The sequence below is a fragment of the Calonectris borealis genome, chromosome 1, assembly GCF_964195595.1.
Source record: "Calonectris borealis chromosome 1, bCalBor7.hap1.2, whole genome shotgun sequence".
In the NCBI taxonomy this organism is placed as follows: Eukaryota; Metazoa; Chordata; class Aves; order Procellariiformes; family Procellariidae; genus Calonectris; species Calonectris borealis.
Genome location: NC_134312.1, coordinates 85,970,530 through 86,114,263, shown reverse-complemented (window position 1 = coordinate 86,114,263; position 143,734 = coordinate 85,970,530). Strand labels below are relative to the sequence as shown.

General features: G+C 48.1%; 2 protein-coding genes, 1 pseudogene and 1 gene segment (V, D, J or C); 2 read left to right on the top strand and 2 right to left on the bottom strand.

The window, feature by feature from the left end:
* Positions 1-22,918: 22,918 nt before the first annotated feature.
* On the bottom strand, positions 22,919-75,536 carry LOC142088603 (T cell receptor beta constant 2-like). The segment is given in 7 exon segments: positions 22,919-23,266; positions 25,401-25,507; positions 26,600-26,617; positions 26,980-27,315; positions 30,109-30,161; positions 74,744-75,041; positions 75,438-75,536. Coding segments are annotated over 7 exon segments (873 nt in total).
* LOC142088610 (trypsin II-P29-like) lies at positions 50,406-52,459 on the bottom strand (annotated as a pseudogene).
* On the top strand, positions 57,966-61,288 carry LOC142088616 (trypsin I-P1-like). Its single transcript, XM_075164101.1, has 5 exons — positions 57,966-58,005; positions 58,428-58,602; positions 59,209-59,462; positions 60,250-60,386; positions 61,139-61,288. Exons 1-5 carry the CDS (start codon positions 57,966-57,968, stop codon positions 61,286-61,288), a joined length of 756 nt encoding a protein of 251 aa, XP_075020202.1.
* Positions 75,537-85,742: 10,206 nt separating the features above from the next.
* On the top strand, positions 85,743-89,065 carry LOC142090471 (trypsin I-P1-like). The gene is made up of 5 exons (XM_075168457.1): positions 85,743-85,782; positions 86,205-86,379; positions 86,986-87,239; positions 88,027-88,163; positions 88,916-89,065. Exons 1-5 carry the CDS (start codon positions 85,743-85,745, stop codon positions 89,063-89,065), a joined length of 756 nt encoding a protein of 251 aa, XP_075024558.1.
* Positions 89,066-143,734: the final 54,669 nt, after the last annotated feature.

Here is a 143,734-nt window from a genome sequence, read left to right as displayed (position 1 = left end):
CTGGAGAGCCAAGGAGTGATCAGCAAGACTCGCTGACCCTTTAACAGTCCCATATGGCCAATGCGAAAGTCTAACGGAGAGTTGAGACTAACACTACGCTCTCGTGGCCTAAACAAAGTTACGCCACCATTGAGTGCTGCCGTGCCGGACGTGCTAGAACTTCAATATGAACTGGAGTCAAAGGCAGCCAAGTGGTACGCCACAACTGATATCACTAATGCATTCTTCTCAATCCCTTTGGAAGCAGAGTGCAGGCCACAGTTTGCCTTCACTTGGAGGGGTGTCCAGTACACCTGGAACCGACTGCCCCAGGGGTGGAAACACAGCCCTACCATTTGCCATGGACTGATCCACACTGCACTGGAACAGGGTGAGGCTCCAGAACACCTGCAGTACATTGATGACATCATTGTGTGGGGCAACACAGCAGAGGAAGTTTTTGAGAAAGGGGAGAGAATAGTCCAAATCCTTCTGAAGGCCGGCTTTGCCATAAAACAAAGTGAGGTCAAGGGACCTGCACAGGAGATCCAGTTTTTAGGAATAAATTGGCAAGATGGACGTCGTCAGATCCCAACGGATGTGCTCAATGAAATAACAGCCATGTTCCCACCAACCAGCAAAAAGCAAACACAAGCCTTCTTAGGCGTTGTGGGATTTTGGAGAATGCGTATTCGAAATTACAGTCAGATCGTAATCCCTCTCTATCAAGTGACCAGGAAGAAGAATGACTTCAAATGGGGCCCTGAGCAACGACAAGCCTTTGAACAAATTAAATGGGAGATAGTTCATGCAGCAGCCCTTGGGCCAGTCCGGGCAGGACAAGATGTAAAGAATGTGCTCTACACCGCAGCCGGGGAGAATGGCCCTACCTGGAGCCTCTGGCAGAAAGCACCAGGGGAGACTCGAGGTCGACCCTTAGGGTTCTGGAGTTGGGGATACAGAGGATCTGAGGTCCGCTACTCTCCAGCTGAGAAAGAGGTACTGGCAGTGTATGAAGGGGTTCAAGCTGCTTCGGAAGTGGTTGGTACTGAAGCAGAGCTCCTCCTGGCACCCCGACTGCCGGTGCTGGGCTGGATGTTCAAAGGGAGGGTCCCCTCTACACATCATGCAACCAATGCTATATGGAGTAAGTGGGTCGCACTGATCACACAACGGTCCTGAATAGGAAACCCCAGTCGCCCAGGAATCTTGGAAGTGATCACAAAATGGCCAGAAGGCAAAGATTTTGGAAAATTGCCAGAGGAGGAGGTGACACGTGCTGAAGAGGCCCCACTGTATAATAAATTACCAGAAAATGAGAAGCAATATGCCCTGTTCACTGATGGGTCCTGTCGCCTTGTGGGAAAACATCGGAGATGGAAAGCTGCTGTATGGAGTCCTATGTGCCAAGGACTTCAGAGATTGCTGAAGGAGAAGGTGAATTGAGTCGGTTTGCAGAAGTGGAAGCCATCCAGCTGGCTTTGGGTATCGCTGAACGAGAAAAATGGACAGTACTTTATCTCTATACTGACTAACGGATGGTGGCAAATGTCCTGTGAGGCTGGTTACAGCAGTGGAAGCAGAACAGCTGGCAGCGCAGAGGTAAACCCATCTGGGCTGCTGCATTGTGGCAAGATATCGCTACCTGGGTAGAGAAGCTGGTTGGGCTACTGAAGAACGTCAAAACAACCAGCAGGTGGAGCAGGCTGCTAAGATTGAAGTGGCTCAGGTGGATCTGGACTGGCAACATAAGGGTGAATTATTTATAGCTCGGTGGGCCCGTGACACTTCAGGCCACCAAGGGAGAGATGCAACATATAGATGGGCTCGTGATCGAGGGGTGGACTTGACCATGGACACTATTGCACAAGTTATCCACGAATGTGAAACATGCGCTGCAATCAAGCAAGCCAAGCGAGTAAAGCCTCTGTGGTGTGGAGGACGATAGTTGAAGTATAAATATGGGGAGGCTTGGCAGATTGATTATATCACGCTCCCACAAACCCGACAGGGCAAGCGCTATGTGCTCACCATGGTGGAAGTAACCACAGGATGGCTGGAAACATATCCTGTGCCCCATGCCACCGCCCGGAACACCATCCTGGGCCTTGAAAAGCAAGTCTTATGGCAACATGGCACCCCAGAAAGAATTGAGTCAGACAACGGGACTCATTTCCGAAACACCCTCATTGACACTTGGGCCAAAGAGCATGGCATTGAGTGCGTATATCACATCCCCTACCGTGCACCAGCCTCTGGGAAAATCGAACGATACAATGTACTGCTAAAGACCACACTGAGAGCAATGGGTGGTAGGACATTCAAGCATTGGGACACACATTTAGCAAAAGCCACCTGGTTAGTCAACAGTAGGGGATCTGTCACTCGAGCTGGCCCTGCCCAATCCAAACCCTTACGTACTGTAGAGGGGGATAAAGTGCCTGCCGTGCACATAAAAAATGTGCTGGGGAAGACAGTCTGGGTTACTCCTGCCTCTGGCAAGGGAAAGTCCATTCGTGAAATTGCTTTTGCTCAAGGACCTGGGTGCCCATGGTGGGTAATGCCAAAAGATGAGGAAGTCCGGTGTGTACCTCAAGGGGATTTGATTTTGGGTGAAAATAGCCAATGAACTGGATTGTATGATGTTAATTGCTATATCATACTGTATGTCATCACTTCTATGGTTGCTTTGTGTCATACGAACTATATTGCAGTACGAATCACCCAGATTAATGAAGAATGAACTCTGAAAGTGCAACGATGATAGAACCGGACGAGCGCAGTGAAAATGGAACCAGAACAGGCCTCAGCATGCAAGAATCCAACACCACACACCATCTCTCCTGCCCTGAAAGACTGTTATGACAGATGGAGCCCAAAGTCATGGACTAAATGAACTCAGTGGACATTTTAGAGTGATGGCCCATGGACTAAGGGAATGATATCTGTGTGTATATATATCAAAAGGCAGGAAAAGTGGTGATGATTAATTGGAATGTGTTGGAAAATGTGAGACCTCGGCATGACGTAGATGGTATAGAATAAGGGGTGGATACTGTCCTGGTTCCAGCTGGGACAGAGTTAAATTTCTTCCCAGTAGCTGGGGGTGGGGAGGGGTGCTGTGTTTTGGGTTTGGTATGAGAGGAACGCTGATGGCCCATTGATGCTTTGGTTGTCGCTGGGTGGTGTTTGCACGGGCGACTTTTTGTTTCTCTTTTCGGCCTCCCATGCCCCACCAAGTGCAGGAGAAGCTGTGTGTGGGGGAGCCTAGCTGGCGTGTTTGACCCAGCTGGCCAATGGGGTATTCTATACCATGTGACATCATGCTCAGTATAAAAACTAGGGGTGGGGGGGCTCTCCTCCCCATTTGCGACACGTGGTCCGCGAGTGGTGAGCAGTTGCATTGTGTGTCACCTGCTTTGTATATTCTCTTATTGTTGTTTTTATCATTGTTATTATTACTGTTCTACTTTGGTTTATTTCCATTATTAAACTGTTTTTGTCTCAACCCGCGAGTTTTTCTACTTGTGCCCTCCCAATTCTCTCCCCCATCCTACCGGAGAGGGGGGGTGAGCGAGCAGCTGTGTGGTGTTTAGTTGCTGGCTGGGGTTAAACCACAACAGCATGTTTTCTATATTTCATCTTGGCTTTTTTTCCTGACAGGATGGTAGGGGATTCAAACAAATTAACTTTTTTCACAAAAAGCAGTATTTTTGCTAAACTTTTTTTTAATTGTAGATGTAATATTTTCTCTTTTTTTCTTTAAAAACATATTTGTATTTACTGAAAAAGTTCTCAGCATGTTTTATTCTTGTAAATATTAACCTTGCTAATAATATTTTTTTCCACATTTTGCAATTTCAGAGTCACACAAAAATCCCAAAATAACTGCCTAAAAGGATAATCATGTCATTTGTGGGGAATGGTGCAGTTATGGAATACGGCTATAAATGTGTTCATATGTATCCTGGGTACATAGGTCATACAATATCTGAATATGCTAGTCCAGCCGTTCTATGCAGTTCTGCCAATGCAAAAATAGAGAACTGTGGGAAATACAGCCCCTTAGGATCATTGTAAACACTGATTCATTCCACCAGATGGTAGCTTTTCACTTAAATAAGAAACAATAGTTTCAGTAGCACAGAACTTACGTTGTTTGATTTTGGCATTGGTCTCTGGGGCCTTATTTCAAAGCTATAGATGGCGAATATAGCCTGTATAATAGCCTGTTAGGATGAACCAGTGTTCAGTGATCTGGTCTCACAGATAGTAGTGCTGCAATTTTTCGAAACAATTGCCCTATGTGCCCTCAGATGTAGCTTTCATATGTTCCTGGATACCAAATTCATGAAGCCCATGCCACAGACAATCATTCCCACTGAGAATAAAGTAAGCGTATCACAGCACTGAGGTGATGATTACCCAAGTCATGTTATGCTCAGAGCCACAGCAAGACATTTTGATACCTTTATTTTTACAACTTCATTGGGTTCCTTCTGACTCAATCCACCTTCATAGATCTGAATGCTTTTGCTGTGGCATCAGCATATTTGTCTCCATTTGACATCCCCTTTCTAGATGTCCATTGCAGGTAAGGTCAAGAAAAGGGACAACAAAGTAGGTGTCATAGCTTCTGAATGGATTCACAGAAGGTAGATTCACAAAGGGATATAAATGCTTAATTGACTTTTTAAGTACCCAAGGCAAATTTGAGCAATCATTAGGATGCTTAGAACTTTGTGCTTTCACATTTTTATTGGTAAGAAGATCCTGACAAATAAGTTTCTGCCAATATCCATGTTCAAAATAGTCTAAACCTTAAGAATGGTAAGCAGCTTGGTGCCTAAAGACTTGGCTAGATTTGTTGTGTAGGTGTTTACCAGTCCAATTTCTCAGGTGTGCACAGGGAGTCCAGCCTCCCAGCAAACTCACTGCCAGGATTAGGTGATGAGGTCTCTCCCTCCAACGGCCCACACTTAGTAGTCCTAGAAGTAAAATACTCATCTGGAAATTAGCATACTAGATTTTATTCCTCCCCTTGCTTGCTTTGGCCTTGACTTAACCACTGGTGTGTAACAAGATGTTGTGGGTCAAATTTTCCTCTTGAAATTCTTTTGCTTTGTATTAAATACTTAAATATTTATTGATCAGACATAGAATCTGTCCCATGAGAAAGGACTAGGCTATAAATTTCTTTTTTTTATACAGCAGAAGAACATTTGTCATGAATCCCTTTGCGATACCTTAAAACACAGTACACTAGAGAGCTGGTTTGTCTGTATTCAAATCCTGGCTTGAAACAATGACAACGGGGGATTTGAATCTAGATATTCTCTTTGAATGTTTTACCTATTATATTGCTGTAGACCATTCCTCTGCCCCCAGTCCCACATAAACCTGGAGGAAAACTCTATGTGTTCTGTGTGAAAACAGGTTTCTCTTTCCAGCCCATTTACCTGAATCTTAAGATAACTTTTACAGCATATCTACGTCACTAGTTACGTACCTCATCAGCTACTTCATATACGAGTTCCCTCCCTCAGCTGCATTATGTTGGCTTTGTGAAATCCCATTCTTAATATCAGCTCTGAGATATTTCCCCTACGGATAAAGAACTTGTGTATTTCTGAATCAACACTTTCAATTCAGCATTTCACAGTCATCAGTTTAATTACAGACATATGTATCTCTGGTGCATTAATTCCCCTTTCTATGCAGTTCTGCCAATGCAAAAATAGAGAACTGTGGGAAATACAGCCCCTTAGGATCATTGTAAACACTGATTCATTCCACCAGATGGTAGCCTTTCACTTAAATAAGAAACAATAGTTTCAGTAGCACAGAACTTACATTGTTTGATTTTGGCATTGGTCTCTGGGGCCTTATTTCAAAGCTATAGATGGCGAATATGACTACTGTGATGGTTCCCACTGTGCATCCAAAATACCATAGTAGGACAGTGATCAATCTTCTTAACACAGGTTAAAAGATTGTGTCAGAGACAGTGATATCACTCTGAATCCTGGAAGTTGGGTTTATAATTAGTACAGGTATTGCTGGACAACTAAGGGAAAAAAAGTTGTTAGATGTTTGCTTCAGGAACAATCCAAGTTTCCTCCACTTTTGGTGTGTGCTAAGGCTACAACAGGGTCCCATATAAAGCTGTTCCCAAAACAAGATCATGAATGCTGGCTCTGACAGGTGAAGGAAGAAAAATAATTAAGTCTGAGCATGTGTATTGTATTTGCTGTTTTTCCAGAAATAAAAATTCCAACAGTCACGAATACAAAAAAAACCCCTGCTTTACTTGGTTACACTAAACATTTTCTGTTGTATTCTGGAAACAAAATATCAAAAGGTAAAATAAAACATACAAGGGTAAATAAAAAGACAATTGTTGTATATGACAGTATGCTGTCTGATAGAATAAGAAAAACTTCCACCTGAGTCAGTTTGAAACTTTCTCTGTATTTTCAACAGATACACTCCAAAAAAAGTGTTTGCTTGAAATTTCTTGCAGGAAGGAGATTGGTTTTCAACATAGATTTAGCTGTTACAGAGATCTCTACTATTGGTTTAAGAGAAACATGTGAAACGGACCCATATAGGGGCATGCTCACTGACTACTGAGGCAGAAATGAGGATGTGGACAGCTTGGTGTGTGGCCGTGTACTTCTTTGGAGCAAGTAAGGCATCAATAGAACCATGATACTTGCTCTGCTCTGGGAGAATGTAGCTTGCTTGTTTTACTGTGGTTTTGTTTTGTTTTGTCTTACAGGAGCTAAAATCACCCAAACCTCAAGTCTTGTACTGAAAGAAGATGAGAAAGCTACTCTAACATGCAGTCAAAATGATAATCACAATTATATGTATTGGTATCTGCAGCAGCCAGGGAAGGGGCTGCAATTGCTCTATTATTCCACTGGTGCAAAACAGGAGCAAGAGGGTGTCATTCACACTGGATACAAAGCTAACCGTTCAAACCTCGCAGACTTCTATTTGGATATTTTTTCTGTGAAGATGAACCATTCAGCTGTCTATTTCTGTGCTAGCAGTTTGGACACAACACTTCAAAGTCACTTGCTTTCTTTACATAAACCTCTCTCCTTTCCAGCACCTTCCCTCAGAAGGGAGCTGCTCTCAGCACAGGAAAACGGTATGTAGGCCTATTGACAAACCAGATATTGCTGAGGAGTTGGAACAAGAGAGGCAGAATAGGTCTTCGAAGTGCAAGTTAATTGCTGAACTCCTCTTTCCTGATCAGCTATTTATTCTCTATCTCATCAGAACAATCAATAAAGATTGTTAATCAAATGCAGACATAAAATAAAGGAAATGGAAACTGCGATCTATACAGTCACCAATTATTGTCCCCTAGGCCATTTTCTTACCTGACACAGACAGTTACTTGAAATATACACATGTCTAAGTCTGAAATACTTTAGAGATAGTGACTTGTATGTGCACTCTCATTCCTCCCCAAATATTAAGCCACAATGCTTTCCACTGTGCTTGGAAAGGTTACCCTAATCACAAGAAATCTGTAGAACTAAGATTGTCAACAGTAATGAGAAGGAGCCTGAACAAAAGATGATACAAGCTAAACAAAACTAATATGCCACAGATATTGGATTAAAATAGTGAAAGAGCAGCCATTACCATGGTCTGCACATGTATAGACACAGTCCTGAAAAGTTACATGTGTATGGAAGTTATAAAGAAGAAAGGGAGGTAGTACAAAGTAGTATGCAACTTAGAATGAATTCACATTCAAGAAAAATAACATGTAGATTTCCATTTATTCAGAAATTGTTCTGACTATCCAGTTTACTTCTGGCTACGTAGTGAAGCACATGCCACTATGTGTCACATCTATCACTTTATGCCTCATACTTATACCTCTCTCACAGCCTAATAAGCAGCAACACAGTCTATATTAATCTGTTTTATTCCTTCTCTCTATGGATGAGTTCTGAGGTTTTTTTCTCCCAGGTAACTTTGTGATGTTCCTCATTCAAAGTCTTGTAGTTCTCTCTGACTTTGAGCTAAGCCCTTATATAAACACTGCTCCAGAAAGCATCCATATTTTGAAAACAAAAATGTAGAAGGATGAACAAGCAGGATGTGAAAGTAATTTTATTTATATAATAATTGTATAATCTCTCCCTAATAGAATATTTCAGACTTGGCATGAAGAGTCTTGTGTCTCACACACAGAGACCTACCAGTGTCTTTCCAGCACCACCGTTCTCCCAAATAGTGTCATTGATGCAATGGAATTAGTCATAGCATGAAGTACTCTTTCATGTAAGTATTCCATGATGATAATATAACAAATTGTCCTAAATTGTCCTACGGCAAGAAAGGACTAAGCAAAGTCCTTGTGATGTGTAAAATTCACCTGCATAATTTGCTAGTTCTGAAATAAATGAGAATAATAATCTTTCCAGACAGGGTGTTTTGGAAAGGTTTAAAGAAAGGATGTAGAATTTCCGTAATTACAGACACAGCATCCACATTCTGAGATTATCCTTATCCCAATCTGAATTATGTCGAATTATATTGTAAATGCTATAGGGCAAAGGAGTATCTATATTACCACATATGCAGGATAAGCAGGATAAGCATACTGAACTTATAGGGAAAATTTCAATTTGTGGTTATTATGCAGCATTTCTTCATTGGCAAAGGAGTTATTGGATTACAGGCACATCCCCTGAGGAAAAGGTGAAAGAACCTTTATCTGAGTCATTTAAATATCTGACTGACTAGGGAGCAGCTTTGCAGAAAAGCAATTGAACATGAGTAAGCAGCAAGCCCTTTCAGCAATGAAGGCTAATTACATTTTTGGTTGCGTTAGCAAGAATGCAGTTAGCATGTTGAAGCACTTGTGAGGCTATATTTGGAATACTACCTCTACTGTCACACATACCCCACCCTGCCCCAGCCCCAGTACAACAGAGATATCAACAAATTGTAGAGAGTCCAGCAGAAGGTCACTAAGATGATCAGGGGACTGGAGCAGAAACATAAGAGGAGAGGCTGAAGGAATTGATTTTGTTCATCTTGGAGAAGAGCTGGCTAAAGGATGGCTATTGGTGTGACTCTGACTGCCTAAACAGAGTTGGAGTCTTAGAAGGGCACAGTGGAAGCCAGTGTGAACAAGCTGCTGCAAGATAAAGTCTGATTAGACATAACAAAAAAATGCTTCCTCTTGAGGGTGCTTCAGCACTGGAACAGATTTCTCAGAGAACTTGTCAAATGTCTGTCCTTGAAGATACTCAGAAATCACCCTGACAAAGCTCTGAGCAACATGATCTAGCTTTGGAGTTAGCCCTGTTTTGAATAGGAATTTGGACTGAGAGATCTCCAGAAGTCCTCTCCCATCAAGATTTTTCTACAAGTATATGATTTTTATTATCTTGTTTTGCTGTTTTGAGATACTTAGAAAAAGCGTGTTGGTTTTTTTTTTTTAAATTTGTAAAAGCAGGTCAGCAACTCCCCAAAACCCACAAGTCTTTTGTTTTTTGTGGGTTGCACAACAGAAACAGCAGCTGCATATGCAAAACCCATAAGCAGACTTCAGTAACAAGAAGATTGTGTGATAACATGAGACAAAAAACCCACCAGCTTTCATAAGGCCCGTATGTGTCACTATTTCTGTCCAACTGTAATATGGTGAAGAGAGCTGCACCCTGTGCCTCATCCTGAGAGGCTGGGGTGGTGTTGTGGTAAGAGAGGCTGATGTGTTATCAAAACGGTTTTTTGAGTAAATGTCAAACCACATCCTGTTTTGGCTAAAATTCAACTGCTATTCCCTTAAAGAGATATTTTCAAGCACATTTTGGCACGTCATCTGCTCTGATTCTGAGGTACCATTTTCTGCTGAGGCCTTCAGAGATATTTCCCTGTTCTGTTGAAGACCCTGGCTATGCTAGATAGAAGCTCCCTTCAGGGTCTCCACTCTATGCCTCCTAATCCTTCTGCCTTGCTATTGCATTCCCAGATGTTCTGCTTCCAAAGCTCCACAAGCACTCCTCTGTCTTGGCCTGTGCTATTCCTACCTGTATTTAGGATACATCTATACATAAAAGGTATGGCTCTGTTCTCCTTTTATTCCCGAGTGAGCTGCCTCTGAATTACCAATAGTTTAACTTGTGCCATAAGGTCATAGCTTAATGAGATGCCAAGTAGATGAAAGATCTCCAGAAACACTCTCCAGGATTAGTAATGCTTTGGTTTTCCAGTTTATGCTGCTCAGAAATGGTGCCCACAAACACAGCTTTAAAGAACCACCCCCTGGTTCCCCTTCCTCCTCCCCCACAGATTAGATTCTCTTTTCTGAGAATTTTCTGAGTTGCATCCTTTTTTTCTTTCCTCCTTTGCTTTTCTTGATCTTTCTTCTTTTTCTTATTTTCTTATACTTCTTAATTTTCCTTTTTACTCTTTTCTTTAAAAAATACCACACATTTTGATAATACTTCTTCCATTGTCTTGAGCAATGGAGTTCTTACCCACTTTTTTGCCTAAAACTTTGCCCTTCATTCTTACTATTCTGCTGATTAGGAGAACTTGTTCAGTGCTCATTTGCACAAGTTATAACTTGGTTGCCCTTATCTGAAATATCATGTTAACTAGTAATTGTATTAGACTTTTCACATTCACATTGGTATGACTGATTAGGAAGTCATCTGAAGAATCAGAAGTTGGGGGCATCAAATGAAACTGGATTTGGAGTCTTTCTTATGGGAATATAATTTATTCTAATTCTGCAGTATATTTAAGGAGATAACGTACTGTAGTATGTGGAGTCAGTGACTTAGCAAAGTGTTCTGACATACCAACACTTAGCAAAGTGTATCAACGTACATCTTTATGCTACAGGTAGGGCTGCTGCTTTAAGTGATATTTTTATGCTGAAATATTGAGTTCTAGCAGCCAGCCTCATGGAAGATTTCATGAGAGTAGACAAAATTTGGATGTTCACATCCATGCATGTCTATTCAATGAGAACATGAATGCGTCCGCACATGTACAATCCTGCACCCTATACAGGCATGAATAGCTGTGCCTGCCAGTAAATGCAAACACAGGACACATTGAGACACATACACACAAGACACATCTCTCTTTGCACACACAGCTGTATGTATAGATAAACTTACAGTCAAGAGAGGAAAAAAATTAATGGTTTAATTTACCTTTGAAGATAATATAATCTAAAAACAGAAGAAAAGAAATAGGAGATATTATTTGAGCCCAGATATGTATCAGCACCTCTTTTAAAGAGCTCTGTTTGTACAATCACGTGTATAATAGAGGGTGGGTGTGTCAATAAGAATTACATGGCTCGTAGCAAGTTTGGAGAAGAACAGGACTGGATTCCTGAGCTTGGTCTCAATTTCCTGGGGACTGACAGATCTGAATTAAGTGTAGCAGACAGGCAAGAAACATGCCTTCAGTAATGACTGCTTATTCTAGATATAGGATCCTACAGAGAATGAACCCCACACCCACATATATTTTACTCACCACCTCAGCAAGTTTGCAGACGACACCAAGCTAAGTGGTGTGGTTGACACGCCTGAGGGATGGGATGCCATCCAGAGGGACCTAGGCAAACTCGAGAAGCGGGCCTGTGTGAACCTCATGAGGTTCAACAAGGCCAAGTGCAAGGTTCTGCACCTGGGTCGGGGCAACCCCCGGTATTAATACAGGCTAGGGGATGAAGGCAGCCCTTCTGAGAAGGACTTGGGGATACTGATAGATGAAAAGCTGGACATGAGCTGACAATGTGCCCTCACAACTCAGAAGGCCAACTGTATCCTGGGCTGCATCAAAGAAGCGTGGCCAGCAGGTCAAGGAAGGTGATTCTGCCCCTTGACTCTGCTCTGGTGAGACCCCACCTGGAGTGCTGCATCCAGCTCTGGAACCCTCAGCACAAGAAAGACATGGACCTGTTGGAGCAGGTCCAGAGGAGGGCCAAGATAATGATCAGGGTGATGGATTGCCTCTCCTATGAAGAAAGGCTGAGAGAGCTGAGGTTCAGCCTGGAGAAGAGAAGGCTTCAAGGAGACCTTATTGCAGTCTTTCAGTACTTAAAGGGAGCTTATAAGAAAGATGGCGACAAACTTTTTAGCAGGGCCTGTTGCAACAGGACAAGGAGTAATGGTTTGAAACGAAAAGATTTAGATTATACTAGATATAAGGAAGAAATTTTTTACAATGTGGGTGGTGAAACACGGGAACAGGTTGCTATGAACAGGTTCTATGAACATTACCATAGATTAATTTGTGTATTGATTCCAGTGTTCCATTCTGAAAAAATTGGCAACACACTCAAAACGGTTTAAACCGTTGAACCACTCCTGGGCTGAGATCCTCAGTCAGCTGGTCAATGAATAGGTACTCCCATTCAGTGAGGAAAACTCATCTGTCCCCACCCCTTCTGTCCTCTTCGCACCATTCACTTTCCAGACCAGATTCAGGTGGTTAGGGTAGAAACCAGAGGCCAGACATACCAGCGTGGCCTTGCTCTTCAGTTGGATGTCTTGCTTTGATGGAGAAAAGATGGCCACAGCTGGAGATAGGATTTCATCGTTTTTCCCTGAAACAGAAAGCAATATGGCCCAGAGCCTTCACCCTCATATGTCTAAATAGCAGACCATGTGGTTTTTTTGTAGAAACATGTGTGTTGGAGACTGGATGCTGAATTCAAGATTCAATGTGACTTATAGCACTGAGCATGCAGGATCATGATCTTCAGTCTAAAAGACAATTATATTTACATTAAATTTTAATTGTCTTTCCAACATAGTACGTACTAAATATGCCATGCTATATTTGCCATTTAAATTAAAATAAATACATTTTTGAACAGAACGTGGCTCCAGGATTTAAAATATAAAGGTACAAAACTTTTTCTCTGGATACTGACCAAATAGCCGGTCTTACTAAAGCTAAGGTATTAATTGAAAAAAGAATTTAATTCGCTGGTTTGTTGTTCTAAGCTATACAATGAGTAGGGGGCAAACTGATCTTTTCCATTCACCCTCTATTGTCTTTATCTCTTTCTTTGTATGTCCATCTCCTCAGGTCCTGAATCAAGATTTTTCTGAAATTTCTTGGCTTATTTCACCTCAATCTTTTCTTCTCCTTATCCTAAAGGTTTAAAAATAAAAACAAAAAAGCAAATAAATTGACCCCTGAAACCTATAACCTACAAAATATTTAACCTATAAAGTTTCCCAAAAGAACCAAGAGTGAATGTGTTTTGTTATTTAGCAAAGAAATAGTAGGCCGTGTTTTCTTGCCTAAGCCAGTCAGCTCAGTTCCTGTCACAAAATGTTGCTCATATCCAGAGCAAAAAGAGATAACAGAGTAATAAATCTCACACCACACACCCCTATTGAGCAAAATAAAGATTTAAATTGTGAAGGCTTGCTTCTGCACTGCTAATGCCATTTTCACTCTGCTTGAGGAAAAATAAGTGCGGTAGATCCTTGGTGTCTTCTCTTGGTGCCAAAAAGGACACAAAATACAAGTTTATTAGGTTATGAAAAGAAGCAAATGGTACTTCAACTGTATTTCTCATGCCAATGTCACAGGACTTGTCGGCTCCATCATTTCAATTAAAACTAACTCCTATTTTTTCCTTGCATAAACTCATGGCAACGCAGAAAGAATTGAGATCAGAAAAAACAGGGCTAAATGCTAGACAATAATTCCTCTTGCCGAAAGTCTGTTTGCCTGTGTCTGAAAATATGAATGCTTGAGTTTTGTGGTACTGTGTGCGCATTATGTATGAATATTTCCCTTGCTACAGAAACGTTCTGCGATATACCCGCTTTAATTCAGATTATTCCTCTTTAGGTTTTCTTATGCCCACATTAGATGACTTTACAGAATTATCTCCCACATCAGCATGTATAGTTTTTCCTGATTTTCTTTCTCAGACTCATTTGACCATCTCCTTCTCCGCTCTTTGTCTTTCCCCATCTGTCTGCTAGGAATCCAGTGTATCCATCTGAAATCTGAATAGCCAGACAGCATGATAGACAGCTTAGAGATGTTGTGGTAAAAATAACTTCAATGACTCTGAATAGTGCATAAGAAACCAGACTGAAACTAAAAATGGAGGGTAGAATTTTGACTCTAATGAAATTAGTGGAAGCGTTATCACTCATTTCAATGAAACTAGCATTTTAACATTTGGTTTTCTATTTTCGCTTCCTGGATCCAGTGTTATAGTTCAGGGTCAGCACTAGGTTGTCTGCACCTTACTTGAGAAAAACAGCATTTTCCCAGTTTTCATGTAGCTGGACATGCAGGTCATTTCTCTCTCCCTTAAAATGGTATCTGGATCCTACCTTCTGAAAGCATAAATGCTGTCAATTAGGAAATGCATAGATGATATCACACTATCTACAGCTGCAAATTGGTTTTCTTCAGCAGTATATCAATTTTCACCAGAACCAGAACACAGTAGGTTTGTTCACTCATGCACAAATGCACTTTGGCACCACAATTGCCATCTGCTTACGTGTTCTTAAACGTGCTGTGTTGCCTGGCTCTTTTCTCTCTACCTTCTCCTAGAGAAGCCCAGTGAGGATCACCAGATTCTACTGATTTAGGTCCCATCAAAAATTCCCTTTCTTTTTTTTCCAGAATCTTAAAGGAACTCTCTGGTATTTGCCATATTTCTTTCTTACATAGAACATACATTTAGTTGTGTCACTCCTCCAAAATGTCATTTGTCTGCTCCAAAACACTTATCCTCAAGCTTCTCCCCTATTCACTTTAACGAGGCTCTGCCATAATCACTCTGAAAGTCTCTATGTGAGAATAAAATTGATCAGGACTTTTTTGATAGACTTAATAAATGCAGACATTTTCACCAAATGTCCTTGTAGATTATATTAATCTTAATCTGCTCCAGAAATAGCTGGAATTATTTTTTATATTCCATTCTGCTGTGCTCTAGTCTACTCTAACTTTATAGAGCATGAATAATGAGGCATCTTGGGAAAAGAACCCATCATCTAAATCCAAAGATTTCCCTCTTTGTTTACCCTTGTCACACTCCCAGAATCTTGCCCCTTGCACAACCTAATACACTCCTCATAATTCCCACTTGCTCACAACTATTACTTTTGTTCCTTCTCAAAAATACTGGATATCCGCAGAGCACAGCCTCACAGTGTAATATCAAAACTACTCACACCTGTCCTGGGCTGCTGTCCAGTGATAACCATGTTAAACCTTCAAACACCATTTTTTTTGCAGAGTAGCCGCCAAAGGTGTGCTGAAAAGAAGGTATATCAGTCTGTCTAAGTAGTACTTGGTAGTTAAATATTCTGCATTGTTTTCTAATGATGATTTGGATCACAGCATAAAAACAACCGCTCATTTCTCTATCATTAGTAAAGCACTTTATTGTCTGGTGCTGTAGTTTGACATCAATATCCTCACAAATTTTAGGAATCATGATATATATTGCAAGATCCAGTCTCTTTCATTTGGACCCGCTCTCGCTTTCTTCCCCTCCAGCCTCCACATCTTTTGCCAAGTCCTTATGAATACCTGTACATCCTTCCCAGTCCTACTTCTGCCTTTTTCTTTTTCATGGACACACATTCCATTTGGATATGACAATGGAAGATAGACTGTAGGAATAAGAGGGAATCATAATGATTAGTTCATTCTGAAGGCAATTTAATTCTGGGGAAAAGACTTGATCAATCACACAGTTAATTTCTGGTAGAATAGAGCCAGTAGACCCAGCAAACACTGAGTAGAGTCTCTGGGAGTTCTGCATTGTAGAGGTAGTACATATTGTTCCAGAATACACTTAGCTGACTTGAGGTCTCTTCTTTGGTCTTGTCTCATCCTTCTCATTCCCTTCAGTTTATTCTATTAAGCTAGCTAGCTTGCTTGCTTGCTAACTTTCTGCAGAATTTTATTAATCTGACAAATTAACACCAAACTGTCCTATTCACAGGGCAAATTTAATAACAATAATTCAATTGGTTAATTTGTCCCCTTCTTCTTCACAGTTCCTACTATCTCCCTCTTTCTTGACCTGTCTTTCCTGAAACACCATCTCTAGCCTTCTTAGTGAAGCTGTGCTGACTCAAACCCTTCCACTGCACTTTTTTTTTTCCTTACCTGGAACAGTGAGCCATGTTCCTTTTTCAAAAGACAGTATTACTGCTGACCTTCATATAAAAATTGTCTGAGGAGCTTGTTCTCTCTTCCTCCTCCTTATTGGCACAAAATTTCTAATCTACCATACCCAGAAAAGCCACTCCTGAAAGATTCCCCATCCCTGAAAGAGCTGTACTAGGCCCTGGAGATACAGTATGCTACTTCACTTAGGTAATATCTACAGTATTGAAATACCAGGATGAACAGGGAAGATCCTGTTCATCCTTCCCTTGCAGTCCTTCAATTTCTTTACTTCCCTTTCTTTCAAGCTTAACAAAAAAATATTTTCATTTCATCTGTTTTGACGTTAAACATCCTCTTCCCCATCAACCTACAAATACTGCTTTTAGGCATGGAATTTAGCAAAACCCTGACTGTCAAGTGTCCCAGACAATGACTTTTCTTTTTTTTAGGCCATTTGCCATCATATATCCTATCATTTCACAGTCCAGCAGACTGAAGTGTAATTACACAGCCTGATATTTGCCCTCATTCCTTACTTAATTCTGCAGAATTTTGAATCACCTAACTGGAAATCCCTTACCCATGCACACTCCTTCCTAGAATTCATAAAATGATCAGGTGCTTAACCCGCAAAATCTGTTTTCTCCTCTCCGATAATTAATGTTCTGCCTGCTTCAAGTGATGAGGGACCCAAAACTAGATGTCATTTTCAAGGTGAAGTTTTATCATAGCCACCAGAAAGAATTCCTACTATTTCTTGGGAGATGTTGCTTCAGATATGCAAATGCTGGCTCCCACAGGAAGGTCAGTACTCTGGCATGTGCTAACAAAAACGTTTGTCAAGTAGGGTGAAAGAGAATTGACAGATGCACTCACTTTTGCTGTGAGCCTCTACTTATCACTCAATGTAGTCACTGAGGTCTGTTGTCTGAAGTTGAGAGGGAAACCATAAGAAAACAGTACATATCTGTTGTAACAGCGTTAAGGTTTTTGAAGGGTAGAGGAAAAAGAAGCCTCCATCAACTCCTCTCTTCCCTCCCCATCTTCTGTGATCTAGGAAATTTTGGACACAGGAGTTCACCAACTGGGAAGAGTGGGGAGCTGTTTATTTTCTGTTCTCAGGACCCTGGGACCCTGGCTTGTGCCAACAGATAATTGTCCCCTATTCCATGTCACACTTGGCACAGAACTTGCTCACCAACCTTTTTTGCTTCCTTCACTTCAGATTATATCGTTTTGTCCTTTCAAATGCTATTTCTCAAGTATATTAGTCCTTTGCTTGGATTTTCAGACAGTAGTCCCTTGCCATCAATCCTCCTCCTCCTCATAAAATACATAATTAGCGCTCTAATTTGTCCCATAATCTATATTTCAATTCCTGAATAGAGTGTTAGTGCCTTGATCTGCAAGTTATCTCTAGCTTATGAGTTTTACTTTGAAGAATCAAAACATCATCATCTTTCTTCTAGGAGCTCCCCCACTCGTACCCTGTCTGTGTTTCTCTTTGGTGGGTTTTTTTCTCCCCTTCTTCTGTATCTTTGTCTATGTCCTTGAATCTTCCAAAAGCAAAAATCACCTAAAGGGTCTTTTGCAATGATCAGGGCAAATGTGGCAAAAATTATTTATGAAAGTAACAATTGAAACTGTAAGACTGATCACCTCTCTCACTGAAACACAAAGTAACTTAAACATGACTTGACTAAAACAGAAAATATAGGTATAAAAAGAAATAATTGAAAGACAAAATTCTTTCTGGGTTTTCTTTGTTTTATTTCAAACATACTTTGTAAACAACATTTTCTTAATTGTAACAGTCAGCTTGGTCCCTCCTCCAAGCTGCAGTGGCTCTGTGTAAGCACAGCTAAAAATTATTGCTAAAATTGCTAAAATCTTGCAGATAGAAGTCCAAATGGCTAAGATTGTTACTCTGTGTTGTCTGAGTTTGTGTAAAGGAGAAATCAACTTAAATTTCCTCCCTTAGTGGGGAAGCAAATGCTCAGACTTTATGTGAATTATTCAGAGACATTACATTGTTTGAGGATATCAAAAAGTGCTCCTTTTGTTCACACCTTGTGCATTTGAGACGCATAAAGGCATTTTTGTAAAAAGCAATCTCTCAGAAAACAGTTCTTTTTGTTTGAAACAGCATGAGACTACATAAGTAATAGTTGTAATCTCTTTGTTCAATATGGTATTTTCTCCTGTTCTGAAGTGTTTTGAGGAGATTAAAGAAGTGACAAGCGCAGAGCAGGAAAAATTACTCCATTTTATAGGATTATACCCATCTGTCCTCTAATACGAAGATACACTTTTTTCCTGATAATGACATTAAAAAAGATATGCCAGGTTCCCCTCAAATCTATCATCAGATCCTTTTCAAACAAACAAATGCATTAACTGACAGGTGACTTTTAATCTATTGACTACATTTTTCTTCGCTACCACAATGAGCCTGGTGCTGTCACCAAGCTAATCTCGAGTAAGAACACAGTGAGAGAAAAAGCAGCTACCATACCTCTTCTGAAAGGGTGTCACTTTTCATCTGGCTAGTGTTCTGTTCCCTTCTCTACCACCCTTGAATTCTGCATCTATTTTGGCTAGAAATCAGCCTATTTTTAGTAGCAGGTGTGTGAGGATTTGCTTAGATGACAGATACCAGAAATGGAAGAGAGCTCCTCTTCTTGCCAGTCACACAGGCAAATATAATGGACTATGTTCTAAAGCTTTGCCCCTTCCTGATTTTGCTGTACGTATTTTAAATAGGAATACAAAATTGTTAGACTAGCTGTCTAGTCTAGACAGGTTCTGCTAGGCTAACACAATATGAAGAGTGAATGCCAAGCAATGACTGTAAGACTAATGAAGGCGTGTAATGATTACTTTCCTAAAAAACTCTTTTCTCTCTAATGCTTTTAAGTTCAGGGATCACAGTAAAATTGAAGAATCCTTCATAGTTTTGTCCTACTTTTCAGATCTCACACGAAATACAGTGTGATTTAATTTATCAATGTGCCTAGTAAGAGAGACTTCTTTTCCTCCTTTCCATCAGTAGGCATGGATTTAACAATTACTGTAATCTGCCTTTTGCCAAGATAATAAATCATTTTAACCCTGTTTCCTAAATCAACCCTTTAGCACATTTTATTGGTTGTGTCAGCATTTTATTCTGTAATGAATTAATATTCTACAGTAGAAAACATATTTTACCTTTCATGAGGTCACAAACGGAGGGAACTTTTATGCTCTCATCTGTGTTAGAAAATATTGTGCTTTTGCAGAAGAATATGCTGAAACAGATGGTATATTACTCCAAGACATACTATATGTAGTGAATCCAGTCTATCTAGGAAGTAGCTCTTTTCATCTCTATCTGTGTCCTGTTCTCAGTCGTAGTTTCAGAATTCAATCTGAGACACCTTTTGTAAACAAAAGCAGAAACAATGAATCTTTCCCCTTTCTGCCATCACTAAGCTGTGCTAAAGAAGAGTTTGGTTTCTGGAACTCACCCATCCTGCACCTATTTCCCCTGACTTCCCTGTTGCCCAGTTTTCATAGAAAAGTTTTCTTTTTGTCTTAAAAAAAAATTCCAATGTCATGTATTTGTTAAAAGTGTAGGCTTCTTTTCCTTGCCTAGTATTGTTACCTGGGTCCCAGGACCAAATTGCTGAATATTTATAACAATACCACAGAGACTATCTCAAATATACCCCTCCTCATAACAAAAATGGGAGGGAGCAATACAAACATCCCATGTGAAAAATCCAGGAAGAAGTGTCATCCTAGGAGACAATCCCAGGGACTGATGCTCACAGGAGACATTGCAGGAATGCTGATAGTGCTAACAAGTGGGCCACAGAATCCACTTCCCAAAAAGTAGTGGTGTAAATGCTGTTTTACAGCAAACTGGAAACTAGCCTGGACAACATCCTGAGGAGTATCCTATTGGGTATGTTGTCAAAAGGATAAAATGGGAGTGGGAGGGTAGATATAGTAGACATTCTTGTAACCTCCTTCCTAGAATTCACTTACCTGACATGATACTTTCTCCTAGCAAGAAGAGTGTTTGTAGACATGTTGAAATTACTATTTTTTCTTATGATGGTATTGTATTCATTTCTCCTCATCCCTCAACCAGAGAGAATCTTCCAAGGCCACGTGTGGGAGAAGAAAGACATTGCATGAAACAATATGATTGGCATGTGGCTGCTCATTAATGACCACAAACCTGCTGATCTCTATTCAGAGGATGTCCTGCTTGAGACTGTCCTGTAATGGTGAAAATATTTATGGAACATTGATGGACTGAGCAAAATGTTTTTTTCTACACACACAAGCTGCAATGAAGTCTAGGCTAGAAACCCTCCCATGTGAAGACAAACAGGAATGCTGCCAGGATTTCATTACTGACTGCTGCCAGTCTTCTACAGTATTAGACATTCTTTGGAGGAGCTCTTGTCTCAAATATTTCTCTAACTTAGACAGTTAGCATAAGTCAACATTGGCCTTCCTAGTCATGCCACACCAGGCTGATCTCTTTGACTTTCTCCATATCTGCAGTCAATTAGCATTTGTTACCTGGGTGACAATCACCTTCTAGCCTTCCACTGTGTATGTAACAAGGATGTCAATTTTGATGGATGTAGTCCGGAACTCTCAGGTAGGCATCTCCAACAGTTGTCTGTGCTTTGTTTCTTAGCACATCCTGGAATCACCTCATGAGTGAGAAAAGGACAGATGTAGTCAAACTCTCATTTTATCTTAGTGACACTTTAAAGCGGGCATGATTCTGTGATACTTTCTGTACCATGAGCGAAGAGTAACTCAGTCTTCATGGCTTATTTAGGACTTGGCTTCTGTGATGAGAAAGGCAGCAGTGAGGCCCTTCTGTAACAGCGGTAGGGATTAAATTTCATAATAAATGAATGGGAGAGCTGTGCTGGTGTGTAGATGCTTCCATACTTCCCAGTTGCCAACATGCATGATATTGCAGGCAATACCAAAAAAGACTAAAAACTTCTAGTTTTTTCCCTTCCTCTGCCCCCAGTAAATTTATGACTGTAAAACCACAGGATCACCCCTTCTGCCCTCCACCCCATTTTTCTTTTCTTCATTTAGTCTAAAATTGGACCTGTCTTCACAGATTCTGAACTGCTGTGGCACAAAAACTATTGACACGGTTGGTATGAAACATAGGAAGCCTGTTTTTCCTAATGCTGAGAAAATGTACCACTGTCCATCTAAATAGTGCTGTGCAGTAGGCATGGGTTGGTTGATGTCCCAAATACTCTAAGATGGCTAGAAGTGAAAGGTAAGTTCTAACTATTTTATTGGGGTTACTGAATCCAATAGCCCAATAGTGGTGAGGCTGCTGCAGCTCCCTTTCCCTAGGTCCATCCACTAGCAAGGCTGAGTGTGTATTCCCAATAGCCATACAAACACACACACAATACAAATATATATGTATGCCAGCCACACAAGTCAATACAGACAGAACACTCACACAAACACAGATGGCACTAACAGACCTAGACATAGGAGCCCCTGAGGCCTGCAGCCCCACGGCACATCCTGGTACAGACTCCCTCACTCACAGGTACAACCCCTCATGCACTCCTTGGAATGCGCGCACACACACTCTGGATCCCGGTAACTGCCCTTAGACAGTCTACCCAGCAACTGGCCCTGAACTCCCTGGTCCTCCAGTTACCTCACATACCCACTGGGACCCACACTTACAGACTATGGATCTCCCAGAAACTAGCCTTAGGCTTGGGCAAGAGTGGCTGGAAAACTGCCTGGAGGAAAAGGACCTGGGGGTGCTGATTGACAGCCGACTGAACATGAGCCGGCAGTGTGCCCAGGTGGCCAAGAAGGCCAACGGCATCCTGGCCTGTATCAGAAATAGTGTGGCCAGCAGGACTAGGGAAGTGATTGTGCCCCTGTACTCAGCACTGGTGAGGCCGCACCTTGAATACTGCTTTCAGTTTTGGGCCCCTCACTACAAGAAGGACATTGAGGTGCTGGAGCGTGTCCAGAGAAGGGCAACAAAACTGGTGAAGGGCCTGGAGCACAAGTCTTATGAGGAGCGGCTGAGGGAACTGGGGTTGTTTAGCCTGGAGAAGAGGAGGCTGAGGGGAGACCTTATCGCGCTCTACAACTACCTGAAAGGAGGTTGTAGCGGGGTGGGTGTCGGTCTCTTCTGCCAAGTAACTAGCGATAGGACGAGAGGAAATGGCCTCAAGTTGCACCAAGGGAGGTTTAGACTGGACATTAGGAGAAATTTCTTTACTGTAAGAGTGGTCAGGCCTTGGAACAGGCTGCCCAGGGAAGTGGTTGAGTCACCATCCCTAGAAGTATTTAAAAGATGTGTAGATGTGGCGCTTAGGGACATGGTGTAGTGGGTATGGTGGTGTTGGGTTGATGGTTGGACTTGATGGTCTTGGAGGTCTTTTACAACCTTAATGATTCTATGATTCTATGATTCTATGCAGTCTGCTTGCTAGCTGGCCCTGGATGCTCACGCTTCCAGTCGCTGGTACTGCAGTGTGCAAGCCTCTGAAGCCTGCAGCCCCACTCCAGTTGTTGGTACACAGTGTAAGTACTGGATGAGCCTTCTGCTGTTCTCATAACAGATGAGCTATTCCTGTAAGGATTATCAGTGAATGTTCTTTAATGCGAGTTCCTTATGATAATACACATCACTGGAAGTTGTGTTGTAGGACATTATTGCTACAAAAAACAAATTAAAAAAAACAACAACTCATGCTTCTTGAATGGAAAAGAAGCTAAAACTTTATTCCTAATTGAAGGAGCTGGGTCCTCAGCCTCTGAGCATTAAGAAGGTGTTAGTTTTAAAGATATGATACTATACGATATGATATGATACAATACGATATGATATGATACAGTATGATGTGGAAGTACAGGGAAAAACCCAGCAGTGATTACAACAAAGTGGGAAGAACAGGAGGGGGGACAGAGAACCACCAAGAAATAATATTCAGAAGTTCTTAGACAGAAGCATAGATCCTTTGCTATGGAAAGGTAATTTGCTGTGTTTCTGCTGACGTGATGAAGAGGATTCTTCATTTATTCTCTATAATTTGCCACCAGCCTAATTGAAAACAAAACAGAATAAACAAATTAAAAAAAAAAACAACCCAAGAAAAAGGAACAAATACAATAATCTAGGAAATAGTAGACCATATTTATCAATGTCCCAACTGTTGTGTTTTCTGAGAGCATTAACAGAAATGACCATGCTTTCTCCCCTTTTTGTACCAAGGAAGTGTCTTAACCGATACAAATTATTTACTTACGTACTGAACTAATGTCTTTACCCACAACTTTGTGTGTTAGATGACTAATCTGGTGGCCTTCTATAATGGAGTGACTGCATCAGTGGACAAGGGAAGAGCTACAGACGTCATCTACCTGGACTTCTGTAAGGCCTTTGATATGGTCACCCACAACATTCTTGCCACTAAATTGGAGAGATATGGGTTTAACGGATGGACTGTTACATGGGTAAGGAATTGGCTGGATGACTGTGCCCAAAGAGTTACAGTCAATGGCTCAATGTCCGAGTGGAAACCAGTAATGAGTGGTGTTCCTCAAGAGTCCGTACTGGGACTGATAACATTTAATACCTTCATTGATAGTGGGATTGAGTGCACCCTCATCAAGTTTGCAGGTGACACCAAGCTGAGTGGTGCAGCTGATATGCTTGAGAGAAGGGATGCCATTCAGAGGGACCTGGACAGACTTGAGGAGTGGGCCCATATGAACATCATAAAGTTCAAGGCACCTGGGTTGGGGCAATCACCAGGATCAGTAGAGACTGGGGAATGAATGACTTGAGAGCAGCCCTGTGGAGAAGGACTTGGGGATACTGGTGGATGAAAAATTGCAAGTTAGCCAGCCATGTACACTTGCAGCCCAGACAGCCCATTATATCCTGGGCTGCATCAAGAGAAGTGTGGCCAGCAGGTCGAGAGAGGTGATTCTGCCCCTCTATTCTGCTTTGGTGAGATCCCACCTGGAGTACTGCATCCAGCTCTGGGGTGCCCAGGACAAGAAAGTCATGGACCTGTTATAGCGGAGCCAAAGGAAGGCCACAAAAGTGGTCAGAGGGATGGAACACCTTTCCTATGAAGAAAGACTGAGAGAGCCTTTGTTTGTTCAGTCTGGAGAAGAGAAGCCTCTGGGGAGACCATCTTGTGGCCTTTCAATATACAAAGGGGCTCATAAGAAAGATAGAGAGAAATTTTTTATGAGGGCCTGTAGTGACAGGACTAGGGGCAATTGGTTTTTAAATTGATACAGGGTAGTTTTAGGAAGCTACCTAAAGAAGCTAGAAATTTTTTACGATGAGGGTGGTGAGATACTGGAGAAGATTGCCCAGAGAAGTTGTGGATGCCCCATCCCTGGAAGTGTTCGAAGTCAGGTTGGACAGGGCTTTGAGCAACCTGATCTACTGAAACATGTCCCTGCTCATGGCAGTGGGGCTGGACTAGATGATCTTTAAAGGTTCCTTCCGACCCAAACCATTCTGTGATTCTATGATTGTGATCCAGTAAAGTACAATCCTATTCCCTCTATTATCCTTGAAAACGGACACAAAAACATAATTGGGATTTTGTTCATACTCGCCCTCAACTCTACCAGGTCACTTTTCAAATATACCTCCCAGTCCTGCTTTTAAAGGAACAAGTGCCGAGATTTACACTACCCTCACTGGGAATATCTTTCAGCCGTATGAGAAACTTACTGATAAAAAGTATTTCCTGGTAGTTAGTTAAACTTATCCCATTTGTTCAGATTTATCCCATTGTTCTTTGTAAATCTTTGTAAATCTTTGTTCAGATATATGCCAGCTATCTCCACAAAAACCCTGCTTATTACTTTTACTGCAGGCATTAGTCCCTTTTCAAAGATTACAAAAAAGTATGATATATCTGATATTTCCCTTCTTTACTTTCTGGAGAAGTTGTCCTTAATTCTCATCTTTTTCCATGTGTTTAAAGAGTATTTTGAGAAGGAATTGCTCTGCTAGATAGTATTTATTTTATTTGAGTTCTGGAAAAACAATAATGGAAATTTCATCACTTGTGATTTTCCAAACTGGCCTGCACAAAGCCCAGCAGAGCATGTGCAGAACAACCCCATAGCTGAGAATAGATTTAGTCTGTATCCACTGATCCTTGTACTAGTGAGTAAGCTCAGCCTTCAAGTGGCCCCAAGCCTACCTTGGCTGTCCGCACCAGACTGCTCACGAAAACTGCATAGAGGAAAGCTTTGCCACAGAGAATGAGGTAAGTGAGCTTCAGAGAATTTCCATACCACAAGTAGGACTCTGCAAATCAAACATCATTTGTGTATTGAATTATCATCATCACAAGAGACTAAATCTAATGTAGCTTTAATCAAATAAGAACCCTTGAAACCTTTAGCTAAGCGACACAAAGGAACTAAAGCCAAATGAATGGCTCTGTTGACAGAAGATAGCAGGGGATGGGAAAGAACACTGTGATTCAAAGAACCAGAAGTAAAAGCGAGTCTAGGAAGGACAGAGATTGGCTTTATGCTAAGAAAGTATGTCCTGATTGGAAATGGAACAACCATTGTGTTGCCACACCTACTGAAAAACTACTCTGTTCGTGTGAATCCCCTTTTAGGAACTCAAATTAAGCTAAATCACAAGATACTAATTTTTTTCACTCATTATTGTCAGTGGCCTTGTGAGTGCTGCTGATATATCAGGGAAATTTTACATAGTCCAGAATAACATGGTATCTAGAATTTTTATTCTTACAGATTTTTTGTTCTTAAGGAATTGCAGTTATATTGAGACACCAGCCAGATCTTGCTTCAGCCTTAAGATTCCTGAAGCATTAAAGTTGATGAAAAACAAGGGTGTGTAAATATATATATAAAGAAAAGAAATATAATTTTTAATATGGGTATCCTTGCAGTTTGGAGGGGAATGTGACTTGTAATGAGAAGTATTCTGAATTTGATATTAAGAAATATTCGGAATTCTGGATTCTGAATCTTGATGTCATAATCACTTGACTAAGTATAAATTTTTTCTTTCATGGCTGAGCAAGCAGCTTCCGAACAGAAGGCAGTGTTAAGGGCTGAAGGAGATGATAAAAAGAGCAAATTACACTCTATAGGAAGGTTCCACAATTTCTTCTGTTATTTCAAAAGGGAATCATAAAGAAGAGCTAAAAAAAAAAAAAAACGAAGCACAGCTACATACAGCATGCACATACAACCCTCCCAAAGTATTTTTTTCTTTTTTTTTAATCTAACATACAAACCACTTAGATGAGGAAGTACAAGTTATTCTTGTAGTAGAAATCTCACACAGCTTGTACTTAGCATCAGTAAAACTGGAATTAAAATACATACAAGATATTTGCCTGTGAGAAGACACACATACCTTCCGTGAGTGCACAACCTGAAAGACAAAAATGAACTGAAAGTCATGTTTCTCTTCAATACAAACAGAACACAAATTTTAGAAGTTTCAGTTTACAATATACTGCCTGATTCATTTTACTATACTATATATTTTACTATACTACAGAGATTTCTCAGTGAAAATCTGAAGAAACCTTTGAAAAACTATGGATGTATAACGATAATGTAGATACAGAGGCCCAGGAATATGAAAAGACATATGCAAATACCTACGTATCTACGTATATATTTGTGCCATAACAACACCCTATATAGAAGTTGTATATATTTGTTTTTCACATCATAACCCACACCCTTTTTCTAGTTTGTACAGCATGGTGATACACATTTTTTACTCACCAACATCACCGTAGATTAATTTGTGTATTGATTCCAGTGTGTCATTCTTAAAAAAATTGGCAACACACTCAAAACGGTTTAAAGGATTGAACCACTCCTGGGCTGAGATCCTCAGTCGGCTGGTCAATGAATAGGTACTCCCATTCCGTGTGGAAAACTCATCTGTTCCCACCCCTTCTGTCCTCTTAGCACCATTCACCTTCCAGACCAGATTCAGGTGGTCAGGGTAGAAACCAGAGGCCAGGCATACCAGTGTGGCCTTGCTCTTCTGTTGGATCTCTTGCTTTGATGGAAAAAAGATGGCCACTGCTGGAGGTATGATTTCATCGTTCTTCCCTGAAATGGAAAGAAGTATGGCCCAGAGCCTCCATTACTGTCTTCAAACAGAAACCCCTTAAAATTGTACTGTATTTGTGCTGTGTGACTCTGGCCTTTTAACAACTGTCTATTTGACAATTAGTATCTATTAGATAGGTAGACACCAGGAAACTGAAAGCATTTGTCTTCACTCATTACACGGAAACATAAAAGGTCTGGGTGCAGAAATGCATGAGTGTTTTAATTTCTAGCATTGTCTCTGTCAGAAGAATAGGAAAGCTGAAAAGAAGCTGAGCGAACAGGTAGGCAGAAAAGTGCCCAGTAGTGCTATAAGGCCTGTATTTGTAATATTGTACTAATAGATAAGAGTCTGTGTTATAAAGCACAAGTATCTTCAATTGACTGCGTTACATTCCTGGAGATGTAGTAAGACATAATGGTTATTGCAGTGTTCAGAATGATACTGCCATGTGATACCCTACTTGCACACCCCTTATCCCCCCATCTAAGAGTGACTTGAAAGGAAGGAGCTAATCTTTCTCACTGAAGGGAAGAACACTTTAGGTAGGTAACTTGCATCTGCCTGGGACAAGTTTTGCTTTAGGTCTTGCTATTCTTTTTCAAGACTATGAAATATCTCTTTATGTTATTTATTATTTAGGTTATCCTAGGTATGAGAAGCCTTCATCCTAAACTACACATCTTCCCAAAATGATGCAAGCTTCTATACACTCACAAACCAAAATATGTCCCCTGTCCTAGTTTAATACCTACATATAAGACTAAAGACAACAGACTTCTACAGTCAAAAGGAAGTACAAGGCAACAATGAGATGTTACTTAAAAGCTAGGCAGTGACCCTAAAAGCCACCATTTTTTTTCCATATACTTTATTAGAGTGTCTTTTTTACTCATCTAGTATGATAAACCCACCGGCTCTGCAGAGTGCACCTGGAAACAGAAATGCAGAGAGAACTATGAAGCCAAAGAGAAAACTTTTACTTTTTTTCGGTGTGAAGGCACTATAAATTGTAGATTTTCTTCCTGATCACTCCCTCCTTTCTAGAATGAAGAGAATTAGCAGAATTAGCAGAAACTTATATCTTGCATAGATCTTGACCCCTAAGCCTTAGTGTTTGCTTTCAACTGTTAGCCTTAATCATGATTGTCAGTTGCTTGCTCTACAAAGATCCCTGGGGTGCTTCTGTGAAAATGTGTGAGCTTGTACAGACTTCAGAAGAGGTAACTAGACAGTAATGGACATAACTCCCTAGAAGGTTTGGAACTGCTCTGCTTTCCTTCCAGTGGACATGAGGAGAGGTTGATCACTTTTACTGGTCCTTTCTAGTACTTGGCTTTATGAATTTTTTTCCTATCCTAAAAGTATCTCTGACATAAGTTCATTGTCTCATAGCCTAAATGGCTAGTGAGTGAAGATGTGGAAACAGATAGGGAGGACCCAAAAGAAAAATAAGAGCAATTTAACAGACGGAAACAAAAAAAGACAAAGAAGGTGGCCGGTGGAAAAGGCAGACAGAAAGAATGATAAAACTACTGGAAAGACAAAGACAGCTAGAGAATGAGCATGCTTGAAATGAAAAAAAGGAGACTGGTACAAGCAAGAGCAGAGACAATCAGAAAAAAGTGTTATCAACAGCCCATTCTGTTCTGATCTTCCACAGTATTCATGGCAGACACTGGCACAATGCTTAATCACTTCCATGCATAAACTCATGCATTCCCTGTCACACATTTTTAACCCACCTACGAGAAAAAGTTCTTCCATTCCCATCACGGCAAGGTCAGTTTCATGATTTCTTGTTATCCACTCCTACTCTTGTTTTAAAATCATCTATGTATATGCTACATACCATTAACTCAATGGAAATTTTCAAGTGTCCTCCACACTGAGCACTTGGGTTAATCACAGCTACTTACTTATAACTGTGAGCACAGCGACAACTCCAAAGGTAAGTAGCACAGTTAAAAAACACAGCTGTACAAGATCAGACTGTAACCCGCAGTGTCATTATGCTCTTCTTGCCAGCCACTTAGTTCCTTAAAATGGTACTGTTTAAAGGAGCAGGCACCAATGTGTATTTCTATCAGATGTGGCAGTAGCAGATGGAAAAGGTTATTTTGCTGTGTGATTCCAAAATGCCTTGATATAGGTGATGCTAAGTCCTTTCCTGGGAGGGGAGAAGGCAGAGAAAGCAAATGGGGAAAAAGAGAAAGAATAGAGGGGAAAAGTGCGCTGAGAGAAAAAGAATATAGACCTTTTCAGGAATTAGAAGTCATGAAAAGGACTGTTAGAGGAAGCCAGTGTCCCAAAGCAACTTTAGGCAGCCTGCCCACCATCTATGGAGAGGGGGAGAAAAGTACCAGCAAGACTACTCTGTCCCTGCCTGATTCAGCAGATACAAGAATCCAAACTCTACCTCTGCAATGTTCATTTTGATTGTTACATAGATGAACTGCAAAAACTTGCAAACTGAAGAAGGATATTTCATTCCTAACCTCTGTAATGTTTTCTTGGAGAATGAGAGAAAACAGAATTATTTCTTCCTTTTTCCCTACATGAAGTTCCTAGTAAGGGAAGATAGAGCCAATGGACACAAGGATCTCAAAATTCGTGCCTGCAAATCCTACACTTCCATATTAGCACATCTCATTTTAATAAGCAACCAATAAAGCATTAATCCTGTCCTCATGGCTGTATGAAAAATTATCATTATTCTGCTGATAATTAAGAATGCTCTTGTCCCCTAAACCAGTATCACATATATCACGGAGATCTGACTTCTGTCTTACCTAGGACTGTGAGTTTTGTCCCACTGCCAAAGTACAGTCTTTCATTATTCACACTGTTTTGCAGCTGTAGGAAAACCTCTCCTCTACTCTCAGTGCTCTGAGCCAACCTGTGGACTAACCTTCCCTTCATGCAGTACCAGCAAAAGAAGAAACACGAAGTATATTAATTTATGGTCCCCTAAAAAAAAAGGAAGGTCTGTAAGGGAACACCACCACATCTGTGTTTCCAACGAGGTGAGATCAATCTCAGAAATACCTCTTCCAGACTCCTTTTGCTTCAGGCTTAGGTGAATCGGTTGTTGCAGCTTTCACCATTTCTTTAGAGGACATTTATCTATTTATCTAGGTGTACTGTTAGAAAATATTTCCCATACGCAGACAGAGTAATTTTCTGTGCTTATTTTCAACTGAACAGCCTCATTTCCTTATTTTACTCATTTCCTTTCAACATCATTAATATTCTTCTCTTGTAAAATAAATGTCTTTTTTTTTACTTACAAAATAACTTGTAATATATAACACAGGACTCTGGTCCACTATCCCCATTGTAGCAGTTCCTAAACATCCCTCCCTTTCTCCTGCCCTGGAAGGAAGTTTTTGCTTTTAATGCCTCTGTTCTCTTAGCTATGATTATTAAAGTTAGCTGCATAATTGACTATGGTCAATGAGAGATCAGTGTATCGATTTTCACCAGGTCAGGCACCTCAGATTCATACTGGATTTCAAAAAATGTGCTAATCGCTGAATTTTTCCTATAGAGATTGAATTTTATCACTTGTAATCATTTTACTCTGCAGCAGAATGGTGTGATACACCATTCTTCTGACTCCAAGAGCAATACAACGAGAAGAAGAGATTACCATTATTTATCAGAGTCTTAGAATCAGCATGATTTTCCCCTGGGTTTGGAGAGAGTTCAAATCCAGAAGTGTGACCCAGAGAGAAACATTCCCTGAGAGCTACTTTTATTTAAATGAACCACATATTCAGTTCCTGTGGTTTTCAGTGGCCTTTTAGCATCTATTCTGAAATAGTGAGACCGTTGTCCTAAATGATCTTTTTATCACCATCCTGACAAGCCTATTTTGTGGAAAGAAACTTGCTGTGCTGTGGAGAGTTGTTTTCTATAACAACAAGGAATTAAACAGCTGCAGAGAGCTGTTAATATTGCTTATGATAAAGTTGAGTATTTATTTGTGGCTTCTAATTTGTCAATTAAAAATGCTAGTACATTTATTTGTCTTTCCCAGTTATCTGAGATAACACATGCTTTAGTTTACCCTGAAAAGATCCAAAGTAATTTAAGTTTGTAGAGTCTTGATTTTGTTTTCTAGACCTGTCCAAAGTATAACTGTAACTCAGTTCTTTCCAGACAGATAGCCTTTCATTGACTTGTCCTTAATCACCTGTAGCCCCAGGAGAACTAGCATTAGGGAGAATAGTTATACTTTTGGGGAATAGTGTTTTTTGCAGATGTCGATTTATTAAAACAATATATTTATGACATGCACATATTTTTTAACCCATTCCTTATCCTAATGCTTTCTATGGACAGCTTTTTATTCACTGAAAATGCATTAATTCAGTTCTCCAAAGTGAAATGTGTGTCCCTACTTAGAGTACTAAACTTAGGCTATTCTCCAAAGTAGACTGGATTACTAGCACATCAGGAAAACACCAATTTAATAATGAAAGGGAGAATAAGGTTGAAGTGAAGTTCTCTAAAGAGAAGACCTGAAATTAGAAATGATTTAAAAGAGAAAACAAAAATTTCTTACCCATTACTGTAAGTTTTGTGCCATCGCCGAAAATCATGTTATTGATGGTCACGGTGACAAAGTGTTGTGTCATAAGCTAAGAAAAGGGATGCACTGCAGTTTTACTTTAGTAAGCAGAAGCTTAAGCAATGTTTACTGTACCTGGAATCCCAAAGATCCCTCAATCTCTGTCTGAAGTGCTGTGGCAGAAAACCAGCTTGAAATCTCATTGTATAATTTGTAGCATTTATAACAGCATTTCCCAGGGTTTTTTGATACTTATTTTTATTGTCTACATTTCACAAGTTGTTTTACAGCCTTTCTCTAATCTCCATGTTATCTCATTGATATTACCTGCTATTCTTGTTTTGCAGATGTAGAAACCATGCAGACGTACCCGAAGTGGTAGAGGCTGTCATTGTCTACAAATATAATTCCTGTACAACTACAGCTTCCTTAATGTCGGTCTTGTACTCTAAGCATTGTGAAGCCTTCCTTCCTGTAACTTGTGGAGTTAATAATCAAATAATACTTGCTTTGTTGTTGTCATAGTCACATGCCTTTCATATAGGTGGTTTGCCTTTGTGGCACTGAACTAAAACAAATCCATTTGTTTTCCCTTCAATGGCAGGCCAGCCATCTTGAATAGTCTTTCAGGATCCCATTCAATTTTCTGATAGGTTAAAAGTAATCCACACAAGGAGAGTCCAGAAGAATCAGTTGGCTGGTCTCAGGCAAACCCTTGATATCCATTAGGAAGAACTGCAGTGAGACAGTGTGGAGAAGGGTTAGAGAAAACCTTTGTGCTCACAGGCATGAGTCAGTCAGTGGACACTGGAGGCTTATTTAAGAGAGAAAACCCCAACACATTTTATGTAGTGCCTCTGAGAGACACATGCTTCATGTCAGAATTCTTTTTGTTACACATTTATCACGTTAAAAAAGAACAAAACACTATCGCATCAGAAAAAAAATATTCTTTTCTTCACATACTCTGATAGGTTTTAGGTGCATCTGCAGTCAATCTGGTTTGCTGAAAATTATTTCAATGTCTCAAAATCTCCTGGCTTGTTTTCCAGAAAGGGCAGGCTCAGTTCTCAGATGATGAAAGCAAATCCTAGCATACTAGGTGTGTCAAGAAAAACCAAGACAGAACATGCTCGCTATGCTGCAGAATTCTCTGTAGCTGTCTTAACACACTCTCCCACAAGGCCTATGCACATACGGGTTTTTGTAAAGGCCTCGTGGGGAATGTATCATTGTGGATCACCTGTCCCCACAATGATACAACCTTGTACAAAAACAATCCCACCTATGGCTCTGCCCTCCCATTTTTGTCACCCATTCACCATGGAAGATTACCATGGGAACCACAGGCCACATCCTTCCTCTGCCATTGCTGTTTCTGTGTGGTGGTCTGATTACCTCTTAGTGTATCCATTATCCCTGAATTTATAATCCTGACATTTTTTTCCTATAGACAAAAAAGTAATATTTTTTTTCTTTTATTAGCTGGTTTTAAATGCACTTATTTTTCGATTGGTAACTTCATGGCAGTGTTCATGCTGCTTGTCTTTCACTCTTTTTTTCTTCTGCCCCAGGATGATAAACAGACCTCAAGCCCGCAGTAACTGGTTTGCACTGAGAGCGATTTGCTTGCTACAGACTGGTGTTTCTGTTTGTAGCCTGGCCTGATTGTAAATATCCTCTTTCGTCTGTGCTGCACTTGTCACGGTTGCTCTGAAAGGGAGGGAAGTAAGATGCTGATCTCTTAAGTTTGTATTCCTCTGACTGCCCTGTTACAAGAAGCAGAAGTACAATCTTCTTCCAGGTGCCTGTGACCCTGACTATGAAAAGGCTTCAGCTACAAATAAGAGCATGCCTTCATTTTGGAGACTGTCTGAAGGGGGTGAGGACTGGCAGTGACAGGTAACAGGATACTTTTATCTCCCTCCCTTACACATAACTAAATGGAGACACAAACCAGTATTTTTCTTTCCCCCATAGGTTTGTCCAGGTATGATGTCACTCCCAAGAGGGAAAGATCTGTGCCAGTGAGACTGTGTGTACCAGCACATACTGAGGCAGTACAGGGAAAGACAGGCATGTGAACAAACCATTTTAGGTTTGGGGCATACGCAGCCCATACTGGCCTAGTCTTCTCACATAAAAGGTCAACACATAGTCAGCAACATGACCAAGTACCTGCAATAAACATGTTGTTCATATTGCTCTTTTTAATGGTTTCACTTCAGTCTGTCTTGATATAAAAAATAGACTCTATGTACAGGACACAATACTTTGAAACACGGTAATTCTACTAGGAAAATCACAAATTATTTTCTCTTCTTTTCAGATATCACAGAAGAACTCATCGTTTCTTACACAGCCTGTTCAGATGGGAACAGCTGTTAGTGTCCCAGAGAAGGGAATGAGAAACACAGACGATGCTGAAATATTTAGGACCAAGACATAGGACTACAGAAGGCAAGATATTGGACAGGTGATCTCAGGGGCCCCTACAGTATCCTCTCTTCTACAACAGCAAAACTGTGTGTTTAAGTCACTAATTATGGGAATTACTGCAGACATTTGTCTCTGTTTAGATTGAAAACTTTTTAAAAATACATTTAGTATTTTATTTGTCTGGCTCTGCCTAAATAATAACACTAATAGTGGGCTATTATTTGCCCACCTTGGTCTTAGTCTCCCTCTGATCTCAGCACTGTTATTCAGGGTCTAAAACCATTCTACTAAAATTCATTTAAGATTATTCTGTCTCTTTCTCCAGTCTACAGCTCCATTAGTGTCCTTACTGTCACTAACAGACTGTCTCCCATATGGTGTCTTTCGTTTAAAAACAAGCAAATCACCTCTGTGTTAATTTTGAAGGAGTGTGTCTATGTGGTATTAACATTTCCTCAGGGCATGTTCATAAGGCAATTTCCAAGACATGCCAGCAGAGACCAGTCTTGTCCCACTTTAATGTTCATCTGTAACCTGTCAAAAGGAAAGGCCTTGTAAGCCATGAATTCAAATGAGTGAGAGGGAGATACAAGAGGAAAGATAGTGCCTTGATTTTTATTTCCATGTCTCTTATAGGAGACTTCATGGGCCAAGCTTGAAAATTCGCAAGCAAGAGACATTTAGGGACATATTTTCTAACAAGGTATCATTTTAGTGGGGGAATTTCACAGGAGAGTAATGATTGTATCACTTACATCAGTCCTGGATTCTTCTTTAGAGTTTACAGAAGAAGCAGCTATGAAGAAGAATCTACAAAGAAGCAGGCAGAACTACAGAGATGCCCGGAGCTTTACAGATTTGTTTTAGGGACACTAGGAAGTCCTTTTCATAAACATTCAGTCTTCTGACCATGAACCCCTAAAATTAAGCAACAGCCCCTTTTCAGGTCATATCTGTGTACTAAGAGGGAGGGAGAGGATGTGTAAAATCACATCCTGTGGTGGGTTTATCTTGGCTGGCTGCCAGGTGCCCTCCAAGCCCCTCTATCACTCCACCTCCTCAGTGGGGGAGGGAGGGTGGGGGGAGAGAAAATAAGATGAAAAACAACTCGTGGGTTGAGATAAAGGCAGTTTAATAAAGAAAAAGCAAAGGCCGCGTGCAGAAGCAAAGGAAAACAAAAAGATTTTTTCTCTGCTTCACATCAGCAGGCGATATTCAGCCACTTGCTGGGAAGTAGCACCTCAGTACACGTAGCGGTGCTCTGGAAGATAAATGCCTTAATAATGAATGTCCCCTCTCCTCTTCCTCTCTCCTAGCTTTTTATTGCTGAGCACGACATCATATGGTATGGAATATCCCTTTGGTCAGATTGGGTCAGCTGTTCTGGCTATGTTCCCTCCCAACCTCTTGCCCACTCCCAGCCTTTGGAGCAGGGGCAGGGCGGGGGCGGGGGGGGCAGTGGTTGGAGAGACAGCCTTGATGCTATGCGAGCACTGCTCAAAAGTAGCCAAAACACTGGTATCTTATCAACATCTTTCTAGCTACAAATACAAAGTACAGCACTATGAGGGCTGCTATTGGGAAAGTTAACTCCATCCCAGCCAGACCCAATACCCATCCCTATGTCGATAGTGATGCTATACCATCCTATGTACGTATATTTCCTTCCCTTTGTTTCCCTTCTCTTCCAGCCTGTGTCTACTCAAGCTTCTTGTAGAGGCCATTTGATTTGGCCCAAGCTGTTCCACTAAAGAACAATATTGCTTCCCAAATATTCATCTTCTGCATCCAATGTCTGTATTGGACGATTAACACAAGGTTTTCTGTCCTGTTATTTCTGTTCTGAGTCAGTTCTCGTCTCACAGGAAGCTTGAGAAACAGCAGCTGTGGTGGGAAACATCTTCTGTTTAACATCTTCATTAATGATCTGGATGATGGGCCAGCAACTTTGCAGACAACACCAAACTGGGAGGAGTGGTTGGTACACCACAGGGTCATGCTGCCATCCAGAAGGACCTCAACAGGCTGGAGAAATGGGCCAACAATAACCTCATGAAGTTCAACAAGGGGAAGTGCAAAGTCCCGCACCTGGGCAGGAATAATCCCATGAACCAATACATGCTGGGGGCTACCCAGCTGGAAAGCAGTGTGGCAGAAAAGGACATGGGGCTCCTGGTGGACAGCGAGTTGAACATGAGCCAGCAATGTGCCTTTACTGCAAAGAAGACGAATGATATCCTGGGCTGCATTGAAGTATTGCCAGCAGGTTGAGAGAGGTGATCCTTCCTCTCTACTCAGCTCTGGTGAGGCCACACTTGGAGTCCTGTGTCCAGTTCTGGGCTCCCCAGTACAAGAGAGACATGGACATACTGGAGAGAGTCCACAAAGGGCCACAAAGATGATTAAGGGACTAGAGCACCACACATAGGAAGAGAGGCTGAGAGAGCTGGGACTGTTTAGCCTAGAGAGAGAAGGCTTAGGAGGGATCTGATTAACGTATATAAGTACCTGAAGGAAGGGTGCAAAGAGGATGGAGACAGGCTCTTTTCAGTGGTGCCCAGTGACAGGACCAGAGGCAATGGGCACAAACTGAAACGCAGGAGGTTCCTTCTGAACACAAGGAAACACTTTTTTACTGTGAGGGTGATTGAGCACTGGAATAGGTTGCCTAGGGAGGTTGTGGAGTCTCCATGCTTAGAGATATTCAAAAGCTCCTTAGACACAGTCTTGGGCCACTGGCTCTAGGTGGCCCTGCTTGAGCAGGGGGTTTGGGTGAGGTGACATTCAGAGGATCCTTCTAACCTCAACATTTTGTGATTCTCCGACTCTCCGATTCTACGAAACCCTCCCAGTAGTTGCAGGATGGCCACATCACATAGTATAGCATCATTATCTGCATAGAGATATGACTTTACATCCTCCTTCCACCATCCTATCTTCTAAGTAGCCAGGATAACCTCTAGACTGCAGGTAGCCTATTATTGACAAAGTGCTATTCATTACGAATATACAGCTATTTACATAGATGTGCCTGAGATGTCACTGCTGAGCATCTAAAACAAGTACCTTTGACTATGGTTTCTGTAGCTATAGTTCTCTTGCCACCTTCTACAGCAGAAGATGAAGGAGAATAAGTATGAGGACAGGGAGTGCGATAAGGACTAGAGTTTCATGAGAAACTTCTTAGAATAGCTGCTTTTTGTGCAGTGCCACTTCAAGCTGGCAAAGTAGTACTGCACAGGAGAAAATTGTACTTCAGAGCTGGAATAGGGAACTGTGACTGCAGAACTTCAAGATCGCAATGACCACTAGAGATCTCTGTGGTTTTCTACTACCACCTGGAGTTTGCACAGCTCAATAGCCAGCTCATTAGTCTGCTGAATGTTGAAGTCTACTGATAAGTTTGTTTTCACAGTGGCCACGCCCCCCTGGCCAACTCCCCCAGTTTTTTTGTTCAGTATGATGTCATATGGTATGGAATATCTCTTTGGCCAGTTTGGATCAGCTGTGCTGGCTGTGTCCCCTCCCAGCTTCTTGTGTACCTCCAGCCTCCTCGCTGGCAGGGCAGTATAAGCTGAAAAGTCCTTGACTTATGTAAGCACTGCTCAGCAACATCAGTGTGTTATCAACATTATTCTCATCCTAAATCCAAAGCACAGCACTATACCAGCTACTAGGAAGAAAATTAACTCTATCCCAGCTGAAACCAGGACAGGATCTTTTACAGGACCTGCTCCCAGCTGATTCCCGCTCCTTGCTCTCAGCAGCTATTCTCATCACCTCCACTCCTTTTTTGGTGTAATCAAATAGTCTGTTTCACTTCAGCATACCCAGTTTTGCCACATCGGTGAGCAGCATAATACATTTGCTCCCTATGATAGTTATGTGGTTCATATGCTATGTCTTCCATATGAGCATATGAGACAAACAATTGGTCGGTGCTCGATAGTATGCAGAATGTCAAAGACATGACCTAAAAACAGAAGCCCAAAATACACAAGTGGCCATACTTTCTTAAAGATACCTTTTACTCTTTTATGTGCTGTTTCCCTTCCTTTGAAGAAAAGGTAAGTCTTAGGTTATATGATAAAAATCAGGAGCACAGACAGGCAATGGTAGGTGGGGGAATGCTAATAATACCCTGCCTTCACTTTTCTCAGGCCTATTACAGAAGAGCAATTAGTTCATCAAAAGCTCATCTCTGCAAGCAATGAAGACAGAGGCAAAATAGGAGGCAATTTCTGCCTTCAGTTGTCCCTTACAAGGGGAGTACCAGGTGATGGCAGCTTTTTGTGGTTGCCTTTCCCTGCCCATGAGGTTTTTTTGCCATGAAGAGATGCCTTGGTTCAGCTCAGAACTGTATGCATTTCTGTGGCAAGGAAGAGAGGGATCCTGCAATTAAGTGGTGTGTGGAGCAGATAAATGAAAGTGCTGCAAGGCACACTGTTTCTTGTAAAGCTGCCAAGGGGCTGTCCCTTCCACAATGGAAGGTATGCCTGGTCCCCTGGGTATGTTTCCTCCCACCTGTACTGCTGCCATCCTCCTATGTCCATAATCAGAGGCTGCGCTCTCCTCCCACACCAACCAATCTCTCATTGGGCACCTCTGTCTTTGGGTGGATCATCAGTATGTGGAAGAATCCTCTTTCTGCTTTATACTCTTTTCTTGGTGCTATGGTGGGGTCCATGGGGAACTAGTGGCCCAGAACATGTCTGTGCACCAATCCTAAGAAGTATCTGCTGCCTTTCACTAACCACATCAGCAGTGCCTCAATTCTTATTGCTGATCTATGGGTTTGTATTTCTGAAGGCTTTTTGTCTTTGAAGCTAGATGCTGCTGCACTGCTTTGTCTGTGCCTCTTCCCTCCAAAAAGTCCTGGCTCTATTTCCTTGTTTTACTTCTGCTCTTCCTCTGTCCCTCTCCAATCTGTCTCACTCACATTTTTCAGAGACTCCATCTCTCACTCAGGCAAGGCGGGGATTTTATCTTAGTGCTCAACCCCCTTGCTGTACTGTGTGATCACTCGCAGCACAGAAATACATGGCTGCATCCTTGGATGTCACATTCTTGATAGTCATCACTGAGTGATTATTGTCTCTGTTTATCTCAAACTTGGCCTCACTGTAACCTTCCTCGTAAGAATTCTGCATCCATGTAGAAGTACTGGCTACTAACTTCAGACCATTTATTGGAGGCTGCTGGTACCAGAACATATAGGCAAGTGTGGTATAATTCTGGTAGCAGGAGATGTCCACAGTATCTCCAGCTCTCTTAAGCATTTCTTCTGGCCACTGTGTGATGAGGTTTCCGACCCCAGCACCTGCATGAGTGAGAGAGAAAAAAGAGAGAGGGAGGAGAAGAAGTACAAATGACGGCCAAAAAGTGTCCTTTACCTCACACCAGTCTTGCATGGTCTGGATGAGAGCTGTGCTGCAGATGGATCTGTTGTTTCTCACCAGGTAAAAGAGCAAGCAAAACAGTCAGCATGGCCCGTCAGCTGTCCCAGAACAGTGTGTTAGTGCTCAGTGAGTTAAGCGAGAAGAGGCTAGAGAGACTGATGCCCCTCCCCTTGTTCTGATTTTTCCATCAGGCTTGGGTAGAGAACAGATAGTCCAATCTGATCCTTTTCTCGCTAGTACTTTGAATGAAATATACATATTTAGTTTCAATTATCTTCTTCAGTAATCCTGATACTGCATCTTCCAAACAATAAGCAATATTACTGAGGTTTTTCTCTTTCTTCCCATCTTGTTGATATCCCCCCTCCCATATTTTCCTGGAGCTCTAGAGAAAGTCATATCTTCCCTTGACCTTTATATATTTGTAGAAAAGGCATGTTCTGTCTGTGACATTGTACTTTCTCTGGGCCTAATGCTGAGTCCCTAGGGTCATACCAGGATTCAGACCAGCATGAATCTCAAAAATTTTGGTAGTGAATTTGCCCTATCTCACTTTTTTTAATCCTGCTTTTTTAAGAAGTTAACAGAAATTACCTGAGAAGCTATAGCTTCATCCCGGACAGGAAAGAAAATATATTCTATATGATGTATAAAAGTTTTGTATGATCTCCAGTGTCATAGACACTTAGGATATGAGAAGTAAGGTTTTTGACCATGAATCCTGTTCAATCCCTGCCAGTCCTTGCCACTGCAGGTTTTGTCACAAGAAATTATTCCTTACCTGTGCTCCAGTGAGGTTGAGCCCTGTGCTGGATGTATTACAGTTTCAGTGACTTGTCAAGGAATTCTAGATAATACAGAAATTTTTTTAATTACCTTCTATATCTTTTACATTTTTCTTTGAATTTTTGTGCTGCTTTCAAAGTCCATACAGCAGTTAACAAATTAGTTTGATCAAATTTAATATGCCTTTATAGTCTTTTATGGTTTTTGACAAAGATTATGCTGACAAAGAAGATGCATATTTTTAGCATTTACTCCCTACAAACTATTATTCTTTTTTATCTTTCATGCAAGTCTTGTCTTGATTTTGCTTGTTCTCCATCTGAATTTATTGACATTTTGCCCTTTCACCTTACTGCTAGGATGGGACACCTTGAGATAGTGCCATGGGCCATGTTGAGACAGTTCCATGGTACACTGCTATTTTAATGAATGTCCTAAAATGACCCCTACATGTCTTGTGCATGGAGACACTACAGGATTTTTAGTTTAATTATTGTCTGTCTGCTGGACCTCTTAAAAACCTTTTCTTCCAATTGTAATCAGACCTCGAGTCCTGGAGAGAGAAACTATTTCAGAGACTTGATGGGAAATGAAACAGACTATGGAGACTATGGAAATTAATTCCAAGATTATGCTATGTAAGAACTCTGAGACATGGCAAAATCATTTCAGTGCAGCTGGGCTGCACATTCTTCTCTAGTCATTAGAGAATTTTTTACTCATTCCAGGATGAAGATTTTTATTCAGAGTAACTTTTCTGTCTCAGGAAACAGAAAGGATTGCACACTCTCTGAAAGAAGGAAGTATCTGGAAGATGTAACTCAGGACCTCTAGTGTGTCTCTCAGGAATTGCGTAAGTTGCTGCCTTCTGAAGAGTAGCTAGATTGACAGGCCTTTTGTTTTTCACTTCAAAACATCTAATTATTTCAGTCTATTTTCTTTTAAGATTAAAAAGGAACAAGGGAAAACAAAAAAGTACCAAGATAAAGGCAGGTATGGTTGAGTTTCCCAAATCAGACCCTGAACTATTGGATTTGGGGAAGAACAGATGAAGGAAAATAGTCTGGATATGCCTTGTGCCTGCTTAGCTCAGTGTATCCATGTCTGTCCTGGTTCCGGCTGGGACAAAGTTAACTTTCTTCCCAGTAGCTTGGGGAGTGTGCTGTGTTTCGGGTTTGGTATGAGAAAAGCGTTGATGGTCCATTGATGCTTTCGTTGCTGCTGGGTGGTGCTTGCACGGGCGACTTTTTGTTTCTCTTTTTGGCCTCCCATGCCCCGCCAAATGCAGGAGAAGCTGTGTGGGGGGGGAGCCTAGCTGGGGTGTTTGACCCAGCTGGCCAATGGGGTATTCTATAACATGTGACATCATGCTCAGTATAAAAACTAGGGGGGTGGGGGGGCTCGCCCTGTTCATGACATGTGTTCAGCGGTCAGTGAGCAGTTGCATTGTGCATTACCTGCTTTGTTTATTCTGTTATTGTTATTGTTCTCATTGTTATTATTACTGTTCTACTTAGTTTTATTTCAATTATTAAACTGTTTTTATCTCAACCCGGGAGCTTTCCTACTTGTGCCCTCCCGATTCTCTCCCCCATCCCACCAGAGCCAGCGGGGTGAGTGAGCGGCTGCGTGGTGTTTAGTTTCTGGCTGGGGTTAAACCACGACAGTCTTTTTTGGCACCCAACATGGGGCACGAAGGGTTGAGATAACAACAGATTAACTAGCGTGTATTAAGGAATTTATATATTAATTTATCTGATCTGGAATTTATATCTGTTAACAGTTGTTAACATCACAATATTGATTCATCTGTTCTCGATATTAATATATCTGATCTGCACCATGCTCTTGTACCTGTTAAAGGTTGGTGTTGGGTTTTGTAGTTTGCTGTGCTCTGCAGTGATTAATAATGTTCTGCCTGGGAGATTTGTTATTAAAACGCTGGCATTGGGGGTTATTTGGTATTTGGGATTCGTAATGAAGCCGTTTCTGTATTTCGGGTACCACTTCATGGAGACCATTAGCAATTATACCTCTTCCTCTAAGAGATTTTTTATGGAGGAAATAGAGAATGGCACCTTCACTACCTTCCTCTATGATGTCATCTCCTTCATTAAAATAACTTGTCAATACCTTGAACATCCCTGGGTAGTTAAGATACATCTATTGGTATTCCTTGGGAATATTGTTTTGGTTTTGTCCAAGGTTAATAAGCAATTTAAGAATGTCATCTAGAGATCTGCCCCAAGGGTAGTTATGAGTGGCAGGGTGAGTGGGATAGCATGGGCAAATGCCTAGGACAGTGAGTAGCCCCAGTGTTTTCGAACTTCACCCCTGAACAAGTGCAGAATCCTGGAAAATTAGTAGAATATTTGGAAGAAGTATGCTGTCACCCTGGCCATTCTAGGGAGGCACAAATCACTGCAGTGTGCTGGGGCCTGGCCCCTGCCCACTGAGCCGTGTTTAACACCACTCAGAACCCTCAAGGGGAAGAAAAGGTCTCTGCATCTGATGGCAAAACAACAGACCCTGTGGGTACCCCATCCCCCACGGCAGGCACAGCGGCCACTCTGCCCCCAGCGACAGAGAACCAACCCATGCCGGTATCAGTTGCCCCTATACAAAAAAGAAAATACACAAGAAAATCAGCTCTTTTAGTAAGGGATGAAAATGAACCAGGACCATCACGGAAACAGCAGGAGGAAGAGGCAGAAATGAGATGGTAACCACCCGATCCCTATCTTGAGTGAGCTGCGAGATATGCGAAAAGACTTCAGCCATTGTCCAGGTGAGCACATTGTCACCTGGCTGCTCCAATGCTGGGATAACGGAGCCAGTGGCCTGGAATTAGAGGGTGGGGAAGCCAAGCAGCTAGGATCCCTTTCTAGGGAAGGGGGCATTGACAAAGCGATTGGAAAAGGGGCACAAGTCCTCAGCCTTTGGAGGCGACTCCTGTCAGGTGTGAAGGAAAGGCATCCCTTCAAGGAAGACGTTATATGTTACCCGGGCAAGTGGACCACCATGGAGAGAGGAATCCAGTACCTGAGGGAATTGGCCGTGATGGAGGTGATTTATGATGACCTGAACAACGAGCAGTTACCCAAAGACCCAGATGAAGTCAAATGCACCCGACCCATGTGGCGGAAGTTTGTGCGGAGCGCACCAGTGTCGCATGCAAACTCATTGGCCATAATGACCTGGAAAGATGGAGAGAAACAAATGGTGGATGAATTGGCTGGCCAACTCTGGCAATACGAAGAAAGTCTCTCTTCCTCCCTACGGGTCTGCATCTCTGCTGTGGAGATACTGTCTCAGGAGGTCCAGCAACTCAAAGAGGATATGTCCTGCTCCCCACCTGCACGGACCAGTATCTCAGCCATTAGGAGTAAGCGTCCCTCTGCTCAAGAGAGGAGATATCGTGGCTACACACCCTGGTGCACCCTGTGGTTTTATCTGCGTGATCATGGAGAGGACATGAGGAAGTGGGATGGAAAATCTACCTCGACCCTAGAGGCACAGGTACATGAGTTGCAAGGAAAAACAATCACACAAGGGGGTCCTTCCAGGAAAACTGCTGCTCCAGTCTCCAGGGACCAGTTCCCCAGGCAGAGTCGAAGGGCTGGTTCGACTTCCGATCTTAATAAAGGGACTTCTGATTCATACTTACAAGAAGTGGGTAGTGAATATGATGACCAGGACTAGAGGGGCCCTGCCTCCAGCCAGGTGGAGCAAAGGGACAACCGGGTTTACTGGACTGTGTGGATTCGATGGCCTGGCACATCAGATCCACAAGAGCGTAAGGCTCTCGTAGACACCGATGCACAGTGTACCCTGATGCTATCAAGCTGTAAAGGGGCAGAACCCATCTGTATTTCTGGAGTGACAGGGGGATCCCAAGAGTTAACTGTATTGGAGGCCGAAGTGAGCCTAACAGGGAATGAGTGGCAGAAGCACCCCATTGTGACTGGCCCAGAGGCTCCGTGCATCCTTGGCACAGACTACCTCAGGAGAGGGTATTTCAAGGACCCAAAAAAAAAGGTGGGCTTTTGGTATAGCTGCCTTGGAGACAGAGGAAATTAAACCGCTGTCCACCTTGCCTGGTCTCTCAGAGGACCCTTCTGTTGTGGGGTTGCTGAGGGTCAAAGAACAACAGGTGCCAATTGCTACCACAACGATGCACTGGCGGCAATATCGCACGAACCGAGATTCCCTGCTTCCCATCCATGAGCTGATTCATCAACTGGAGAGCCAAGGAGTGATCAGCAAGACTCGCTGACCCTTTAACAGTCCCATATGGCCAGTGCGAAAGTCTAACGGAGAGTTGAGATAGGCTCTCGTGGCCTAAACAAAGTTACGCCACCATTGAGTGCTGCCGTGCCGGACGTGCTAGAACTTCAATATGAACTGGAGTTAAAGGCAGCCAAGTGGTATGCCACAACTGATATCACTAATGCGTTCTTCTCAATCCCTTTGGCAGCAGAGTGCAGACCACACTTTGCCTTCACTTGGAGGGGTGTCCAGTACACCTGGAATCGACTGCCCTACCATTTGCCACGGACTGATCCACACCGCACTGGAACAGGGTGAGGCTCCAGAACACCTGCAATACATTGATGACATCATTGTGTGGGGCAACACAGCAGAAGAAGTTTTTGAGAAAGGGGAGAGAATAGTCCAAATCCTTCTGAAGGCCGGTTTTGCCATAAAACAAAGTGAGGTCAAGGGACCTGCACAGGACATCTAGTTTTTAGGAACAAAATGGCAAGATGGACGTCGTCAGATCCCAATGGATGTGATCAATGAAATCCCCACCAATTAGCAAAAAGCAAACACAAGCTTTCTTAGGTGTTGTGGGTTTTTGGAGAATGCATATTGCAAATTACAGTCAGATCGTAATCCCTCTTTATCAAGTGACCAGGAAGAAGAATGACTTCAAATGGGGCCCTGAGCAATGACAAGCCTTTGAACAAATTAAATGGGAGATAGTTCATGCAGCAGCCCTTGGGCCAGTCCGGGCAGGACAAGATGTAAAGAATGTGCTCTACACTGCAGCCGGGGAGAATGGCCCTACCTGGAGCCTCTGGCAGAAAGCACCAGGGGAGACTCAAGGTCGACCCTTAGGGTTTTGGAGTTGGGGATACAGAGGATCCGAAGGCCCGCTACACTCCAGCTGAGAAAGAGATACCGGCAGCGTATGAAGGGGTTCAAGTTGCTTCGGAAGTGGTTGGTACTGAAGCAGAGCTCCTCCTGGCACCCCGACTGCCGGTGCTGGGCTGGATGTTCAAAGGGAGGGTCCCCTCTACACATCATGCAACCAATGCTACGTGGATTAAGTGGGTCGCACTGATCACACAACGGTCCTGAATAGGAAACCCCAGTTGCCCAGGAATCTTGGAAGTGATCACGAACTGGCCAGAAGGCAAGGATTTCAGAATATTCCCAGAGGAGGAGGTGACACGTGCTGAAGAGGCCCCACTGTATAATAAATTACCAGAAAACGAGAAGCAATATGCCCTGTTCACTGATGGGTCCTGTCGTCTTGTGGGAGAGCATCGGAGATGGAAGGCTGCTGTATGGAGTCCTATGTGCCAAGGACTTCAGAGACTGCTGAAGGAGAAGGTGAATCGAGTCAGAAGTGGAAGCCATCCAGCTGGCTTTGAGTATTGCTGAACGAGAAAAATGGACAGTACTTTATCTCTATACTGACTCATGGATGTGGCAAATGTCCTGTGGGGGTGGTTACAGTACTGGAAGCAGAACAACTGGCAGCGCAGATGTAAACCCATCTGGGCTGCCGCACTGTGGCAAGATATTACTGCCTGGGTAGAAAAGCTGGTTGTAAAAGTACGTCACGTAGATGCTCACGTACCCAAGAGTTGGGCTACTGAAGAACATCAAAACAACCAGCAGGTGGATCAGGCTGCTAAGATTGAAGTGGCTCAGGTGGATCTGGACTGGCAACATAAGGGTGAATTATTTATAGCTCGGTGGGCCCATGACACTTCAGGCCATCAAGGAAGAGACGCAACATATAGATGGGCTCGTGATCGAGGGGTGGACTTCATCATGGACACTATTGCACAGGTTATCCACGAATGCGAAATGTGCACTGCAATGAAGCAAGCTAAGTGAGTAAAGCCTCTCTGGTATGGAGAATGATGGTTGAAATATAAATATGGGGAGGCCTGGCAGATTGATTATATCACGCTCCCACAAACCCGACAGGGCAAGCGCTATGTGCTCACCATGGTGGAAGTAACCACAGGATGGCTGGAAACATATCCTGTGCCCCATGCCACCGCCCGGAACACCATCCTGGGCCTTGAAAAGCAAGTCTTATGGCAACATGGCACCCCAGAAAGAATTGAGTCAGACAACGGGACTCATTTCTGAAACACCCTCATTGACGCCTGGGCCAAAGAGCATGGCATTGAGTGGGTATATCACATCCCCTACCATGCACCAGCCTCTGGGAAAATCAAACGATACAATGTACTGCTAAAGACCACACTGAGAGCAATGGGTGGTGGGACATTCAAGCATTGGGATACACATTTAGCAAAAGCCACCTGGTTAGTCAACAGTAGGGGATCTGTCACTCAAGCTGGCCCTGCCCAATCAAAACTCTTACGTGCTGTGGAGGGGGATAAAGTCCCTGTTGCACACATAAGAAATACACTGGGGAAGACAGTCTGGGTTACTCCTGCCTCTGGCAAGGGAAAACCCATCCGTGGGATTGCTTTTGCTCAAGGACCTGGGTGCACTTGGTGGGTAATGCGAAAGGATGGGGAAGTCCAGTGTGTACCTCAAGGGGATTTGATTTTGGGTGAAAATAGCCAATGAACTGGATTGTATGATGCTAATTGCTATATCATACTGTATGTCATCACTTTTATGGTTACTATATGTCATATCAACGGTATTGCAGAAAGAATCACCCAGATTAATGAAGAATGAACTCCGATGAAACCGAGCAAAGTGTAGTGATGATAGAACTGGACGAGCGCAGTGATAATGTAACCAGAACTGGCCTCAGCATGTAACAGTCCAATACCACACACCATCTCTCCTGCCCTGAAAGACTGTTATGACAGATGGAGCCCAAAGTCATGGACTAAATGAACTCAGTGGACATTTTAGAGTGATGGCCCATGGACTAAGGGAATGATATCTCTGTGTGTGTGTATATATATATCAAAAGGCAGGAAAAGTGGTGATGATTAATTGGAATGTATTGGAAAACGTGAGACCTGGGCATGACGTAGATGGTATAGAATAAGGGTTGAATACTGCCCTGGTTCCAGCTGGGACAGAGTTAACTTTCTTCCCAGTAGCTTGGGGAGTGTGCTGTGTTTGGTATGAGAGGAGCATTGATGGCCCATTGATGCTTTGGTTGTCGCTGGGTGGTGTTTGCACGGGCGACTTTTTGTTTCTCTTTTCGGCCTCCCATGCCCCACCAAGTGCAGGAGAAGCTGTGTGTGGGGGAGCCTAGCTGGGGTGTTTGACCCAGCTGGCCAATGGGGTATTCTATACCATGTGACATCATGCTCAGTATAAAGACTAGGGGTGTGGGGGGGCTCTCCCCCCAATTTGCGACACGCGGTTCGCGAGTGGTGAGCAGTTGCATTGTGCGTCACCTGCTTTGTATATTCTCTTATTGTTGCTGTTATTATTGTTATTATTACTGTTCTACTTTGTTTTATTTCCATTATTAAACTGTTTTTATCTCAACCCGGGAGCTTTCCTACTTGTGCCCTCCCGATTCTCTCCCCCATCCTCCCCCTGTCAGGCTACCAGATTCAGCCCAGCCTAACAGTGAGCCTCAGGAAAAACAGTGAGATCTCCTCCTTAGGGGAAAAAGAGACTGTAGAAGAAAAATTACAATGAGGAAAGGGCTGAAGTACCCCGTCTACATGGAAGAGAACCAAAGGAACAAGGAAAGGCTTCCTACTGAAGAGTGTTTAACAAAAGTTGGAAACAATAAGAACTAGCTTAGCAGAGGTTTGTGCTGGATTTGGAAACTAATGTCATGAAACAAAGCATCAAGCAAAGATTGGCTTTCCCATCCTGAATGATAGAGAAAAATTACTGTTGCAACACAAGGAAGGCACTGGCACCCCTTTTTCTGAAGCTTAGGATTTAAGGCCAGTACTGGGACTGTGTCCAGGTCAATGGTGACTGTGTGCAATTACCATCAGATGGCTTCTTTAGTCTTAGCGGATTTAAGGCACCTCAGGCCAGTTTCTTTCAGTAGCCTACACTAGTACAGAAAGTTTCTCTAGAGCCACCTGTTTGCAGACAATTCTTAGAGAAATCCTTCTCCTCAGGCTTGTCATCCCAGATCCCTTGCCAGTCAGACCTGTGCTACTCCTTTCACACCTCTCATCCCCAACCAGTCCATTCTAATTCCATTTCTAATCCAGCTGTGCCTGCTTGTCTGGTGCAAGTTCCCCTTCCTCATGCATTCTATTTCATTGTGCCAGCCTTACTGGCTGCCACCACTAAACTCCTTCTCCAGCTTTTTCAGACCACCTGACTTTCCACCTCACCACCTTTACACTTTTTCCAGTCCCTCTTCGACCTCCCTTTTCTTTCCCAAACTCTCCATCCCATATTCTCACAGCAAAGAGGCAGTTTCTAAGTTTGGAGGTGTTAAAATTGCCCAGTAGTGGCCCAGTTTACACAGGCTTGGGGTGCACAGACCCTTCAGGGGAGTTTTTTCTGGCTGCTCTCTACAGATCATGTGCTAGATGAGGTGGATTAAATAAATACTTTAAAATCTCATCTCCCCCATCTGCTATGTCCTTGCAGTGCTCTTCCTTTCCTTTCTGGTCCAGCCATTTGCTGAAGATTCCTGGGACAGAGTTTGTTTCTCCCTCAAAGGCTGAGGCTGCATATCTGCTTCTGGCTCCATATGGGACCACTGTTCTTCTCATGTTTCCTACCCTTCTCCCCAGTACCATGATCTCTCCTTACTTTGTTATTCCCCCAGTGTCTCTGGCCCACAGTGCTCCAGGACCCCTCCCTAGTTCCTGAGCTCAGACACTCTGAAAGAAGGCATGACTTTCATTCTTCCCAAAAAAAGAGAACTTAACAAAAACCAGAATAGCAGCAGGGTAAACATAAATATGCAGCTAGCGCTGCCCCTCCCCTCCCTTCCACTCCCCATCCTTCCTTTCTTAACCGATCTTCTTCCATGCTTTACACTGCTATGAGGTGATGGGTCTTTTCCCCACCTGCTTGCTATTGTTTTTCTTTCCCTAGCAGCTAGTCTCTGTTCCTTGCTAGATCTTGGTGGACCCAATCCACCTGCCTCAGATGTCCCTGAGGAAGTGAAAGGGAAAGCTGATGATCATTGGTCACAGCTGTTGCCCATGGCCTAATCACTCTGCACCTGCGGTCTCGATTGCTGTTTGACCCACCACCATAGCTGAAATGACCACCATCAAAGCTGTCACAGTACCAGTGAGATGATAACTTCACCATTGACTGGAACAAAATGGGACTCTGCTCCACTGCTGCAGGAACCTCCTCCCTAGGGACCTGCTCCCTCTCCTTGCTTTCTCAGTAAGAGGGCCAGGAGTAAAGAAAAGGAGGTGCGTGGCTCGGCAGACTTCCTAGATGGTTGCACAGTTCCCTAGCCCCTTACTTGTTAGCCCAGCAGCTCGAGGGCACTGCTCCCACCACACACACCTAAACCAGAACAGAAGGGAACGTTCAGGAGGAGCTGGTGTAAGGCTGCAGGGAACCCCACTTGTGTATGGTGGTCATTAATCCCCAGAGCAAATATGTGTAAGGCTCTTTAAGTAAGACTTTCATTTGCGCTATTATCTTCTTAAAAGGAGTGATAGGGCAGGAGGCTAGTGGCCAGGGAGCCAGGCAGTCATCACTAGGCTGCAATGGTTTCTTCGATTCAATCAACATAATTGCAGACCTTGGTGTAGACACTGGGATAACCTTTCAGAGCACACTCAGTTCCCCATCACACGATTCCCTGGAGATTTCCAATGCATACAGCTGGGCCACCTGAGTCACCCTGGACAGAAAAATTTAGAAGCATGAGCTGATCTCACCTAGAAAGGTTTTGACCTGGTACAAAGAATCCAGGGAATGCAAAGTGAAATGTAGCAAGTCTTGATATGGGAGCACAGAAAGATAGCAACCCTTATTTGCTGACCTCCCCTACCCCCAAAAATTCACTGCTACTGCACTCAGTGACCAGCAGATGTGGCTTGGACCTGCTAGTTTGGGTGAAGTCCACCCTGTATCAAAACCCTACTGGAAGGATATGGTGTCAGAACAGAAAACCTGGAGATAAGGAAGCTTAAGCAGCCTGCCAAGCTCTGACATATACTGTGCAGCCTGAGGCACCCTAGGGCATGTGACCCAGGACTCTGTGCAAATATCAGTGCTTACCTGATGAGTCTTTCCCATCATCCAGGAATCCTACACAGATCATGTTGCTGGTGATCTGGCCTGGGTAAGCCTCTTGCCACTTTTGGTTACTCAGAACTGGAGCTCTCACTCACTGGAGAACCTTAGAGAAATTGGCTGCCGGGACAGCAGTGAAAATTAGGTTTCATCATGGGACTCAGCACTGTCAGTGAACAGAAAGACTTCTAGATGTATATGCGAGAGCCATTTGGCAAAGCGACCCTTGACCCTTGACCTGCATGAGCAAATGCGAAGGGCATTGTTGATTGAGGAACACTTGCAGGACGGTTTGGGGAACTCACGGGCAGAACATGGAAAGACTGCAAAGCAGGAGTGAAATGAACATGGAACTCATGAACCTGCTGGTAGAGCAGAAGTGTGACAAGAAGTGTGACATGCACTGATACTCACAGCCACTGCTCAGTGTGTTTCCTCACCCTGAAAAAGGCACTCAGGACCCTCCTTGGCACAGGAGCTGGGCAGAGCTGTGGGTTGAATGTCAGCACTGTTGTCCATGGTGGTTGCTATCTTGATCAACGTAATGTTGTTATCAAGGCTTCTTGAATCATATCTAGGATGGTGAATGATTAATGCACTCCTGACCAGTTCACTGTCTTCCTTCAAATCAATGTTGTACTCTCCCATCCTCAATTGTGTATGAGTGCAAAATTACCAGCAGAGAAGAGCAGCAGTTAACCATGGGTAGAACAACTTGGTGCCACATGGGGATACTTGGAATAGAGTCAGGGAGAGTCGCCCTAATCAAAGGTGTATGTGTCACAGAGCTCTGGGAGATTTAGGATTTCATGAAAGACAGAGTCTGGAGAGCCTTGCTAATTGGGCATCCTGTCCAGTGGATCCCCAGCTGGCAACTGTGGCAATGGTGCGAGCATAGATGGAGCACTTAAAGCAATGCCTAGAAAAGGAAGATTATGTTTCGTATTGCAGAGGAGCATGAGCCTTGATCTGTGTTCTCTCTGCAGAGGTATGCCCTGAATTCAGGACAAGAAAGATCCATGGAGAAAGTCTGGAGGAATGAAAAAGAAATAAATAGTAATGGTAAGCCACAAGAATACGCAAATGTGCACAGAAAGGCATGTTAGGATATACAGAAAAGGATGCCAAGAGTGCAGGAATATTGGAAAGATCAGTAAGACAGAGGGTAATGTTTCTCCTTTGGTTTCAGATACACCATGCATTGCCACGTTGGATTCTCTTCTTTTGCTAGGCACCAAATTCCAAATCTGGTGGCTTTGCAAGATTTGACAAGAATCCAGATACACAACCAAAACAATACTTATGATTTCTGGCAGTGAGCAGCTGACAGGACCCACTCGTTGTTGATGAGTGAACTGCTACAGAAGTGATACCCAACATTCAAGGACACTGGTAGGGAACGGAATGCTCTGGGCAGTTGTAGTCTCCCGCAATCTTGTCATCATCAGCATCCCCAGGAAAAGCAACTGAGAGAAAGAGGATTGAGTTTCACAGCACCAGGTCTGAATCCATTCTCTTAAAGTGTAGCAGCAGCCAATAAGCTACAGAGGAATTAGCAAGAGCCAAAAGAATTTGTAACTTCAGAAGTCTTCACAGCAACTCCTGAAATATCCTTGTGAGTTCTTTCTGCACACTGAAACATGAGGCTTTGTCTTTACCACACTGAGTGAGGAAGAGAACAGAAGAGCAGAAGCTGCCAAAGAACTTCACAAATGAAATGTGTGCAGCCTTCACACTGCCACCTTCACTTCCATGGCACTTTTGGAAGAGGATGCAACAGTTGTGTCATGGTGGAAAGCACATGGTACACATTTGTGCAGGCTGAGAAATGGAAAATGGCAAATGCAGTTGAGAGAGTCAGCAGAATTCTAATTTGCTGGGGGGGGAACCAGGGATGAGCAAGAGAGGAAGGAAGCCCTGGTAGTGAAGAAATCAGAGAGAACGTGAAGGCTCTGCAGAGTTGGAGGCTGATGTTATAGCAGAATGTAAGAAAGAACATGTAAGGTATTTGTTGAAACCGCCAGAACAGTGTCTCCAAGCATTTTTGATCGCGCATCCCATCAGTAAAATATTTTTGAGCCTGCATCCCCAGTATATGTATATTTAGTAATTGGTAACTATATGCATAGACTACTTAAGTTCTAATGCTTTCTTCCCACATGCCATTGCATCGTCTTGTACACCCCCAGGCATGCATGCACCCCACTTTGGAGACCACTGCAGTGGAACATCGTAAACCAGGATAGAATCTCTGACCGGCGATTACAGATGCAAAGAGCAGAAAATGCAAAACCCATCCCCAGACACTCTCCTGGCCTCCAGCAACTGAGGACTCAATCTTCTTAGGTCAGATGGGGAGTCTTTCAACCAGCTCCTCCGAGGCAGGGGAGAGAGAATCAATGATGCCTCCACCACCAAGATCTAGAAGATATATACAAGGACTAGCCTCAGAAACTCCTCTGCTTTATGCTCGCACCTCAAATACTGTGTTCAGTTTTGGGCCCCTCACTACAAGAAGGACATTGAGTGCTGGAGCGTGTCCAGAGAAGAGCAACGAAGCTCGTGAAAGGTCTGAAGAACAAGTCTTATGAGGAGCGGCTGAGGGAACTGGGACTGTTTAGTCTGGAGACGAGGAGGCTCAGGGGAGACCTTATCGCGCTCTACAACTACCTGAAAGGAGGTTTTAGCGAGGTGGGTGTTGGTCTCTTCTGCCAAGTAACTAGCGATAGGACGAGAGGAAATGGCCTCAAGTTACGCCAAGGGAGGTTTAGATTGGACATTAGGAAACATTTTTTTTACTGAAAAAGTGGTCAAGCATTGGAACAGGCTGCTCAGGGAAGTGGTTGAGTCACCATCCCTGGAAGTATTTAAAAGACGTGTAGATGTGGCTCTTTGGGACATGGTTTAGTGGGCATGGTGGTGTTGAGTTGACGGTTGGACTTGATGATCTTAGAGGTCTTTTCCAACCTTAATGATTCTATGATTCCATGATTCTACGATTCTATGATTCCATGATTCTATGATCTTAGGCACCACAGCCTCCCTTGGCCACTCTCCTCTCTAGATGCTTGGATTCTGTGCTTTGGGCAAGGAAGAAAGAGAAGGCCAGGGAAAAATATCTATCAAGGCAACTGGAGGATTTACAGGACCCAGGGAAATTTCGCTCAAAGGCTGGAGAAGGAAATGTGCATCACAATCAGTTGCTCTCTCGATCAGATTTAAAGATTTATCCAAGCAGTATAGGAACCATCTATAGGGGAAGGAAAGCAGAGTGGATCTCTACCTGGGGAGCCTTTCTGAGAGAGTGCCTGAACACAAAAGGAATCATCTGGAAGGAGATTCTCTGAGGATTCTTTATGTTGCCTAGGAAAGCTAGGTATTTTACTCCCCTAGCAAGCCCCTTCCAGAACTAGGAACCATTAGAGCAAATGTTCCCATGATTTAAACCCCATCCTCGCTTCCCATCTCGGCCTGAACAAGAACAGCACAGCAGCACGGTCAGATAAACCCAGCTTCTAACACACATCTTTGTCAGGCCAGCCCTGACCTGACCCCTCTCATCCTGCTCAAAAGGGGCTGAGCTGCTCCCAGGACTCCCGTCTATGCTCCAGCAAATGAAGGGATGATTTTGGGTAACACTCCAAACTTTCTTGCAGGACTTTGGTAGCCCTGACTATCCGTCTCTGGGTCATGGGAAACAGCCTGGCAGATGGCTGAGAATCCAGAAGGCTCCGCGCTTCTCTTTGGTCTCTTACTGGGATTGAGTAGCAGGGAACCATCCAACACCAGGCGGTTCCTGGGAACAATGGAGGTCAGATGGGGTGCCTTTCAACCTCATAGCCCTCAATGGATTTTTTTTTCCACAAATGTGTCCCGTCACTTTTTGAGGCCATGTAAACCTTTTGCATCCACAAAAACCTGTGGAAAGCTTTCCTGAAAGAGGATGAATTGTCCTTTGCTTGTTTTGAACCTGCCAAACCCCCTGGCTTGGATTGCTGCCCCCTAATTCTTGTACAGGAAGAGACAGCAAGCAACCCATCCTTTCCTAGTCTCCCCAGGCCACTCATAATTTTAGACACCCCTGTCATGTCCTACCTCCTCTGTCTCTCTAGGAGACTGAGAGTCCAAGTCTCTGACACAGGTGGAAATAGCAGAAAAGCAGAATGCTGTGCCCTAGGGGAAAGAGAAATGCGGACAGAGAGGACAGGGCAAGAGGCTGTAACAGAAGATTTGCTCAGCTGGGGACAGCTGGAGGATCAGAAGCTTTGGAGAATGTACCAGCTGCTGCCAAGCAGGACAGACTTGGGAAGAGCGAATCAGCGGCCCCTCCGCCACAAAGGTCTGTGAGATGTACAAGGACTAGCCTCAGAAACTCCTCTGCTCTATGCTCCTGGGAGGCTTTATCTCTGGCAGCCCACGGTCTCGCCAGGTTTCCCTTTCCCAGGATCTTGCATCAGCCTGGACAAACGTATTTACTTTATCTGAGTCCAGGGTGATACAGCTGACTGAAATACTTGAACTAGGAACATGGATTTCTAGAAATGCAAGCTGCCACTGCTTGTCCATTGCTAATATCTAACACAGTTGCCCTCCGTTCACCAATCCTCCTCCTTCCCGTGCCCGGGGAGCCGCCAGCATTCTGCTGCAGCATCATTGCATTAAATGAGAGACACGTTTGCAGCTGGAGATGTACCCCCCAGAGTGTATTTTTTTGAAAGACCCTGAAAAAAAACACCTTACAATGGGTCTGTGGAATGTTCAGCAGCATTGAGCAGAAGAGGGTATTTACATTTCAGGTAGAGATTCATCATCTTAAAGAAAGGAAGGAGGTGCGGGAGGAGGTGTTCCAATGTCAACCTGAATGCAAAGGAGGTCTGTTCATCCTTCACAGCTCTCACTGAAAGGCCTGAAAGGCTGTTCTGAAGCAGTCAGTCTGCTGGATGACCTCGAGGTGTGCATCACAAACACTCAGTTTGCCTTCATTTGGGATCAGTTTGCTCCATGAGCTGCCCTGCTGGCGCACACCCTGGCGTTTTGGGATTCACGGGAGCCTCTAGAAGGGGCCCTGAGAGGCAGATAGGTGAATGGGAGGGACTTGGGTGAGGTATGTTCACTAGATGTCTGCCGTCAAGGACTTTGGAACACAAGGGCTATGACTTTTGCCATGAGCTCTGGCAGTAGTCTGGGAAGAGGTCAGTAGTGTCCTCTTGTTGATTTAAGCAAGTAGCACAGAGTCTCAGAGAGACTTTCCTGCTGTTAAGAATAACTGATCAGTTAAAGGTCAGAGTAGGTTAGGTAAGTTACAAGAGAAAAGAAAAAAGTACCAACATAAGGGCAGGTACGGTCGAGCTTCCCAATTCGGATGCTGAATTACTGGATTTTCCTGACATTTAGGTGGATACTAAACCAAATATTAAACCCTGTGAGAAGAAGGAAAAGGAAGATGTCCTTCATAGCCTAGGTGTTACCTAATAGGTTAGTAGAGCTATATCTCGGGAAAAAAATTGTTTTAAAATATCTCATGACAGCCTGTCTCTGTGCCGATGGCGTGCTTTGAATAAAGAAATTATGAATCCACAGGGAGATCAAATTATACACTATTCTAGATTAGGAATTGCTCTTTCTCAGCTTAGTTATGATGGGATTAGATAGCTTTGGTAACTTTTGCCATGCTTAGTACTATTACGGATCTTTCCCTTTTCTACAGGAAGCCTCTAATCCTTATTTGTTTCTCAGTATAAAACATGTTTGCAAGAAAACCGTGCACTGATACCAGTTTAAAGCCCAAGACAAGTCATGCAGGTCCTTGGTGGAGTCCCTGGCCTCGGACTTGTCCTTTAGCATGAAGGAAAATTTCCACCTGGACAGTGCCACTGCATGTGCCAGTCCTCCAGGGCTCTCAAAATCTGGTCAAGAAACGGAGGAGAAAGATTGTTCCTACTTAGTCTGTCATGCCATTTCAGCATCCCAAAGCATATATCTTCTGTTTACAGTCACTTGAGGCTGTCCCATGTCTTTCAGGAGCTAACATGATGAAGTTGGCAGCTGCTTGGAAAACGATTATTCATCAACACATTCAGCTTTAGCAAACTCATCGTCGTGACAGAAATTATCACTCTTTCAGAGAAGGATTTCAGAAGATCTCATTTATTTGTGTTCACAGTATTTTTTTTTCATATACGTTACATCCATAAACATGGATTGTTATACTGCAATTCTTCTGAGGCAAAAATGAGTCTCTTACAGAACATGCCAAAGCTAAACAAAAAACATGGTTCGGTACTTAGGCCGATATTACATATAGATTAGATGAGAGAAACGCTTTCAAAGAGATACGGTGCGCATTCCCACATTTGAACAATTTAACTTGGGAGGTGGGGGGCACAGAGTAGTTTTTTCATACTCACTTATTGAAATTGCTTTTGAATAATTTTATTTGGGAAAACACTGTGTTCTCTATGATAAAAATACACACATTACTCAAGAAAAGGAATTTCCTAAAATAAACTTAACAACACTGGGCGGTTTTGAGTTTTTTTCCAAATGTATAGCATCTTACAGTCCATTACCAACAATATTCAACTTCCGGTAAAAAATATGCATTTTTAAGAATGACACCATCAGCGCAGAGGAATCGCAAAGGAGTTTGAGGGTTGTTCTCAACGGGTGCTGTGCATAAGAATGAGGCAGGCAAACAACTACACATGTATTTTTAAATTGAAGGCTGCCCTCTGAAATAATTTAAAATCGCTCGCTATTAAGATAGGTTTAGGAAAGTTTTTAAGAAAGGTCTCTATTAGGAAAGGTCTCTATCAGGAAAGGTTTATGATTAACTGATATGTTATCTGTACTTTCTACCAGTGCCTATTAATGCCCACATTTGGATGTTCAAATTTTCCACTGTGTACTTTTTGTCTGGAGAAATCCTTGGACTAGAGATAAGGCCACTTCAAAAAATGTATTTCTAGCAGCTCACGCTTCTAGTCTACAAGGCTGGGCTTGAGGCTCTTTCAAGATCATGAACTACATACTGTTTGTCACCTTTGTTGGTGTGGCTGGTGAGCACATTTATTTTTGTACTTTATAAGGAAGCTTATTTTCTGAGCAAATTTGCAAGGTACCCATTGTGGGAAAGTGAAGTCCAGTTTCAACTTGCAAAAGTTTCAAGGCAGAGCACTGCGACTTCCTTTGACTGCTGTCCGTTCATAATAGCTTGTTTCACAAAATGCGGAATGAATGCCTTCATAAGGCATCTTAACCCAGGAATACTAAAATGTGTCCATAGCTTCAAAAAAAGACTGTCTCTCTCTTAAGGACTTGAAGTATAAAGATGAAGCCTCTGGCCCAAGATCCTAAACCTGCAGTAAATTTTTGGACTATGGGCAAGTGCTTGCCCACGACTGCCACTGTGAGTTTTTAATAGAAGTAGAGCCTACAAGTGAGGCTCACATGTTGACATATGCCACTTCTTATCTCCCAGTTGCCTTCCCCATCAGTGCTCCTGCTGCCGATGATGATGACAAGATCGTGGGAGGCTACACCTGTGCAGAGAACTCTGTCCCCTATCAGGTGTCCCTGAATTCTGGGTATCACTTCTGTGGAGGTTCCCTCATCAACAGCCAGTGGGTCCTGTCAGCTGCTCACTGCTACAAGTCGTAAGTGGCAAAAAATACATTCTTCCATAACCTGCTTCTTTCTTCCAGTTCACTTCTAGCAGGGACTCTGAGCTGTGAGATCCAAATATGTAAGTGACTCCATTCTGACAGGAGACAACCAAGGAATGGGCGGCTCATTCAGGAAGATGGGCTGAGGCATCATAAGGGGTTTTCCACTTCTGCAAATGTTTCTGTGAACGCAGAGCACTTTCTGCAATGACAATGTGATAATCTAGCAATGAGTTACAGGCTGTGATTTCTTATAAATTGCATTAATCTTGCTAAAACTTAGCCACTGGAGAACAGGCAGAGGAATGGGGTCAGAGTGATAGCAGTTTGCCTTTTTCCAGCGTGTTTGTATAAAGCACTGTTATATATTCAACTTGTCTCAGCTCAACAAAATAAACCTGCAGAAATTCACCACCTCTCCTGGGAGTGGGCAAATCTCAGTGTGGATCCCCGGGACTTATTGCAGGACAAGAAAGATAACCTGCATGAAAACAGCTGCTATGATAGCGATGTTGAAGCGAGCGCATACGGTGACGGGGAGGTTCCTCATAACCTGTTGGCAGCAGTAAAGCATAGGCCATTCTTTCTCTTTTCCAGTCGCATGCTAGTGCAGCTGGGGAAACATAACCTAGCACTCACAGAATCGACACAGAAGTCTATTAGTTCAGCTAAAGTCATCCGCCACTCTGGCTACAGCTCCGCAACACTGGACAATGACATTATGCTCATCAAGCTTGCCGAACCAGTCCAGCTCAACCCAGCTGTCCAAACAGTTCCTCTGCCTACCAGCTGTGTGACTGCAGGCACCACATGCCTCATCTCTGGCTGGGGCAACACACTCAGCAATGCCAGTGAGTACTCTGTGGGAATGTACAGCATCATGAGGGCCCGGGAGACGCTCTAAGACTTCACAGTTAACTCCAAACAGTACAGGGTAAAGCACAGAGAAGTGCTGTGGGACAGGCCTTCTTGAGTGATCAGTCTGTGTAGGAAAGTAACCATTTAACTGCTTTAAAGGCAAGCCTTTTTAAGGTCCTTCCTCTTGTTTGGTGTTATGCACATGGAATCACTTAAGTCATCCATGTGCCGTTCACCAGGGTGTTCACACTGCCATAAATTTTGTGGCCTGGCGCTATCAGCTGTACAGCGCCAAGCACTCGCAATTTAACTAATGTCAACAGAGTTGTCAGTTCTCTGAGACCAAGATCAAAATCTGTGATTGTGGAGCTAAAATTACTACAAGAGAGCTCCATTCTCTTATACCAGTGGTCAGAGGTGTGGATGGTGACTGGTCGTCTAATCCACCGACGACAACTAAACCTGCACCAGAGGAGAGGGTGGTTTTCCTGAGGCATATGTGCTACAAGAGTAGCTCTTAGCTCCACACTTGCCAATTGATGATTTTCTAGGTATCAGAAAAGTTAATGTGGCTGCAGTGTAGAACAGTGAACCATGGATAGAATCTGTTCCATCTAATCAAAAGGAATCCATGCTGCGATTACTATTCAGAGGAAAAATGATGACTGCTAAAACAGGATGTTCAGTGATTGATTACTTTTCTGCTAAGAAAGATCTTCTCCGGGCTCCGAAATGAACTCAAGAGGTGTGTCTCAACCATCTCTCCCTATTTTCTTGTAGATCTGTATCCAGATACCTTGCAGTGCCTGAAGGCTCCTGTACTCTCCTCAAGAGAGTGCGCCAAAGCCTACCCTGGGAAAATTACCAAGAACATGATATGTGTAGGATTCATGGAGGGAGGGAAAGACTCCTGCCAGGTAAAACATCTGCCTTTCCTTTCCCATATGTTTCTCTCCTGCCTTTTGCTAGTAGAAGAGGCCATCATATTAGAGAATCTGCTACGCTCACTGCACTGGCATGTCTGAATGTTGTTTTTTTGAACAACAGCGGAGGCTTCGGGTGAAAGCTGCTTATTGAATGAGCCTAGGTTTTTTCCACCGTTAGTCTTTGCCCCTTTTTTGAGATAGCGCATACCTCTGCCCTAATTCTCCACAAGCAGACTATACCACCTCCTGCACCTTAGGCTACTGAAAATGGAGGAGTGCTGCACTCTCCACAGGAGAGTCAGTAGTAATCACAAGGACTTTAGAGCTTAGGACACAAACGTTAGTTTTGGACGACTCACTGAAAATGAAATAGCCAGTACGCCAAGATCCAGGCAGTCTGGAAAATGAACACATCTGACAGTTGCTCTGCATTTTACATGTGCCTAGCTCCATGAAAATATTTGGCAGAATAACGTTTAAGACATACATATCCTAAGCGTCTGCCAAGGACCGCATCTGTCAAAAATAGGCAGCTTACTCATGCTTAGCTGTGATGTCCTTGGAACTAAAGTAAGGCACAGTAGCATCAGGTGTAGAGTGGTAATCAGAAATGACCTTCGTAGAACTTCTGTGTAGAAAAAGCCCAATGGAGCTTGACTCGAATGTCAGTGATTTCCGGGATCGCCGGCTCATCGCTTACGCTGACACCATTTGCTGAATATCTGCATCCTTTATGTGCACAGGGGGATTCCGGCGGTCCAGTAGTCTGCAATGGGGAGCTCCAGGGCATTGTTTCCTGGGGTATTGGATGTGCGCAGAAAGGCTATCCCGGGGTTTACACTAAGGTTTGCAATTATGTCTCCTGGATCGAAGCAACTATGTCTGCCAACTGAGACACTCTCGTTCTATGTGACCTGCTTTTTCTCCTCGTCATTTTTGTCTGTTTTGGGACTGGACATACAAAAATTATCCAAAAAAAATAAAGACTTTCAAGCACCTCTTCTTTGTGCAGCGTTTCTCTGGGAACTTCCACAGGCTATGATATGGAGGACAGAGGCAGGGAATGTCACTCTGGGGAAAATATTTAATATTTGTAGGGCCTCTCAATTAGCAGGATCTTGGAACATTTTGCAGACTCATCTGCGGGAGTCTTTCTGTCAGTTACAGGCAGCCATTTGTGGAGCAGAACATCTTTTCTGTTTATCAGCGTGTACTCAGGTGCTACAAAAGTGCCTAAAAGAGAGGAGAGAATGCGCTGAATCACACAGGCAGCATAGTCCTACTGTAGAAAACGGCAGGCAGCAGCACAAGCGCTCCCCATCGCCCCCACTCCCACTTCCAACAATATGACTGAACATTTCCCTCCCTGAAAGCTCTACTTGGGGAATGAAACAAGCTCTTGCTAAGGCTTGTTCTCTTCATGTACCACTGCCACTGGGGCTGCTGTCTATACTTTTTTGCTCAGTTAACTGGTCGTGCTGGGCTTGCTTATTTTTCCTGAAAGAGTCAAAAGTACAGAGATGTTCCTGGCTTCCGGTTTTAACTCCTCCTAACCCCAACTGGCACTGGAGTTGAAAGTCCATGAAAAAGCTGCCAAAGTTGCCAATGGGCTGTGTAGCTGTCTCCTAAAAAAGAAAAGGGAAATAGAGAGTTTGAGTAAAATAAAAGGAGAGAAAAAGCAGAGAACAGGCGAAGCGGGGAGAAATTTAAAAGAAATCTGATACTGGAGGAAAGGGAGGGAGAGGAGAAGAGCAGGGCATGAAGGAACAAGTGCCATTTGCCTACAGAGAAGTTTGTGCCTGGCTCTCTCAGATGTCTTGTCACTGAAATATCTCTTAGGAGAGTAATAAGTGCCTGAGACATTGAGATAGGCACAATATACGAACAGGATCGGACTGTAGCTTTGTGTCCCATTGCTCTGGAAGCACTTGCTGAATTCCTTCTCTGCATCTGCCCTTTTCCAGAAAAAGCCCTGAGCTGTAGCCTGGCATCCTTTCCTTCAGCTTGCTTTCACCAGGAGACAGAATTCTTATCCCGGAGCCGTTGAAAGTCACAGGATCTCCCTCCCTGATCACGGTGAGTGGAGGGTGGTTGATATCTTTGCCTGGTATGTTAGGGACAAGGAGAAGAAAATGTTGGAGGACAGAGGAGAGGACGCGACGAAAAGATGACGAGATGAAAATGGAGGGAAAGAAATACTTCTATCATCAGGCTGAGTGCATTCTCAATATGACAGTCAAGGATGTTGAGAAGAGCAGTCTGGAAACAGTCCCAGTCCTCTGTCACTATCCCCCCGATGTGTCAAGGTCTCCAGTGGATAAAGAAGAAATTCTACTTTCCAGATTAGAGGCCATACTTGATTTTCAAATTGTTGGAATATCCTCACAGGATCTCCCCTCTTACACGGCTGGAACATCACTAATGCCTGCGGTGGACAGCGCCATGAAGCAGTCGCTGACAAAGTTGTTCCCTCCTTTGTGCTCTCTAATAAGAGCAGCAGACACCTGCAGAGCACTGAGATGTGGACACTGTTTTTCTTTCTCTCGCTCTGCTGACATTTCCACATGCTGCTTTTATCACACAGCTCTGCACAGCAGGAGCGAGAGGATTACAGAGCTGTGAGCCCCAATTAGAGCCTGAGGGTCAACAGGACAAAGTGCCCTGTACTTTCTCTATTTTTTCTCAGGAAGAAGTCCAGTGGGATCAAACGCAATGTATTTGAATGCGTATATGAAGGCATGAAAACCTTGCACCAACCTGGCATGGCAGGAAGGGAAGTAACCAAGTGGCAGCAGCACTTAACTAAAAGGTTCCAAAGGTGAGACAGAGCTAAAACTCTCAGTCAGTCCAACTTCTCCAAAGAGACACAACACTCGGAAGAAACGTTAAGACGAGAACTGGGCAACAAATTATGCTGGTTTGTGTAAAAGTTTACATGTCTCTTGGGGAAAGGTGGAGGGGAGGATCTGTGACTCAGAGATGACGCTGTACTAGAATAAGAAGGAATAGCTCCGGACAAAACGACGGGAGGAAAAAACGGAAGTGAGAAAAATCATCAGTTTTTCAAGAAGCAGGGATTGCAACACCTTTGTTAGCCCGTGGGTCACAGCTGAGATGTCTGCTGTTCGACCTAGGTAACAAGATTTCCGAGGAGATCTCAGATTAACCCAGATAAATCTAAATACCACAGCAAAAAAGGGGGAGAATTCCGGAGAGAAAATAAATAGCAGAAGAAGGGAGCAAAACATATTAAGATCCAAAAAAGGGGAAGGAAGAAAGAAAAAAAAGATAAAATCTCTAAAGGAGCAATAAGGTCATTAGTGAACAAGCCTCTCTCCAGACAGCGGGTGTGAATTGATCAGTGGAGTCTAAGAGCACATGTGGATCTATTTATTCTGTGGGCATATGTCTGTAACTGGGAGACTTCACCCTGATAAAATAGCTTTGATATAATAGACTCCTGAGACACCTCACTCTTGGGTTTGTGCTTGGATGACTGCAGTCTCTGTTACTGGGAAGGGCTTCAAGCACAGCCTACTAGCTGCATACTATAGCTATGCAGGTATTACACAGCTGCATGATACGGAGAAAGACATCCCTAGCTGAATAGAATATTCTGGTCTCTCTTGAGTTCCTTATATGCTTAATGTTGAAGTTTTCCTCCTGTCTGGCTCCAGAAAAGTGGGAATAGTTATCTTCCTCTCAAAGATTGCTAACCGTTTCCTCAATCACGTGGTGCTTAACAAAAAAGGGAAACAGAGAAAGCATTGTGATGTACGTATGATGTACTGGCAATATCAGCACAAACATAGGCAGCACAGAAATTCTGTGTGTTTCTGCTGGCACACAAAGAGACACAAAGTCTGTGAACCCGCTTACTTTGCTTCAGTGAGCAGGTGAGGTGCTTGAAGAAGCTGGGATCCTCCACCCTCATACAATGAACAGGCATGGGTGTCTTCCTGCACCCTTCCCTCCCTTGCACAAAGGGATGGACTGCATCCCCTGCAGCCTGCAAGGTGTCAGTGCTGCCAATGAACTGAGGTTTGCATCATGGTCAGCATGCTGAACTCTGCCATGCCCTTTGCGCCAAGTACAAGAGGTGGTTTGAGGCTGCATTACCATCTTTCACTCCAGCATGAGCTCTGTTTCACTGCCTCCCGCACATCGGCAGGTTCTTCCCCTCCACAAAACGTCCTCAGCTTTTCCAACGGTTCTGGATGGTTCCAGGAAGCGCAGCTGGCCTTGGATGCTCTGCAGGTCCTAACTTCTCCGCAGAGACAATACCTGGTGCAGATCCCTGACAATCAGGCTCTCATTTGCCTTTGGAAATAACCCTTTTCTCATCACTCCCCACTCTGCTCTCTACAGAAAAAGAGGGAAGGCTGCATCTTGTGATGGTGTGAGGAAAATTATAGTTGAACCCATACTCTCCCAAACTGATTCTCCAGGGACCCCTGGCCTCAACTCTGTAGGCAATGGCCAGCTGACCATACCAAGAGAGAAGAGGCAGAATCTCCCCAGCCATCAGATCACTTTCTGTACAGACAGATTTGTGCTCAGTTTCCTCAGCATCTGAATCAATATGTATCTTAGCACAGTAATACATGCCGAAGTCCTTCACTGAGGCAAAATCTATTGAAAAGGACAAGCGACAGCCCATACTCCCACAGCTCTTGAAGTGATTCTGGAATCCGGTCTCAAACTCTGCCTTTTCCCCTTGCACTGAAAACACTACCAGCTGCAGCATGGTATCCTTTCTTTGAGCCTGCTTATACCACAGTATGTAGGGGTATGTGGTTCCCATCTGGAAACAGCTGAGGGTCACAGCTCCTCTCTCTTTGATGACTGCATCTGGAGACTGTTGAAGGGCCTACCCTGTCAGGAGAGGGGGAAAAAAAAAAGAAAAAAAAAGAAGCAGGAGGCTAGGCAGAAGGTGACATGATTTGAGGAGGAAGGGGATGAAAAAAAACCCACAAACTCTAGAAGGGCTAAGGGATGGGATGGGTTTAAAAGCTATGGGCAAGTTTCTCATCTGTCTATGAATGACCAGCAGAAAAAGCTGACAGAAAATGTGAATGTGTTAGAAACGTTTCAAAGGGGGAGGAAATCAGAAAAAAATACGAGTTAGCGAAGGAAATCTGCCTGTGGTGGCAGCACAGGCACAGAGACGTGTGAGGAGGAAATGCTGCGGAAGGAAGAGATGCATGACATTGGGGGTGGGCAGGGCAGTGTGAGAGCACCTGAAATGTGAGAAAGTAGTTGGCTGGCTGGGAAATAACACTCACACACAGTGGGTGGTATGAACTCTGCACAGCTGTCTTTATATGTGTGTATATGTATGCTTGCAACCACAGGAGCATAATGGGGCTGGATGGGAGCCCGAGTTTGAGGCAGGGCAGGGGGGGATGCTGTGGGGTTTTCCTTTCTTCCTTCCGCATCAGCGGAGATCTCCCGAAAAGAGTTATTATGCAATGGAGACAGAGATATGGGGCGCGGTTTCTGCTTCTCTGTCCCACATCTGACACTCCATTCCAGACTCCCTGGAACTTCACAGGCTCTGACCCCACAAGCTGCAGTGTGGGATCGTCTCTGCTCAGCCCAAAGCTATTCATGCTATTGCCCCAGGCACAGAGCAGGCTGCTGACATAATGATCCTGGTGTGCGTCGTAGCTTGACAAAGAGGATTTGCACAAATGCACCTTCCTCCTCCAAAGAGAGATCTGAAGGGAGAAAAAACTGCCCTTGGCCTTCGACTGGGAGTGAGAATGATTATTCGGGGGTGAGGGTAGTGGGAAGAAGCTGGGCAGGAATTCCCCCTCAAGGACACAGAACAAGGTTACATCTAATGCCTGCCTCCTCCTTGTGGGTTATTTGTGGTAGAACAGGAGACTTTCTTTCCCTCACATGGATCGCATCCACTTCAAAACATCCAGCGCCCTTGATGGTACTTAACATAAAAAGCAGTGTGCTGCTGGAAAGACTTGCATAGCTTGACATGGTCAGCGTGTCCACGAAGCCTTGTTTCATCAAGACACAGCCACATCCATTCACCTGCATCCTTCCCAGATGACTCGGTCCTTGGGCTGTTGCCTCCCTTTTCCCTAGAAGCTTTCTCATTCTTTGAGTCTGGCTCAGGGCTCTGGAGGCACTGTGATATGCAGCTTTACAAGCATAGTGCTCTATGGTCCTGTTCATGGGTGAAAGGATGAGGAGGAACTTGAAAGCAGCTGTTCAAAAGCTCTGTCGCTTCTGGGTTCTCATAGGTGAAAGATGTGTGTGCTGACAGACTTCCTGGTTTGCACGGAAACGTCTCCTGCCTGCAAAGCGCCATCTGGGCCAACGCATAGAATCTGTTACTGTGGGTTTTGATGCTCATACTTGCCTGTAGCTCCCTGGATGGCTGAAAGCAAATATGTGAGCTGGAGGAAAGACCTCGTGTCACTGCCCACCCTTCTGTCTCTGCTGGGAGGACAGATGATCCATGGCATTGTATGAAAGAGGGAAGGGGGAGGAATGGGAGAGGGTAGGGTTTTGCGGGGAGGTCAGAAAGAGGCAGGGCATTGAAGCAGAGACTTTGGATCTGCAACATGGAAGAGTTGGTCCTTGCCTGGAGACTAAGTGGGACATCGTGTGCTGTGCTTGCAGAGCCACAGAAGGAGGCCTCGCTGTCCCAAATCCCACCTTCCTAGGGGTGGAGAACCTGCCTGGTCTGTTTCTTTTCCTGATGTGCCTACTCTTGGTTACAGGGAGAGCTGGTGGCCCCTGCGCTCCTCTTCAGGGTATGTTACTGAGCGCAAAGTGATTTAAGAGCCTCCTCAGTGGCTTAGGAGTCTCGGGCTCAAGTCAAACATCTTGTGCTCCCAGGAAGTCGCTTGAGAGAGCAAAGCCAACAACCTGCCCCATTACAGGAGCTTCTGCGCTCGTCAGGGGTTTACCCACTGAGTGTCTGAGAACTGCACCACAGAGGGTGTCTGGCATTACTGCTTACCCCTGGAGTCCCCGAAGAGGGAATCCAAGGAGCCATCGTGCTCAATACAGGGACACCGAGTCCTAGGGACAATCGAGTCCTAGCTCCATGTATCTCTGGGGACTGGCTCTGTGTAATCTGGTTCATATCATTCAGAGGGTGGGTCTGGGGAAAGGTCAAGATCCTCCATGCGCTAGGGAAACATGGGGCGCACACCCCCCATCCCCTCCACCCCCACCCATCACCCTTTCCATTGCATGGCAAGAGCTTCCATGGGGGGACTCCGAAAGCTTTCAGAACAATGGCGGAACCAGAAAGGTGACAGTGGGCAGGCAGCATGCAGCTGTGGCGCCTCTTCTCTCCTTGGGCTGGGGGTGTGAGTTGGTGGTGGGAGACCTGCTTTGCTTCCTGTGTTCCTTTTCAGAATTTCTGTGTGCTGTGAACCCGGATTTCACATCCTCTTCGTGCTGAGGAGCAAACAAACTTGCCCCCTCCTCCCACCAGGCTGAGAGCTCTGCATAGGGTCATGAAGTGGGGCGAGGGCCTCTCTACCAAGCCCTGGTGAAAATACACACAGCCCAGGGCAGTGGTGGGGTGGGCTGGGGTGAGTCTCTGTCTCTGGGCAATGCGCAAAGAGTAATGAACCTGTGTGTGGGTGGGTACAGACAGAGACAGGTCTCCTCAAGGACCTCACTCTCCCCTCTTCTCAGGGCAGGGCCGGGCCCAAAGCTGAGGACTCGAGCTGGGGCATGGGGAGCTTGAGACACAGTGAAGTCCTAGCTGTTGCATCCAGATTCCAGAAATATCCAAGAAAGTAGAATAAAAAGCCTCTGGTCTGGGTGTGGGGAGAGGATGACGGGAAGGGGCAAGGGTGCCTATTCAGCTTTAAAACCCCTGGGACGCTTCAGTGCTCTTGGTTAGCTCTCTCCTGAGCCCACTGCGAACCTCTTAGATGAGATCCAAGGCAACCGGGTGTCCATCTGGTCGGGGATGTGGGGCTGGGAGTCTGGCTGCCTGGGTTCCTTGAGAGGCAGTCTTGTGTTGCCACTGGAGCTGCGGGCAGAAAAATTAACCCCTTACATCGGCTATGCAAAATTGCACAAAAGGGTTCAGGCATCCTGAACCACCCTATTTGCACCCCTGTGATTCTTCCTCAGGGAAAAATGTGGAGGTCTCTGTCTCGGTATTATTTCTGACTTCTCTCCTGGCAGGGATTATGGGATTATTTCCCACCGAGATTATGAGATAAATATCCAATTATGGGTTTAATCACATTGCTGCCTAATGCCCGTGTATAGTTTGGGAATAATCCCAAGTGGGATTTCAGCGTTTTTCCCATCTGGCATTACAGGATTAATCCTCACTGAGTTTATGGGACTAAACTCAGGACGGTTATGGTATTACTCCTCAATAGTATTACAGAATTCTTTTCATTGGGATAATAGGATTAAAGAATTATGGAATTACTTCCCATGGGATTAATCCCCAAGTGGATTATGACTTCTCCTTCTCTGGGGAAACTATCTGCACCCTATAACTTGGTGACATGAGTGCAGAGCAGTCAGTTCCTAGGCTGGACCTGTGTGGGCAGAGGTTTGGGCTGATGGCTGAACATTGGCCCTGGGCAGGGATACAGAGTGGCCCCTGCTTCACACTGGGCAAAGGGTGACGTCCATTTGTCTTCCCAAGGCAAAGGCAGGTCCAACAGCAGGATCATGGTCAACAATGCTTTGAATGGCCAGGATGTAAGTGGCATGTGGGAGAGACTCCAGGCCTTGGTTCCACCTCCTGCTCCAAGGTGCACAGAGAGGGCACCCATCCCATCCTGACCAAGGGACAAAGGGAAGTGGGGGCGGGGGCAGCCAGGCTGGGTTGGTCTGGTCCAGAGAGGTGCAGGTAGAGTGGAGTGCAGCCCCAATGGCTGAAAGGGAGCTGAGCTCTTCTGTGTGATGGAGTAAGGAGCACTGGACATAAGTCAAGGTTTGAGGACACTCATATTGGACAAATCCTGGGGCCCTGATCTAAGACTTGGAATCCTGTGTGATGGGACCCCACTAGAATCTCTTTGAAATCACAGAGGGTTTTTTTAAGAACCCCAGAACTGGTTTCAGCGAAGATGTTCACCTGTAAAAACTGAACCATGAAATGATCTGCGTAGGGAAAAGGGACAGAGGGCACCTTCCTTCCTCAGAGAGTAACTTTCTATCCCCTTCTTCCCATCACCAGACAGGATTAACACACATTTGTCTTTCTTGGCAGGACAACCAGCAGTCTATGTGAGTTCCACAAAGACCCTCTCATCCAAACATTCCCCCATCCTTCTTGAAAGCTGTACAGCGCTGGGGAATACACCAAGGGCTCACAGAGGTGCTTGTGGGGGGGTGGTACCCAAGGGTTTCCAGTCTGCCCTCTGCTCAGGTAAGGGTTGGCTCTAGAATTGGAGCAGGTCTCTCAGGGCCTGGACCAGGGCAGTTCGGAAAGTTCCCCAGATGCAAACCACTCCTTCGAATACCAGGCCCTGTCCGAGGGCTGCCTCACTCCTCTGGCAAAGGATTTGTCCCTCTGCCTCAGTAGAATTTCCCCATCCCTGCTTGTGCCCATCATCTTTCAGTCCTTTCCTGGGCACCTCCAAGAAGAGTCTGTTACTAACCCGTCCTCAGCTTCCGCCAGGGAATGAGAAGCTGCAACTAATGCTCCCCTGCCTTCTCGTCTTCTGGCTGGACAAACCCAGAACACTCAACCTCTCCCCACCTGCCCTGTGTTCCAGTGCTCACCAAGCTCAGTCATCAAGGTCCAAGACCTCTGATAGGATAGACATCTCCCTTGTCCTCAACGTGGTTCCAGTCCACAGCTGTGGCCTCCCCAGTGTGGAGCAGGGTGGGGGAATGATCCCCCTCCTGGCCCTGACAGCTCCATTCTGGCTAGTAGAGCCAAAGGTATGATGGTTTATGGCCACAGAGCACCTTGCTGACTGGGGGTAGTCTGTTCTCTCCTGAGGTCCTTCTCTCCTGAGCTGCTCCCTGATTCATTCATCCTAGGCCTGTCCAGTGAATGGGGCAGGTCCATCCAAAGGGACCTTTTGAGATCCTACAGTCTAACCCTCCCTGCTCACCAGAGTTAGGCAAAGTAGGTTATCCAGGACCATATCCAGTTAATTTGGAATATCTCCAAGGGTGGAGATGTCCCAACCTCTCTGGGCAGCCTGTTCCCAGTAAAACAATGGTAAAAATGTGTTTTCTTACGGTCGGATGGAATTTCATGCGCTTTAATTTGAGCCAATTGCCTCTTGCCCTGTCACTAGGCCCCACTGAGAAGAGTCTGGTTCCCTCATCTTCATCCACACCTCCCTTCTGGTATTTATACACATTGCTAAGATCCCACCTGAGCCTTGCCTTCTCCAGGGTAAGGGGTCCCAGCTCTCTTGCCTGTTGTCATATGAAAGATGATGCAGTCCCTTAATCAGCTTTGTGTCCCTGCGTAAGCCCACTCCAGTAAGTCCATATCTTTCTTGTACTGGGGAGCCCAGAGCTTGGCCCAGTACTCCAGATATGGCCTCACCAGTGCTGAGTGGAGAGGATGGATCGCCTCCCTTAACCTGCTGGCAACACCCTTGCTAACGCCGCCCAGGACATCATTGTTGGCTTTTTTTTTTTTTTTTTTTTTTTGCTGAGCTCCGGTGACCAGCGAGGCACCTGTAGTCTCGGAAACCACAGCGTGAGCAATCCCAGGAGACCCTTGAACCTCGTAGACACATGAGAACACACAGGAATGCTCAGTCCTGGGATCCCTTGCCACATTCAACTCCAGATTGGCCTTGGACTTCCAGCTGGTGGAGAAAGAAAGGGCTGTGTGAACTATTCCACATCCTGCTTACCCATGAGTTAGTGTAACAGGCTGAAAGGGAGAGGAAATGGAAGAGGATGTAGGGAATAGGAGCGGGACAGGTGTGAAAGAAGACAGAGAAGAAAGGGGAGGGCGACAGAGAGAAAGAGAGTAGAAGAGGAAAGTGAGAGGCAATCTATGGATGGCAGAGAAATGAGGCAAGGCAGTGAATACAAGACGAGAGGGTCAAAAGGTGATTCAGAGATGGGAAAGAACAGGAAAGAAATTAGAGACCAGGCAGAAGACAGACAGATGATACCACCACTTTCCTTAAGTAGATAGAGCTGGAGGGCAAGAGGAGAAAATGGGGTACTGCCAAATACAGGGCTGTGTGTGTGCTGGAGGCAGATCCCTGTTTGCATGGCAAGGTTTGTGCTATGGTGCTCCAGCTTTTGAGTCGCTGTGGGTCTTGCTCAGCACAGAAATATGTGCCTGAGTCATTGAGTAGGGCATGATCGGTCGCCACAGATAAGCGATTGCCCTTAGTCCCATTACTCTGGAAGTGGTTTCTGAATTCCTTCTCAATCACTGCCATACCACCTTCTGCTGAATATGCAACCAACTGCAGAGTGGCATCCTTCCCTGTGGGCAACTTGTACCAGTACATGGTTGAGAATGCATTCCCCTTTTGGGAGCAGTTCAGAGTCACAGAGTCTCCCACTCGGACAATTGTGTCTGGCGACTGCTGAAGGGCCTGGCCTGGAAAGAGAAGAGGAGAGATGTGAGGAGTGAAACGTGTTGAAAGGGACATGAAAACGCTTCCTTGAAGTATGGCATGGGATGGGGTGGCATAAGGATGTCAGCAAGCTATGGGACAGTGTCCCGTTTCTCTGAGAGAGACACATAGGAGAAAAAAAATAAAACCCCCACAAGCCAGCTTCAAATACAATAGTGAATTTGTTTTGAAAAATCATGACTTAGTACTCTCAATTGAAGTATTAAAATAGGACAGAAGAAACAAATTTGTGGATCTGTAGAGTTTTCTGAGATAAGAGGTTGAGGAAAAGCTCACCTTTTTCATTGCCCATCCTCCCCCTGGGAAGTCTTGGGGAATGGGGCACTGCCAGCAACCAGGCACACAGCTGAGGCAGCAGCAGTGGCTCCAGGGGAGCTGTTCAAGCGGAGGGGAAGCTCACCTACCCATATGGGCCAGGATGGCCACAAGGAACCAGTGGAGAACCATGGAGAGAGGCCACCTCCTTCCAGCAACCTGCCCGTGGTGGCAGCACAGGCACAGAGATGTGTGAAGAGGAAAGGCTGAGAGAGGAAGAGACGTCTCTGTGGGTGGGCAGGGTAGTGAGAGCGAGCCTGAAATGTGAGAAGGCAGTTGGCTGGCTGGGAACAGTGGGGAAGGACACCTGCATGCAGCCATGAGGTGCGTGTGCCCTGCTCTGCTGCTTTCCTGCTGTGTGTGAGTGTGCGTATGTGCAGGGGGGAGATAAGGGTTATCCCAGGAGCATGATGGGATGTGTGGCAGTGAGTGAGATGCACAAAGAGGTACCAAATGAAAGGAGGAGAAAGAGAGCTCAGGAAAGCATGTTTGTGTCTGTCCCCTCAGCTGAGTCTCCTTTATAGACACCCTCAGACTCACAGACTCCTAACCCTGCAAGTTGCAATGTGGAATCTTCTCTGCTTATCCCAGTGCTGCTTGTCATGTTGCCCAGGTATGGGAAAGGCTGCTGACCTGTCATCCTGCTGTCTGTTGTAGCATGACAGAGAGGAGTTCTGTAACTGTTCTCTTCCTCCAAAGGGAGATCTCCAGGAGAGAAAAGGCTGCCTTTGGTCGGCGCTGGGACTGCCTCTTGGGAGACTGCACCATGGAGTGATTTCTGAGGAGAAGGGTATTCACCGTGCGATATGCTGGTACAGAATTACCTTCTCCGTGCCAGAGAAGAGCTGATAGTCTCCTTTTTGTAGCATTCTGCAAAGGAGCAGCAGGACGAGGATGGACAAAGATAGAGAAAAATCCTGTCTTCTTCTCTACATGGGGCACAGCCTTGCTCACCAAACCAAGGGTGTGGGAAATCATTGCAGGCAGGCAGGAAGGCTTGCAGTTTGCATACACTGACATGCTCTCTGTGTGTCAGAGGCCTGAACAGAGCCTCTACACGTCTGTGCTGTGCTGTGGGCCCACCAATGCGCAGCAGTGGAAGGCTGACCCATACAAGAGAGCAAGTGATCCAGCTGCTCAAGGCTGTCATGGGCTTTACAGTGAAAATGTTCCCCTGTGTCCTTTTAGCAGAAGGGTGCAGCAATGTCTCCAGCTCCCAGACCCTCTGTTGCAGTTCCAAGTGTGTCCTATTGCATTCATTTCCACAAACCGCCTACTGGAGATTCAGGAATGACCCCGGTTTCCTCAAAAGAAAAGGGAGAAAAGAACAAAGAGATGTTGTGCGGGCAACAGGAAGAAACCCCACAGCCCCACAACACCGCCAGCACTCCAGCTGCGAGGAGGCTGTGCTTGATGTGTCCATGGGAAAGATCTCCATTTCCCATGGGGTTCCCTGGGGTGTGCAGGTGGTAGGGCAGTGCATTGGGAGCCTTGCAGAACACCTGGTATTCAGAGAGTTAGTGATCTCGAACAGGCCATGCCTGCTCTCTTGGGCCTTGTGCTTAGGGCTTGAGAAGCCCCTATGTTAGCATGAGAAACTGCAGTATAGGAACCTGCTGGAGTACCCCATGCTGGCCTGGCCCGGGCAATGGTGTATGTTATGACAGAGGTAACACTCCAACCTGTCAGGAAACTTTCTCTTAGCTGCACAGCTTGCTAACATAAGCTGTAATTTACACGATACCTTTGGGAAAGGTAAACTGTGTGTGGATCAAGGGGTGGAGGGTAGTGATCCTGACCTGGAGACCACTGAACAGGGAGGAGTTAGTGATCCACATAACAGTTAACCCGAGCAGGTGCAGGTCTGTGCTGTGCTGCGCTGCTTGTGCAATGCGGCCTTCAGGCCTGTGCTGTGCTTGACGTATCCCTTGGCCACAGGGTAACCTCAGACAGGTCGTTGTAACGGAGGAGCACGTGGGCAATTCCCACTTGGTACCGGCTATTACGCCACCTGCCTGGTCTTGCCTTTATCTAAAGGTGCGCCAAGAACTTCTCATGCGAACATCCTTTCTGTTTGACATTGAGAATGATGAGCAGGGTGGGCTGGCGTTAAACGAGTTAAATTCAGTGTGTGGAGAGCAGACTGCAGAGAGAGACAAAGAAGGTGGGGAGAGAAAGGGAGGCAGAGAGGGGAAGAAGGGCTGACGGGAGTGAATATAATGTAAATGAGAGTTAAACAAAGAGGCAGGCAAGGAGGAGTGGGGTGGCAAGGAGAGAAAGCAGTACAAATGAACTCATAGAGTCTGAGAAGAGGTGGAAAGCTAGGAAGCAGAGGAGGTAATGAGTGGAAAGGGATCATCCTGCCTTGTGCAGCACTGACGAGGAGGAAAGCAGATTCCTTTTGTGCAGGAGGAGGTTTGTGCTCAGCTCCCTCAGCAGCCTAGCCACTGTGTTTCACTCTCAGCACAGTAATACATGCCGGTGTCATTAAGAAAGGCATGCTTTATCAAGAGGGTCATCGTGTCTTCTTGTATCTTACTGCTTGTGAAATGGCTTCGGAAATCCTCCTCAACCTTTTCTTCACTACCTGAGATTGCAGAAGCCACTAGGATCATCCTGGAGTCCTTCCCCAAAGGCAACTTGTACCAGTACATAGCTGTGCTGGAGGATTGCTTCTTGGAACAGCTCAGATTCACGGACTGACCTTGTCGTATCACTGTGTCTGGGGACTGTTCCAGAGCGAATGCTGGAAGGGAAAAGGAGGAGCATTGAGGAGGAGGAAAGAAATGGAAAAACGTGAACTAGGCACCGTGGGTTGGTAGAGAAGAGGATGAGAAGGAACAGGACAGGCTAGGAAGCAGCGGAAGGGATGGGACAGCAGGTGAGTTTCCAATCTCTCTTCAACAGGCAAGAAACATTTCTGGGCAGTTTGTGTCCAAAAAAGGAACCATTTAGGGGCTGTGCACAGAACAAAAATTAGACAGCCATTGCAGGAGATTCAGGGATTCCTGCCCACTCATTTATTGCCCATCCTCAGCACAGGAAGCTTTGGGAATGGAGCACTGCCAGCAACTGGGTACGCAGGTGGGTAAGCAGCAGTGGAATTGATGTAGGTGCTCAGGGGTGAGTTGAGTTCACTTACCCATAGGGGCCAGCATGGCCACAAAGAACCAGCAGGGAACCATGGGGAAAAAGCCTCTGTCCTTTCAGGGACCTGCCTTTTGTAGCTGCCCGGAGATAGGTGAAGAGGAACCACTGAGTGAGGATGAGACATATTGGGGTTGGGCAGGACATGAAATCTGAGAAAGGATTGGCTGGCTGGGAACACTGGGGAATGACGCACACAATCACAGGAAAGGGTAAACCCTGCAGAGATGCAGGAGGGTGGGGAGGGTAGAAGCGGGGGGGGCGGGTTGCATGGGCAGAACTATGGCAATGTTGCATGGGAGCCTGAGTGTGTGCAAGATAGAGGAATGCTGAGGTTCCCCTTCTCCTTCTGAAGTCTTTGAGAGCTGGAGGAATGAGGTATGAAGGACACACATAGGTCCCTTGCATTTTCCCATGCATTTTCCCTCTCTCCCCTAGCCATGGCTCATTCATTTTATATTCCGCCCCCCTCCCCGGCTGGGTGAGGGCTCTTTTTCTCTGTGCAGTACTGTGAGCACAACAATTAATGTCAGTGAGAGGCAGGACTAGGAAAGACACTGCAATGCCCCAAGCATTCTGATGCTGAGGGCTCTCACGGGCTTTGCAGTGAAGATCTTTGCCCTTTCTCTGAAGAGCAAAACAATGCCTGCAGCTTCCAGCTGCTCTCCTGCAGAGAACTGTGAATCCCACTGTGGTTAGTTTCCGTTAATCTCTGCAGCAGAGTTGGCAATGTTCCTGAACTTCACAAAGGAAAGAGCGGGATGTGCGTCTCAGCTGTCCCATGCTACCCCTACCCATAACACCTCTCATCCTGGGACTAGGAGGGGCAGGAAACAAAGCAGGCCAGGACCCTCTTTCCTGGGGGGGTGGCGCATAACTCTGTGTGTGTGTGTGTATGCGCGCATGCGTGTGTGTGTGTTGTGCAGGGCTCCCTCCAGCCCTGGCCCAGCAGAGCTGGTGAGAGGGGTAGGAGAGGAAGGTAAATGCCTGTGAAGAGCCCAGGAACAGTCAATGCACTGGCATGGGAAGGAAGAAGGAATCGAGTGGGGCCCACAAGGGAGGTGCTGAGGACGGGGGCCAGGGTGACCTCTCCCTCCACCTTCCTTGCTGATAGTCCCAAGTTGCTCCAGAGATGGTTTCTCCCTGGGACCTGGGGCTTAGCTGGGGAGCCCTGGGTGTCTCAGCCTGGTGCTGCCTCTGGGGCAAGGGCTTCTGGCAGCTCTGCTTCAGGAGCACACCTTGTCTGGCAAATTCAAGGAGTGCTCAGGGACTGAGACCATCTGTGTCATTGACCCCTCTGCCCTGTGAATTAACCTGTCCAAGGTGGTTTCCTCTTCTGACAGCACTGAGCTTGTCCTCCAGAGGGGTCTGGGGAGTGCCGCTGGGATGCAGCCGGTAAGACCAGTAGGGTCTTGAAAGCAGCTGTACGGTGCAATTTCAGTCACTCATGCTCACCCAGTGACACCTCTCTGCTGCTCTGCTCATAGGCGCATGAGATTCAGGCCACTGGCATCCTCTCCACAGCGCCCTCAGGTGTCTCTGCTCAGAAGGACATCCACATGGCCTCTCCTGAACGGGGCAAACTCAGCATAGACTAGCTGGGGAGCCCAATGAGCACAGGGATGAACAGCTGGGAGAGTGGCAAGGGTGAAAGGAACCCAGGCAACAAATGACAGAGGTCTTCACCATGCCAAGCCCTTCTGGCAGCACCTTTCCCTCCTCATAGGAACTGTCGGACCCTGTGCCTGGAGCTCTACCTGGCGACAGGGAAAGAGAAACAAGTGGAAATGGGTAGGATCCCTGGTGGTACTTCTGCCTCATGATGCCGGGAAGGAGAAGGCTAGTGGGGTGTCACGCACTCAGCATTTCTCTGAGTTCAGAGAAAGTTCAGAGAAAGGCATGAGGAAAACTGTACACAGGTGCTAAGCAGGAGCTGCTGGATCAACAGGTGGAGACTGTGGTGTTGCACAGTTCACTTGCATGCCAGACAGCATCTCTCTCTCCTCACAACTACAGCATGAGCTGGAGCACCCCTGACCAGGCCTCTGCCTCACACTCCATGAAGGATTTCTCAGCTTCTGTCCTTGGTGGACTGTGAAAATATACCTGAGCATCAGCTTCCCCTGGGGACTTCCACTCTCTTTTGCTGTTCAGTGGCACTGGAGCTAAAGAAGAGCAGGCCAGTCAGGGCAGCCCTCTTGTCTTGCAGCAAGCAGCGGGGGATGCAGTGAGTGGCCCAGATCAGATGCTAGGAAACAGCGGAGGTCTCAACGACCCCTTCTGAAACTTCTTCAGGACTTTCTTGTCCTGGTCCTGGTCACCAGGGCCATGCCATAGCTCACCTGAGATGTCTCCTGCTGTGGGCAGGGAGAACTCACAATTTAGCTCCTGTTGCCTCCCTCACCCCTTTAAGCCATAGACCTCACTGCCTGCCAATACAGGGCAAGTGGGGAGACAGCCCATGCATTTGGCTCCAGGTAATTCCTGGGTTGTCTGCTCCTGGAAGTTTGTGATCTTGATAAGTCCATGTCCCAGATAGCTGGGATTGTGGTTTGCAAGCTTGTGACTCCCACAAGGTTCCCAGCAAATTCAAATGTAGAAATTGCACATCAGCCCTCCTCCCCCTCGCCCCAAGTTGCTCTGTTCTCTATGGTCACCATTTGTAGCCTTGGTTTCCCATTTGTGGTTCTCCACAAACCCAGAGTCCCATGGCTCCACGCTGAAGGGAGAGGAGAACTAACATGGAGGAGGCGGAGGTTTGTCTTTTGGGTATGAGAAATAGGGACGAACTGACATAGATGGGATGCATCTATGCCAGTGCATCTATGCATTTAAGCCATGGCTGTTTCAGCCGTGCACATGAAGAATCCTCAGATGTGTTGCATCCACCTCTCCTTTCCATTGATCCTGGGAGAACTGGCCTCCAGAGCCCCCAAGTTTTTTTACTTCATGCTACAGTGAAGTGGATATTTTTCTTCTTTTCTCTGGGGATTTTTTGGATCCGGGATTGGGAAGGACTGCCTCAATGCTGGATTTCTCAGCCTACTTCTGGAAGCCAGGCATGTCCTGCAGATTAGAGCCATGGAGGGAAAGTGAGGTTTAGACCGGAGGCAGAGGTGTCTGTCTCACACAAATGTCCAAGCAGTGGGTTTGGGTTTTTCAGGAAGACTTGGCCAAGGACTCAGCCAAACTTCTTTCAGAATGCTGGCAGCATCAATAACAACAGCAAAGGCAATGACACCTTCAGCAGCAATGCAGTGAGTAGTGGTGGACTCTGTGTGGACATGACCCCCAATACCCTTGGCTCAAGAGGAAATGAGGAAAAAAAGGGAGGCAACGATTTTCAGGAAGGGGAGGGTGTAGGGCTACGATGGGACTTCCATAGGTGGAGGCAGACGTCACAGCTCCACAGCAATGAGGGAGAGGAGACTGTTGTATTGGGGCAGAGGTTTATGGGGAGACTGGAGCTCTCTGGGGAAAGGTCAAGATCCTCCATGCCCTAGGGAAGCACTGCGCATGGGGTAGGTCCAGCCAGCGCATTGGCATTCCTGGGAGCAGCGGATTGCAGGTCTCCCACCTCTGGTTATGTGTTTTCTGGCGATTTTAGTTCCTCTCCTCCAACTCTCTACTTTTTCCCCAGCAGACTGTCAGTACCTTTGATGGTAACATTGGAGGATCTGGCAGTTTCTACAACAGTAGCGTAAGTTGAAACAGAGTTTCTGCTAGGGTTAATATTAGCCAGTATCCCCACAAACAGAACGAAGCCCAGGGGTGTCCAAGCAGTGGGGAAGAATGCAGGATAGCTGGATCAAGTCAGGTTCAAAAGGCCAACCTGCCTGGTGCAAAGCTTAAATGGGAATGTTCCAGAAAAATGTTTGGAGAATAGAGATGACTCCTCCACACCTCTTTGGGGGAAAAAAAAAAAAGCCCCTGGAGAAGCTATTCTATGCAGAAGCTGAGCTTCTGGTAGAAGGGGACTGAAGACATGGGACTAGGGAACTGGAAACCTGAAAGACAAGATATTTGAGGTCCGGGAACCCTAGGGACACAGGACCTGAGAAATGGGCTTCATGGAGAGTGGACCCAGGAACACGTGAATCCCGGGATCATGGGATCCAGGGATATATTACCTGGGAACATGAGATCCATGGACAGGACTATGCCATTTCCAACAGAGCGATCTAATAAAAGCCCCATGACTTTTCATTCCCTCTGTCCCATGGCCTCAGAGCAATAACACATCTTTGTATCACCCAGAATGGCTATGGAGAAGCCCAGATTTCTGTGATATTGGAGACCCAGTCTGTCCCCCCATTTGGTTTCAGCCAGCTCCATCACACCTGGAGTGGGTGGGAGACCCCCACTTCTGAAACTGGGGAAGAGCTGGGTGGTCAGCGGTACAGCTGGGAAGGGACCATTGGCAAGTCCCAGTCTTAGACCGGGGCCTTGGTATTTTTTTCCAATCTTATCCCCTAGCATCCGATTTTTGCCTGCTGCCCTTTGTTCTGTCACTCCGTGTAACTCAGTTCTGGCGTCTCTTGAGTTGACCCTGGCTCTTCTTGGACCCTTTGGGCTACAATGACCCATCCCAGCTCCCTCCACTCTCCCTGGGGAGTGTCTTCAACCACCCCAAATCCTCTCCTTCTCCTGGTTTCCCAGCCCCTTCACCGAAACTGGACGCTGTATCTTAATAACCCCCCATAATCCAAGAGGAAGAAGTTAACAACCTGCTATGCCACTTGGATGCTCACAAGTCTATGGGGCCGGATGGGATCCACCCAAGAGTACTGAGGGAGCTGGAGGAGGAGCTTGCCAAGCCACTCTCCTTCATTTATCAGCAGTGCTGGTGAACAGGGGAGGTCCCGGATGACTGGAGGCTTGCCAATGTGACGCCCATCTACAAGAAGGGCCGGAAGAAGGATCTGGGGCCTGTCAGCCTGACCTTGGTACCAGGGAAGATTATGGAGCGGTTCATCTTGAGGGCGCTCACAAGGCATATGCAGGACAACCAGGGGATCAGGCCCAGCCAGCATGGGTTCATGAAAGGCAGGTCCTGCTTGACCAACCTGATCTCCTTCTATGACCAAGTGACCCGGCTCATGGATGAGGAAAAGGCTGTGGATGCGGTCTACCTGGACTTTAGTAAAGCCTTTGACACTGTCTCCCACAGCATTCTCCTAGAGAAGCTGGCGGCTCACGGCTTAGACAGGTGCACTCTTCGCTGGGTAAAAAACTGGCTGGACGGCTGAGCCCAGAGAGCTGTGGTCAACGGAGTTAAATCCAGTTGGCGGCCGGTCACAAGGGGTGTTCCCCAGGGCTCAGTTTTGGGGCCGGTCTTGTTCAATACCTTTATCAATGATCTGGACGAGGGGATTGAGTGCTCCCTTAGTATGTTTGCAGATGACATCAAGCTGGATGGGAGTGTTGATCTGCTCGAGGGTAGGAAGGCTCTGCAGAGGGACCTGGACAGGCTGGATTGATGGGCTGAGGCCAATTGTATGAGGTTTAACAAGGCCAAGTGCCGGGTCCTGCACTTCGGTCACAACAACCCCATGAAACGCTACAGGCTTGGGGAAGAGTGGCTGGAAAGCTGCCCGGTAGAAAAGGTCCTGGTTGACAGCTGGCTGAACATGAGCCAGCAGTGTGCCCAGGTGGCCAAGAAGGCCAACAGCATCCTGGCCTGTATCAGAAATAGTGTGGCCAGCAGGACTAGGGAAGTGATCACGCCCCTGTACTCGGCACTGGTGAGGCCGCATCTCGAATACTGTGTTCAGTTTTGGGCCCCTCACTACAAGAAGGTCATTGAGGTGCTGGAGCGTGTCCAGAGAAGAGCAACGAAGCTCGTGAAAGGTCTGAAGAACAAGTCTTATGAGGAGCGGCTGAGGGAACTGGGACTGTTTAGTCTGGAGACGAGGAGGCTCAGGGGAGACCTTATCGCGCTCTACAACTACCTGAAAGGAGGTTTTAGCGAGGTGGGTGTTGGTCTCTTCTGCCAAGTAACTAGCGATAGGACGAGAGGAAATGGCCTCAAGTTACGCCAAGGGAGGTTTAGATTGGACATTAGGAAACATTTTTTTTACTGAAAAAGTGGTCAAGCATTGGAACAGGCTGCCCAGGGAAGTGGTTGAGTCACCATCCCTGGAAGTATTTAAAAGACGTGTAGATGTGGCTCTTTGGGACATGGTTTAGTGGGCATGGTGGTGTTGAGTTGACGGTTGGACTTGATGATCTTAGAGGTCTTTTCCAACCTTAATGATTCTATGATTCCATGATTCTACGATTCTATGATTCCATGATTCTATGATCTTAGGCACCACAGCCTCCCTTGGCCACTCTCCTCTCTAGATGCTTGGATTCTGTGCTTTGGGCAAGGAAGAAAGAGAAGGCCAGGGAAAAATATCTATCAAGGCAACTGGAGGATTTACAGGACCCAGGGAAATTTCGCTCAAAGGCTGGAGAAGGAAATGTGCATCACAATCAGTTGCTCTCTCGATCAGATTTAAAGATTTATCCAAGCAGTATAGGAACCATCTATAGGGGAAGGAAAGCAGAGTGGATCTCTACCTGGGGAGCCTTTCTGAGAGAGTGCCTGAACACAAAAGGAATCATCTGGAAGGAGATTCTCTGAGGATTCTTTATGTTGCCTAGGAAAGCTAGGTATTTTACTCCCCTAGCAAGCCCCTTCCAGAACTAGGAACCATTAGAGCAAATGTTCCCATGATTTAAACCCCATCCTCGCTTCCCATCTCAGCCTGAACAAGAACAGCACAGCAGCACGGTCAGATAAACCCAGCTTCTAACACACATCTTTGTCAGGCCAGCCCTGACCTGACCCCTCTCATCCTGCTCAAAAGGGGCTGAGCTGCTCCCAGGACTCCCATCTATGCTCCAGCAAATGAAGGGATGATTTTGGGTAACACTCCAAACTTTCTTGCAGGACTTTGGTAGCCCTGACTATCCGTCTCTGGGTCATGGGAAACAGCCTGGCAGATGGCTGAGAATCCAGAAGGCTCCGCGCTTCTCTTTGGTCTCTTACTGGGATTGAGTAGCAGGGAACCATCCAACACCAGGCGGTTCCTGGGAACAATGGAGGTCAGATGGGGTGCCTTTCAACCTCATAGCCCTCAATGGATTTTTTTTTTCCACAAATGTGTCCCGTCACTTTTTGAGGCCATGTAAACCTTTTGCATCCACAAAAACCTGTGGAAAGCTTTCCTGAAAGAGGATGAATTGTCCTTTGCTTGTTTTGAACCTGCCAAACCCCCTGGCTTGGATTGCTGCCCCCTAATTCTTGTACAGGAAGAGACAGCAAGCAACCCATCCTTTCCTAGTCTCCCCAGGCCACTCATAATTTTAGACACCCCTGTCATGTCCTACCTCCTCTGTCTCTCTAGGAGACTGAGAGTCCAAGTCTCTGACACAGGTGGAAATAGCAGAAAAGCAGAATGCTGTGCCCTAGGGGAAAGAGAAATGCGGACAGAGAGGACAGGGCAAGAGGCTGTAACAGAAGGTTTGCTCAGCTGGGGACAGCTGGAGGATCAGAAGCTTTGGAGAATGTACCAGCTGCTGCCAAGCAGGACAGACTTGGGAAGAGCGAATCAGCGGCCCCTCCGCCACAAAGGTCTGTGAGATGTACAAGGACTAGCCTCAGAAACTCCTCTGCTCTATGCTCCTGGGAGGCTTTATCTCTGGCAGCCCACGGTCTCGCCAGGTTTCCCTTTCCCAGGATCTTGCATCAGCCTGGACAAACGTATTTACTTTATCTGAGTCCAGGGTGATACAGCTGACTGAAATACTTGAACTAGGAACATGGATTTCTAGAAATGCAAGCTGCCACTGCTTGTCCATTGCTAATATCTAACACAGTTGCCCTCCGTTCACCAATCCTCCTCCTTCCCGTGCCCGGGGAGCCGCCAGCATTCTGCTGCAGCATCATTGCATTAAATGAGAGACACGTTTGCAGCTGGAGATGTACCCCCCAGAGTGTATTTTTTTGAAAGACCCTGAAAAAAAACACCTTACAATGGGTCTGTGGAATGTTCAGCAGCTTTGAGCAGAAGAGGGTATTTACATTTCAGGTAGAGATTCATCATCTTAAAGAAAGGAAGGAGGTGCAGGAGGAGGTTTTCCAATGTCAACCTGAATGCAAAGGAGGTCTGTTCATCCTTCACAGCTCTCACTGAAAGGCCTGAAAGGCGGTTCTGAAGCAGTCAGTCTGCTGGATGACCTCGAGGTGTGCATCACAAACACTCAGTTTGCCTTCATTTGGGATCAGTTTGCTCCATGAGCTGCCCTGCTGGCGCACACCCTGGCGTTTTGGGATTCACGGGAGCCTCTAGAAGGGGCCCTGAGAGGCAGATAGGTGAATGGGAGGGACTTGGGTGAGGTATGTTCACTAGATGTCTGCCGTCAAGGACTTTGGAACACAAGGGCTATGACTTTTGCCATGAGCTCTGGCAGTAGTCTGGGAAGAGGTCAGTAGTGTCCTCTTGTTGATTTAAGCAAGTAGCACAGAGTCTCAGAGAGACTTTCCTGCTGTTAAGAATAACTGATCAGTTAAAGGTCAGAGTAGGTTAGGTAAGTTACAAGAGAAAAGAAAAAAGTACCAACATAAGGGCAGGTACGGTCGAGCTTCCCAATTCGGATGCTGAATTACTGGATTTTCCTGACATTTAGGTGGATACTAAACCAAATATTAAACCCTGTGAGAAGAAGGAAAAGGAAGATGTCCTTCATAGCCTAGGTGTTACCTAATAGGTTAGTAGAGCTATATCTCGGGAAAAAAATTGTTTTAAAATATCTCATGACAGCCTGTCTCTGTGCCGATGGCGTGCTTTGAATAAAGAAATTATGAATCCACAGGGAGATCAAATTATACACTATTCTAGATTAGGAATTGCTCTTTCTCAGCTTAGTTATGATGGGATTAGATAGCTTTGGTAACTTTTGCCATGCTTAGTACTATTACGGATCTTTCCCTTTTCTACAGGAAGCCTCTAATCCTTATTTGTTTCTCAGTATAAAACATGTTTGCAAGAAAACCGTGCACTGATACCAGTTTAAAGCCCAAGACAAGTCATGCAGGTCCTTGGTGGAGTCCCTGGCCTCGGACTTGTCCTTTAGCATGAAGGAAAATTTCCACCTGGACAGTGCCACTGCATGTGCCAGTCCTCCAGGGCTCTCAAAATCTGGTCAAGAAACGGAGGAGAAAGATTGTTCCTACTTAGTCTGTCATGCCATTTCAGCATCCCAAAGCATATATCTTCTGTTTACAGTCACTTGAGGCTGTCCCATGTCTTTCAGGAGCTAACATGATGAAGTTGGCAGCTGCTTGGAAAACGATTATTCATCAACACATTCAGCTTTAGCAAACTCATCGTCGTGACAGAAATTATCACTCTTTCAGAGAAGGATTTCAGAAGATCTCATTTATTTGTGTTCACAGTATTTTTTTTTCATATACGTTACATCCATAAACATGGATTGTTATACTGCAATTCTTCTGAGGCAAAAATGAGTCTCTTACAGAACATGCCAAAGCTAAACAAAAAACATGGTTCGGTACTTAGGCCGATATTACATATAGATTAGATGAGAGAAACGCTTTCAAAGAGATACGGTGCGCATTCCCACATTTGAACAATTTAACTTGGGAGGTGGGGGGCACAGAGTAGTTTTTTCATACTCACTTATTGAAATTGCTTTTGAATAATTTTATTTGGGAAAACACTGTGTTCTCTATGATAAAAATACACACATTACTCAAGAAAAGGAATTTCCTAAAATAAACTTAACAACACTGGGCGGTTTTGAGTTTTTTTCCAAATGTATAGCATCTTACAGTCCATTACCAACAATATTCAACTTCCGGTAAAAAATATGCATTTTTAAGAATGACACCATCAGCGCAGAGGAATCGCAAAGGAGTTTGAGGGTTGTTCTCAACGGGTGCTGTGCATAAGAATGAGGCAGGCAAACAACTACACATGTATTTTTAAATTGAAGGCTGCCCTCTGAAATAATTTAAAATCGCTCGCTATTAAGATAGGTTTAGGAAAGTTTTTAAGAAAGGTCTCTATTAGGAAAGGTCTCTATCAGGAAAGGTTTATGATTAACTGATATGTTATCTGTACTTTCTACCAGTGCCTATTAATGCCCACATTTGGATGTTCAAATTTTCCACTGTGTACTTTTTGTCTGGAGAAATCCTTGGACTAGAGATAAGGCCACTTCAAAAAATGTATTTCTAGCAGCTCACGCTTCTAGTCTACAAGGCTGGGCTTGAGGCTCTTTCAAGATCATGAACTACATACTGTTTGTCACCTTTGTTGGTGTGGCTGGTGAGCACATTTATTTTTGTACTTTATAAGGAAGCTTATTTTCTGAGCAAATTTGCAAGGTACCCATTGTGGGAAAGTGAAGTCCAGTTTCAACTTGCAAAAGTTTCAAGGCAGAGCACTGCGACTTCCTTTGACTGCTGTCCGTTCATAATAGCTTGTTTCACAAAATGCGGAATGAATGCCTTCATAAGGCATCTTAACCCAGGAATACTAAAATGTGTCCATAGCTTCAAAAAAAGACTGTCTCTCTCTTAAGGACTTGAAGTATAAAGATGAAGCCTCTGGCCCAAGATCCTAAACCTGCAGTAAATTTTTGGACTATGGGCAAGTGCTTGCCCACGACTGCCACTGTGAGTTTTTAATAGAAGTAGAGCCTACAAGTGAGGCTCACATGTTGACATATGCCACTTCTTATCTCCCAGTTGCCTTCCCCATCAGTGCTCCTGCTGCCGATGATGATGACAAGATCGTGGGAGGCTACACCTGTGCAGAGAACTCTGTCCCCTATCAGGTGTCCCTGAATTCTGGGTATCACTTCTGTGGAGGTTCCCTCATCAACAGCCAGTGGGTCCTGTCAGCTGCTCACTGCTACAAGTCGTAAGTGGCAAAAAATACATTCTTCCATAACCTGCTTCTTTCTTCCAGTTCACTTCTAGCAGGGACTCTGAGCTGTGAGATCCAAATATGTAAGTGACTCCATTCTGACAGGAGACAACCAAGGAATGGGCGGCTCATTCAGGAAGATGGGCTGAGGCATCATAAGGGGTTTTCCACTTCTGCAAATGTTTCTGTGAACGCAGAGCACTTTCTGCAATGACAATGTGATAATCTAGCAATGAGTTACAGGCTGTGATTTCTTATAAATTGCATTAATCTTGCTAAAACTTAGCCACTGGAGAACAGGCAGAGGAATGGGGTCAGAGTGATAGCAGTTTGCCTTTTTCCAGCGTGTTTGTATAAAGCACTGTTATATATTCAACTTGTCTCAGCTCAACAAAATAAACCTGCAGAAATTCACCACCTCTCCTGGGAGTGGGCAAATCTCAGTGTGGATCCCCGGGACTTATTGCAGGACAAGAAAGATAACCTGCATGAAAACAGCTGCTATGATAGCGATGTTGAAGCGAGCGCATACGGTGACGGGGAGGTTCCTCATAACCTGTTGGCAGCAGTAAAGCATAGGCCATTCTTTCTCTTTTCCAGTCGCATGCTAGTGCAGCTGGGGAAACATAACCTAGCACTCACAGAATCGACACAGAAGTCTATTAGTTCAGCTAAAGTCATCCGCCACTCTGGCTACAGCTCCGCAACACTGGACAATGACATTATGCTCATCAAGCTTGCCGAACCAGTCCAGCTCAACCCAGCTGTCCAAACAGTTCCTCTGCCTACCAGCTGTGTGACTGCAGGCACCACATGCCTCATCTCTGGCTGGGGCAACACACTCAGCAATGCCAGTGAGTACTCTGTGGGAATGTACAGCATCATGAGGGCCCGGGAGACGCTCTAAGACTTCACAGTTAACTCCAAACAGTACAGGGTAAAGCACAGAGAAGTGCTGTGGGACAGGCCTTCTTGAGTGATCAGTCTGTGTAGGAAAGTAACCATTTAACTGCTTTAAAGGCAAGCCTTTTTAAGGTCCTTCCTCTTGTTTGGTGTTATGCACATGGAATCACTTAAGTCATCCATGTGCCGTTCACCAGGGTGTTCACACTGCCATAAATTTTGTGGCCTGGCGCTATCAGCTGTACAGCGCCAAGCACTCGCAATTTAACTAATGTCAACAGAGTTGTCAGTTCTCTGAGACCAAGATCAAAATCTGTGATTGTGGAGCTAAAATTACTACAAGAGAGCTCCATTCTCTTATACCAGTGGTCAGAGGTGTGGATGGTGACTGGTCGTCTAATCCACCGACGACAACTAAACCTGCACCAGAGGAGAGGGTGGTTTTCCTGAGGCATATGTGCTACAAGAGTAGCTCTTAGCTCCACACTTGCCAATTGATGATTTTCTAGGTATCAGAAAAGTTAATGTGGCTGCAGTGTAGAACAGTGAACCATGGATAGAATCTGTTCCATCTAATCAAAAGGAATCCATGCTGCGATTACTATTCAGAGGAAAAATGATGACTGCTAAAACAGGATGTTCAGTGATTGATTACTTTTCTGCTAAGAAAGATCTTCTCCGGGCTCCGAAATGAACTCAAGAGGTGTGTCTCAACCATCTCTCCCTATTTTCTTGTAGATCTGTATCCAGATACCTTGCAGTGCCTGAAGGCTCCTGTACTCTCCTCAAGAGAGTGCGCCAAAGCCTACCCTGGGAAAATTACCAAGAACATGATATGTGTAGGATTCATGGAGGGAGGGAAAGACTCCTGCCAGGTAAAACATCTGCCTTTCCTTTCCCATATGTTTCTCTCCTGCCTTTTGCTAGTAGAAGAGGCCATCATATTAGAGAATCTGCTACGCTCACTGCACTGGCATGTCTGAATGTTGTTTTTTTGAACAACAGCGGAGGCTTCGGGTGAAAGCTGCTTATTGAATGAGCCTAGGTTTTTTCCACCGTTAGTCTTTGCCCCTTTTTTGAGATAGCGCATACCTCTGCCCTAATTCTCCACAAGCAGACTATACCACCTCCTGCACCTTAGGCTACTGAAAATGGAGGAGTGCTGCACTCTCCACAGGAGAGTCAGTAGTAATCACAAGGACTTTAGAGCTTAGGACACAAACGTTAGTTTTGGACGACTCACTGAAAATGAAATAGCCAGTACGCCAAGATCCAGGCAGTCTGGAAAATGAACACATCTGACAGTTGCTCTGCATTTTACATGTGCCTAGCTCCATGAAAATATTTGGCAGAATAACGTTTAAGACATACATATCCTAAGCGTCTGCCAAGGACCGCATCTGTCAAAAATAGGCAGCTTACTCATGCTTAGCTGTGGTGTCCTTGGAACTAAAGTAAGGCACAGTAGCATCAGGTGTAGAGTGGTAATCAGAAATGACCTTCGTAGAACTTCTGTGTAGAAAAAGCCCAATGGAGCTTGACTCGAATGTCAGTGATTTCCGGGATCGCCGGCTCATCGCTTACGCTGACACCATTTGCTGAATATCTGCATCCTTTATGTGCACAGGGGGATTCCGGCGGTCCAGTAGTCTGCAATGGGGAGCTCCAGGGCATTGTTTCCTGGGGTATTGGATGTGCGCAGAAAGGCTATCCCGGGGTTTACACTAAGGTTTGCAATTATGTCTCCTGGATCGAAGCAACTATGTCTGCCAACTGAGACACTCTCGTTCTATGTGACCTGCTTTTTCTCCTCGTCATTTTTGTCTGTTTTGGGACTGGACATACAAAAATTATCCAAAAAAAATAAAGACTTTCAAGCACCTCTTCTTTGTGCAGCGTTTCTCTGGGAACTTCCACAGGCTATGATATGGAGGACAGAGGCAGGGAATGTCACTCTGGGGAAAATATTTAATATTTGTAGGGCCTCTCAATTAGCAGGATCTTGGAACATTTTGCAGACTCATCTGCGGGAGTCTTTCTGTCAGTTACAGGCAGCCATTTGTGGAGCAGAACATCTTTTCTGTTTATCAGCGTGTACTCAGGTGCTACAAAAGTGCCTAAAAGAGAGGAGAGAATGCGCTGAATCACACAGGCAGCATAGTCCTACTGTAGAAAACGGCAGGCAGCAGCACAAGCGCTCCCCATCGCCCCCACTCCCACTTCCAACAATATGACTGAACATTTCCCTCCCTGAAAGCTCTACTTGGGGAATGAAACAAGCTCTTGCTAAGGCTTGTTCTCTTCATGTACCACTGCCACTGGGGCTGCTGTCTATACTTTTTTGCTCAGTTAACTGGTCGTGCTGGGCTTGCTTATTTTTCCTGAAAGAGTCAAAAGTACAGAGATGTTCCTGGCTTCCGGTTTTAACTCCTCCTAACCCCAACTGGCACTGGAGTTGAAAGTCCATGAAAAAGCTGCCAAAGTTGCCAATGGGCTGTGTAACTGTCTCCTAAAAAAGAAAAGGGAAATAGAGAGTTTGAGTAAAATAAAAGGAGAGAAAAAGCAGAGAACAGGCGAAGCGGGGAGAAATTTAAAAGAAATCTGATACTGGAGGAAAGGGAGGGAGAGGAGAAGAGCAGGGCATGAAGGAACAAATGCCATTTGCTTACAGCTCTGGTTTTGTTCCTCAGGCTCTGGTTTTGTTCTTCGGGTCCTGTTTTTCTTCCTTGGGCTCTGGTTTTGTTCCTCGGGCTCTGGTTTTGTTCCTCGGGCTCTGGATTTGTTCCTCGGGATCTGGTTTTTTTCCTCGAGGGCTGGCTTTGTTCCTTGGGCTCTGGTTTTGTTCCTCGGGTCCTTTTTTTTTCATCGAGCTCTGGTTTTGTTCCTCGGACTCTGGTTTTGTTCCTCGGACTCTGGTTTTGTTCCTCGAGCTCTGTTTTTTTTCCTAGGGCTCTGCTTTTGTTCCTCATGTTCTAGATTTTTCCTTGGGTCCTGATTCTTTCCCTCAGGCTCTGGCTTTGTTCCTCGGGCTCTCGTTTTCTTCCTCGGACTCTGATTTAGTGCCTGGGGCTCTGGTTTTGTTCCTTGGGCTCTGGTTTTCTCCCTCGGGTTCTGGTTTTGTTCTTCGGGCTCTGGTTTTGTTCCTTGGGCTCCGGTTTTGTTCATCGGGCTCTGGTTTTGTTCCTCGGTCTCTGTTTTTTTTCCTGTGGTCCCTGTTTTCTTCCTCGAGTCCTGGTTTTCTTCCTCGTGCTCTGGTTTTGTTCCTCAGAGCTTGGTTTTGTTCCTCGGGTGCTGGATTTGTTCCTCGGGCTCTGGTTTTGTTCCTCGGGCACTGGTTTTGTTCCTCGGGCTCTGTTTTTTTTCCTCGGGCTCTGGTTTTCTTCCCTGGGCTCTGATTTTGTTTCTCGGGCTCTGGTTTTGTTCCTCGGGCTCTCGTTTTCTTCCTCGAGGGCTGGTTTTGTTCCTCGGGCTTGTATTTTGTTCCTCAGGCTCTGGTTTTGTTCCTCAGGCCCTGGTTTTGTTCCTCGGGCTCTGGTTTTATTCCTCAGGCTCTCATTTTCTTCCTCGGGCTCTGGTTTTGTTCTTCGGGCTCTGGTTTTGTTCCTTGGGCCCTGGTATTGTTCCTCGAGCTCTGGTTTTCTTCCTCAGGCTCTGGTTTTCTTCCTCGGGCTCTGGCTTTGTTTCTCGGGCTCTGCTCTGTTTCCTCCGGCTCTGGTTTTCTTCCTTGGGCTCTGGTTTTGTTCCTCGGGCTCTGGTTTTTTCACTTGGGCTCTGGTTTTGTTTCTCGGGCTCTGGTTTTGTTCCTTGATCTCTGGTTTAGTTCCTCGGGCTCTTATTTTTTTCCTCAGGACCTGGTTTTTTTCCTCGGTTCCTGGTTTTTTACCTCGGGCTCTGGTTTTGTTCCTCGGGCTCTCATTCTTCCGCAGGCCCTGTTTTTGTTCCTTGAGCTCTGTTGTTTTTCCTAAGGCTGTGGTTTTCTTCCTCGAGGGCTGGTTTTGTTCCTCGGGCTCTGGTTTTGTTTCTCGAGGGCTAGATTTGTTCCTCAGACTCTGGTTTTGTTCCTCGAGCTCTGTTTTAGTTCCTCGGGCTCTGTTTTTTTTTCCTCGGGTCCTGCTTTTGTTCCTCGGGGCCTGCTTTTTTCCTCGAGCTCTGGTTTTGTTCTTCCAGCTCTGATTTTGTTCCTCGGGCTCTGGTTTTATTTCTCGGGCTCTGGATTTGTTCCTCAGGCTCTTGTTTTTTCCCTCGGTGTCTGGTTTTGTTCTGCGAGGGCTGGTTTTGTTCCTCGGGCTCTGGTTTTCTTCCTCGGGCTCTCGTTTTGTTCCTTGGGCTATGTTTTTTCTTCCTTGGTCTCTGATTTTCTTCCTCCGGCTCTGTTTTTTTTCCTCGTGGGTTGGTTTTTTTCCTTGAGCTCTAGTTTTCTTCCTTGGGTCTGGTTTTTTTCCTCGCGCTCTGGTTTTCTTCCTCGGGCTCTGGTTTTCTTCCTTGGGCCTTGGTATTTTTCCTCGAGGGCTGGATTTGTTCATCGGGCTCTGGTTTTGTTCCTCGGACTCTAGTTTTGATCCTAGGGCTCTAGGTTTGTTCCTCAAGGGCTAATTTTCTTCCTCGGGCTCTGGCTTTCTTCCTCAGGCTCTCGTTTTCTTCCCCGGTGTCTGGTTTTGTGCCTCGGGCTCTGGTTTTGTTCCTCGTGCTCTGTTTTTTTTCCTTGGGCTCTGGTTTTCTTCCTCGGGCTCTGGTTTTCTTCTTCGGGCTCTTGTTTTGTTCCTTGGCCTCTGGTTCTCTTCCTCGGGCTATGGCTTTGTTCCGCGAGCTCTGGTTTTGTTCCTCGAGCTCTGCTTTTGTTCCTCAGGCTCTGTTTTTTTTCCTTGGGCTCTGGTTTTCTTCCTCAGGCTCTGTTTTTTTTCCTCGGGCTCTGGTTTTCTTCCTCGCACTCTGGTTTTGTATCCTCAAGGGCTGGTGTTGTTCCTCGGGCTCTGGTTTTGTTTCTTGCCTCTTGTTTTTCTCCTCGGGCTCTCGTTTTATTCCTCTGGCTCTGGTTTTTTTCCTCGGGTTCTGGGTTTTTTCCTCAGGCTCTGGTTTTTTTCCTCGGGCTCTGATTTTCTTCTTCAGGCTCTGTTTTTTTTCCTTGGGGTCTGTTTTTTTTTCTCGGGCTCTGGTTTTATTCCTCGGTCCCTGGTTTTGTTCTTCAAGGCCTGGTTTTGTTCCTTGGGCACTCGTTTTGTTTCTTCGGCTGTCGTTTTTCTCCTCGGGCTCTGGTTTTGTTCCTCGGGCTCTGGTATTTTTCCTGGAGCTCTCGTTTTCTTCCTCGGGCTCTCGTTATATTCCTCTGGCTATGGTTTTGTTCCTCGAGCTCTGGTTTTCTTCCTTGGGCTCTGGTTTTGTTTCTCGGGCTCTGCTCTACTACCTTGGGCTCTTTTTTTTTCCTTGGCTGTGGTTTTGTTCCTCGGACTCTGGTTTTGTTCCTCGAGCTGTGGTTTCGTTCCTCGGGCTCTGGTTTCTTTCCTCGGGTTCTGTTTTTTTCCCTCGGGGTCTGGTTTTCTTCCTTGGCCTCTGGTTTTGTTCCTCGAGCTGTGGTTTCGTTCCTCAGGCTCTGGTTTTTTTCCTTGTGCCCTGGTATTTTTCCCTCGGGGTCTGGTTTTCTTCCTCAGGCTCTAGTTTTGTTCCTCGGGCTCTGGTTTTGTTTCTCGGGCTCTAGTTTTCTTCCTTGGGCTCTAGTTTTATTCCTCGGGTCTGGTTTTGTTCCTTGGGATCTGGTTTTTTTCCTCGGGCTCTCGATTTCTTCCTCGCGCTGTGATTTTGTTGCTCGGGCTCTGGGTTTTTTCCTCGGGCTCTGGTTTTGTTCCTTGGGCTCTGGTTTTGTTTCTCAGGCTCTGGTTTTGTTCCTCGATCTCTGGTTTAGTTCCTCGGGCTCTGATTTTTTTCCTCAGGACCTGGTTTTTTTCCTCGGTTCCTGGTTTTTTACCTCGGGTTCTGGTTTTGTTCCTCGGGCTCTCATTCTTCCGCAGGCCCTGTTTTTGTTCCTTGAGCTCTGTTGTTTTTCCTAAGGCTGTGGTTTTCTTCCTCGAGGGCTGGTTTTGTTCCTCGGGCTCTGGTTTTGTTTCTCGAGGGCTAGATTTGTTCCTCAGACTCTGGTTTTGTTCCTCGAGCTCTGTTTTAGTTCCTCGGGCTCTGGTTTTTTTCCTCGGGCCCTGCTTTTGTTCCTCGGGGCCTGCTTTTTTTCCTCGAGCTCTGGTTTTGTTCTTCCTGCTCTGATTTTGTTCCTCGGGCTCTGGTTTTATTTCTCGGGCTCTGGATTTGTTCCTCAGGCTCTTGTTTTTTCCCTCGGTGTCTGGTTTTGTTCTGCGAGGGCTGGTTTTGTTCCTCGGGCTCTGGTTTTCTTCCTCGTGCTCTGTTTTTTTTCCTGGGGCTCTGGTTTTGTTCCTCGGGCTCTGGTTTTGTTCCTCAGGCTCTGGTTTTATTCCTCGAGCTCTAGTCTTGTTCCTCAAGGGCTTGTTTTCTTCTTCGGGATCTCGTTTTGTTCCTAGAGCTCTGGTTTTGTTCCTCAGACTCTGGTTTTCTTTCTCGGGCTCTGGTTTTCTTCCTTGGGCTCTAGTTTTATTCCTCGGGCTCTGGTTTTCTTCCTCAGGCTCTGGTTTTCTGCGTCGGACTCTGGTTTTCTTCCTCGGGCTCTAGTTTTGTTCCTCGAGCTCTGGTTTTGTTTCTCGGGCTCTGGTTTTATTTCTCGGGCTCTGGATTTGTTCCTCAGGCTCTCGTTTATTTCCTCGGTGTATGGTTTTGTTCTGCCAGGGCTGGTTTTGTTCCTGGGGCTCTTGTTTTATTCCTCGAGGACTGGTTTTGTTCCTCAGGCTCTGGTTTTGTTCCTCGGGCTCTGGTTCTCTTCCTCGGGCTCTCGTTTTTTCCTCGGGCTCTGGTTTTCATCCTCGGGCCCTGGTATTTTTCCTCGACGGCTGGATTTTTTCCTCGGGCTCTGGTTTTGTTCCTCGGGCTCTGGTTTTATTCCTCAGGCTCTAGTTTTGTTCCTCAAGGGCTGGTTTTCTTCCTCGGGCTCTGGTTTTCTTCTTCAGGCTCTGGTTTTGTTCCTCTGGCTCTCGTTTTCTTCCTCGGGTACTTATTTTGTTCCTCGTGCTCTGGTTTTTTTCCTCGGGCTCTGGTTTTGTTCGTCGGGTTATGTTTTTTTTCCTCGGGCCATGGTTTTGTTCCTTGAGCTCTGGTTTAGTTCCCTGGGCTCTGGTTTTGTTCCTCGGACCTTGGATTTTTTTCTCGGGTCATGGTTCTTTTCCTCGGGCTCTGGTTTTTCTTCTCCGGCTCTCATTTTCTTCCTCGGGCTCTGGTTTTGTTCCTCGACGGCTGGATTTGTTCCTCGGCGTCTGGTTTTTTTCCTCGGGCTCTGGTTTTCTTCCTCGGGCTCTGCTTTAGTTCCTCGGGTCTTGGTTTTCTCCCTAGGGCTCTGCTTTAGTTCCTCGGGTCTTGGTTTTCTCCCTAGGGCTCTGATTTTATTCCTGAGGCTCTGGTTTTTTTTCTCGAGGGCTGGTTTTCTTCCTCAGGCTCTGATTTTCTTCCTCTTGCTCTGCTTTACATCCTCGAGGGCTGGTTTTGTTCCTCATGCTCTGGGTTTCTTCCCTGGGCTCTTGTTTTTTTCCTCGGGCTCTGGTTTTGTTGCTCGGACTCTGGTTTTTTTCCTCTGGCTGTGGACCCTAACTCTTTCGCCACCACCCTCCACATGGGTCTTAGGCACTGAGGTAGATTGGAATCAAGGTTGATGATGGCCCTCACATTCCCTTGGCAAAGCCATCTCAGCCCCACCAAAACTGGGGCTCTGTGTCTCTTCTCTCACCTAACCACACCCTAGCCTTCAGCTTCATAAGGGCAAAAGACATTTGCGGCCAACCTCCACATGGGCCTTAGGCACTGAAGTAGCCAGGAATCAAGGTTGATGCTGGCCCTCACGATCTCTTGGCTGGCCCTTCCCAGCCCTACCAACACCGGGGCTCTGTGTCTGTTCTCTTAGCTAACCTCGACGTATCCCTTGCCCTCCTCAGAGTCAAGCTCCTAAGAGACCACCCTCCATATTGGCCTTAGGCACTGAGGTAGCCAGGAATCAAGGTTGATGCTGGCTCTCACCTTCCCTTGGCAGCCCATCCGCAGCCCCACCAACACCTGCCCCTTCTTTTTCGTCTCCCACCTTAAACATCAACCTACATCTTACCTTCATCAGAGCCAGGGTCTGAAATGACTACCCACTAGATGGCGCTCCAACACAGATGGAACAAAGATTGACTGTTTGTTGAACTCGCCTGCCCTGGCAGCCCTTCGAGGTCCCCACCAACACCGTGGCTCTGTGTCTGTTCTTTCACCTATCCTCGACATATCCCTTGCCCTCATGAGAGCAAAGCTCCGAAGCAGCCACCCACCTGATGGGTCTCAGGCCCTGAACTAGCCAGGAATCGAGGTTGATGCTGGCCCTCACGATCTCTTGGCTGGCCCTTCTCAGCGCTACCAACACCGGGGCTCTGTGTCTGTTCTCTTAGCTAACCTCGACGTATCCCTTGCCCTCCTCAGAGTCAAGCTCCTAAGAGACCACCCTCCATATTGGCCTTAGGCACTGAGGTAGCCAGGAATCAAGGTTGATGCTGGCTCTCACCTTCCCTTGGCAGCCCATCCGCAGCCCCACCAACACCTGCCCCTTCTTTTTCGTCTCCCACCTAAACATCAACCTACATCTTACCTTCATCAGAGCCAGGGTCTGAAATCACTACCCACTAGATGGCGCTCCAACACAGATGGAAGAAAGATTGACTGTTTGTTGAACTCGCCTGCCCTGGCAGCCCTTCGAGGTCCCCTCCAACACAGGGGCTCTGTGTCTGTTCTTTCACCTATCCTCGACATATCCCTTGCCCTCATCAGAGCAAAGCTCCAAAGCAGCCACCCACCTGATGGGTCTCAGGCCCTGAGGTAGCCAGGAATCAAGGGTGATGCTGGCCCTCACGATCTCTTGGCAGCCCCCTCTCAGCCCCACCAGTACCGGGGCTCTGTGTCTGTTGTCTCAGGTAACTTCGACGTATCCCTTACCGTCATCAGAGCCAAGCTCCGAAGCGACCACCCTCGACGTGGGCCTTAGGCACTGAGGTAGCCTGGAATCAAGGTTGATGCTGGCCCTCACGATCTCTTGGGAGCCCATCCGCAGCCCCACCAACACCTTCCCCCTTCTTTTTCGTCTCCCACCTAAACATCAACCTACATCTTACCTTCATCAGAGCCAGGGTCTGAAATCACTACCCACTAGATGGCTCCTAACACAGATGGAACAAAGATTGACTGTTTTTTTGAACTCGCCTGCCCTGGCAGCCCTTTAAGGTCCCCACCAACACCGGGGCTCTGTGTCTGTTCTTTCACCTATCCTTGACATATCCCTTGCCCTCATCAGAGCAAAGCTCCGGAGCAGCCACCCACCTGATGGGTCTCAGGCCCTGAGGTAGCCAGGAATCGAGGTTGATGCTGGCCCTCACGATCTCTTGGCAGCCCCTTCTCAGCCCTACCAATATCGGGGCTCTGTGTCTGTTCCTTCAGGTAACATCGACGTACCACTAACCGTCATCAGAGCCAAGCTCCGAAGCGGCCACCCTCGACGTAGGCCTTAGGCACTGAGGTAGCCTGGAATCAAGGTTGATGCTGGCCCTCACCTTCCCTTGACAACCCCATCTCAGCCCCACCAACACTGGGGCTCTGTGTCTCTTCTCCCACCTAACCTCACCCTAGCCCTGACCCTCATCAGGGCCTAGCTCCTTAGCGGCCAACCTCCACATGGGCCTTAGGCACTGCGGTAGCTAGGCATCAAGGTTGATGCTGGCCCTCACGATCTCTTGGCAGTCCCTTCTCAGCCCTACCAATATCAGGGCTCTGAGTCTGTTCCTACAGGTAACCTCGACGTATCCCCAACCGTCATCAGAGCCAAGCTCCGAAGCGACCACCCTCCACGTGGGGCTCAGGCACAGAAGTAGCCAGGAATCAAGGTTGATGCTGGCCCTCACGATCTCTTGGGAGCCACACCAACACCGGGTCTCTGTGTCTTTTCTTCCACCTATCCTCGAAATATCCCTTATCCTCATCAGAGCCAAACTCCGTAGCGGCCACCCTCCACATGGGGCTTAGGCACTGAGGTAGCCAGGAATCAAGGGTGATGCTGGCCCTCACGATCTCTTGGCAGCCCCTTCTCAGCCCTACCAATATCGGGGCTCTGTGTCTGTTCCTTCAGGTAACATCGACGTATCCCTAGCCATCATCAGAGCCAAGCTCCGAAGCGGCCACCCTCGACGTGGGCCTTAGGCACTGAGGTAGCCTGGAATCAAGGTTGATGCTGGCCCTCACCTTCCCTTGACAACCCCATCTCAGCCCCACCAACACTGGGGCTCTGTGTCTCTTCTCCCACCTAACCTCACCCTAGCCCTGACCCTCATCAGGGCCTAGCTCCTTAGCGGCCACCCTCCACATGGGCCTTAGGCACTGAGGTAGCCAGGAATCAAGGGTGATGCTGGCCCTCACGGTCTCTTGGCAGCCCTACCAACACCGGGGCTCTGTGTCTGTTCCTTCAGGTAACCTCGACGTATCCCTTGCCCTCCTCAGAGTCAAGCTCCTAAGAGACCACTCTCCATATGGGCCTTAGGCACTGAGGTAGCCAGGAATCAAGGTTGATGCTGGCTCTCACCTTCCCTTGGCAGCCCATCCGCAGCCCCACCAACACCTGCCCCCTTCTTTTTCGTCTCCCACCTAAACATCAACCTACATCTTACCTTCATCAGAGCCAGGGTCTGAAATCACTACCCACTAGATGGCGTCCCAACACAGATGGAACAAAGATTGACTGTTTGTTGAACTCGCCTGCCCTGGCAGCCCTTCGAGGTCCCCACCAACACCGGGGCTCTGTGTCTGTTCTTTCACCTATCCTCGACATATCCCTTGCCCTCATCAGAGCAAAGCTCCGAAGCAGCCACGCACCTGATGGGTCTCAGGCCCTGAGGTAGCAACGAATCAAGGCTGATAATGGCCCTCACGATCTCTTGGCATCCCCATCTCAGCCCATCAGCATTGGGCTCTGTGTCTCTTCTCCCACCTAACCTCAACCTAGCCCTGACCCTCATCAGAGCAAAACTCCTTTGCGGCCACCCTCCACATGGGACTTAGGCACTGAGGTAGCCAGGAATCAAGGTTGATGCTGGCCCTCACGATCGCTTGACAGACCCTTCTCAGCCCCACCAACACCGGGCTCTGTGTCTTTTCTCCCACTTATCCTCGATCTATCCCTTATCCTCAGCAGAGCCAAGCTCCGAGGCACTACCCTCAACATGGGACGTAGGCACTGAGGAAGCCAGGAATCAAGGTTGATGATGGCCCTCACTATCTCTTGGCATCCCCATCTCAGCCCCACCAACATTGGGGCTCTGTGACTCTTCTCCCACCTAACCTCACCCTAGCCCTGACCTTCATCAGGGCCTAGCTCCTTAGCGGCAAACCTAAACAAGGGCCTTAGGCACTGAGGTAGTCAGGAATCAAGGGTGATGCTGGCCCTCACGATCTCTTGGCTGGCCCTTCTCAGCCCTACCAATATCGGGGCTCTGTGTCTGTTCCTTTAGGTAACCTCGACGTATCCCTAACCGTCATCAGAGCCAAGCTCCGAAGCGGCCACCCTCGACGTGGGCCTTAGGCACTGAGTTAGCCAGGAATCAAGGGTGATGCTGGCCCTCATGATCTCTTGGCTGGCCCTTCTCAGCGCTACCAACACCGGGGCTCTGTGTCTGTTCTCTTAGCTAACCTCGACGTATCCCTTGCCCTCCTCAGAGTCAAGCTCCTAAGAGACCACCCTCCATATGGGCCTTAGGCACTGAGGTAGCCAGGAATCAAGGTTGATGCTGGCCCTCACGATCTCTTGGCTGGCCCTTCTCAGCCCTACCACAACGGGGGCTCTGTGTCTGTTTTCTTAGCTAACCTCGACGTATCCCTTGCCCTCCTCAGAGTCAAGTTCCTAAGAGACCACCCACCATATGGGCCTTAGGCACTGAGGTAGCCAGGAATCAAGTTTGATGCTGGCCCTCACGATCTCTTGGCAGCCCCTTCTCAGCCCTACCAATATCGGGGCTCTGTGTCTGTTCCTTCAGGTAACCTCGACGTATCCCTTACCGTCATCAGAGCCAAGCTCTGAAGCGACCAAACTCGACATGAGCCTTAGGCACTGAGGTAGCCAGGAATCAAGGCTGATGCTGGCCCTCACGATCTCTGGCAGCCCCTTCTCAGCCCTACCAACACCGGGGCTCTGTGTCTGTTCTCTTAGCTAACCTCGACGTATCCCTTGTCCTCCTCAGAGTCAAGCTCCTAAGAGACCACCCTCCACATGGGCCTTAGGCACTGAGGTAGCCAGGAATCAAGGTTGATGCTGGCTCTCACCTTCCCTTGGCAGCCCATCCGCAGCCCCACCAACACCTGCCCCCTTCTTTTTCGTCTCCCACCTAAACATCAACCTACATCTTACCTTCATCAGAGCCAGGGTCTGAAATGACTTCTCACTAGATGGCGTCCCAACACAGATGGAACAAAGATTGACTGTTTTTTTGAACTCGCCTGCCCTGGCAGCCCTTTAAGGTCCCCACCAACACCGGGGCTCTGTGTCTGTTCTTTCACCTATCCTTGACATATCCCTTGCCCTCATCAGAGCAAAGCTCCGGAGCAGCCACCCACCTGATGGGTCTCAGGCCCTGAGGTAGCCAGGAATCAAGGGTGATGCTGGCCCTCACGATCTCTTGGCAGCCCCTTCTCAGCCCTACCAATATCGGGGCTCTGTGTCTGTTCCTTCAGGTAACATCGACGTACCCCTAACCGTCATCAGAGCCAAGCTCCGAAGCGGCCACCCTCGACGTAGGCCTTAGGCACTGAGGTAGCCTGGAATCAAGGTTGATGCTGGCCCTCACCTTCCCTTGACAACCCCATCTCAGCCCCACCAACACTGGGGCTCTGTGTCTCTTCTCCCACCTAACCTCACCCTAGCCCTGACCCTCATCAGGGCCTAGCTCCTTAGCGGCCAACCTCCACATGGGCCTTAGGCACTGCGGTAGCTAGGCATCAAGGTTGATGCTGGCCCTCACGATCTCTTGGCAGTCCCTTCTCAGCCCTACCAATATCAGGGCTCTGAGTCTGTTCCTACAGGTAACCTCGACGTATCCCCAACCGTCATCAGAGGCAAGCTCCGAAGCGACCACCCTCCACGTGGGGCTCAGGCACAGAAGTAGCCAGGAATCAAGGTTGATGCTGGCCCTCACGATCTCTTGGGAGCCACACCAACACCGGGTCTCTGTGTCTTTTCTTCCACCTATCCTCGAAATATCCCTTATCCTCATCAGAGCCAAACTCCGTAGCGGCCACCCTCCACATGGGGCTTAGGCACTGAGGTAGCCAGGAATCAAGGGTGATGCTGGCCCTCACGATCTCTTGGCAGCCCCTTCTCAGCCCTACCAATATCGGGGCTCTGTGTCTGTTCCTTCAGGTAACATCGACGTATCCCTAGCCATCATCAGAGCCAAGCTCCGAAGCGGCCACCCTCGACGTGGGCCTTAGGCACTGAGGTAGCCTGGAATCAAGGTTGATGCTGGCCCTCACCTTCCCTTGACAACCCCATCTCAGCCCCACCAACACTGGGGCTCTGTGTCTCTTCTCCCACCTAACCTCACCCTAGCCCTGACCCTCATCAGGGCCTAGCTCCTTAGCGGCCACCCTCCACATGGGCCTTAGGCACTGAGGTAGCCAGGAATCAAGGGTGATGCTGGCCCTCACGGTCTCTTGGCAGCCCTACCAACACCGGGGCTCTGTGTCTGTTCCTTCAGGTAACCTCGACGTATCCCTTGCCCTCCTCAGAGTCAAGCTCCTAAGAGACCACTCTCCATATGGGCCTTAGGCACTGAGGTAGCCAGGAATCAAGGTTGATGCTGGCTCTCACCTTCCCTTGGCAGCCCATCCGCAGCCCCACCAACACCTGCCCCCTTCTTTTTCGTCTCCAACCTAAACATCAACCTACATCTTACCTTCATAAGAGCCAGGGTCTGAAATCACTACCCACTAGATGGCGTCCCAACACAGATGGAACAAAGATTGACTGTTTGTTGAACTCGCCTGCCCTGGCAGCCCTTCGAGGTCCCCACCAACACCGGGGCTCTGTGTCTGTTCTTTCACCTATCCTCGACATATCCCTTGCCCTCATCAGAGCAAAGCTCCGAAACAGCCACGCACCTGATGGGTCTCAGGCCCTGAGGTAGCAACGAATCAAGGCTGATAATGGCCCTCACGATCTCTTGGCATCCCCATCTCAGCCCACCAGCATTGGGCTCTGTGTCTCTTCTCCCACCTAACCTCAACCTAGCCCTGACCCTCATCAGAGCAAAACTCCTTTGCGGCCACCCTCCACATGGGACTTAGGCACTGAGGTAGCCAGGAATCAAGGTTGATGCTGGCTCTCACCTTCCCTTGGCAGCCCATCCGCAGCCCCACCAACACCTGCCCCCTTCTTTTTCGTCTCCCACCTAAACATCAACCTACATCTTACCTTCATCAGAGCCAGGGTCTGAAATCACTACCCACTAGATGGCTCCTAACACAGATGGAACAAAGATTGACTGTTTTTTTGAACTCGCCTGCCCTGGCAGCCCTTTAAGGTCCCCACCAACACCGGGGCTCTGTGTCTGTTCTTTCACCTATCCTTGACATATCCCTTGCCCTCATCAGAGCAAAGCTCCGGAGCAGCCACCCACCTGATGGGTCTCAGGCCCTGAGGTAGCCAGGAATCAAGGGTGATGCTGGCCCTCACGATCTCTTGGCAGCCCCCTCTCAGCCCCACCAGTACCGGGGCTCTGTGTCTGTTGTCTCAGGTAACTTCGACGTATCCCTTACCGTCATCAGAGCCAAGCTCCGAAGCGACCACCCTCGACGTGGGCCTTAGGCACTGAGGTAGCCTGGAATCAAGGTTGATGCTGGCCCTCACGATCTCTTGGGAGCCCATCCGCAGCCCCACCAACACCTTCCCCCTTCTTTTTCGTCTCCCACCTAAACATCAACCTACATCTTACCTTCATCAGAGCCAGGGTCTGAAATCACTACCCACTAGATGGCTCCTAACACAGATGGAACAAAGATTGACTGTTTTTTTGAACTCGCCTGCCCTGGCAGCCCTTTAAGGTCCCCACCAACACCGGGGCTCTGTGTCTGTTCTTTCACCTATCCTTGACATATCCCTTGCCCTCATCAGAGCAAAGCTCCGGAGCAGCCACCCACCTGATGGGTCTCAGGCCCTGAACTAGCCAGGAATCGAGGTTGATGCTGGCCCTCACGATCTCTTGGCAGCCCCTTCTCAGCCCTACCAATATCGGGGCTCTGTGTCTGTTCCTTCAGGTAACATCGACGTACCACTAACCGTCATCAGAGCCAAGCTCCGAAGCGGCCACCCTCGACGTAGGCCTTAGGCACTGAGGTAGCCTGGAATCAAGGTTGATGCTGGCCCTCACCTTCCCTTGACAACCCCATCTCAGCCCCACCAACACTGGGGCTCTGTGTCTCTTCTCCCACCTAACCTCACCCTAGCCCTGACCCTCATCAGGGCCTAGCTCCTTAGCGGCCAACCTCCACATGGGCCTTAGGCACTGCGGTAGCTAGGCATCAAGGTTGATGCTGGCCCTCACGATCTCTTGGCAGTCCCTTCTCAGCCCTACCAATATCAGGGCTCTGAGTCTGTTCCTACAGGTAACCTCGACGTATCCCCAACCGTCATCAGAGGCAAGCTCCGAAGCGACCACCCTCCACGTGGGGCTCAGGCACAGAAGTAGCCAGGAATCAAGGTTGATGCTGGCCCTCACGATCTCTTGGGAGCCACACCAACACCGGGTCTCTGTGTCTTTTCTTCCACCTATCCTCGAAATATCCCTTATCCTCATCAGAGCCAAACTCCGTAGCGGCCACCCTCCACATGGGGCTTAGGCACTGAGGTAGCCAGGAATCAAGGGTGATGCTGGCCCTCACGATCTCTTGGCAGCCCCTTCTCAGCCCTACCAATATCGGGGCTCTGTGTCTGTTCCTTCAGGTAACATCGACGTATCCCTAGCCATCATCAGAGCCAAGCTCCGAAGCGGCCACCCTCGACGTGGGCCTTAGGCACTGAGGTAGCCTGGAATCAAGGTTGATGCTGGCCCTCACCTTCCCTTGACAACCCCATCTCAGCCCCACCAACACTGGGGCTCTGTGTCTCTTCTCCCACCTAACCTCACCCTAGCCCTGACCCTCATCAGGGCCTAGCTCCTTAGCGGCCACCCTCCACATGGGCCTTAGGCACTGAGGTAGCCAGGAATCAAGGGTGATGCTGGCCCTCACGGTCTCTTGGCAGCCCTACCAACACCGGGGCTCTGTGTCTGTTCCTTCAGGTAACCTCGACGTATCCCTTGCCCTCCTCAGAGTCAAGCTCCTAAGAGACCACTCTCCATATGGGCCTTAGGCACTGAGGTAGCCAGGAATCAAGGTTGATGCTGGCTCTCACCTTCCCTTGGCAGCCCATCCGCAGCCCCACCAACACCTGCCCCCTTCTTTTTCGTCTCCAACCTAAACATCAACCTACATCTTACCTTCATAAGAGCCAGGGTCTGAAATCACTACCCACTAGATGGCGTCCCAACACAGATGGAACAAAGATTGACTGTTTGTTGAACTCGCCTGCCCTGGCAGCCCTTCGAGGTCCCCACCAACACCGGGGCTCTGTGTCTGTTCTTTCACCTATCCTCGACATATCCCTTGCCCTCATCAGAGCAAAGCTCCGAAACAGCCACGCACCTGATGGGTCTCAGGCCCTGAGGTAGCAACGAATCAAGGCTGATAATGGCCCTCACGATCTCTTGGCATCCCCATCTCAGCCCACCAGCATTGGGCTCTGTGTCTCTTCTCCCACCTAACCTCAACCTAGCCCTGACCCTCATCAGAGCAAAACTCCTTTGCGGCCACCCTCCACATGGGACTTAGGCACTGAGGTAGCCAGGAATCAAGGTTGATGCTGGCTCTCACCTTCCCTTGGCAGCCCATCCGCAGCCCCACCAACACCTGCCCCCTTCTTTTTCGTCTCCCACCTAAACATCAACCTACATCTTACCTTCATCAGAGCCAGGGTCTGAAATCACTACCCACTAGATGGCTCCTAACACAGATGGAACAAAGATTGACTGTTTTTTTGAACTCGCCTGCCCTGGCAGCCCTTTAAGGTCCCCACCAACACCGGGGCTCTGTGTCTGTTCTTTCACCTATCCTTGACATATCCCTTGCCCTCATCAGAGCAAAGCTCCGGAGCAGCCACCCACCTGATGGGTCTCAGGCCCTGAGGTAGCCAGGAATCAAGGGTGATGCTGGCCCTCACGATCTCTTGGCAGCCCCCTCTCAGCCCCACCAGTACCGGGGCTCTGTGTCTGTTGTCTCAGGTAACTTCGACGTATCCCTTACCGTCATCAGAGCCAAGCTCCGAAGCGACCACCCTCGACGTGGGCCTTAGGCACTGAGGTAGCCTGGAATCAAGGTTGATGCTGGCCCTCACGATCTCTTGGGAGCCCATCCGCAGCCCCACCAACACCTTCCCCCTTCTTTTTCGTCTCCCACCTAAACATCAACCTACATCTTACCTTCATCAGAGCCAGGGTCTGAAATCACTACCCACTAGATGGCTCCTAACACAGATGGAACAAAGATTGACTGTTTTTTTGAACTCGCCTGCCCTGGCAGCCCTTTAAGGTCCCCACCAACACCGGGGCTCTGTGTCTGTTCTTTCACCTATCCTTGACATATCCCTTGCCCTCATCAGAGCAAAGCTCCGGAGCAGCCACCCACCTGATGGGTCTCAGGCCCTGAACTAGCCAGGAATCGAGGTTGATGCTGGCCCTCACGATCTCTTGGCAGCCCCTTCTCAGCCCTACCAATATCGGGGCTCTGTGTCTGTTCCTTCAGGTAACATCGACGTACCCCTAACCGTCATCAGAGCCAAGCTCCGAAGCGGCCACCCTCGACGTAGGCCTTAGGCACTGAGGTAGCCTGGAATCAAGGTTGATGCTGGCCCTCACCTTCCCTTGACAACCCCATCTCAGCCCCACCAACACTGGGGCTCTGTGTCTCTTCTCCCACCTAACCTCACCCTAGCCCTGACCCTCATCAGGGCCTAGCTCCTTAGCGGCCAACCTCCACATGGGCCTTAGGCACTGCGGTAGCTAGGCATCAAGGTTGATGCTGGCCCTCACGATCTCTTGGCAGTCCCTTCTCAGCCCTACCAATATCAGGGCTCTGAGTCTGTTCCTACAGGTAACCTCGACGTATCCCCAACCGTCATCAGAGCCAAGCTCCGAAGCGACCACCCTCCACGTGGGGCTCAGGCACAGAAGTAGCCAGGAATCAAGGTTGATGCTGGCCCTCACGATCTCTTGGGAGCCACACCAACACCGGGTCTCTGTGTCTTTTCTTCCACCTATCCTCGAAATATCCCTTATCCTCATCAGAGCCAAACTCCGTAGCGGCCACCCTCCACATGGGGCTTAGGCACTGAGGTAGCCAGGAATCAAGGGTGATGCTGGCCCTCACGATCTCTTGGCAGCCCCTTCTCAGCCCTACCAATATCGGGGCTCTGTGTCTGTTCCTTCAGGTAACATCGACGTATCCCTAGCCATCATCAGAGCCAAGCTCCGAAGCGGCCACCCTCGACGTGGGCCTTAGGCACTGAGGTAGCCTGGAATCAAGGTTGATGCTGGCCCTCACCTTCCCTTGACAACCCCATCTCAGCCCCACCAACACTGGGGCTCTGTGTCTCTTCTCCCACCTAACCTCACCCTAGCCCTGACCCTCATCAGGGCCTAGCTCCTTAGCGGCCACCCTCCACATGGGCCTTAGGCACTGAGGTAGCCAGGAATCAAGGGTGATGCTGGCCCTCACGGTCTCTTGGCAGCCCATCCGCAGCCCTACCAACACCGGGGCTCTGTGTCTGTTCCTTCAGGTAACCTCGACGTATCCCTTGCCCTCCTCAGAGCCAAGCTCCGAAGCGACCACCCTCCACGTGGGCCTTAGGCACTGAGGTAGCCAGGAATCAAGGTTGATGCTGGCTCTCACCTTCCCTTGGCAGCCCATCCGCAGCCCCACCAACACCTGCCCCCTTCTTTTTCGTCTCCCACCTAAACATCAACCTACATCTTACCTTCATCAGAGCCAGGGTCTGAAATCACTACCCACTAGATGGCGTCCCAACACAGATGCAACAAAGATTGACTGTTTGTTGAACTCGCCTGCCCTGGCAGCCCTTCGAGGTCCCCACCAACACCGGGGCTCTGTGTCTGTTCTTTCACCTATCCTCGACATATCCCTTGCCCTCATCAGAGCAAAGCTCCGAAGCAGCCACGCACCTGATGGGTCTCAGGCCCTGAGGTAGCAACGAATCAAGGCTGATAATGGCCCTCACGATCTCTTGGCATCCCCATCTCAGCCCATCAGCATTGGGCTCTGTGTCTCTTCTCCCACCTAACCTCAACCTAGCCCTGACCCTCATCAGAGCAAAACTCCTTTGCGGCCACCCTCCACATGGGACTTAGGCACTGAGGTAGCCAGGAATCAAGGTTGATGCTGGCCCTCACGATCGCTTGACAGACCCTTCTCAGCCCCACCAACACCGGGCTCTGTGTCTTTTCTCCCACTTATCCTCGATCTATCCCTTATCCTCAGCAGAGCCAAGCTCCGAGGCACTACCCTCAACATGGGACGTAGGCACTGAGGAAGCCAGGAATCAAGGTTGATGATGGCCCTCACTATCTCTTGGCATCCCCATCTCAGCCCCACCAACATTGGGGCTCTGTGACTCTTCTCCCACCTAACCTCACCCTAGCCCTGACCTTCATCAGGGCCTAGCTCCTTAGCGGCAAACCTAAACAAGGGCCTTAGGCACTGAGGTAGTCAGGAATCAAGGGTGATGCTGGCCCTCACGATCTCTTGGCTGGCCCTTCTCAGCCCTACCAATATCGGGGCTCTGTGTCTGTTCCTTTAGGTAACCTCGACGTATCCCTAACCGTCATCAGAGCCAAGCTCCGAAGCGGCCACCCTCGACGTGGGCCTTAGGCACTGAGTTAGCCAGGAATCAAGGGTGATGCTGGCCCTCATGATCTCTTGGCTGGCCCTTCTCAGCGCTACCAACACCGGGGCTCTGTGTCTGTTCTCTTAGCTAACCTCGACGTATCCCTTGCCCTCCTCAGAGTCAAGCTCCTAAGAGACCACCCTCCATATGGGCCTTAGGCACTGAGGTAGCCAGGAATCAAGGTTGATGCTGGCCCTCACGATCTCTTGGCTGGCCCTTCTCAGCCCTACCACAACGGGGGCTCTGTGTCTGTTTTCTTAGCTAACCTCGACGTATCCCTTGCCCTCCTCAGAGTCAAGTTCCTAAGAGACCACCCACCATATGGGCCTTAGGCACTGAGGTAGCCAGGAATCAAGTTTGATGCTGGCCCTCACGATCTCTTGGCAGCCCCTTCTCAGCCCTACCAATATCGGGGCTTCGTGTCTGTTGTCTCAGGTAACCTCGACGTATCCCTTACCGTCATCAGAGCCAAGCTCTGAAGCGACCAAACTCGACGTGAGCCTTAGGCACTGAGGTAGCCAGGAATCAAGGCTGATGCTGGCCCTCACGATCTCTGGCAGCCCCTTCTCAGCCCTACCAACACCGGGGCTCTGTGTCTGTTCTCTTAGCTAACCTCGACGTATCCCTTGTCCTCCTCAGAGTCAAGCTCCTAAGAGACCACCCTCCACATGGGCCTTAGGCACTGAGGTAGCCAGGAATCAAGGTTGATGCTGGCTCTCACCTTCCCTTGGCAGCCCATCCGCAGCCCCACCAACACCTGCCCCCTTCTTTTTCGTCTCCCACCTAAACATCAACCTACATCTTACCTTCATCAGAGCCAGGGTCTGAAATGACTTCTCACTAGATGGCGTCCCAACACAGATGGAACAAAGATTGACTGTTTTTTTGAACTCGCCTGCCCTGGCAGCCCTTTAAGGTCCCCACCAACACCGGGGCTCTGTGTCTGTTCTTTCACCTATCCTTGACATATCCCTTGCCCTCATCAGAGCAAAGCTCCGGAGCAGCCACCCACCTGATGGGTCTCAGGCCCTGAGGTAGCCAGGAATCAAGGGTGATGCTGGCCCTCACGATCTCTTGGCAGCCCCCTCTCAGCCCCACCAGTACCGGGGCTCTGTGTCTGTTGTCTCAGGTAACTTCGACGTATCCCTTACCGTCATCAGAGCCAAGCTCCGAAGCGACCACCCTCGACGTAGGCCTTAGGCACTGAGGTAGCCTGGAATCAAGGTTGATGCTGGCCCTCACGATCTCTTGGGAGCCCATCCGCAGCCCCACCAACACCTTCCCCCTTCTTTTTCGTCTCCCACCTAAACATCAACCTACATCTTACCTTCATCAGAGCCAGGGTCTGAAATCACTACCCACTAGATGGCTCCTAACACAGATGGAACAAAGATTGACTGTTTTTTTGAACTCGCCTGCCCTGGCAGCCCTTTAAGGTCCCCACCAACACCGGGGCTCTGTGTCTGTTCTTTCACCTATCCTTGACATATCCCTTGCCCTCATCAGAGCAAAGCTCCGGAGCAGCCACCCACCTGATGGGTCTCAGGCCCTGAACTAGCCAGGAATCGAGGTTGATGCTGGCCCTCACGATCTCTTGGCAGCCCCTTCTCAGCCCTACCAATATCGGGGCTCTGTGTCTGTTCCTTCAGGTAACATCGACGTACCCCTAACCGTCATCAGAGCCAAGCTCCGAAGCGGCCACCCTCGACGTAGGCCTTAGGCACTGAGGTAGCCTGGAATCAAGGTTGATGCTGGCCCTCACCTTCCCTTGACAACCCCATCTCAGCCCCACCAACACTGGGGCTCTGTGTCTCTTCTCCCACCTAACCTCACCCTAGCCCTGACCCTCATCAGGGCCTAGCTCCTTAGCGGCCAACCTCCACATGGGCCTTAGGCACTGCGGTAGCTAGGCATCAAGGTTGATGCTGGCCCTCACGATCTCTTGGCAGTCCCTTCTCAGCCCTACCAATATCAGGGCTCTGAGTCTGTTCCTACAGGTAACCTCGACGTATCCCCAACCGTCATCAGAGCCAAGCTCCGAAGCGACCACCCTCCACGTGGGGCTCAGGCACAGAAGTAGCCAGGAATCAAGGTTGATGCTGGCCCTCACGATCTCTTGGGAGCCACACCAACACCGGGTCTCTGTGTCTTTTCTTCCACCTATCCTCGAAATATCCCTTATCCTCATCAGAGCCAAACTCCGTAGCGGCCACCCTCCACATGGGGCTTAGGCACTGAGGTAGCCAGGAATCAAGGGTGATGCTGGCCCTCACGATCTCTTGGCAGCCCCTTCTCAGCCCTACCAATATCGGGGCTCTGTGTCTGTTCCTTCAGGTAACATCGACGTATCCCTAGCCATCATCAGAGCCAAGCTCCGAAGCGGCCACCCTCGACGTGGGCCTTAGGCACTGAGGTAGCCTGGAATCAAGGTTGATGCTGGCCCTCACCTTCCCTTGACAACCCCATCTCAGCCCCACCAACACTGGGGCTCTGTGTCTCTTCTCCCACCTAACCTCACCCTAGCCCTGACCCTCATCAGGGCCTAGCTCCTTAGCGGCCACCCTCCACATGGGGCTTAGGCACTGAGGTAGCCAGGAATCAAGGGTGATGCTGGCCCTCACGGTCTCTTGGCAGCCCTACCAACACCGGGGCTCTGTGTCTGTTCCTTCAGGTAACCTCGACGTATCCCTTGCCCTCCTCAGAGTCAAGCTCCTAAGAGACCACTCTCCATATGGGCCTTAGGCACTGAGGTAGCCAGGAATCAAGGTTGATGCTGGCTCTCACCTTCCCTTGGCAGCCCATCCGCAGCCCCACCAACACCTGCCCCCTTCTTTTTCGTCTCCCACCTAAACATCAACCGACATCTTACCTTCATCAGAGCCAGGGTCTGAAATCACTACCCACTAGATGGCGTCCCAACACAGATGGAACAAAGATTGACTGTTTGTTGAACTCGCCTGCCCTGGCAGCCCTTCGAGGTCCCCACCAACACCGGGGCTCTGTGTCTGTTCTTTCACCTATCCTCGACATATCCCTTGCCCTCATCAGAGCAAAGCTCCGAAGCAGCCACGCACCTGATGGGTCTCAGGCCCTGAGGTAGCAACGAATCAAGGCTGATAATGGCCCTCACGATCTCTTGGCATCCCCATCTCAGCCCACCAGCATTGGGCTCTGTGTCTCTTCTCCCACCTAACCTCAACCTAGCCCTGACCCTCATCAGAGCAAAACTCCTTTGCGGCCACCCTACACATGGGACTTAGGCACTGAGGTAGCCAGGAATCAAGGTTGATGCTGGCTCTCACCTTCCCTTGGCAGCCCATCCGCAGCCCCACCAACACCTGCCCCCTTCTTTTTCGTCTCCCACCTAAACATCAACCTACATCTTACCTTCATCAGAGCCAGGGTCTGAAATGACTTCTCACTAGATGGCGTCCCAACACATATGGAACAAAGATTGACTGTTTTTTTGAACTCGCCTGCCCTGGCAGCCCTTTAAGGTCCCCACCAACACCGGGGCTCTGTGTCTGTTCTTTCACCTATCCTTGACATATCCCTTGCCCTCATCAGAGCAAAGCTCCGGAGCAGCCACCCACCTGATCGGTCTCAGGCCCTGAACTAGCCAGGAATCGAGGTTGATGCTGGCCCTCACGATCTCTTGGGAGCCACACCAACACCGGGTCTCTGTGTCTTTTCTTCCACCTATTCTCGAAATATCCCTTATCATCATCAGAGCCAAACTCCGTAGCGGCCACCCTCCACAAGGGGCTTAGGCACTGAGGTAGCCAGGAATCAAGGGTGATGCTGGCCCTCACGATCTCTTGGGAGCCACACCAACACCGGGTCTCTGTGTCTTTTCTTCCACCTATCCTCGAAATATCCCTTATCCTCATCAGAGCCAAGCTCCGTAGCGGCCACCCTCCACATGGGGCTTAGGCCCTGAGGTAGCCAGGAATCAAGGGTGATGCTGGCCCTCACGATCTCTTGGCTGGCCCTTCTCAGCCCTGCCAATATCGGGGCTCTGTGTCTGTTCCTTCAGGTAACATCGACGTATCCCTAGCCGTCATCAGAGCCAAGCTCCGAAGCGGCCACCCTCGACGTGGGCCTTAGGCACTGAGGTAGCCTGGAATCAAGGTTGATGCTGGCCCTCACCTTCCCTTGACAACCCCATCTCAGCCCCACCAACACTGGGGCTCTGTGTCTCTTCTCCCACCTAACCTCACCCTAGCCCTGACCCTCATCAGGGCCTAGCTCCTTAGCGGCCACCCTCCACATGGGCCTTAGGCACTGAGGTAGCCAGGAATCAAGGGTGATGCTGGCCCTCACGGTCTCTTGGCAGCCCATCCGCAGCCCTACCAATATCGGGGGTCTGTGTCTGTTCCTTCAGGTAACATCGACGTATCCCTAACCGTCATCAGAGCCAAGCTCTGAAGCGGACACCTTCGACATGGGCCTTAGGCACTGAAGTAGCCAGGAATCAAGGTTGATGCTGGCCCTCACGATCTCTTGGCTGGCCCTTCCCAGCCCTACCAACACCGGGGCTCTGTGTCTGTTCTCTTAGCTAACCTCGACGTATCCCTTGCCCTCCTCAGAGTCAAGCTCCTAAGAGACCACCCTCCATATGGGCCTTAGGCACTGAGGTAGCCAGGAATCAAGGTTGATGCTGGCTCTCACCTTCCCTTGGCAGCCCATCCGCAGCCCCACCAACACCTGCCCCCTTCTTCTTCGTCTCCCACCTAAACATCAACCTACATCTTACCTTCATCAGAGCCAGGGTCTGAAATCACTACCCACTAGATGGCGCTCCAACACAGATGGAACAAAGATTGACTGTTTGTTGAACTCGCCTGCCCTGGCAGCCCTTCGAGGTCCCCTCCAACACAGGGGCTCTGTGTCTGTTCTTTCACCTATCCTCGACATATCCCTTGCCCTCATCAGAGCAAAGCTCCAAAGCAGCCACCCACCTGATGGGTCTCAGGCCCTGAGGTAGCCAGGAATCAAGGGTGATGCTGGCCCTCACGATCTCTTGGCAGCCCCCTCTCAGCCCCACCAGTACCGGGGCTCTGTGTCTGTTGTCTTAGGTAACCTCGAAGTATCCCTTACCGTCATCAGAGCCAAGCTCCGAAGCGACCAACCTCGACGTGGGCCTTAGGTACTGAGGTAGACAGGAATTAAGGTTGATGCTGGCCCTCACGATCGCTTGACAGACCCTTCTCAGCCCCACCAACACCGGGCTCTCTGTCTCTTCTCCCACTTATCCTCGATCTATCCCTTATCCTCAGCAGAGCCAAGCTCCGAGGCACTACCCTCAACATGGGACGTAGGCACTGAGGAAGCCAGGAATCAAGGGTGATGCTGGCCCTCAGGATCTCTTGGCAACCCCATCTCAGCCCCACCAACTCAGGGGCTCTGTGACTCTCCTTCCACCTAACCTCACCCTAGCCCTGACCCTCATCAGGGCCTAGCTCCTTAGCGGCCAACCTAAACAAGGGCCATAGGCCCTGAGGTAGCCAGGAATCAAGGGTGATGCTGGCCCTCAGGATCTCTGGCAGGCCTTTATCAGCCCCACAAACACTGGGCCTCTGTGTCTGTTCTCTCAACTAACCTCGACGAATCCATTACCGTCATCACAGCCAAGCTCCGAAGCGACCAACCTCCACGTGGGCATAAGGCGCTGAGGTAGCCAGGAATCAAGGTTGGTGCTGGCCCTCATGATCTCGTGGCTGGCCCTTATCAGCCGTACCAACACGGGGGCTCTGTGTGTGTTCTTTCACCTATCCTCGACATATCCCTTGCCCTCATCAGAGCAAAGCTCCAAAGCAGCCACCCACCTGATGGGTCTCAGGCCCTGAGGTAGCCAGGAATCAAGGGTGATGCTGGCCCTCACGATCTCTTGGCAGCCCCCTCTCAGTCCCACCAGTACCGGGGCTCTGTGTCTGTTGTCTCAGGTAACTACGACGTATCCCTTACCGTCACCAGAGCCAAGCTCCGAAGCGACCACCCTCGACGTGGGCCTTAGGCACTGAGGTAGCCAGGAATCAAGGTTGATGCTGGCCCTCACGATCTCTTGGCAGCCCCTTCTCAACCCTACCAATATCGGGGCTTCGTGTCTGTTCTCTCAGGTAAACTCGACGTATCCCCTACCTTCATCAGAGCCAAGCTCCGAAGCGCACAGGCACAGGCACAGGCTCAGGCACAGAAGTAGCCAGGAATCAAGGTTGATGCTGGCCCTCACGATCTCTTGGGAGCCACACCAACACCGGGTCTCTGTGTCTTTTCTTCCACCTATCCTCGAAATATCCCTTATCCTCATCAGAGCCAAGCTCCGAAGCGACCAACCTCCACGTGGGGCTTAGGCCCTGAGGTAGCCAGGAATCAAGGTTGATGCTGGCCCTCACGATCTCTTGGCTGGCCCTTCTCAGCCCTACCAATATCGGGGCTCTGTGTCTGTTCCTTCAGGTAACATCGACGTATCCCTAGCCGTCATCAGAGCCAAGCTCCGAAGCGGCCACCCTCGACGTGGGCCTTAGGCACTGAGGTAGCCTGGAATCAAGGTTGATGCTGGCCCTCACCTTCCCTTGACAACCCCATCTCAGCCCCACCAACACTGGGGCTCTGTGTCTCTTCTCCCACCTAACCTCACCCTAGCCCTGACCCTCATCAGGGCCTAGCTCCTTAGCGGCCACGCTCCACATTGGCCTTAGGCACTGAGGTAGCCAGGAATCAAGGGTGATGCTGGCCCTCACGGTCTCTTGGCAGCCCTACCAATATCGGGGGTCTGTGTCTGTTCCTTCAGGTAACATCGACGTATCCCTAACCGTCATCAGAGCCAAGCTCCGAAGCGACCACCCTCCACGTGGGCCTTAGGCACTGAGGTAGCCAGGAATCAAGGTTGATGCTGGCCCTCATGATCTCTTGGCAACCCCATCTCAGCCCCACCAACACCGGGGCTCTGTGACTCTCCTCCCACCTAACCTCACCCTAGCCCTGACCCTCATCAGGGCCTAGCTCCTTAGCGGCAAACCTAAACAAGGGCCTTAGGCACTGAGGTAGCCAGGAATCAAGGTTGATGCTGGCCCTCACGATCTCTGGCAGGCCTTTCTCAGTCCCACAAATACCCGGCCTCTGTGTCTGTTCTCTTAACTAACCTCGACGTATCCCTTGCCCTCCTCAGAGTCAAGCTCCGAAGCAGCCACCCACCTGATGGGTCTCAGGCCCTGAGGTAGCCAGAAATCAAGGTTGATGCTGGCCCTCACGATCTCTTGGCAGCCCCCTCTCAGCCCCACCAGTACCGGGGCTCTGTGTCTGTTGTCTTAGGTAACCTCGAAGTATCCCTTACCGTCATCAGAGCCAAGCTCCGAAGCGACCAACCTCGACGTGGGCCTTAGGTACTGAGGTAGACAGGAATTAAGGTTGATGCTGGCCCTCACGATCGCTTGACAGACCCTTCTCAGCCCCACCAACACCGGGCTCTCTGTCTCTTCTCCCACTTATCCTCGATATATCCCTTATCCTCAGCAGAGCCAAGCTCCGAGGCACTACCCTCAACATGGGACGTAGGCACTGAGGAAGCCAGGAATCAAGGGTGATGCTGGCCCTCACGATCTCTTGGCAGCCCCCTCTCAGCCCCACCAGTACGAGGGCTCTGTGTCTCTTCTCCCACCCAACCGCACCCTAGCCCTGACCCTCATCAGGGCAAAACTCCTTTGCAGCCACACTTCACATGGGGCTTAGGCCCTGAGGTAGCCAGGAATCAAGGTTGATGCTGGCCCTCACGATCTCGTGGCTGGCCCTTCTCAGCCCCACGAACACCGGGCCTCTGTGTCTGTTCTCTCAACTAACCTCGACGAATCCATTACCGTCATCAGAGCCAAGCTCTGAAGCGACCAACCTCCACGTGGGCATTAGGCGCTGAGGTAGCCAGGAATCAAGGTTGATGCTTGTTGCATAACGACGCGAGACAGAGACTTCTTCAATATGAAGCAGGAATCATGTCTGTCTTTATTTGCTTGTTAGTAAAGTATTTATAATCAACTCGCGACCTTCGAGTACATTTTTGGTCTTTGTCCAAAGCACAATTACAGATAAACAGGATCTTAAAACAGGATACAAGATAAAGCCAGATTATATTCTAAATATATTACAAGCTTTATAATTAGCAAAATGTTCCTCCAAATTACGTTCCACCTTCTTTAATGATATTCTATTCCTTATTTATTGTTTCCTACTTATCGCCAAGCTCCTTATTCTTTGTACACAACTTTTCCGAAAGTCATAACTCAGCTTAATTACTGGATTTTGCCAAACCGTAACTTTTCCATAAGTCATAATTCAGCTTAATCACTAGACTTTGCCAAATCCTTATCTACCACGGCGTAACATCGTTCAGTCATTTTACTTAATTGCAGAAAATCCCACAACTCCCCTTTTTTGTTTTATAAAGGCTCTATTTGCTATATTCTGTAATATTCCTATAGCACACTGAATCAAACATGGGAAAATAATGAGTACAATTACGACAATTAAAATTATTATCAATACCCACTTCAAAATCATTCTCCACCACGATCCGACATTAAGGGAAACTAGCCAATTATCAAAAGGATTTCTTTCTTCCATTAACTTCCCCAATCCATCCTAGAGTTCTCTCAATTTACTCTGTATAGATTGAGATTTGTCCGTCAAATTAAAACAACACATCCCAGCAAACTCTTCACAACCATGACCATGGGCTAAAAGCAAAAAGTCAATTGCCGCCCTATTTTGCAAGGTTGCCTTTCGAATACTGTCGAATTCTGTGGCCATATCGTAAAGAATTAAAGAAGTGCGATTGAATTGTTTTCCTGACCAACACATTAAGTTCCTTGCTACCTTTCCCAAATGCATTAAGGCCAAGGGAGGCAGGAATAAGGACATTGTCGTCAGAGTAGACTGTCCCCAAATTAGGACATCTGTACAATTCTCCAATAACGGTGTGGTAGATCGTTTTTGTCTATGACCACTCTGTCCCTGTGCTTGGTATAACATCTGCAATTGCTGCAAATGTTGTTTCTTTGGCAACAATAACGTCAATTTTCCGATCATACATGGCCCTCCAAATGACAATGGGGGAACCCCGGGCCAAGCTCTATCTCCACAGATCAAAAAATACCCAGGAGGCAAAGCGTATGCTTTGGTTCGGTTATAAGGTATATCTTGCATCGTATGATTACAAAAACTCTCATTTAGATATTGTAATTGTTGAGGTGAAACATTGGTGGGCAGATCATTACTACGCAGGGAACTAAATTTGACACATCCATTGTTGGGAAATGTTCCAAGCAAATCTAACTCTTGAGGAGGCAACATTGCCTTCTTCAAATTCTTAATTAAGAATGCATTAACTGTAGTATTAATTGTCCAGCTCATAACATTAGACATTTGCTGTATAATTGACATATTTACAGACCCCTGGATCCAGTCAGTAAAATCTGATATATTCACATAAGCAAACCCGATCAAGCAGGTCCGGAATGGATTTCCTACTTGCTTTAATGAAAGACAGAAGTCATTCGTGTCTGTCGCTTGAGCCCATCTTATCCAAACATTGTCCTGATTCTGCATTTCAGCCAATTCCACTGGTACTGCATGAGCTCTTCCAAGGGTCAAGAAGCTTGCAAAGAGGATAAGGCAGCAACTGTAGGTCGAATCCATTTTGCAGGCAACCATTTAGGTCCAATATCTGTTAAAACACAAGCATACCCTCTTCCCCAGGTTAATAGTTCAGCAGGTCCCCGCCATTGATTAGTTCGGGCGTCATACCACAATACTGGAGGCCTGATTCGAAGTTCCTGTTTTTCCTGTTGTGACATGATGTGGATGTAAACAGGGGGATATTTATCTGAAAAATTCAACCAATTTATAACGTACAACGCCTTTAAAAGTACTAATTCCGGAGACATAAATTCAGAATAATGTTTTTGAATTTGCTGTTTTAAATAATGATGCGCCCGTTCCACAATAGCTTGACCAGTAGAGTTTCCTGGTACTCCTGTAACATGCTCAATTCCCCATTCTTTTAAAAATTGTTGGGTACTAGCGGCAATATAAGCAGAGCCATTATCTGTTTTTATACATCGAGGAACACCCATTACGGCAAAACATTGCAACCAATGGCGACGAGCGGCAACAGCATTAGCTTTTCTTTGAGCAGTTGCCCAAATCATGTGCGAAAAGGTATCCACAGTTACATGTATGTGTTGCAAATTTTTAAAACTCTTAAAAAATGTAATATCAGTTTGCCAGAGCTCTAATGCCTTAAGACCACGAGGATTAACCCCATGTGGTAAACTTGCTGGCAAAGGAGCACAATGAGGACATGCCGCAATAATATTGCGGGCCTGATTAAGGGTTATTTTAAATTGTTTGGCTAATGCTTTTGCGGACTGATGATAAAATGAATGTGATAATCGTGCTTGTTGATGAACATGAGGCACTACTACAGTAGCAGGAGAAACAAGGGTATCAATCCTATGGTTGCCTTCAAACAGGCCTTCTCTAAACGGGGTATGACTTCGAATATGTGATACATAATATGGATATACACGTGCATTTAATAAATAAAGAAGTTTATACAATAATTCCTTTAATTGAATATTCTGTACCTCTTTAACAAATGATCTTTCTAAACGTTGTACAATTCCTACAACATAAAGAGAGTCACTAACTAGGTTGATAGCTATGTTAGAAAAGGTAAAAAATACTTGTACCACTGCTTGCAGTTCTAACAATTGTGCGGAACCATTACCATAAAAAAGCTGATCATGCCATTGCTGGTTATGGTACCATGTAAAACCATATTTTCCTGTTCTGGAGCTAGCGTCTGTATAAACAGTAAGACCAGCTACAGGGGTAACAGATAACATTACGTCTGGCTCCAAGCAAAGTGTTGTGGAAAACAACCGGTGTTTCGGATAATGATTAGACAAAATTCCCTTAAAGTCGTAAGTAGCTAGTGCGAATTCAGTTATGGTTTGAAACATTTGTTGTATCTGCATATCTGTGTACGGTAAATAAATGACTTGAGGGTCAATCCCACTTATGTCTATGACCCTTTGACGAGTAGAATAAATTAAGTTAGATATCGCTACAATCCGTGGAATAATTGTTTGTTTTTGTGTTATAGACGGATATTTCCATTCGATAACATTCATAGGGTCCAACTGGTGTGGAAGCCATTGAAAAATTAAGGCAGCTAAATATTTTTCAGTGTTAAGTATTGCTACAAAAAGGGGTATATTTTGAACAATGCGATTCACATATCCTCGCGTAATTTTATTAGCAATAGTTTTAAGAGCGTTCTGCTGCAATTTGTCAAGTTTTCGAGGGGCATTCGCCCCCCCTCCTCCTTTCAGCAGGTGCACCAATGGAGCAATATCCTCATTGGAAATTCCACAATAGGAGCGAAGCCATTGAATATCTCCTAATACCTTTTGAACATCTTGTAATGTAGAAATATTGAGATTAATCACAAGTTTTTGAGGCTTAACCTGTAATTGTGTAGCTTTAAATCCTAAATAAGAATAAGGTGAATGTTTTTGAATTTTATCAGGCGCCACTATTAAACCAGCGGCATTTAATGCCTGATGAAGGAAATCGATAAAATTAGAATCAAGGTTTTCCGCTGCACAAAGAATATCATCCATATAATGATAAATAATACAATTCGGAAAAGTAAAACGAATAGGTTGTAAAGCGGCAGCTACGTAATACTGACAAATGGTAGGAGAGTTTTTCATTCCTTGCGGCAATACTCGCCACTGATATCGTTTATAAGGTGCTTGTTTATTTATAGTTGGCACCGAAAAGGCAAATTTTTCTTTATCTTGTTCAGCCAATGGTATCGTGAAAAAACAATCTTTTAAATCAATTACTAAAATTTCCCATTGAGCAGGAAGCATAGTTGGAGTTGGTAGACCAGGCTGCAAAGGCCCCATTGTTTCCATGACAGCATTAACAGCTCTTAAATCCTGTAAAAGTCGCCATTTTCCTGATTTCTTTTTTATAACAAAAACAGGAGTATTCCATGGACTAAATGATTCCTCTAAATGACCTAATTTCAACTGTTCCTCTACCAAGGTCTGCAAATGCGACAGTTTCTCAAGTGTTAGCGGCCACTGCTCTACCCAAACAGGAGCAGTTTGCTTCCATTTTAAAGGTATTGGGTCCGTCAACTGTCGCTGTGCAGTGACCGCTAAGTAAAAGGCGATGTCTGTAACACAACTCCCCATTGCGTTAAACAGTCCCTGCCTAGCAATGCGATTTCTGTTTGCATAACATAAGGTCGGACTTTTGCAGATAGGTGGGGTTCATTTGTCTTACACATAGTCACATACTGAGTACTAAGCATTGTAGATTGTTTTCCTCCTATTCCTTGAATCATGGCACTAATTTCTTGTAGAGGCCAAGTAGTTGGCCATACCTTTTTTGGAACAATTGTAATATCAGCACCTGTATCTAATAACATCAACAATGTAAAAGTAAAACCATCATTTTGCTTAAGTTCTACTTCAATTGTAGGTCTGTTTTTCAGGATAGGTATAGAAAAATATACAGAAGGATCATTAGTTGATCCAAATCCACTTGCCCCTCTTATTCTTTCTTCCTTATTGGGCACCATTGCCTGGAATGGAATTAACTGTGCTATTTCTGTTCCTTTTTCTGTCGTTATGGGTGGATACAATGCTTTAATCATAATCTTAATTGTCCCGGTATAATCTGAATCAATAAGACCTGGGAGAACAAAAATTCCCAAACGAGAAGCAGATGATCGTCCAATTATCAAAGCACTGAGCCCATATCCCAGCGGTCCCTTTTCCGTAGAATCTACCACCTGTACCATATCATTTAATAATTGAACAGTATTAGCAACCCTAATATCTACTCCGGCGCTTCCGGCAGTTTTCCCCCGGAGACGGTCCAAGCATCCATTGAACTGGGTACCCAAGCATAGGGAATCCGCTGGTTTTTCTTGGAGGTATTTAGTGTCATAGCGCCCCTCTGGTTGGCGCTCATTATCATGTTTCCCGACTGCAAAAGCTGCCCCTGTTTAGTAAATCGCGCACGGCATTCCTCTACAACATGTCCTTGTCGCTGACACCGCGTACAATATTTGCTTCCTGAATTATTTTGAGATTTCTTGGGACAAGTCTTTTTAAAATGTCCTTTTTGTCCACATAAAAAACAAATTCCCAAGCGTTGCCGAGTATTTCTAGGTTGTAAAACAGGTTGAAGGGCAGCGGCCAAAGCTTTAGCTTGTGCCTGGACATATACTACAGCCCTATCTTGTTCTGCTACTAGATCTGCCCTAGCACAGGCTTCCATCATTTGTACTAGCCCAGCCGTTTTTGGTAACGTTGAAAGTATTCGCTTACACACATCATTAGCATTTTGTACAGCCAGATCAAGCATTACAGCTGACTTTGCTTCGGTCGATAAGTTTGGTGATTTCTCTATTGCAGTTCTTAACCTATCCAAAAATGTAGAAAAAGATTCCGATGGCAGTTGCAGTATTTTAACATAAGGTGGGGATGCGGTCGCAGAAACCTGTAGTGCTTTTAATGCGACGGCAGCAAGAGATTGAGATTGCTGTAATATTCGTCGATCTAACCGAGCTTGTGCCCTAGGATGCACAAAAGCTCCTTGTCCCATCAACATATCGATTGTCGCAAATTTCAATGGGTCCCCATCTTGCAAGTCCAAATTTTTCATTACTGCAAGTTCACAACGTTTTCTCCAATCATCTTTAAAAACTAATTTTTGCATGGGTGACAAAATTAACGATACCAACGTTTCTATATCAAAAGGAGTGAGAATATTTTGCGAAAATACCACATCAATCAAGTTTCTTACATATGTATTATCCAAACCATATTGCATTATTGCTTTTTGCAGTCGATCTAATAACTGCCAATCGAACTGCTGCCATTCTCGCACCTCCGCTCCTGCAGCGCTATGATGAAGGTGCACAGGAAAAGCCTTTAATGGACCTAAGAATTCGCCTTCAATAGCTGCATCCCGTATTATTCCATGCCATTTCTGACCAGCGTCCACAGTCTGTGTTTTTTCGTCTTGCATACTTGTACTCTTAAAACCTGTTACTGATTGTCGTTGCAGTTGTTGATATAGATTCTGTAACAGTCCTGATTGTTGTCTCATCACCTCCTGCAGCCTCGTACCCAACTGCCCGAGAGCAATTTTTTGCCTATCACCTTCTAACTGTAATGCAGAAGCTTGCCTTTTTAATTCCTCCTCCTCACGCTTTATCTGCTGGAGTTCCTCTAACGGCGAATTTTCTTGCTCCATTATTTCATTTTCACTGATTGGAGGTGCAGTAAGGGCTGCAGACTCCATACCCGCCTCTGCACCAGTTTCTTCAGGGGAAAAATAATCAGGCGGCAATGGGATTTCAAAAATAAACTTAGCATCTCTTACATTTGCTGGCAGAACCACAGGATCAGGTGAAGAAATAGAAGCCTGCTCACTCTTTTTGGCTTTTTCTCGGAATGAATATCCTAATGCTCGTTCTGCAGCCTCCATAATTTCAGACTCAACGCGAGTCTTTTTCATCAAATGATTTATTAAATACCATACATGACTAAGGGTTACTGCTTCCTTATTTCCAACTTGCACGGACTCCCATGGGTCCTTTCCTAAAGCCTGCCAGCAGTCTTCCTTAAAAACCTCATCCATCGTTGTTAAAATGTTCCTTCTCTGTCCCCATTGCAACAAGTCCAAAGCTCCCTTTTCCTTCAGAGCTATTTCATGCTTCTCTGCCAGAGATAACAATATAGCTAAAACAGCTTTCACTTCTACTGATACAGTAGATCCCATTATGAAGCAAGCCGCTCACCTGGTACCAGTCAGTTTCCGGCGGCACCCGTCGTTATCCCAGCCGTCTTATGACTAAGGCTGACTCAAAATATTCATAGTACAGTTTTCATTCTCCAACGTCGAATCACGTCGGGGTAACCAATTGTTGCATAACGACGCGAGACAGAGACTTCTTCAATATGAAGCAGGAATCATGTCTGTCTTTATTTGCTTGTTAGTAAAGTATTTATAATCAACTCGCGACCTTCGAGTACATTTTTTGGTCTTTGTCCAAAGCACAATTACAGATAAACAGGATCTTAAAACAGGATACAAGATAAAGCCAGATTATATTCTAAATATATTACAAGCTTTATAATTAGCAAAATGTTCCTCCAAATTACGTTCCACCTTCTTTAATGATATTCTATTCCTTATTTATTGTTTCCTACTTATCGCCAAGCTCCTTATTCTTTGTACACAACTTTTCCGAAAGTCATAACTCAGCTTAATTACTGGATTTTGCCAAACCGTAACTTTTCCATAAGTCATAATTCAGCTTAATCACTAGACTTTGCCAAATCCTTATCTACCACGTTGTAACATCGTTCAGTCATTTTACTTAATTGCAGAAAATCCCACAGATGCTGGCCCTCACGATCTCTTGGCTGGCCCTTCTCAGCGCTACCAACACCGGGGCTCTGTGTCTGTTCTCTTAGCTAACCTCGACGTATCCCTTGCCCTCCTCAGAGTCAAGCTCCTAAGAGACCACCCTCCATATGGGCCTTAGGCACTGAGGTAGCCAGGAATCAAGGTTGATGCTGGCTCTCACCTTCCCTTGGCAGCCCATCCGCAGGCCCACCAACACCTGCCCCCTTCTTTTTCGTCTCCCACCTAAACATCAACCTACATCTTAACTTCATCAGAGCCAGGGTCTGAAATGACTACCCACTAGATGGCGCTCCAACACAGATGGAACAAAGATTGACTGTTTGTTGAACTCGCCTGACCTGGCAGCCCTTCGAGGTCCCCACCAACACCGGGGCTCTGTGTCTGTTCTTTCACCTATCATCGACATATCCCTTGCCCTCATCAGAGCAAAGCTCCGAAGCAGCCACCCACCTGGTGGGGCTCAGGCCCTGAGGTAGACAGGAATCAAGGGTGATGCTGGCCCTCACGATCTCTTGGCAGCCCCCTCTCAGCCCCACCAGTACGAGGGCTCTGTGTCTCTTCTCCCACCCAACCGCACCCTAGCCCTGACCCTCATCAGGGCAAAACTCCTTTGCAGCCACACTTCACATGGGGCTTAGGCACTGAGGTAGCCAGGAATCAAGGTTGATGCTGGCCCTCCCGATCTCGTGGCTGGCCCTTCTCAGCCCTACCACCACGGGGGCTCTGTGTCTGTTTTCTTAGCTAACCTCGACGTATCTCTTGCCCTCCTCAGAGTCAAGTTCCTAAGAGACCACCCTCCATATGGGCCTTAGGCACTGAGGTAGCCAGGAATCAAGTTTGATGCTGGTCCTCACGATCTCTTGGCAGCCCCCTCTCAGCCCCACCAGTACCAGGGCTCTGTGTCTGTTGTCTCAGGTAACCTCGACGTATCCCTTACCGTCATCAGAGCCAAGCTCCGAAGCGACCACCCTCCACGTGGGACTTAGGCACTGAGGTAGCCAGGAATCAAGGGTGATGCTGGCCCTCACGATCTCTTGGGAGCCACACCAACACCGGGTCTCTGTGTCTTTTCTTCCACCTATCCTCGAAATATCCCTTATCCTCATCAGAGCTAAGCTCCGAAGCGGCCACACTCGACGTGGGCCTTAGGCACTGAGTTAGCCAGGAATCAAGGGTGATGCTGGCCCTCATGATCTCTTGGCTGGCCCTTCTCTGCCCTACCAACACCGGGGCTCTCTGTCTGTTCTCTCAACTAACATCGACGAATCCATTACCGTCATCAGAGCCAAGCTCCAAAGCGACCACCCTCCACGTGGGCCTTAGCCGCTGAGGTAGCCAGGAATCAAGGGTGATGCTGGCCCTCACGATCTCGTGGCTGGCCCTTCTCAGCCCTACCAACACGGGGGCTCTGTGTCTGTTTTCTTAGCTAACCTCGACGTATCCCTTGCCCTCCTCAGAGTCAAGCTCCTAAGAGACCACCCTCCATATGGGCCTTAGGCACTGAGGTAGCCAGGAATCAAGGTTGATGCTGGCTCTCACCTTCCCTTGGCAGCCCATCCGCAGCCCCACCAACACCTGCCCCCTTCTTTTCCGTCTCCCACCTAAACATCAACCGACATCTTACCTTCATCAGAGCCAGGATCTGAAATGACTACCCACTAGATGGCGCTCCAACACAGATGGAACAAAGATTGACTGTTTGTTGAACTCGCCTGCCCTGGCAGCCCTTCGAGGTCCCCACCAACACCGGGGCTCTGTGTCTGTTCTTTCACCTATCCTCGACATATCCCTTGCCCTCATCAGAGCAAAGCTCCGAAGCAGTCATCCACCTGATGGGGCTCAGGCCCTGAGGTAGCCAGGAATCAAGGTTGATGCTGGCCCTCACGATCTCTTGGCAGCCCCCTCTCAGCCCTACCAATATCGGGGCTTCGTGTCTGTTCTCTCAGGTAAACTCGACGTATCCCCTACCTTCATCGGAGCCGAGCTCCGAAGCGACCACCCTCCACATGGGACTTAGGCACAGATGTAGCCAGGAATCAAGGTTGATGCTGGCCCTCACGATCTCTTGGGAGCCACACAAACACCGGGTCTCTGTGTCTTTTCTTCCACCTATCCTCGAAATATCCCTAATCCTCATCAGAGCCAAGCTCCGAAGCGGCCACCCTCGACGTGGGCCTTAGCCGCTGAGTTAGCCCAGAATCAAGGGTGACGCTGGCCCTCACGATCTCTTGGCAGCCCCCTCTCAGCCCCACCAGTACCAGGGCTCTGTGTCTGTTGTCTCAGGTAACCTCGACGTATCCCTTACCGTCTTCAGAGCCAAGCTCCGAAGCGACCAACCTCCACGTGGGCCTTAGGCACTGAGGTAGCCAGGAATCAAGGTTGATGCTGGCCCTCATGATCTCTTGGCAACCCCATCTCACCCCACCAACACCGGGGCTCTGTCACTCTCCTCCCACCTAACCTCACCCTAGCCCTGACCCTCATCAGGGCTAGCTCCTTAGCGGCAAACCTAAACAAGGGCCTTAGGCACTGAGTTAGCCAGGAATCAAGGGTGATGATGGCCCTCACGATCTCTTGGCATCCCCATCTCAGCCCCACCAACATTGGGGCTCTGTGTCTCTCCTCCCACCTAACCTCACCCTAGCCCTGACCCTCATCAGAGCAAAACTCCGAAGCAGTCACCCACCTGATGGGGCTCAGGCCCTGAGGTAGCCAGGAATCAAGGTTGATGCTGGCCCTCACGATCTCTTGGCAGCCCCCTCTCAGCCCTACCAATAACGGGGCTTCGTGTCTATTCTCTCAGGTAAACTCGACGTCTCCCCTACCTTCATCAGAGCCAAGCTCCGAAGCGACCACGCTCCACGTGGGGCTCAGGCACAGAAGTAGCCACGAATCAAGGTTGATGCTGGCCCTCACGATTTCTTGGCTGGCCCTTCTCAGCCCCACCAGTACCAGGGCTCTGTGTCTGTTGTCTTAGGTAACCTCGAAGTATCCCTTACCGTCATCAGAGCCAAGCTCCGAAGCGACCAACCTCCACGTGGGCCTTAGCCGCTGAGGTAGCCAGGAATCAAGGTTGATGCTGCCCCTCATGATCTCTTGGCAACCCCATCTCAGCCCCACCAACACTGGGGCTCTGTGACTCTCCTCCCACCTAACCTCACCCTAGCCCTGACCCTCATCAGGGCCTAGCTCCTTAGCGGCAAACCTAAACAAGGGCCTTAGGCACTGAGGTAGCCAGGAATCAAGGTTGATGCTGGCCCTCACGAACTGGTGGCTGGCCCTTCTCAGCCGTACCAACACTGGGGCTCTATATCTGTTCTTTCTCCTATCCTCGACATATCCCTTACCCTCATCAGAGCAAAGCTCCGAAGCAGCCACCCACCTGGTGGGGCTCAGGCCCTGAGGTAGACAGGAATCAAGGGTGATGCTGGCCCTCACGATCTCTTGGCAGCCCCCTCTCAGCCCTACCAATATCGGGGCTTCGTGTCTGTTCTCTCAGGTAAACTCGACGTATCCCCTACCTTCATCAGAGCCGAGCTCCGAAGCGACCACCCTCCACATGGGACTTAGGCACAGATGTAGCCAGGAATCAAGGTTGATGCTGGCCCTCACGATCTCTTGGGAGCCACACCAACACCGGGTCTCTGTGTCTTTTCTTCCACCTATCCTCGAAATATCCCTAATCCTCATCAGAGCCAAGCTCCGAAGCGGCCACCCTCGACGTGGGCCTTAGCCGCTGAGTTAGCCAGGAATCAAGGGTGACGCTGGCCCTCACGATCTCTTGGCATCCCCATCTCAGCCCCACCAACATTGGGGCTCTGTGTCTCTCCTCCCACCTAACCTCACCCTAGCCCTGACCCTCATCAGAGCAAAACTCCGAAGCAGTCACCCACCTGATGGGGCTCAGGCCCTGAGGTAGCCAGGAATCAAGGTTGATGCTGCCCCTCACGATCTCTTGGCAGCCCCCTCTCAGCCCTACCAATATCGGGTCTTCGTGTCTGTTCTCTCAGGAAAACTCGACGTATCCCTTATCTTCATCGGAGCCAAGCTCCGAAGCGACCACCCTCCACGTGGGGCTCAGGCACAGAGTAGCCAGGAATCAAGGCTGATGCTGGCCCTCACGATCTCTTGGGAGCCACACCAACACCGGGTCTCTGTGTCTTTTCTTCCACCTATCCTCGAAATATCCCTTATCCTCATCAGAGCCAAACTTCGTAGCAGCCACCCTCCACATGGGGCTTAGGCACTGAGGTAGCCAGGAATCAAGGGTGATGCTGGCCCTCACGATCTCTTGGCTGGCCCTTCTCAGCGCTACCAACACCGGGGCTCTGTGTCTGTTCTCTTAGCTAACCTCGACGTATCCCTTGCCCTCCTCAGAGTCAAGCTCCTAAGAGACCACCCTCCATATGGGCCTTAGGCACTGAGGTAGCCAGGAATCAAGGTTGATGCTGGCTCTCACCTTCCCTTGGCAGCCCATCCGCAGCTCCACCAACACCTGCCCCCTTCTTTTCCGTCTCCCACCTAAACATCAACCGACATCTTACCTTCATCAGAGCCAGGGTCTGAAATGACTACCCACTAGATGGCGCTCCAACACAGCTGGAACAAAGATTGACTGTTTGTTGAACTCGCCTGACCTGGCAGCCCTTCGAGGTCCCCACCAACACCGGGGCTCTGTGTCTGTTCTTTCACCTATCCTCGACATATCCCTTGCCCTCATCAGAGCAAAGCTCCGAAGCAGTCACCCACCTGATGGGGCTCAGGCCCTGAGGTAGCCAGGAATCAAGGTTGATGCTGCCCCTCACGATCTCTTGGCAGCCCCCTCTCAGCCCTACCAATAACGGGGCTTCGTGTCTGTTCTCTCAGGTAAACTCGACGTATGCCCTACCTTCATCAGAGCCAAGCTCCGAAGCGACCACGCTCCACGTGGGGCTCAGGCACAGAAGTAGCCACGAATCAAGGTTGATGCTGGCCCTCACGATCTCTTGGCTGGCCCTTCTCAGCCCCACCAGTACCAGGGCTCTGTGTCTGTTGTCTTAGGTAACCTCGAAGTATCCCTTACCGTCATCAGAGCCAAGCTCCGAAGCGACCAACCTCCACGTGGGCCTTAGCCGCTGAGGTAGCCAGGAATCAAGGTTGATGCTGGCCCTCACGATCTCTTGGCAACCCCATCTCAGCCCCACCAACACTGGGGCTCTGTGACTCTCCTCCCACCTAACCTCACCCTAGCCCTGACCCTCATCAGGGCCTAGCTCCTTAGCGGCAAACCTAAACAAGGGCCTTAGGCACTGAGGTAGCCAGGAATCAAGGTTGATGCTGGCCCTCACGACCTCTGGCAGGCCTTTCTCAGTCCCACAAATACCCGGCCTCTGTGTCTGTTCTCTCAACTAATCTCGACGAATCCGTTACCGTCATCAGAGCCAAGCTCCGAAGCGACCAACCTCCACGTGGGCATTAGGCGCTGAGGTAGCCAGGAATCAAGGTTGATGCTGGCCCTCACGATCTGGTGGCTGGCCCTTCTCAGCCGTACCAACACTGGGGCTCTATATCTGTTCTTTCTCCTATCCTCGACATATCCCTTACCCTCATCAGAGCAAAGCTCCAAAGCAGCCACCCACCTGATGGGTCTCAGGCCCTGAGGTAGCCAGGAATCAAGGTTGATGCTGGCCCTCACGATCTCGTGGCAGCCCCCTCTCAGCCCCACCAGTACCGGGGCTCTGTGTCTGTTGTCTCAGGTAACTTCGACGTATCCCTTACCGTCATCAGAGCCAAGCTCCGAAGCGGCCACCCTCGACGTGGGCCTTAGGCACTGAGTTAGCCAGGAATCAAGGGTGATGCTGGCTCTCACGATCTCTTGGCATCCCCATCTCAGCCCCACCAACACTGGGGCTCTGTGTCTCTCCTCCCACCTAACCTCACCCTAGCCCTGACCCTCATCAGAGCAAAACTCCGAAGCAGTCACCCACCTGATGGGGCTCAGGCCCTGAGGTAGCCAGGAATCAAGGTTGATGCTGGCCCTCACGATCTCTTGGCAGCCCCCTCTCAGCCCTACCAATATCGGGGCTTCGTGTCTGTTCTCTCAGGTAAACTCGACGTATCCCTTATCTTCATCAGAGCCAAGCTCCGAAGCGACCACCCTCCACGTGGGGCTCAGGCACAGAGTAGCCAGGAATCAAGGCTGATGCTGGCCCTCACGATCTCTTGGGAGCCACACCAACACCGGGTCTCTGTGTCTTTTCTTCCACCTATCCTCGAAATATCCCTTATCCTCATCAGAGCCAAACTTCGTAGCGGCCACCCTCCACATGGGGCTTAGGCACTGAGGTAGCCAGGAATCAAGGGTGATGCTGGCCCTCACGATCTCGTGGCTGGCCCTTCTCAGCGCTACCAACACCGGGGCTCTGTGTCTGTTCTCTTAGCTAACCTCGACGTATCCCTTGCCCTCCTCAGAGTCAAGCTCCTAAGAGACCACCCTCCATATGGGCCTTAGGCACTGAGGTAGCCAGGAATCAAGGTTGATGCTGGCTCTCACCTTCCCTTGGCAGCCCATCCGCAGCCCCACCAACACCTGCCCCCTTCTTTTCCGTCTCCCACCTAAACATCAACCGACATCTTACCTTCATCAGAGCCAGGGTCTGAAATGACTACCCACTAGATGGCGCTCCAACACAGATGGAACAAAGATTGACTGTTTGTTGAACTCGCCTGCCCTGGCAGCCCTTCGAGGTCCCCACCAACACCGGGGCTCTGTGTCTGTTCTTTCACCTATCCTCGACATATCCCTTGCCCTCATCAGAGCAAAGCTCCGAAGCAGTCACCCACCTGATGGGGCTCAGGCCCTGAGGTAGCCAGGAATCAAGGTTGATGCTGCCCCTCACGATCTCTTGGCAGCCCCCTCTCAGCCCTACCAATAACGGGGCTTCGTGTCTGTTCTCTCAGGTAAACTCGACGTATGCCCTACCTTCATCAGAGCCAAGCTCCGAAGCGACCACGCTCCACGTGGGGCTCAGGCACAGAAGTAGCCACGAATCAAGGTTGATGCTGGCCCTCACGATCTCTTGGCTGGCCCTTCTCAGCCCCACCAGTACCAGGGCTCTGTGTCTGTTTTCTTAGGTAACCTCGAAGTATCCCTTACCGTCATCAGAGCCAAGCTCCGAAGCGACCAACCTCCACGTGGGCCTTAGCCGCTGAGGTAGCCAGGAATCAAGGTTGATGCTGGCCCTCATGATCTCTTGGCAACCCCATCTCAGCCCCACCAACACTGGGGCTCTGTGACTCTCCTCCCACCTAACCTCACCCTAGCCCTGACCCTCATCAGGGCCTAGCTCCTTAGCGGCAAACCTGAACAAGGGCCTTAGGCACTGAGGTAGCCAGGAATCAAGGTTGATGCTGGCCCTCACGATCTCTGGCAGGCCTTTCTCAGTCCCACAAATACCCGGCCTCTGTGTCTGTTCTCTCAACTAATCTCGACGAATCCGTTACCGTCATCAGAGCCAAGCTCCGAAGCGATCAACCTCCACGTGGGCATTAGGCGCTGAGGTAGCCAGGAATCAAGGTTGATGCTGGCCCTCACGATCTGGTGGCTGGCCCTTCTCAGCCGTACCAACACTGGGGCTGTATATCTGTTCTTTCTCCTATCCTCGACATATCCCTTACCCTCATCAGAGCAAAGCTCCAAAGCAGCCACCCACCTGATGGGTCTCAGGCCCTGAGGTAGCCAGGAATCAAGGTTGATGCTGGCCCTCACGATCTCGTGGCAGCCCCCTCTCAGCCCCACCAGTACCGGGGCTCTGTGTCTGTTGTCTCAGGTAACTTCGACGTATCCCTTACCGTCATCAGAGCCAAGCTCCGAAGCGACCACCCTCGACGTGGGCCTTAGGCCCTGAGGTAGCCAGGAATCAAGGGTGATGCTGGCCCTCACGATCTCTTGGCTCTCCCTTCTCAGCCCTACCAATATCGGTGCTCTGTGTCTGTTCCTTTAGGTAACCTCGACGTATCCCTAACTGTCATCAGAGCCAAGCTCCGAAGCGGCCACCCTCGACGTGGGCCTTAGGCACTGAGTTAGCCAGGAATCAAGGTTGATGATGGCCCTCACGATCTCTTGGCATCCCCATCTCAGCCCCACCAACATTGGGGCTCTGTGTCTCTCCTCCCACCTAACCTCACCCTAGCCCTGACCCTCATCAGAGCAAAACTCCGAAGCAGTCACCCACCTGATGGGGCTCAGGCCCTGAGGTAGCCAGGAATCAAGGTTGATGCTGCCCCTCACGATCTCTTGGCAGCCCCCTCTCAGCCCTACCAATATCGGGGCTTCGTGTCTGTTCTCTCAGGTAAACTCGACGTATCCCTTATCTTCATCGGAGCCAAGCTCCGAAGCGACCACCCTCCACGTGGGGCTCAGGCACAGAGTAGCCAGGAATCAAGGCTGATGCTGGCCCTCACGATCTCTTGGGAGCCACACCAACACCGGGTCTCTGTGTCTTTTCTTCCACCTATCCTCGAAATATCATTTATCCTCATCAGAGCCAAACTTCGTAGCGGCCACCCTCCACATGGGGTTTAGGCACTGAGGTAGCCAGGAATCAAGGGTGATGCTGGCCCTCACGATCTCTTGGCTGGCCCTTCTCAGCGCTACCAACACCGGGGCTCTGTGTCTGTTCTCTTAGCTAACCTCGACGTATCCCTTGCCCTCCTCAGAGTCAAGCTCCTAAGAGACCACCCTCCATATGGGCCTTAGGCACTGAGGTAGCCAGGAATCAAGGTTGATGCTGGCTCTCACCTTCCCTTGGCAGCCCATCCGCAGCCCCACCAACACCTGCCCCCTTCTTTTCCGTCTCCCACCTAAACATCAACCGACATCTTACCTTCATCAGAGCCAGGGTCTGAAATGACTACCCACTAGATGGCGCTCCAACACAGATGGAAAAAAGATTGACTGTTTGTTGAACTCGCCTGCCCTGGCAGCCCTTCGAGGTCCCCACCAACACCGGGGCTCTGTGTCTGTTCTTTCACCTATCCTCGACATATCCCTTGCCCTCATCAGAGCAAAGCTCCGAAGCAGTCACCCACCTGATGGGGCTCAGGCCCTGAGGTAGCCAGGAATCAAGGTTGATGCTGGCCCTCACGATCTCTTGGCAGCCCCCTCTCAGCCCTACCAATAACGGGGCTTCGTGTCTGTTCTCTCAGGTAAACTCGACGTATGCCCTACCTTCATCAGAGCCAAGCTCCGAAGCGACCACGCTCCACGTGGGGCTCAGGCACAGAAGTAGCCACGAATCAAGGTTGATGCTGGCCCTCACGATCTCTGGCAGGCCTTTCTCAGTCCCACAAATACCCGGCCTCTGTGTCTGTTCTCTCAACTAACCTCGACGAATCCGTTACCGTCATCAGAGCCAAGCTCCGAAGCGACCAACCTCCACGTGGGCATTAGGCGCTGAGGTAGCCAGGAATCAAGGTTGATGCTGGCCCTCATGATCTGGTGGCTGGCCCTTCTCAGCCGTACCAACACTGGGGCTCTATATCTGTTCTTTCTCCTATCCTCGACATATCCCTTACCCTCATCAGAGCAAAGCTCCAAAGCAGCCACCCACCTGATGGGTCTCAGGCCCTGAGGTAGCCAGGAATCAAGGTTGATGCTGGCCCTCACGATCTCGTGGCAGCCCCCTCTCAGCCCCACCAGTACCGGGGCTCTGTGTCTGTTGTCTCAGGTAACTTCGACGTATCCCTTACCGTCATCAGAGCCAAGCTCCGAAGCGACCACCCTCGACGTGGGCCTTAGGCACTGAGGTAGCCAGGAATCAAGGGTGATGCTGGCCCTCACGATCTCTTGGCAGCCCCTTCTCAGCCCTACCAATATCGGGGCTTCATGTCTGTTCCTTCAGGTAACACTGACGTATCCGCTACCGTCATCAGAGCCAAGCTCCGAAGAGACCAACCTCCACGTGGGCCTTAGCCGCTGAGGTAGCCAGGAATCAAGGGTGATGCTGGCCCTCACGATCTCTTGGCTCTCCCTTCTCAGTCCTACCAATATCGGGGCTCTGTGTCTGTTCCTTTAGGTAACCTCGACGTATCCCTAACCGTCATCAGAGCCAAGCTCCGAAGCGGCCACCCTCGACGTGGGCCTTAGGCACTGAGTTAGCCAGGAATCAAGGTTGATGATGGCCCTCACGATCTCTTGGCATCCCCATCTCAGCCCCACCAACATTGGGGCTCTGTGTCTCTCCTCCCACCTAACCTCACCCTAGCCCTGACCCTCATCAGAGCAAAACTCCGAAGCAGTCACCCACCTGATGGGGCTCAGGCCCTGAGGTAGCCAGGAATCAAGGTTGATGCTGCCCCTCACGATCTCTTGGCAGCCCCCTCTCAGCCCTACCAATATCGGGGCTTCGTGTCTGTTCTCTCAGGTAAACTCGACGTATCCCCTATCTTCATCAGAGCCAAGCTCCGAAGCGACCACGCTCCACGTGGGGCTCAGGCACAGAAGTAGCCACGAATCAAGGTTGATGCTGGCCCTCACGATCTCGTGGCAGCCCCCTCTCAGCCCCACCAGTACCGGGGCTCTGTGTCTGTTGTCTCAGGTAACTTCGACGTATCCCTTACCGTCATCAGAGCCAAGCTCCGAAGCGACCACCCTCGACGTGGGCCTTAGGCACTGAGGTAGCCAGGAATCAAGGGTGATGCTGGCCCTCACGATCTCTTGGCAGCCCCCTCTCAGCCCTACCAATATCGGGGCTTCGTGTCTGTTCTCTCAGGTAAACTCGACGTATCCCTTATCTTCATCGGAGCCAAGCTCCGAAGCGACCACCCTCCACGTGGGGCTCAGGCACAGAGTAGCCAGGAATCAAGGCTGATGCTGGCCCTCACGATCTCTTGGGAGCCACACCAACACCGGGTCTCTGTGTCTTTTCTTCCACCTATCCTCGAAATATCCCTTATCCTCATCAGAGCCAAACTTCGTAGCGGCCACCCTCCACATGGGGCTTAGGCACTGAGGTAGCCAGGAATCAAGGGTGATGCTGGCCCTCACGATCTCGTGGCTGGCCCTTCTCAGCGCTACCAACACCGGGGCTCTGTGTCTGTTCTCTTAGCTAACCTCGACGTATCCCTTGCCCTCCTCAGAGTCAAGCTCCTAAGAGACCACCCTCCATATGGGCCTTAGGCACTGAGGTAGCCAGGAATCAAGGTTGATGCTGGCTCTCACCTTCCCTTGGCAGCCCATCCGCAGCCCCACCAACACCTGCCCCCTTCTTTTCCGTCTCCCACCTAAACATCAACCGACATCTTACCTTCATCAGAGCCAGGGTCTGAAATGACTACCCACTAGATGGCGCTCCAACACAGATGGAACAAAGATTGACTGTTTGTTGAACTCGCCTGCCCTGGCAGCCCTTCGAGGTCCCCACCAACACCGGGGCTCTGTGTCTGTTCTTTCACCTATCCTCGACATATGCCTTGCCCTCATCAGAGCAAAGCTCCGAAGCAGTCACCCACCTGATGGGGCTCAGGCCCTGAGGTAGCCAGGAATCAAGGTTGATGCTGCCCCTCACGATCTCTTGGCAGCCCCCTCTCAGCCCTACCAATAACGGGGCTTCGTGTCTGTTCTCTCAGGTAAACTCGACGTCTCCCCTACCTTCATCAGAGCCAAGCTCCGAAGCGACCACGCTCCACGTGGGGCTCAGGCACAGAAGTAGCCACGAATCAAGGTTGATGCTGGCCCTCACGATCTCTTGGCTGGCCCTTCTCAGCCCCACCAGTACCAGGGCTCTGTGTCTGTTGTCTTAGGTAACCTCGAAGTATCCCTTACCGTCATCAGAGCCAAGCTCCGAAGCGACCAACCTCCACGTGGGCCTTAGCCGCTGAGGTAGCCAGGAATCAAGGTTGATGCTGGCCCTCATGATCTCTTGGCAACCCCATCTCAGCCCCACCAACACTGGGGCTCTGTGACTCTCCTCCCACCTAACCTCACCCTAGCCCTGACCCTCATCAGGGCCTAGCTCCTTAGCGGCAAACCTGAACAAGGGCCTTAGGCACTGAGGTAGCCAGGAATCAAGGTTGATGCTGGCCCTCACGATCTCTGGCAGGCCTTTCTCAGTCCCACAAATACCTGGCCTCTGTGTCTGTTCTCTCAACTAATCTCGACGAATCCGTTACCGTCATCAGAGCCAAGCTCCGAAGCGATCAACCTCCACGTGGGCATTAGGCGCTGAGGTAGCCAGGAATCAAGGTTGATGCTGGCCCTCACGATCTGGTGGCTGGCCCTTCTCAGCCGTACCAACACTGGGGCTCTATATCTGTTCTTTCTCCTATCCTCGACATATCCCTTACCCTCATCAGAGCAAAGCTCCAAAGCAGCCACCCACCTGATGGGTCTCAGGCCCTGAGGTAGCCAGGAATCAAGGTTGATGCTGGCCCTCACGATCTCGTGGCAGCCCCCTCTCAGCCCCACCAGTACCGGGGCTCTGTGTCTGTTGTCTCAGGTAACTTCGACGTATCCCTTACCGTCATCAGAGCCAAGCTCCGAAGCGACCACCCTCGACGTGGGCCTTAGGCACTGAGGTAGCCAGGAATCAAGGGTGATGCTGGCCCTCACGATCTCTTGGCAGCCCCTTCTCAGCCCTACCAATATCGGGGCTTCATGTCTGTTCCTTCAGGTAACACTGACGTATCCGCTACCGTCATCAGAGCCAAGCTCCGAAGAGACCAACCTCCACGTGGGCCTTAGCCGCTGAGGTAGCCAGGAATCAAGGGTGATGCTGGCCCTCACGATCTCTTGGCTCTCCCTTCTCAGTCCTACCAATATCGGGGCTCTGTGTCTGTTCCTTTAGGTAACCTCGACGTATCCCTAACCGTCATCAGAGCCAAGCTCCGAAGCGGCCACCCTCGACGTGGGCCTTAGGCACTGAGTTAGCCAGGAATCAAGGTTGATGATGGCCCTCACGATCTCTTGGCATCCCCATCTCAGCCCCACCAACATTGGGGCTCTGTGTCTCTCCTCCCACCTAACCTCACCCTAGCCCTGACCCTCATCAGAGCAAAACTCCGAAGCAGTCACCCACCTGATGGGGCTCAGGCCCTGAGGTAGCCAGGAATCAAGGTTGATGCTGCCCCTCACGATCTCTTGGCAGCCCCCTCTCAGCCCTACCAATATCGGGGCTTCGTGTCTGTTCTCTCAGGTAAACTCGACGTATCCCCTATCTTCATCAGAGCCAAGCTCCGAAGCGACCACGCTCCACGTGGGGCTCAGGCACAGAAGTAGCCACGAATCAAGGTTGATGCTGGCCCTCACGATCTCGTGGCAGCCCCCTCTCAGCCCCACCAGTACCGGGGCTCTGTGTCTGTTGTCTCAGGTAACTTCGACGTATCCCTTACCGTCATCAGAGCCAAGCTCCGAAGCGACCACCCTCGACGTGGGCCTTAGGCACTGAGGTAGCCAGGAATCAAGGGTGATGCTGGCCCTCACGATCTCTTGGCAGCCCCCTCTCAGCCCTACCAATATCGGGGCTTCGTGTCTGTTCTCTCAGGTAAACTCGACGTATCCCTTATCTTCATCGGAGCCAAGCTCCGAAGCGACCACCCTCCACGTGGGGCTCAGGCACAGAGTAGCCAGGAATCAAGGCTGATGCTGGCCCTCACGATCTCTTGGGAGCCACACCAACACCGGGTCTCTGTGTCTTTTCTTCCACCTATCCTCGAAATATCCCTTATCCTCATCAGAGCCAAACTTCGTAGCGGCCACCCTCCACATGGGGCTTAGGCACTGAGGTAGCCAGGAATCAAGGGTGATGCTGGCCCTCACGATCTCGTGGCTGGCCCTTCTCAGCGCTACCAACACCGGGGCTCTGTGTCTGTTCTCTTAGCTAACCTCGACGTATCCCTTGCCCTCCTCAGAGTCAAGCTCCTAAGAGACCACCCTCCATATGGGCCTTAGGCACTGAGGTAGCCAGGAATCAAGGTTGATGCTGGCTCTCACCTTCCCTTGGCAGCCCATCCGCAGCCCCACCAACACCTGCCCCCTTCTTTTCCGTCTCCCACCTAAACATCAACCGACATCTTACCTTCATCAGAGCCAGGGTCTGAAATGACTACCCACTAGATGGCGCTCCAACACAGATGGAACAAAGATTGACTGTTTGTTGAACTCGCCTGCCCTGGCAGCCCTTCGAGGTCCCCACCAACACCGGGGCTCTGTGTCTGTTCTTTCACCTATCCTCGACATATGCCTTGCCCTCATCAGAGCAAAGCTCCGAAGCAGTCACCCACCTGATGGGGCTCAGGCCCTGAGGTAGCCAGGAATCAAGGTTGATGCTGCCCCTCACGATCTCTTGGCAGCCCCCTCTCAGCCCTACCAATAACGGGGCTTCGTGTCTGTTCTCTCAGGTAAACTCGACGTCTCCCCTACCTTCATCAGAGCCAAGCTCCGAAGCGACCACGCTCCACGTGGGGCTCAGGCACAGAAGTAGCCACGAATCAAGGTTGATGCTGGCCCTCACGATCTCTTGGCTGGCCCTTCTCAGCCCCACCAGTACCAGGGCTCTGTGTCTGTTGTCTTAGGTAACCTCGAAGTATCCCTTACCGTCATCAGAGCCAAGCTCCGAAGCGACCAACCTCCACGTGGGCCTTAGCCGCTGAGGTAGCCAGGAATCAAGGTTGATGCTGGCCCTCATGATCTCTTGGCAACCCCATCTCAGCCCCACCAACACTGGGGCTCTGTGACTCTCCTCCCACCTAACCTCACCCTAGCCCTGACCCTCATCAGGGCCTAGCTCCTTAGCGGCAAACCTGAACAAGGGCCTTAGGCACTGAGGTAGCCAGGAATCAAGGTTGATGCTGGCCCTCACGATCTCTGGCAGGCCTTTCTCAGTCCCACAAATACCTGGCCTCTGTGTCTGTTCTCTCAACTAATCTCGACGAATCCGTTACCGTCATCAGAGCCAAGCTCCGAAGCGATCAACCTCCACGTGGGCATTAGGCGCTGAGGTAGCCAGGAATCAAGGTTGATGCTGGCCCTCACGATCTGGTGGCTGGCCCTTCTCAGCCGTACCAACACTGGGGCTCTATATCTGTTCTTTCTCCTATCCTCGACATATCCCTTACCCTCATCAGAGCAAAGCTCCAAAGCAGCCACCCACCTGATGGGTCTCAGGCCCTGAGGTAGCCAGGAATCAAGGTTGATGCTGGCCCTCACGATCTCGTGGCAGCCCCCTCTCAGCCCCACCAGTACCGGGGCTCTGTGTCTGTTGTCTCAGGTAACTTCGACGTATCCCTTACCGTCATCAGAGCCAAGCTCCGAAGCGACCACCCTCGACGTGGGCCTTAGGCCCTGAGGTAGCCAGGAATCAAGGGTGATGCTGGCCCTCACGATCTCTTGGCTCTCCCTTCTCAGCCCTACCAATATCGGGGCTCTGTGTCTGTTCCTTTAGGTAACCTCGACGTATCCCTAACCGTCATCAGAGCCAAGCTCCGAAGCGGCCACCCTCGACGTGGGCCTTAGGCACTGAGTTAGCCAGGAATCAAGGTTGATGATGGCCCTCACGATCTCTTGGCATCCCCATCTCAGCCCCACCAACATTGGGGCTCTGTGTCTCTCCTCCCACCTAACCTCACCCTAGCCCTGACCCTCATCAGAGCAAAACTCCGAAGCAGTCACCCACCTGATGGGGCTCAGGCCCTGAGGTAGCCAGGAATCAAGGTTGATGCTGCCCCTCACGATCTCTTGGCAGCCCCCTCTCAGCCCTACCAATATCGGGGCTTCGTGTCTGTTCTCTCAGGTAAACTCGACGTATCCCTTATCTTCATCGGAGCCAAGCTCCGAAGCGACCACCCTCCACGTGGGGCTCAGGCACAGAGTAGCCAGGAATCAAGGCTGATGCTGGCCCTCACGATCTCTTGGGAGCCACACCAACACCGGGTCTCTGTGTCTTTTCTTCCACCTATCCTCGAAATATCCCTTATCCTCATTAGAGCCAAACTTCGTAGCGGCCACCCTCCACATGGGGTTTAGGCACTGAGGTAGCCAGGAATCAAGGGTGATGCTGGCCCTCACGATCTCTTGGCTGGCCCTTCTCAGCGCTACCAACACCGGGGCTCTGTGTCTGTTCTCTTAGCTAACCTCGACGTATCCCTTGCCCTCCTCAGAGTCAAGCTCCTAAGAGACCACCCTCCATATGGGCCTTAGGCACTGAGGTAGCCAGGAATCAAGGTTGATGCTGGCTCTCACCTTCCCTTGGCAGCCCATCCGCAGCCCCACCAACACCTGCCCCCTTCTTTTCCGTCTCCCACCTAAACATCAACCGACATCTTACCTTCATCAGAGCCAGGGTCTGAAATGACTACCCACTAGATGGCGCTCCAACACAGATGGAAAAAAGATTGACTGTTTGTTGAACTCGCCTGCCCTGGCAGCCCTTCGAGGTCCCCACCAACACCGGGGCTCTGTGTCTGTTCTTTCACCTATCCTCGACATATCCCTTGCCCTCATCAGAGCAAAGCTCCGAAGCAGTCACCCACCTGATGGGGCTCAGGCCCTGAGGTAGCCAGGAATCAAGGTTGATGCTGGCCCTCACGATCTCTTGGCAGCCCCCTCTCAGCCCTACCAATAACGGGGCTTCGTGTCTGTTCTCTCAGGTAAACTCGACGTATGCCCTACCTTCATCAGAGCCAAGCTCCGAAGCGACCACGCTCCACGTGGGGCTCAGGCACAGAAGTAGCCATGAATCAAGGTTGATGCTGGCCCTCACGATCTCTGGCAGGCCTTTCTCAGTCCCACAAATACCCGGCCTCTGTGTCTCTTCTCTCAACTAACCTCGACGAATCCGTTACCGTCATCAGAGCCAAGCTCCGAAGCGACCAACCTCCACGTGGGCATTAGGCGCTGAGGTAGCCAGGAATCAAGGTTGATGCTGGCCCTCAGGATCTCGTGGCTGGCCCTTCTCAGCCGTACCAACACTGGGGCTCTATATCTGTTCTTTCTCCTATCCTCGACATATCCCTTACCCTCATCAGAGCAAAGCTCCAAAGCAGCCACCCACCTGATGGGTCTCAGGCCCTGAGTTAGCCAGGAATCAAGGTTGATGCTGGCCCTCACGATCTCGTGGCAGCCCCCTCTCAGCCCCACCAGTACCGGGGCTCTGTGTCTGTTGTCTCAGGTAACTTCGACGTATCCCTTACCGTCATCAGAGCCAAGCTCCGAAGCGACCACCCTCGACGTGGGCCTTAGGCACTGAGGTAGCCAGGAATCAAGGGTGATGCTGGCCCTCACGATCTCTTGGCAGCCCCTTCTCAGCCCTACCAATATCGGGGCTTCATGTCTGTTCCTTCAGGTAACACTGACGTATCCGCTACCGTCATCAGAGCCAAGCTCCGAAGAGACCAACCTCCACGTGGGCCTTAGCCGCTGAGGTAGCCAGGAATCAAGGGTGATGCTGGCCCTCACGATCTCTTGGCTCTCCCTTCTCAGTCCTACCAATATCGGGGCTCTGTGTCTGTTCCTTTAGGTAACCTCGACGTATCCCTAACCGTCATCAGAGCCAAGCTCCGAAGCGGCCACCCTCGACGTGGGCCTTAGGCACTGAGTTAGCCAGGAATCAAGGTTGATGATGGCCCTCACGATCTCTTGGCATCCCCATCTCAGCCCCACCAACATTGGGGCTCTGTGTCTCTCCTCCCACCTAACCTCACCCTAGCCCTGACCCTCATCAGAGCAAAACTCCGAAGCAGTCACCCACCTGATGGGGCTCAGGCCCTGAGGTAGCCAGGAATCAAGGTTGATGCTGCCCCTCACGATCTCTTGGCAGCCCCCTCTCAGCCCTACCAATATCGGGGCTTCGTGTCTGTTCTCTCAGGTAAACTCGACGTATCCCCTATCTTCATCAGAGCCAAGCTCCGAAGCGACCACGCTCCACGTGGGGCTCAGGCACAGAAGTAGCCACGAATCAAGGTTGATGCTGGCCCTCACGATCTCGTGGCAGCCCCCTCTCAGCCCCACCAGTACCGGGGCTCTGTGTCTGTTGTCTCAGGTAACTTCGACGTATCCCTTACCGTCATCAGAGCCAAGCTCCGAAGCGACCACCCTCGACGTGGGCCTTAGGCACTGAGGTAGCCAGGAATCAAGGGTGATGCTGGCCCTCACGATCTCTTGGCAGCCCCCTCTCAGCCCTACCAATATCGGGGCTTCGTGTCTGTTCTCTCAGGTAAACTCGACGTATCCCTTATCTTCATCAGAGCCAAGCTCCGAAGCGACCACCCTCCACTTGGGGCTCAGGCACAGAGTAGCCAGGAATCAAGGCTGATGCTGGCCCTCACGATCTCTTGGGAGCCACACCAACACCGGGTCTCTGTGTCTTTTCTTCCACCTATCCTCGAAATATCCCTTATCCTCATCAGAGCCAAACTTCGTAGCGGCCACCCTCCACATGGGGCTTAGGCACTGAGGTAGCCAGGAATCAAGGGTGATGCTGGCCCTCACGATCTCTTGGCTGGCCCTTCTCAGCGCTACCAACACCGGGGCTCTGTGTCTGTTCTCTTAGCTAACCTCGACGTATCCCTTGCCCACCTCAGAGTCAAGCTCCTAAGAGACCACCCTCCATATGGGCCTTAGGCACTGAGGTAGCCAGGAATCAAGGTTGATGCTGGCTCTCACCTTCCCTTGGCAGCCCATCCGCAGCCCCACCAACACCTGCCCCCTTCTTTTCCGTCTCCCACCTAAACATCAACCGACATCTTACCTTCATCAGAGCCAGGGTCTGAAATGACTACCCACTAGATGGCGCTCCAACACAGATGGAACAAAGATTGACTGTTTGTTGAACTCGCCTGCCCTGGCAGCCCTTCGAGGTCCCCACCAACACCGGGGCTCTGTGTCTGTTCTTTCACCTATCCTCGACATATGCCTTGCCCTCATCAGAGCAAAGCTCCGAAGCAGTCACCCACCTGATGGGGCTCAGGCCCTGAGGTAGCCAGGAATCAAGGTTGATGCTGCCCCTCACGATCTCTTGGCAGCCCCCTCTCAGCCCTACCAATAACGGGGCTTCGTGTCTGTTCTCTCAAGTAAACTCGACGTATCCCCTACCTTCATCAGAGCCAAGCTCCGAAGCGACCACGCTCCACGTGGGGCTCAGGCACAGAAGTAGCCACGAATCAAGGTTGATGCTGGCCCTCACGATCTCTTGGCTGGCTCTTCTCAGCCCCACCAGTACCAGGGCTCTGTGTCTGTTTTCTTAGGTAACCTCGAAGTATCCCTTACCGTCATCAGAGCCAAGCTCCGAAGCGACCAACCTCCACGTGGGCCTTAGCCGCTGAGGTAGCCAGGAATCAAGGTTGATGCTGGCCCTCACGATCTCTTGGCAACCCCATCTCAGCCCCACCAACACTGGGGCTCTGTGACTCTCCTCCCACCTAACCTCACCCTAGCCCTGACCCTCATCAGGGCCTAGCTCCTTAGCGGCAAACCTAAACAAGGGCCTTAGGCACTGAGGTAGCCAGGAATCAAGGTTGATGCTGGCCCTCACGACCTCTGGCAGGCCTTTCTCAGTCCCACAAATACCCGGCCTCTGTGTCTGTTCTCTCAACTAATCTCGACGAATCCGTTACCGTCATCAGAGCCAAGCTCCGAAGCGACCAACCTCCACGTGGGCATTAGGCGCTGAGGTAGCCAGGAATCAAGGTTGATGCTGGCCCTCACGATCTGGTGGCTGGCCCTTCTCAGCCGTACCAACACTGGGGCTCTATATCTGTTCTTTCTCCTATCCTCGACATATCCCTTACCCTCATCAGAGCAAAGCTCCAAAGCAGCCACCCACCTGATGGGTCTCAGGCCCTGAGGTAGCCAGGAATCAAGGTTGATGCTGGCCCTCACGATCTCGTGGCAGCCCCCTCTCAGCCCCACCAGTACCGGGGCTCTGTGTCTGTTGTCTCAGGTAACTTCGACGTATCCCTTACCGTCATCAGAGCCAAGCTCCGAAGCGACCACCCTCGACGTGGGCCTTAGGCACTGAGGTAGCCAGGAATCAAGGGTGATGCTGGCCCTCACGATCTCTTGGCAGCCCCTTCTCAGCACTACCAATATCGGGGCTTCGTGTCTGTTCCTTCAGGTAACACTGACGTATCCGCTACCGTCATCAGAGCCAAGCTCCGAAGCGACCAACCTCCACGTGGGCCTTAGCCGCTGAGGTAGCCAGGAATCAAGGTTGATGCTGGCCCTCACGATCTCTTGGCTCTCCCTTCTCAGCCCTACCAATATCGGGGCTCTGTGTCTGTTCCTTTAGGTAACCTCGACGTATCCCTTACCGTCATCAGAGCCAAGCTCCGAAGCGACCACCCTCGACGTGGGCCTTAGGCACTGAGGTAGCCAGGAATCAAGGGTGATGCTGGCCCTCACGATCTCTTGGCAGCCCCTTCTCAGCACTACCAATATCGGGGCTTCGTGTCTGTTCCTTCAGGTAACACTGACGTATCCGCTACCGTCATCAGAGCCAAGCTCCGAAGCGACCAACCTCCACGTGGGCCTTAGCCGCTGAGGTAGCCAGGAATCAAGGTTGATGCTGGCCCTCACGATCTCTTGGCTCTCCCTTCTCAGCCCTACCAATATCGGGGCTCTGTGTCTGTTCCTTTAGGTAACCTCGACGTATCCCTAACCGTCATCAGAGCCAAGCTCCGAAGCGGCCACCCTCGACGTGGGCCTTAGGCACTGAGTTAGCCAGGAATCAAGGTTGATGATGGCCCTCACGATCTCTTGGCATCCCCATCTCAGCCCCACCAACATTGGGGCTCTGT

What these genes read in the sequence shown, in the direction of transcription:
- LOC142088616 (XM_075164101.1), top strand. Translation starts at nt 57,966, where the DNA reads ATGAACTACATACTGTTTGTCACCTTTGTTGGTGTGGCTG. An exon ending in CACCTTTGTTGGTGTGGCTG is followed by an intron (nt 58,006 to 58,427) that starts GTGAGCACATTT and finishes CTTATCTCCCAG; the next exon opens with TTGCCTTCCCCATCAGTGCT. An exon ending in GCTGCTCACTGCTACAAGTC is followed by an intron (nt 58,603 to 59,208) that starts GTAAGTGGCAAA and finishes TCTCTTTTCCAG; the next exon opens with TCGCATGCTAGTGCAGCTGG.
- LOC142090471 (XM_075168457.1), top strand. Translation starts at nt 85,743, where the DNA reads ATGAACTACATACTGTTTGTCACCTTTGTTGGTGTGGCTG. An exon ending in CACCTTTGTTGGTGTGGCTG is followed by an intron (nt 85,783 to 86,204) that starts GTGAGCACATTT and finishes CTTATCTCCCAG; the next exon opens with TTGCCTTCCCCATCAGTGCT. An exon ending in GAGGGAAAGACTCCTGCCAG is followed by an intron (nt 88,164 to 88,915) that starts GTAAAACATCTG and finishes TTATGTGCACAG; the next exon opens with GGGGATTCCGGCGGTCCAGT.